This window comes from Gigantopelta aegis, chromosome 2 (assembly GCF_016097555.1).
Source record: "Gigantopelta aegis isolate Gae_Host chromosome 2, Gae_host_genome, whole genome shotgun sequence".
Taxonomy (NCBI): domain Eukaryota; kingdom Metazoa; phylum Mollusca; class Gastropoda; order Neomphalida; family Peltospiridae; genus Gigantopelta; species Gigantopelta aegis.
The window spans coordinates 41,191,097-41,306,096 of record NC_054700.1 but is presented as its reverse complement, the minus strand read 5'-3'; the positions used below and the strand labels follow the sequence as shown (position 1 = coordinate 41,306,096).

The following is a 115,000-nucleotide window of genomic DNA, read 5'->3' as shown; positions in this document are numbered from 1 at the left end:
ACAAACTCGTTTTTTTCTTCTGTATCAACAGATACTATCATTATGCAAGTCTCTTCGTCATTATTCATGTATAATGTACAAACGTCTTCGGAGTGTCGATATAGCGAACACTGTATTGACATAAAAATTTGTGTATTTTGTTTCTTGGCAAACAAGAACACAACAAAAGTGTTTTAATACACTGATACAATATATGTCGAGGTTGTCTTCGTTCACATGTAAAATACCGGGTAAGTGGGACACATTTCGTTTAGTCTTTGAGTCTGCCTTTCGGCGATTATACTAACATTATTTAATCTCTTTCCAAAGTTTCTCTGACAAAATTCAAATGGAGAAAGATGCTAGTATAACACCCAAGGCAAGCCTGTATGACGGGCATGTTAATGCTGTTTTGTGTTCAAGATATTATTCCATTAAAAAGATCGCCACAGACTTCCACCATATCGGGGCGGATCCAACGTAAGCGAGATCTATAGGAGGTTACGGGGATGTCCTCGTCGGAAAATTAGAGACACGTAGTCATGACAAGGCACTTCCAATAGTTGGGGGAGGGTCACGGGAACCCCGTGACCCCCTCTGAATCCGCCAATATATATTGATTCTTTTGTCGCCACGTGTATAGGGTATTTTTTTATTATTGAAATTGGCTGTTTTAACGCCTTACAGACTGAGCCCTGATAATTAAAGCTGCACTATCGAAAATATATGTTATAGTAAAATAAAGTTTGTTTTGTTTAACGACACCACTAGAGCACATTGGTTAATTAATCATCGGCTATTGGATGTCAAACACTTGGTAATTCTGACATGTAGTCGTCAGAGGAAAGCCGCTATATTTTTTCCTAATGCAGAAAGGGATCTTTTATATGCACTTTTCCACAGACAAAAAAACATATACCACGGCCTCTGATCACTTGTGGTGCACTCGTTAGAACGTAACCCCCACCCACCCCCCACCCCCCACCCCCACCCCCACACCCACCCCCAATCAGTTTATTCACCGAGATGGTTCGATCCTGTGACAGAAGCACCTCAAGCGAGCACACAACCGACTGAGCTAACTCCCGCCCCTATCTTTGAGAATAGATTAGTGTTGTTTAGTACTAATATTGCCTGGTTCAGCCACTGGCGAGCCCATCCATACAACTGGTGCGTCATTAAATAGAACAGGGCCGTTAGGTTTGTTGGTCTCCTTCATGTCCCGTCAGCAACACCATTTATTGCTATTAAACTCTATACTAACATATATAATAATGGCGGGCCTCGTCTCCATTATTTACAGGAATGAAGAGTTACTCGGACATTTCCCTATACATAATGTTAAAACTAAACAATGATTCAAGGTTGTGTAATTTAGTAATTATTCCTAAGCCCGGCGCTGTACATATACGGCCTCTTGTCTCTACAGTCTCCAGACAGTTTAAAACGATTCGCAATAAACAGAATATTCCTGACGGGACAAACAAACCCTGCACAGATCCTTTTATCAAATGACCCAATAAAAATGTCTGCAAAAACACGTCCTGCTAAACCAAACATAGGCGTCGGATGATGCCAGCAATACAACTGGAGAGGTCGGTAATGTATTAATTCGCCTTTAATCGAGGGAGAAGGGTACATAATGTTCAGAGTTGGGGGTGGGGGGTGGGGTGGGGGGGGGGAGGAGCAGTGCACCCCTGTCAACCTCCACTCCATGCTGTCAACGCCTAAAGAACAAGATTCTTGCTACCAAACATTGACATTCTGGCATTTCGTCTCACACAAAACATTTCCTTACATAAGAAGCATTACCAATAATAAACCATTTAATGGCTTTCATAATAAATAATAAAATACAAATATACCAGATTTGTTTTCTTTGTTGCGCTTAAGAGCCAACCACCCAGTAAACCGTTTGCTTACGTTCTGCACCAAATTGTTAAATGAAGACTTTTTGGATAAAGCCAACACTTCAGATGTATGCCATAAACACGATGAAAGTGCACCAGACATTCAGGACAAACATAAATTCGTGGGGAAATGTTCTTTCCCTGCGTTTTACTGTGAAAGTATTTTAGTTAGCAAAAAATAGAAAGTCATGTTTTACACAGGTTTTGTGAGTGTAAAATATAGCACAGGTAATCGAGAGGAACGCTATTTCATTACATTTCGACATTATTTAGTGATTTCTCCTCTACGTCCTATTACGTAACATGTTTTAAATTTGTCTTAACTTGGCACAGACACCTATCTTTATACCAACCTAATGTTTCTAGTAGCCCAAACTGGATTTTACTTCCCAATAATTTTGTTAAAAACAAGAACAACAACAACGATCACAACAGACAAACACCCCCCAAAAAACCCAAAACAACAACCCAACAACAATAAAAAACCCCACAACCAAACAAACAAAAACCCTCCACATAAATGGAACATAAAAACTATGTATAAACTAATTATAGGATATTAAAGGAGCTTCCATTTCGTATCATGTTTATGTCCCGAGTGATATAATTTTCCACTGTCTGTCACGAGCTTTAGCGAGTGACAATGGAAATTATTTCATGAGGGACATAAACATGATACGAAATGGTAGCGAGTTTAATATCCTATTTATTACTCAAAATAGATTTTAATTTATATCTCTGATCCCTTCTGCTTGACGTCCCAGTAAGTCATTGTATGACGTCACAGTGTTACGTTAGTTGGACGTAACACTTTGAAATGTACCAAGATAGTTTTAACCATATGGGTATAATTCATGATACAACCCCCTTTCCATAAAAAAAACCCCTACAAAACAAAACAAACAAACAAACAAAAAACAAGAAAAAACAATGGAATAAATTTTGGTTTAGCCAAGTTTGAAATATGAGGAGTATTTCCTTGAAAATTATTAAAATGTGGTTACAGCATATAGTCAAATACTAAATGTTGTAGCCATTTCGCTAATTTGGCAATGGACAAGATGAAACTTGATAAATATTGTAAAAAAACAACAAAAACAACAACCCCCCCAAAAAAAACCCCAACCCAAAACAACCCCCAAACAAAACCAACCCCAAAAAACCCAAAACCAAAACAAACCAAAACACCACCAAATACCAAAAACAATCACAACCCCTTAAATAATATTCTTTCACAGTTGTCTTAAAACTGATGTTTGTTTTATTTCCACTGTGCCTAAATTACGTGATTTCTATTTTCAGCATAACCACGAACAATAATATCGTAAATCACCGGATCCAGTCAATGCGCCGCTGAGTGAAACAAAAAGTAATTGGTCACTGACCTTCCTCCATCTAGACCCACTGGAAAGGTGGGCGGGTTAATTGCTGTATGTTATCAGCACATTCTAGTGAATGATGGGTAGACAGTACTACACTCATCGTAAACAATGTATCGCTACTTTAAGGCGCGTTTTCACGTCAATACTTTTTTTTTTACTAAAGCCAGCTTTACACGGTACGATTTCCTAAATTAAAAAAGAAAATCGATTTTTATGGATATTTGTTTGCGAAAGACAGCAAAATTGGCGGAACTGCGACAACAGTGCTTTGCGATACGAGACGATTTACTACGATTTGATGACACACAGTGTGATTAAGCAAGATACGACTCGATCGTCTTTTACAAGATACGATCACCTACGCTATAATAAAATATTGAACTTTTTTGAACATGTTAAAAAACCGACAAGATACTACACGATGGCAATAATCGTATTACAGGTATCATCACACGGTGCGATTCCTTAGGATATCATATCGTATCTAACAGTATCGTGTTGTATCGCAACAAATACGCACCGTGTGAAGCCGGCTTAATACCTACGAAAGTCGTTATTACGATTTCGGGGTTCACACGCTACGATTTGAGTCTACTACAAATCTTTACTTTCCTTTCCTTTTAACTTATTTTCGTGCTTATATCCAATTAAGGTTCAAGCACGATGTCGTGGGCACCCACCTAAGCTATCTGTGCTATCTGTCCAGGACAGTGAGTTACGGGTTGTTTTTTTTGTGGTTAGTAAAACATGGCACGGGTAATCGAGGGGAACGGTATTCCATTACATTTCGGTCTGAGTTACTGATTGCTCCTCTACGTCCTCTTATGTAACATGTTTCAGAGTTGTCTCAACTTGGCACATGCATCAGTCTTTATATCAGCCTAACGTTTGTATAGCCCAAACTGGATTTTAGCTGCCAATAATTTCGTACGTACAAAAAAACCCCACCCCCCCACACACCCCACCATCTAACAACAAAACAAAAACGCACAAAAAACTACCCCACCAACCCCCCCAGAAAACCCCTCCAGAAAAAATAGATAAAGCAACACCAAAACACAACAACAACAACAACAACAGAAATAAAAACAAACATCACAAAACCAAAGATAAAAAACAAAACCCCCACAAAAAACACAAAAAAACATGAATAGGGACATAAATATATTTCATTGCAGGAGCGGAATGCCATACGGAATTTATGAAACGAGTTTGGGAAGTTTTTATTCCCTGAGCGAAATAGAGGTATAAAACAATTTCCAGATGATTTTTATAAATTTCGTATGGCACTTCCGCGAATGTTATAATTTACTTATTATGCACAAACTTTGTTTTATAACAAATATTAAATATGAATGTAATCGCTTCACAATCAATGTTAATAACACTCAGCAATGTCAATTACAGTGACACTGAATGAATTCAATATCATAGCCGCGACTGTTGTAAGCTTACACTGCTATAGCACCTACAGTGACGTCAGAAGTGTACCACAACAGTTTTCGATGTATTATTATAGCCCATGACATAAAGATAGCTTGGGAAAACACGATATTTATATGAGCGTTTATTGTAAACCATATGGGTAATAAAACGGTGAATGTGCTAATACAAAATATAAAACCTAGCACGCCTAGGAACACATTGGGCACTCAAAGACAGACATTATAAAAAAATAAAATAAAAATAACACCCCCCCCTAAAACCCCCCACAAAAAACCCAATAAAAAAACAAAAAACACCCCAAACCAACAACAAAACCCCCAAAACCCAACAAAACAACAACCCCACAACACCCCAAATAAAAAAAACCCCACCAACAACCAAAAAACAAAACAAAACAACAAACAACAAACAACAACCCCTAAACAAACACCAACAATCACAACGTCTATATCTTAAAATGATATCGTTTCATAAATGTGATGCTGCCAATGGAGTTGTTTTTTGTTTTTTTTGTTTGGTGGGTTTTTTTGTGGGTTTTTTTTTTAACCCACTGTGCTTAAAACTACGTGATTTCTATTTTCAGCACAACAACCAACAATAATATCGTAAATCACCGGATCCAGTCAATGCGCCGCTGAGTGAAACAAAAAGTAATTGGTCACTGACCTTCCTCCATCTAGACCCACTGGAAAGGTGGGCGGGTTAATTGCTGTATGTTATCAGCACATTCTAGTGAATGATGGGTAGACAGTCTTACACTCATCGTAAACAATGTATCGCTACTTTAAGTCGCGTTTTCACGTTAAGACTTTTTTTTAGTAAAGCCAGCTTCACAAGGTAAGATTTTCTACATTTTTTAAAAATCGATTTTTGTGGACATTTGTTTGCAAAAGAGGGCAAAAATGGCGGTCCTGTGACAACAGTGCTTTGCGATACGAGGCTATTTACTAACGATTTGATGACACACTGTGTGGTTAAGCAAGATACGATTCAATCGTCAGAGATAAGACACTATCTGTCTTTCACCTACGCTATAATACATGATTTTTTATTTTATTTTTTAACATGTTAAAAAGACCTACGATCCGACAAGATAGGACACGATGGCACTGTATCGTCTATAATCGTATCACACGGTGCGATTCCTTAGGATATCGTATCATATCTTACAGTGTCGTGTCGCAACAAATACGCACCGTGTGAGGCCGGCTTAATACCTACGAAAGTCGTTATTATGATTTTGGGGTTCACACGCTACGATTTGAGTCTACTACAAGTCTTTACTTTCCTTTCCTTTTAACTTATCTTCGTGCTTATATCCAATTAAGGTTCACGCACGCTGTCCTGGGTACCCACATCAGCTATCTGTCCAGGACAGTGAGTTAGGTGTTAGTGTTTTAGTGGTTAGTGAGAGAGAAGAGGGTGTAGTGGTCTTACACCTACCCACTGAGTCGTTAAAACTCGCTCTGGGTGGGAGCCTGTACCGGGCTGCGAACCCTGTATCTACCAGCCTTATGTCCGATGGCTTAACCACGACGCCACCGAGGCCGGTAGTCTTTAGTACAAACACTAAAACGAAAACAAGGTTATACCCCTTCAACTCAGCATGCTCTTGCCATTTAGATCGGCCTCAATGGTGTAGTTGTTAAACCACCGGAAATAAAGCTGGTAGGTACTGGGTTCGCATCCCGATACCGACTCCAACACCGAATGATGACTAAATATTCAAGCGGTGATATTCCGAGCAAGAACATAACATTAAAATTTATATTAAAAAAAAAATGTTATGATGGCTGCAAAATACGAAATGTCCCTTTAAGATGGACCAACAATATTATTAACAAATTTAGAAGATTTGATCAGAAAATATGTAGTCATATTAAAGTTTCAAGCTAGCAAGACTAAATATATCAAACTTAAGTCAATCTGAAGAATTGTATTTATTTGATTTTCAAATTACTAGTTAATTTTATAAATTAGCTTTCGCTCGATTTAATAATCAAATATATTCGCCAAACTCAACTTTCATTAGCTTTTTTTTTTAATTTAGCGAATGGCATCTTAAACCTTGAGTTTTACAGAGGAATCAATGAATGAATGTTTAACGACACCCCAGCACGAAAAATGCATCGGCTATTGGGCGTCAAACCATGGTAATGCAAACAAATAAGGTGATGATCAACATCAAAATAAAAATTCAAGATTTAAATAAAAACAGTGTAAAGAACTGTGCATAAATACAAATATCACAGATAGATACTGACTTTTACTAAAAACTTCAATTTTGTGCTGTATTGGCCATTCTCAAAGAGAATGTTACACCCCTGCACCGCGGTGAGGTTACAGCACGCGCAGGGGTTTTACAGAGGAGAATACAGCTCTGTGGTAAAGTGTTATTTCCGCTGGGAATCGGCGGGGATGGGGGTGGGGGTGGGTTGGTGGTTTGTTTGTTTTGTTGTGGGGTTTTGTTTGCAGATAATAAAATAACATTCAAGTCACGCGAAGTCAGAGGCTAAATCCCGAATGGACGTGTCTGAACCAAGTTAACAGAGTTCCCATCCCATTCCATCCCATCCCATCCCATCCAAATGAAAAAAAGAAGATTTTTTTTTTTCAAATGTTTGACATCCAATAGCCGATGATTAATTAATCAATGTGCTCTAGTGGTGTCGTTAAAACAAAACAAAATATATAAAAAATGAAATATATACACAGACACATGAGGTATGTATTGGCCTACAGTAACTGTAATGCCCAATATTGCCAGTGTAGACGTACGTGTGAAGAAGCACGCATATAAGCTTGCTCGATACAACGGAGGTCCCACCAGTACAATGGCGTGTCACTGCTGATGCCAAATACCTCGCATATAACGAATAGACGGTGTCGAAATATAACTGACAAGTTCATTCAGGAAACATATAATTAGTGCGGGGGCGGGGGCGGGGGCGGGGGCAGGGGCGGGGGCGTTGACATTGACAGACGCCTAGACTCTATTGATCGCTCATAAATTAAAATCATAAGAGACCGCATTATCTATATACGTATATCTATCTGGTACATACTAATGACTTGGATTTCGTCATCGGCATAACCAAAATGCCTCAGAGATTTGACAGTCTGGCGTTATTCTGGTACTTAGAGAGTTATTTGCGATCGATGTACATATAAAATTATTGGACGTTTTGAAACAGAGGATTGAAATTGAAGATTTTAAAAAAAGAAAGAAAGAAAGAAAAAAGTTTTTTATTTAACGACGCACTCAACACATTTTAATTAAGATTATATAGCGTCTGACATATTGTATATTGTTAAGGACCACAGAAATAATTAGAGAGGAAACCCACTGCCGCCACTCTATGAGCTACTCTTCGGTTAGTTTGCAGCAAGGAACCGTTTATGAGCACTATCCCACAGATAGGATAGTACATACCATGGTTTTTGTTACATCATACATGGAACACTGACTGGAATGAGAAATAGCCCTATGGGTCCACCGACGGGGATCGATCTTAGACCGACCGCGAATCAGGCAAGCATGTTACCAATGGACTATGTTCCACCCCATATTCAGTGTGAGAGTAATTTGATTAAAAGTCAAAATGTTACATCTAGGCTTCAGGGTGTATACTACCAAATCAAATCCCATAGACGACAATAGTAACATATGTGGCTAAAACTCCTACCTGCATTGTATCAATCAACATAAACACCATGGATATACATACTACCACCCCTAACCCTTAAAGTGAATCAGAAAACATTGAGGTGAAGCTGCTCATTTCAGAGATAACGGGTAGCGTCTATGACTACCCTAGTTCCGTACAAAAGCTTAGTACTTTTTTTTACAGGTAATAGGTAATAGGTACCCCACACATGTTTCAAGCACAAGACTACTTGACACAGTGGTACTAGGTGAAACAAAATTGCATAATTTTTTGCCCAGATGAAACTATTTCTTTTTACAACCAACACACATTTATCACCAATCAAAAGTTGGGTGCACCTCGAACTTTGACCCAGCCGGAAGTTTCGGCAAACATCACAAGGTTGATACTGTCGTGAGGTTTTGGGCCATACTGACGTGTCTTCCGCTAATATAACCACTTTTAATTATTAAAATTACAATATAAAATATAATTAGCATTTTGTTGCTTGAAATATGAATATTTATATATTCACATCATGCAATATATTTGCATTTTTGTTTGTTTCGAATATGAATATCTATATACTCAGTACATTTCTTGTCATCTAATGCTTGTAGCCGCTCAATTCTGGTTTTTTGCTTGCAATAATTTTGTATGCATCACTGTATTTTTCCTTCCAACCGGTGAACAAACTTTAAAATAATTGTGTCAAAAGGAATCCCAAATGCAAGTCAACATAATGCTTTAAATTAAGTTATTACAAAGAGGTGAGTAGGTGAATTCACTGTCCATTTTAATGACTACAAACTCACAACAGTCTCACTTCCATCAGAACACTGTTCAAGCACGCCTGTCGTGGGGCACAACATTTGAAGGCAAACATAAAGAAGGTGGAGGAAAAAAGAGATGTTATTGTGGAGAGAGAGAGAGAGAGAGAGAGAGAGAGAGAGAGAGAGAGAGAGAGAGAGAGAGAGAGAGAGAGAGAGAGAGAGAGGGGGGAGATACAGAGAGAGAGAGAGAGAGAGAGAGAGAGAGAGAGAGAGAGAGAGAGAGAGAGAGAGAGAGAGAGGGAGAGGGGGGAGATACAGAGAGACAGAGAGAGAGAGAGAGAGAGAGGGAGAGGGAGAGGGGGGAGATACAGAGAGACAGTGAAAGAGAGAGTGAGAGAGACAGAGAGAGAGAGAGAGAGAGAGAGAGAGAGAGAGAGAGAGAGAGAGAGAGAGAGAGAGAGAGAGAGAGAGAGTAGAGTGGTAGGATATAAACATGAACTGTTAGAGCAACGAAATGGCTTCTCTTATCAAATCGCTGTTCACAGTGAATGACTTATCGGAAACGACAACTGAAAGTTAGGTCGCTTACTTATTTTAATATTTATATTCTGATGAAGAAATCATTTTTATTTGATGTGATACGTATTCCATACAATCTCAGATCGTCTAGATGTCACACATTTTGGTCTGGAAATTAATATATACTGAGAGGCATTAATAATGCAATGGATATCTCGCTGAATATTGTCTTATAGAAATGTCATGTCATAATACATTAAGCTTGCGGACAAATGATGCATTGATAATAACTGTAATTGGAAGAGGATAGTGTTTAAATTGAAAACAAAAATAGCGTGAAATGCGTTTGAAGAAAAAAGACATCTTGATGTTTATTACATCAACACAGCATTCTCTCAGCATTACATAATCGTGACATATTGAAGAAAGGCAGACAAAACAAAACGATTGCTTTTATAATGTGACGAGTGCAGCAAACACATGTGCAGAAACATTATCTTATGCAATGTTGTGTTTTTGTAATACACTTTGAGTGGTGGAGATTTCTTTTTTTTAAAGTTTATTATATATTTTTTTTGCTTCAAAATCATTTGATTTAATTTTCACCTCTGTTTGAACAGTATCCTCTTTCAATTAAAGTTACTAATACATCATTTGTCGGCATGTTCATTGTGGAACGGCCTTAGTGTAATAAAGTTCTGTACTGTTCTGTTCTGCTCTGTTCTGTTCTGTTCTGTTCTGTTGTACATGACCTGACATTTCCATAATACAATATTCAGTGAAATATCCATAGCATTTTTTTTATGCTTATCCGTATACTTGACTATCCCGAGTTTTCGGCTTTTGTAAAGATGATGGGGAGGGGTGTATATCTTGGGGCAATATACATTGTTGTATACAGTGAAACCCCTCAGAACCGAACCCTAAGTAAACCGGAATTTATAGTCCCTTTCTAAAGGCTGGATGCGGCGCGTGCGTGCGGTCCGACTAAACGATAAATGAATCGAAATACATTAGTTTCAACGAGAGCGTCTAGACTGGAAGGAAGGAAGGAAATGTTTTATTTAACGACGCTCTCAACACATTTTATTTACGGTTATATGGCGTCGGACATATGGCTAAGGACCACACAGATATTATGAGAGGAAACCCAATGTCGCCACTTCACTGGCTCCTCTTTTCGATTAGCAGCAAGAGCTCTTTTATATGCACCATCCCACAGACAGGATAGTACATACCACGGCCTTTGTTACACCAGTTGTGTGGAGCACTGGCTGGAACGAGAAATAGTTCAATGAGCCCACCGACGAGAATCGATCGCTGTACCTCTGAACTATTGAGACAGCTATAAACCGGTATTTTACATGGTCCTGTGGGTGTCTGATTGAGAGCGGTTTCTCTGTATTTAAAATGGGAATGAGAAAATATTGGAGGATATTGCAGATTAATTAAGTATTGTCGTATAGGTTACAGCGAACATTTAATCCAAACGTACTATGTAATGTATACCAGCCCTGACAATTAAAGGGACATTCCTGAGTTTGCTGCAATTTTTAAGATGTTATCGACTAAGAGATACTTTGTTACGATTGTAATTACATATCAAATACATTTTTCTGCATAAAATATTAGTGGCTGCATATTAGACGTGTTTCTGATGGTTCCATTATTTGTAGTAGGTTAAATTTCATTTTATTTCCTAAAATATTATTTTTTCGTACGTACGAAGTTATTTGAAGACCAAATCCAGTTTGGGCTTCTTACAAAGATTAAGACGACCAGAAACGCATTGAATATATAGACACTGATATTCTAAACAAGAAAATATATTTAATATGTAAGTTTAATCGTAGAACTATTTTATTAGTCGAAAACATCTTACGATGCAGCAAACTCAGGAATGTCCCTTTAACATAATGGCTACGGCAAAAAATATGCCATGGGGGGAGGGGGGGGGGGGGGATAGTCTCCACAGCATTTGCCACAGCAGTTTTGCAGTTAAGTAAGAAATATGACATAGAAAACTGAAAGGAACCCGCAGAAAACTGAAACCATCACAGCAATCTCCACGGCTTTACTGATTGCCGTAGTAAATTGCCGGAGTTGATATACTGATGCAAAGAAATAAGGGAACACATACATATTAACAGTAAATATTAACTGCTTCAAAAACCCTCATCCATAGTATGAGGAAATTAACTGTTGATGACATTCAGTGCGACCCCCTGTGCGTGCTGTAACCTCGCCGTGGTGCAGGGGTTTAACATTTTCTTTGAGAATGGCCAATACAGCACAAAATTGAAGTTTTGAGTAAAATTCAGTATCTATCTGTGATATTTGTGTTTTTGCACAGTTCTTTACACTGTTTTTGTTTAAATCTTGAATTTTTATATTGATGTTGATCATCACTTTATTTATTTGCATTACCATAGTTTGACAACCAATAGCCGATGTATTTTTTCGTGCTGGGGTGTCGTTAAACATTCATTCATTCATTCATTCATTCAGTGCGACATTACATCTATGTACCAGTATTTTATACAGGCACAGGCAAGAGTTCGACTCGTAACCCCCCCCCCCCCTTTCAATGGTTAAGGTTAGTTTTAAGGTTAGGGTTATTTAAAGCCTTTGCATAAATCTCTGCTGAAGATTCACAAACAACTGTGGTCATCGGCCATGCTTGCTATTAGCGGAACGCACCGGAACTGGAAAGCGGTTAGGGGACATAACTCTATCTAATTTTTCTCGCTAATTTCTAATAGAGGCTATAGAGGGGTACGGGTCGAACTACTTCTCAGACATATCTATGCTCAAGTGGTGAATTAAATTTGATCTCAAATACAATGTTTTTTTTTTGTTTTTTTTCTTTCCATCAGTATATTTCATATCCGTTTATAAAATGTACACGTTGTCATATTACACTCCTATGTACAGGTTCGGGATTTAGCTCAGTCGGTTGAGTGCTCGCTTGAGGTGCTTGCGTCGCACGATCGAACCACCTCGGTGGATCAATTCAACTGATTGTTTTTCTTTTCTCTTTACAACCAGTGCACCACAGTTGGTCAAAGCCATTCAAACATTCAACAAGAGACACACTGGTCACAGAAACAACATTAAATATAACAAAAAAGGAAAAAGCTCCGCATGTGGCCCCTCACTTCAATATACAACACCATGGTTACAATTGTATTCTGTTACGGCAAGTTAACAGGGACCAAGCTAAGTTAAACCTTGCAGAATGAATTTTGGACACGCAAATTGAAAACTGTTCATCCATGTGGTTTAAATGAAGTTAGGAAGGAAATGTTTTATTTAACGACGCACTCAACACATTTTATTTACGGTTATATGGCGTCGAGCATATGTTTAAGGACTACACAGATATTAAGAGAAAAACCCCGCTGTCGCCACTTCATGGGCGGCTTAAATGAGGACAGCCCAACTGTACGCAATAAAAATATATATATATATATATATACCTCAGCGTGATCACTTTTATTGTTACCCTATTGGTCAGAGTTTGTTTTGTTTAACGACACTACTAGAGCAAATTTATTTATTAATCATCGGCTATTGGATGTCAAACATTTGGTAATTTTGACATATAGTCTCAGATAGGAAACCCGCTTAATGTCTACATAAGTAGCAAGGGATCTTTCATATGCACCATAACCAGTGGCAGTGCACTAGCCGAAACGAGAACTAGCCCAATGGGTCCACCGATGGGGATCCATCCCAAACCGACCGCGCATCTAGCGAGCGCTTTACGACTGTGCTATGTTCCGCCCCAATTCCACTGCAATGCGTACAATAAATCTTGTTTAAACCAAAATGTCCTGATCTTAATTCAAAGTTGTTACATTGTACATTTAAATCTTTTATCGAATACGATAGCCTAAATGATTTAAAGAGTCCAACAAAAATAACTAGGAGTCGTGTTTTCTCTGTGTGATTTTTTTCAATTATTATTTTTCTTTTTGATCTTTTTTTTTAAAACTCAGCAAGTGAAGTTATGTAATATAAACTAATTTGACAACTTTCGTGCATCTGTTTAGTTTTCGTGTTTATTTGCGACAACATTCCTGTGGTTTTTTCAATTATTGTTTCTTTGATGTTGGAACTGGTCTTTGCTGGCGGTAATAACAGTTAAGAAAACGTATTCACAGCAACATGTCTGTGGAAAAATCTTTAAGAACAAAACAAATATTTCGTTTAAGCTGAGCAGCGTTTGCACCACGAAACTACAGCGATCACAAAATAAGTCTTACAGATAATTAATTGGTTCTGATATCCATTTAATACTTTACTGAGAGAGAAAAAGGTAGACTGCTTTGATGTTTAAAGTTTGTTTTCTTTGACATCAGTAGAGCAAATTGGTTTATTAATAATCGACTTTTGGATGTAAAACATTTGTTAATTTCTGACACATTGTTATAGCTTTAGAGGAGATCAGGTACATTTTCCCATTAGCAGTAAGGATCTTTTATATGCACGTTCCCACAGACAGGACAGCACATACCATATCTTTTAATACACAAATCGTGGGGGTTGGGGGGGGGGCACTGGTTGGGACGGGGGAAAAACCCAGTCAGAGAATGGGTCCACCTTGGCTATTCGATCCTACGATCTAAGCACCGGAGGCGAGTGTTTTACTGACTGGTCTAGACTCTGCTCCCTGTGACTTGTAACAGCATCGGTATGTGCTGTACTGTCCGTAGCCACATGCGTCTGCATTAAACACGCCTTTCAACTTGAAGGAAAGAAATGCTTTATTTAACGACGCACTCAACACATTTTATTTACGGTTATAATTATGGCGTCGGACATATGGTTAAGGACCTTTCAACCTGAAGGAAGGAAATGTTTTATTTAACGAGGCACTCAACACATTTTATTTACGGTTATATGGCGTCGGACATATGGTTAAGGACCAATCTGATTAAAATTAGCTATACTGGTCTACCAGTAGATCTAACAGCATTGGGTGAACGCTCATGTCCAGGTGACATTTCATCTATAAATAACAATTTAAATATCGACTAATTACACTTCGCCTTTTATAGCGTTATTCGGGAGCATACAAATTCTAAAAAATATCGGGCGAGACTATTTATGCAATTATTAGTCCATTTCAACATTAAAAAATAGGGGGAAAAGTGCAGTAATAAACTCTGGATTGTATACTAGTATAAACAGATTTTATGGTTATACCATCAGGTATTTTTGTTCGGCTTGAAACGAATTTTATATAAAATTTTATATTGAAATTAGTTTCCGGCATAGTTCGTAATTCACCCGAATCATTTCGTATATCCTCGGCATAATCCCCAATGTTTTCAAATTCTTTTCAAATCACTGGCATGATTTTGCAAGTAAGGTTTTGATTGGTCGAATGAAAGGTCAGCTGGACATGAGCTCCAACGGGGTGCTGTTAGATCCACATGTAATAGTAATTAACCAGTGGAGCTAATTTTAATTAGATTGGTTAAGGACCTTTCAACTTGTGTGTGTGGTGATGGTGGTGATGGTGGTGGTGGTGATGGTGGTGGTGGTGGTGGTGTGTGTGTGTGGTGGTGGTGGTGGTGGTGGTGGTGGCGGTGGTGAAGTGTGTGTGTGTGTGGGGGGGGGTAACGGATATGCTGGCTGTCTAAGCAGATAGAAGCAGTGGTCATAAAATGCAATAGTTCTTGTTAGTTTAAAAAACATTTTAAGGCGTTCAGATATCCGCGCGAATGTTATTTTTAAAGGGACTATCCTGAGTCTGTAGCCAATTTAAAAGGGGTTTGACAAATTAAATATTTCTACATTTATTAAAATTACAATTTCTTGTATCTTCTTACTTGGAATATGGATATCTTTTTGGACATTATAATGTTTTGTAATATCTCAGTATCGATTGTTGTCTAAAGTAAATTCGTACATACGAATTTATTATTTCGTAAAAGGGCCAAATAAAATTTGAAATAATTCAGCCAAATTTTATTGCAAATGTAGTTATCCGTACAATGCTTTATATTTAGGTGTTAAGGTAAAACAAAAAAAGGAAAAAAAGATAGTTTTGAAGACCCTCCCCCCCCCCTCCCCTCCGCCCGGAAACCCCCCAGGATGTGTGTTTATTTTGTTGGTGGAACAAACGGAAATCTTTTTAGGGCTGAAAATTCTGTACATTCTCTTTACATTTGTTATTTATAAACACGTAATTAAATCTATGTTTTGTTGTTATAATTTACAGCCGTCTAATTGCCCCAACCAAGTGAAAACAGTTTCGTTATTTTCTGAATGAACGTAAAAATTCCTCGCCAAGGCAGGCGTACACCAAATCGCAAAAGCGAACTTAATACAGCAAAAGTAAAGAAAGGAAAGTTTGTTTATTTCAATGTGTAATTAGGGAGGGTGTGGAGAATTAAAAAAAAGGTTTCAAAGAATGCCCTTGCACCCATTAACAAATGGAGCTAATTTTAATTAGATTGGTTAAGGACCTTTCAAGTTGAAGTGTGTGTGTGTGTGTGTGTGTGTATGTGTGTGTGTGTGTGTGGTGATGGTGATGGTGATGGTGGTGGTGGTGTGTGGTGATGGTGGTGGTGGTGGTGGTGGTGCTGTATGTGTGTGTGTGGGGGGGGGGGGGAGAGGTAACGGATATGCTGGCTATACGAGCAGATAGCAGCTGTGGTCATAAAATGCAATAGTTCATGTTAGTTTAAAGAAAATTTTAAGGCGTTCAGATATCCGCTCGAATGTTATCTTTAAAGGGACTATCCTGAGTTTGTAGCCAATTTAAAAGGGTTTTGACAAATTAAATATTTCTACATTTATTAACATTACAATTTACTTTTATTTCCTTGCTTAGAATATGAATATATCTTTAACCGATACATTTTTGGACATCATAATGTTTTGTAATATCTCAGTATCGATTGTTGTCTAAAGTAAATTCGTACATACGAATTTATTATTATAGGGCCAAATAAAATTTGAAATAATTCAGCCAAATTGTATTCCAAATGTAGTTATCCGTACAATGCTTGTTGCCATTAATTAAATAGCTTGTGACATGTACTGAAGCTTGTATCCCCTTCTATAGATCGTGTCCCTAATATATAGCTTGTGGCCCCTATTATAGCTTGTGGCTCCCCCCACTTCGAGCCCGATAGTCTAAAAGAAATGTGAAAACAGGACTTCTTCCTTTTTAAAGTCGCAGATCCTAGTTTCAGCCCGTGAAAATGGATACTAAGTTTGAATAGTCTACAAACATGTGACATGTCTCGATATATTTACAACAGAGTGAAGCAAACGTATGTAACGTCGAAACAGGACAACACCTTCTAAAAATAGACTGGAGCTCGTCCCCAAACCATTATTTGTCAGAGGTACGTGCGTTTTTAGAAATATAAAAAATGCATTTCGTGGTACTACAAACACCAGGATGACCAGAAACAATTTCGGATGTATGGAAATGATAATATAAACAATAATATTTAAGTATTATAGTCTGATTCCAATTATCAAAAATGGCTCTAATATTGACCCGACCCCACCCCCACAACCCCCCCCCAAAAAAAAAACACAACAAAAAACCCCACAAAAAACCCCCAAATGAAACGTGGTAGTGTTTAAAAACTAGGTTCTACGACCCGGTTCGCTTGTATATTTTTACAGCTTAGGTAGCAAAAGAACTGGAGAAAGTTTCAAAGAACATCCCTGTACCGACTGACACCTCTGTGGTATATTTATCGCAGGTAGTACTAAACCAAATAACTTCCGGCTGGGTCAAAGTTCGAGGTGCACCCAACTTTTGATAGAGAAGTGAACACCACAAGTCCTGTGATTGGTTATAAATGTGAGTGTGTTGGTTGTAAAAAATAATAGTTTCATCTGGGTAAAAAAAATGTGCAATTTTATTTCATCTAGTACCAATGTGTCAAGTAGCCTTGTGCTTGAAACATGTATGGGGTACCTTTAAAAAAAGGTACTCGAATTTTGTGCGAAACTAGGGTAGTCATAGACGCTACCAGTTATCTCAGAAACGAGCAGCTTGACCCACATTTTTTTCTGATTCACTTTAAGTGTAAGGGGTGGTAGTATTTATATCCGTGGCGTTTATGTCGGTTGATACGTTGCAGGTAGGAGTTTTAGCCACATATGTTACTATTGTCGTCTATGGGATTTGATTTGGTAGTATACACCCCGCAGTTCACGGCTGGTCGATATGGACCCATCTTAACTCGCGGTCCATACTGCCACTCCCAGTCGGCTATAACGATAAAAAAAAATTAAAGAGAGAAAGAGAGATAGACACAGAGAGGAATTTCCCCATTTGTCCAAACAGCTGTTAAAATCGCTGTAACCCACCCCCTTGTATATTAACGAAAACCGTTTAGCAATCTATCCACTTAACCACAGTTTATCGCTAATCTATTATTGGGGGTATCCTGAACGATATTTCGCGGCGTGCTTGTACAATTGGCAGGTTATTCTATGTAGTATTTACTCGGAGCGGTTTAATCATTAGCACACTCCCATCGTATTGACTTAAGTGATAACGCAATGTCTTCACAGCGTGGCAAACGTTAACCATTTTATGATGTATTACCAGGAATTTAAAATAATTTCGTCTTGTGCCACACTATAAGTCTTAAAGGTGCAATCTCAAGACTAACAATGACCAAATATATTACCGTCAAGTTCAAGTTCTTTATTGCTTTAAGTTATACAACTATATATAAGCTTTATAATAAAAACAGCAAATTATAATAAATACATACAGTGTATTTACAATATTCGATAATGGTAGGGAGCGCTTTAGGGTTCAGCGTCCAGCCAATTGCTAATTTTCATACAGAGTGGCTACATCTCGTCTACATATCATAATCTGAAAACTGACTGAAACAAAATTTGCTTCAGTGTGAGCCCTGATTATATGAGTATGATTCATTCATTTCAACTTATTTTTGTGCTTATATCCAATTAAGGTTCAAGCACGCTGTGCTGGCCACACACACACCTCAGCTATCTGGGCTGTCTGTCCAGGACAGTGTGTTACACAAATGTAGTGTTTAGTGAGAGGGTGAAGTTGGTGTAGTGGTCTTACACCTACCCATACTCGCTCTTTTGGTGGAAGCCGGTACCGGGCTGCGCACCCAGTACCTAGCAACTGTATGTCCGATGGCCTAACCACTACAACACGGAGGCTGATATGAATGAAACGTGTTAAGCTCAGATCATTTCATTTCACTTCAACTTATTTTCGTGTTTATATCCAATTACGGTTCAAACACGCTGCTCTGGGCACACACCTCAGCTATCTGGGCTGTCTGTCCAGGACAGTGGGTTAGTTGTTAGTGGGTTAGTTGTTAGTTGTTACTTGTTGGTGGTTAGTGGTTAGAGAGAGAAGAAGGTTAGTAGTCTTACACCTACCCACTGAGTCGTTAAAACTCGCTCTGGGTGGGTACCGGGCTACGAACCATGTGCCTACCAGCATTATGTCCGATGGCTTAACAACAACAACACCGAGGCCGATATCGGGCTGCGAACTATGTGCCTACCAGCATTATGTCCGATGACTTAACCACGACACCACCGAGGCCGGTAGCGGGCTGCGAACTATGTGCCTACCAGCATTATGTCCAATGACTTAACAACGACACCACCGAGGCCGGTAGCGGGCTGCGAACTATGTGCCTACCAGCATTATGTCCGATGACTTAACCACGACACCACCGAGGCCAGTGATCAAATTAAACGCTACACATTGGGCTATTTCTACTTCCAGCCTGTGCTCCACAACTGGCACAACAAAGGTCGTTGTGTGTACTACGCTGTCTGTGGTATGCTGCATATTATAAAAGATCCTGTGGTGCTAATCGGAGTGCCGTGGTATGTACTATCCTGCCTGTGCATTGCTGCTAATCGGAAAGCGTAGCCCACTGCGAGCTGTCAGTGGGTTTCCTCTCTCATTATCTGCGTGGTCCTTAATCATATGTCCGACGCCATATAGCCATACTGAAAATGTCCTTAGTGTGTTGCTATATGAAATAATCGTTCCTTCCTTTTTTTTAAATTCCAGTTGACACAGTCGCGGTTTACCGGCCTCGGTGACGTCGTGGTTAGGCCATCGGTCTACAGGCTGGTAGGTACTGGGTTCGGATCCCAGTCGAGGCATGGGATTTTTAATCCAGATACCGACTCCAAACCCTGAGTGAGTGCTCCGCAAGGCTCAGTAGGTAGGTGTAAACCACTTGCACCGACCAGTGATCCATAACTGGTTCAACAAAGGCCATGGTTTGTGCTATCTTGCCTGTGGGAAGCGCAAATAAAAGATCCCTTGCTGCCTGTCGTAAAAGAGTAGCCTATGTGGCGACAGAGGGTTTCCTCTAAAAACAGTGTCAGAATGACCATATGTTTGACGTCCAATAGCCGATGATAAGATAAAAAATCAATGTGCTCTAGTGGCGTCGTTAAATAAAACAAACTTTACTTTTTCAGTCACGATTTGTTCCTAATTCTAACATCGAATGCGTATTATGAGAAATGTCCTCATTTGTAGTTGCTTCCCTTTGTTTGGCAGCATGTCCAGATTATAATTGGCTTCGGTGGTGTCGTGGTTAAGCCATCGGACACACAGCTGGTAGGTACTGGGTTCGCAGCCCAGCTTTCTCACTAACCACTAACAACTAACCCACTGTCCTAGCCAGATAGCCCAGATAGCTGAGGTGTGTGCCCATGACAGCGTGCTTGAACCTTAATTAGATATAAGCACGAAAATAAGTTGAAATGAAATTAAATGTAAGCTGAGATAACTGCTCCATAGTGATGACATAGATGTCAAAGCCAAAGCGTCCACTGGAAGGAACACTACCGAAACATAAATTTACCTATGATAATTGAAAGCGCCATAAATACGTTTCACCTGTTTTTTTCTTTTTCTGTGAAACCTGGTTTTTGAGGATATGCAACACTCCTGTTCATTTGATACCATTGATTTTATATCTCGTTGTTTAAGAACGTACCCAACTCGTTTCGCTTATTAGGTAAGTTATTAAACTATCCGTTGTAAAATAAATTGTATTTAATGCTAGGCTCAGACTACCAACTGCCTGCAGACATTTGGCCAAATTCCTGCTGTCACTACTTCTACAACTGTCCAGTTGCTAGTCTGAGCGCTCTTACAACTCGAGTCTCGTCGTATAACCATCAGTGGTTAATCTGAGCGCACCCGTCGTAAGTCGGGAGTTGGAGAAAATACGCCCGCCATTGGGGGGGGGGGGGGGGGGAGTAATGACATGAGGTGGAATGCCAATGGAACTTTAGGGGAGGTTTGCAGGGGATCGTAAAAAAAATGAAAATTAATATATAATAAAATTATAACTGTCGCAAAAGTTGGGGGGGGGGGGGGCGGACCCCTGAGCCCCTCCCTAGATCCGCCTCTGAACGCAGCTGTTGAGTTGGCCAACTTTCTGCTACACGAATATCCGTTATGCTAGGCTCATACAGAAAACAAACTTTATATATATAGTAGACAAAAAAGTAAATGTGTTGGGCCTCAAGTGGGGATATTGGGGCAAAGATTAATCTAAATGGTCATAAATTTAAGCGCCATCTCATAGATAATCCAAAATGTGTTTGTGGGCACCATGTGGAAGATGCTGAACATTTCTTGTGTCATTGCCCTCTGTTCAGGGTGCATCGGAATACCCATTTACAGAAATATCTACATGTTAACTATAACATTTTATTATTTGGCGATCTACACCCAGCTATTCAGGAAAATATAGACATTTTTAAATCCGTTCATGACTTTATTGTTAGCACTAAACGTTTTGAAACTTAATAACACTGTTACATTTCTCTACCTGTCTTATTTCTCTGTACGTACATGTACTTGTCCTTTCTGTATCTCACTTTTCTGTTAATTATCTACCATTATGTTTTATTATTGTTAGTTATTATATGTATTTAGTCTGTCATCTTGTCACAGCTTGTTTGTAAAAAAAAAATGTAGGGAAAGGTCCTAATATAGGCTTGTAGCCTGTCGACCAATCCCACCAGAAAAAAAAAATGGAATAAATATTGTTTAAACTAAAGATTAACCAGATCCTACTAAACTTTCAATCTGAGATTAGCTGGTGAAGGAAGGAAATGTTTTATTTAACGACGCACTCAACACATTTTATTTACGGTTATATGGCGTCAGACATATGGTTAAGGACCACACAGATATCGAGAGTGGAAACCCGCTGTCGCCACTTCATGGGCTACTCCTTTCGATTAGCAGCAAGGGATCTTTTATATGCACCATCCCACAGACAGGATAAAACATACCACGGCCTGTCGTGGTGCACTGGCTGGAGCGAGAAATAGCCCATTGGGCCCACCGACGGGGATCGATCCCAGACCAACCGCGCATGAAGCGAACGCTTTACCACTGGGCTACGTCCCGCCCCAGTTGGTGAAGGAAGTCCACAAATTCGTCTTTCATTTTCCTTGATAAACAGCTGATTGGGTTCTTTTCGTACATCTCGGCTGGTTCGTTTCATATGAACTGTAAATCAAATCAGATGATTACATCCGATAACTCACACATAAGGGATTTAAACCTCGATTGCATCACGTCAGCACATTGCAGTCACCCGAAGGCAGTTCTTGTGGTTAAAGTGATGCTATAAACTGAATTGAACTGAAATGAACTAACCTCGCGAAAATTTTTAGTACCGTCTTATTGATATGCTTTGGCGTAACTGGAGCCGGTGTATCAATGCGGGGGCCTTTCCTAGTCCCCCCCCCCTACCCCCCTACCCCCCCCCCTACCCCCCCTACCCCCCCCCCCCCCCCTCAACCTTGCATTAGCTCTGTGATTAGTCTATCTGTTACAATGCTAACAGTGTTTACTATAGTTCATCAAGATAAATAAACCTCGGGCGAGCGAGTGAGCGTACAATCTCTCGAGGTTCACCTTGATGAACTATATTTACTAGAGTGGAGGTTTGCTTGGGTGATCCCACCCCTTATAAATCCCCGGCTACGCGAGTGTTAACATGATAGTTTATTATGTATTTTCAAATTTCGCCACAAATGTTGGGGCATGGTCACTACGCACACTATCGTAGCTAGTCGGAGCCCAGTGGAGGCCCATGTCCCCCAATCACACTCTCCCTGTTTATATTTGCCTGTCGCCCCGCCACGACACTCAGACAGTGTGGGTTCCGCCCTCCGGGGCCCTCAATGTGGGTGGCACCATTATCAAAAATCCCGTCTCCGCCAATGGTTACGCACCTCTACCTCTGACTTCTGTTCGAGTACTCAGCCGTTCGAGAGCTAGACGGACATTTGGACTGTTATGATCGCTCTCTCAGCCAGAGATAACTTTATAGCGAAAACACGGAATTGCTACCTACCACCCAGATTTATCTTGATAGATTCCCGCTCTAATACAACAAAGGGCGGAACGTAGCCCAGTGGTACAGCGTTCGCTCGATGCGCGGTCTGTGTGGTATCGATCCCCGTCGGTGTGCCCATACGGCTATTTCTCGTTCCAGCCAGTGCACCACGACTGGTATATCAAAGGCCGTGATATGTACTATCCTGTCTGCGGGATGATGCATATAAAAGATCCCTTGCTGCTAATCGGAAAGAGTAGCCCATGAAGTGGTGACAGCGGGTTTCCTCTCTCAATATATGTGTGGTCCTTAACCATATGTCTGACGCCATATAATCGTAAATAAAATGTGTTGAGTGCGTCGTTAAATAAAACATGTCTTTTTTTTCTAATACAACAATAACTCTATGTTTGAGGCTAAATACCATTACATAGATATATTTTCAGTTCGCCGATAACAAATATTTTACATATTAACCACTAATACACACACTACAGGAAGAAACCCGACAGCACCCCCCCCCCCCCCCTTCCCGTTACAATATTGTTCCGTTTAAATACGTTAAATACAATCAAACACTTACCTCTATTGATGTAGACTCAAGACTTGTAAAAAATATTGCAACAGAAGCAGCACGGTTGTTAGCAGTCGTCACTAGGTAGTATTAGATCCATGCATATTTCACACCTATACACATTTAAAATAAATAGGCTTATACATGTCAAACAACGATTCTGTTTGCACATTTCTGCCGTTAACCAAACTTCAAAAGAATCTCTTTGACATCAATAAGTATATTAAAACACCACAGCATTGTTGACGTCACGTCAAAGGATTGTTGACGTTTATATGGTAACGTATCCGGCAATTTTCGTAACTTAACGGAAAATGTCGAAAGTACCTTTCAACGTGTACGTGTAGATTTATGTATACATTGTTATTATTATTTTGTTAACTATTCAAAATAGAGTTACACAATATATAATTCCCTCGCCGAGATCGTAAAATAATCCACCCAACATTTTGTTTAGACGATCGCCTCTCATTTCGATGCCTGTAAAGACATTTGTATCTACAGTGTTTGAAAACATAGGTGTTTTCTTTTTCTTTTCTAATATAGGGTTGCTGAAAATAAGATAAATATGATGTCCATCTGGAAAGTTACATTTAAGGCGGTCATAATATAAGCATCTTCAAACTTATTACTGTGTCGAAAATACGTTGAATTTTCGAATGGCCGGCATATCTTTTTGTATTTGGTTAGAAACGTTTGTTGGGTACAATTCTAGAGAAATTATATCACAAAAGTAAATAAAAACATAGCCTGTGACACATTATTATACTTCGATACAATTTTTTTTTTTCAACACAATCCTAATTTCGTATGCTGCAATTTTCGGACGATTCGTTTTTTTTTTTTTTCGGTTCAGTTTTCGGTTTTGGGTTCACGGTTCGATTTATTCGCGGTTCGATTTATTCGCGGTTCAATTTATTCGCGATACTTTTCATTACAGATTAACGTAGACTCGGTTGATATTTGACATATTAAAAAAACATTCGTGGCGAATTCTCTCTATAGTAATATAAAGGCTTTCTAAAAACAGTAGGTGTTTAATTCAGTGGCCACTTTTTACAGGATCCACAATATTATGGATTCCCATTTTCTCATACTCGTAGGAACCGAGGTGGGGGGGGGGGGGGCTAAAAAAACCAACCTGACAACAGAAAATACATGTTTTCTCTTACTCGATATAAATAAAGGAAAAAAATAAGTTGTGTGCCCTCCCCCAATACAGATTGTGGCCTATCCAATAGATATTGTGCCCCTCCCCCCCACCTTCATATATTGTTCCTAAGGGCCTGATTTTTTTTTTTTAATCTTGAACCATCAAAATAACTGTCGCATATTTCTACATAGAAACACACCAGAAAAAACCTCTCCTCTATACTTAAGATGTCAGTTTGTATTTTGTGATAATATTTAAGGATATTGCAATCGATATGGTTACGTGTATTGGGTGTGACGGCCAAAAGGTAAGTGCCCGCTTTTGTAGAGTTAATGACCAGAACAGACGCGATTTGGTTAAATCGTTTGCTTTCTACTGGCACTAAGCGAGGTTAGAATGTTTTGTTACGTGGAGTTTACTAACGCTTACACTTAAAGCTATAATCTGAGATATATATTTTTTAAAACAAGAAAACATTATTTAATCATTTAGAATAGATTACAGAGAGAGAGAGAGAGAAAGAGAGAGAGAGAGAGAGAAAGAGAGAGAGAGAGAGAGAGAGAGAGAGAGAGAGAGAGAGAGAGAGAGAGAGAGAGAGAGAGAGAGAGAGAGAGAGAGAGAGAGAGAGAGAGAGGAGCTAGATGAAAAAAGAGAAAGAAAAGGAGAAACAGTGGAAAAAAAATAAAGAGGCAGAGATAGAATGAATGAATGTTTAACGACACCCCAGCACGAAAAATACATCGGCTATTGGGTGTCAAACTATGGTAAAATGAAACAACAGTGTGATGATCATCATCAATATAAAAATTCAACAGTTAAATAAAAACACAGTGTAAAGGACTGTGTAAAAATGCAAATATCACAGATATATATATATAATTAAAATTTTGAATAAAATTCAGTATCATGTAAAAATTGTAAAATATGTTCTGGATGGAATCGAAAGGATTCCATCACAGTTCGTAGTCCAAATATATCTTTTCGAATTGCTTTCAGATGGGTACACTCCACCAAAATGTGTCGCACAGTCAGAAGACACTGACAGTACTCACACTGAGGTGGAGGATCTTTCTTTAAGATAAATGAATGGGTTAAATATGTATGCCCGATGCGGGAACGACACAAGACTATTTCATCCTTCCTGCACTGTCGCACGCGTGTTTGTGTGTATGTATACAATGCACATGTGTATGTATGTGTGTGTATGTGTGTATGTATGTGTGTATATGTGTGTATGTATGTGTGTATGTATGTGTGCGTGTGTGTGCGTGTGTGTGTGCGCGCGCGCGCGCGCGTGTATGTGTGAAAAGATATATGCACACAGAATTAGTTTTTCACCAATTTGAAAAACAAACAAACAAACAGGGTGTAGCCCTTTATCCTCGGGGCGGGAGGGGATACAAATCTAGGGTTTAATGTATAATGTCGTAAGCTATGTCGGTTCATCATCTTTGTAAAGGCGTTATTATTATGTGCACGGAATTGACTGGTTTTAACCGCCTGGAAATTGACTACAGGAGCCACCTTTGTAGATTCACTTCTGTTCATTTCAATTCATATTTGTGCTTATATCGAATTAAGGTTCGAGCACGTCGTCCTGGGCATACACCTCAGTTATCTGAGCTGTCTGCCACGATCAGGATTCAGAGGTTAGTTGTTAGAGATTACACAGAAGTCGGTGTAGTGGCTCCATTGAACTTGCTATGGGTTGGAGTCGGTACCGGGATGTGAACCCAGTACCTACCAGTCTTACGTCCGATGGCTTAATTACTACATCACCGATGCTGGTGCTCATATGGAAGCTAAACACTGCTTTGAATATCTTTAGAATCGAGTTTGTTTTTTTGACGCTTTGATGTACCGAATTCCCGCATCTGCCCCCCCCCCCCCCCCCCCCCCCCCCCCCCCCCCCCCGCACCCCGAAAGAAAAAAAATCCACGCACACGGAAAATAGTTCTAGGTTCGTCCATTTCAGACAAAAACACGACGACAACGGTTAAGTCGCTAAGTGCATACCTTTCATCCCGACAATAATTATTTCAGCTGTACACACTCCGCTTACGTACGTCAAACGTTTTTCCTCGTTCCAGCGCTGCGTTCAGAGACAGAAAGAAAAGAGAAACAGTACCGGCAAGATAAACATTATTTACAGTAATTACCCAGGAAATATCGGTGTCGAGAGTACACATAAATCATGCTGTAATAAGCATGTTTGTTTTTGTCGCATGTGATGACGACCGTGGTATCAACAAACTTTGAAAGGTACAGAAAAGTCTCTACATCAAATGACTCGTCGCAAATTTTGGCGCTAATTACTACGTGGGTATACGCGGGAACGTAACGCAAACATCTTGCGTTGTTGTTAAAGCTACAGTTTTCACAAGAGTGTGTGTAAATGAAGCGTGAAGTACTCTTGGGTCACTGGAAACAATCACAGTAGTTTATAGGGTTTTTTTCTTTCAGTTAAGATCGGCGGTAGACCGTTTTGGTTGGTTTTACAGATGATATAAATCATGACTTGACATCCCTGGTAGTCTGTTTTTGGTTGGTTTTACAGATGATATAACGGTAGTCCTTTGATATACCAGTCGTGGAACACTGGTTAGAACTGGGGAAACCCCGAGGCGGATTCGATCCTATGACTCAAGCACACCAGACGTAAAAGTATAGGTCTGCAGCTCTGACAATTTGACGTTATTTGAGCAAATACTATAATTATCTATTCCCAATAATTGGCATCCAATAGTCGATGATTAATAACCAAAATGCTCTAGTGGTGTCGTTAAACAAAACAAACTTCTTCTATTCCCAATAAATTAATTTATCCTGCAATCACTATATACAGTGGCAAGATATGATATATGACTAGATAAATTTCTATATTTTCAGTCACTGACCAAAAATATAGCTTTTTGGGACGGATCTACTTTTACACTAGTTTTGACCAGCAAAGGAAAGTTACACGGTTCAAAGTTATTTCCATTTCTTTACTTTTATTTCCAGTTGATGGTTTTGATTTTTAAAAACCGTATTGAAGAAAATAAATATTTTAAAAATAAGAATCAAATTGTTGTTCTTTAAGAACTACTTTGTTTTTGGTGTATAGACAGTGCCGGATTTATAAGGGGGCAAAGGGGGCAATTGCCCCGGACCACCCCTGCCAGAGCCCCCCCCCCCCCCCCCCTTCCCCGACTAAGGACTTCCTTTATAAAAGCAAAATGTAATAATTATAAAATTAGTTCATTGTTTTATTTGTCATATAATTTAATTTCTATGTTGAAGGGCCCCCGAACATGAAGTGCCCCGGCCCCTGCCCCGGGCGCCCCAAGGTCTAAATCCGGCCCTGTGTATAAATATTGTATGCGACAAGGCATTCAACACGTACGGACCTAGTACTCTGGAAAACGGGAAAGTGGTGAAATATAACGGCTCATTTCCTTAATTTTCTTCGTATTATGTAGGATTGCAGGGTAAATACAATAACTGGTTACCGTTTTAAGATATCAGCTTTACCCTGCTTAGTTCAAATTATGAATGCCGCTCGACAGTGCCTCGCGGCATTCGCCATTATGACCGTCGCAGGATAAAACCAGTATCTTACGGTAGTAACCAGTTATTCTCTATATTCTCTATATACTTAGTAACATTTGTTAAAACCAGTACACGCACGTGTAAAACGCTGACCTATAGAAAATGTCATTTCCCGATTTATGCGCCATTTTTTTCGACATCCTACCGGAAATCACCGTACAATGATTCGGCAAATCACACTTTCTGTAGGACAGCGTTTTACAGGCGTGGAACATGTTACAGTAAAAATGGAACTGTTTTGTTGTTGTTTTTTGCACAAATTTAACGTTGCTAATAAAAATTTTTTTCTTTAAACCTCTTAAATGAAATGTAAAATCCCATTCTGTTTATACGTGTGACGTCTGGGTGTTTTGATTCGCTGCTTGTATTTGTGTTACATGAAAATGTTAACATTACCGGCAACTGATTTGGTCCGATAATTTCTGATTTGGTTGAACACAGTTATTTCCCTTTTCACTCTATATGGAAATATATTACATCGGAGCAAAATCAGCACCAAAACCAAATTATATTTTTGTTACAGGTTTGTCTTTCATTTCTAATATTTTCAGTTGAATATCAAAATAAGAGCGAAACGAAACGAAACCAAAAAAAAAAAAACAAAAAAAAAACAAACAACAACAACATATATGCATGTAATGTAACCCCCCCCCCCCACGATCCCCATCCACCCAACAACCCCAAAACAAAAAAATGTCCGCAATCCTATATCCACTAGTTAAAACCCCCAATAACAAACAAAATCCCAACAAACGTTTGGGGGGAGGGGGGGGGGGTTGGAGTGTGTGGTGGGGGGGGGGGGGGCGGGATGTAGTCCAGTGGTAAAGCGCTCGCTTGATGCGCAGTCGGTTTGTGATCGATCCTCGTCGGTGAGCTATTTCTCGTTCCAGCCAGTGCACCACGACTGGTATATCAATGGTTGTGGTATATGCTATCCTATCCGTGGGATGGTGCATATAAACGATCCCTTGCTACTAATGAAAAAATGGCCCATGAACAAGGTTTCGATGTATTAAAACAAAGAACGGGATACGTAGAGATTGACATAATAACACATTTATTTATTCAATCAATCATTATTTAAAAAATAACATTTCATATAAACAGTTTGTATTCCTTCATTAGGGATATTGACATAAACATAACAGAGAAAGCAATATATTTTACAAAAACATTACACATTATAGTCAATAGATTAATCTAATACAAATTAACGGTAATCTATACTTTGACTAAGACTAACTAATTCTCCCTGTCGACAAAATGCACTGATGTTACATTTTAAATTTAGATAATTATTATATAGAACATTTTATAGAGGAATTTTTGTGTGTTATATGACAAGAAGGACCAGACACCATTTTACCGTAAATAATTTATTACTGCCCGGATCTAGAATAATAAACGGAAGAACAAATAAAAGCATCTGAAGGGGGAAAAATAAAAATAAAATAAAAGTACACCCACCCCCTCTTTTCCATGTTTTCTGTCAGAAAATAATTCGAGGGTACGTACTAACAACCAAAATGGACCACAAACGCCCCTACTGTATGTTTATAAGGTGGTTATGTGTTTGAATGTTTTGAAATTGGACACTGTGTGTCCTGTGCTTTGTGAAATGTTAAACAGCAGTTCTCTTACTATGATTTGTCTGAAAAATTTAAACCATATATATATATATATATATATATATAGCCATTAATTTCCTAGTTTTAGGATATGTAATTTTACTCTCCTTGTCCTCTGGCAGAAACCCGGATCGCCCCCCCCCCCCCCATCCCCCCAAAAAAAAACAGTAAAAAAAAAAACAAATAGAGAAAAAAAAGAAGAGTATAAATTAAAAATAAATAACGATAATACCCCGACCCCTTTAAGTCCTGTTGATATACGTGTACTTATGCACCGTTATTGTATATCCAAGATTAATCGTAACGTATGTACAATCATTTATATATATATATATATATATATATATATATATATATATATATATATATATTAAATCTGAAAACATTAACATGCCACGACTGTTAGCCACGGTTTATAAAGTACGAGTAAGATCAATTCAGTAATAACCATATTAGTTCCACAGTGAAGGGTTATCACAGACAGTTCTCTCTTACCCCTGTCTCTATCTGTCTGTCTGTCTGACCGACTATATGTCTCTCTTCGTCCGACTGTCTGTCTGTCAGTCGATCTCTTAGTTTCTATCCGTCTTTTTGTCAGTGTCTCTCTACTCCTCTCTATCTCAGTTAATGCATAAGGACTGAGGCGTAGCCAGAGAGGAAAAAACACCGAGGCAAACCCAGACCTGTAAAATAAATATCATTGTCATGGGGAAAATCTGTAGAAATTCCAGACGAGGCGCTTGCCTCATGCTGGCTGCGCCATTGAAGGATATATATTATTATTTGTGTATGTATATATGTGCATGTGTATACTGTCTATGTACATGTGCACCATTTGCACTTCAATCAATAAGAAGCCACTAATTGAAAGACGAAATCGTAATACCCGACAAAATCTCATCTCGAAGACTTGTTCGTGCTCGTTAATCTCGGAAGATGATTCTCGTGGGACCAGAAGTCCAAAGTAATGAGAAAGATGGTGACATTTATTTGTAAAGAATATCGTGAGGTGCTAAACAAGAAAGCAAAGCCAGTTCTCTTTGTATTCTTTTTCTATCTGAACATGTCATTGGGTGTCTGTTTAACGAATCTTCAAAAGATACACAAAACATATGTTCTTTGATTATTTTAATTCCATGTTTATTTATTACAAAAATCTTGACTTAACTTTTAAAGAGTCCTCCCCCCACCCCCACCGTCGTTCCATCCGGTCCTGAACAGATATCACGGTGATATCACAACTTGTGTCCACGACGGACGTACATGGACCTTTTGTGGATTGAGGACGTGCAAAAGCAGAAAAAGGAAAAGAATATTTTTTTAACGACAACTCAGCACTTTTAAACTACGGAACAGTGAGCCTTTTGGTGTCTAGCGTGGTTATTTAGACACTTGTCAGAGAGAGTGAGAGAGACACACAGAGAGAGAGAGAGAGAGAGAGAGAGAGAGAGAGAGAGAGAGAGAGAGAGAGAGAGAGAGAGAGAGAGAGAGAGAGAGAGAGAGAGAGAGAGAGAGAGAGTGTGTGTTGTCGGAAGCGATGGAATGGGAGTGGAAACGCTCTAAGACTGTCAGAATTACCAAATGTTTGACATCCAATAACCGATTACCAAAGCAATGTGCTCCAGTGATGTTGTTAAACAGAATGAACTTTTACTTCACATCTATGAAAGCCAATCTAATCTAAAAGATCGGCGTTTCCGACTGACAACGATCTTGATTACGGAAATTACCGATTGTAACGGTAGGGGTAGTGTGTATCGTCATACGTATTACTTACCCTGTGAATTATATGCAGATAACACAGCGCATCCCTAGTCGTTAGTTGTATTACATATTAAGAATACATCTAGAATATATAATATTATTATTCCACTGCCCCACTTTCTATTTTTAACTCCAGCTTGTGCACCCCGACTGGTACACCAAAGGCTGTGGTATGAGGTATCCTATCTACGGGATGGTTCATATAAAAGATCCCATGCTACTAATGGACAAATGTAGCGGATTTTTTCTCTAAGACTATGAAAAAATTACCAAATATTTGACATCCAATAGCCGATGATTAATAAATCAATGTGATCTAGTGGTGTCGTTAAACAAAACAAACAAACTTCCTTTCCATTCTTTCCTTTGAATTCCACCTCATGTCTTCCCGATCTGGCAACCTCTTTCAACTGTTTTGCTATTCACCTCCACATCCCAGTTCTTGTCTCTGCAAATGCGATATGTGCTTATCTCTTCTAGCTATTCATGCCACACACCTGCCATTTCCACTTTGGAGAGTGTTCATTAGTTACTTCTGGCATTGTTAAGAGTTAGTGCCGTAGGTCAAACCAGCTTTATTAGCGGCAAATGACGAAATTGCCAGGTGGGTGCAGGGAAATACACAGACTGCACCCGTGGAGGAAGTTGAGATAGGTATGTGATGGTGTGGACAGCTCAGAAGATGGGAGTAGGAGGAAACTGACAGACAGGATCGAAACAGATTTAAATTGTGGGAGAAATTGGAAATATTTATTGTTTCAATTAAATAGGGCTACAGATATCACTGCGGCGGGAAGAAATCAATCCATCCCAACAAGTAACTTAATTAATATAAATATCTTCCACAATGTTAGTGTCTGTGTATGCAATATTGATGATGTTTAAAATCCGATCTCTGTATAATGGTATTAACAAGTTATCTTTGAAGACCACTTGTCAGAATTATTAAACATTTGACAACCAAAAGCCGATGATTAATTAATTAATCAATGTGTTGTAATGATGCCGTTAAACAAAATCGAAATCCAAAGCTTTATTAAAAGGTCCAAGGGACTGTTTTTCAGAAAATTGTAATGTGATGATGTGATGAACGGTTTCGCAAAATGTGATGTATTGGAGAGTTATAAAATGTATCTTAAATTAACGGAATAAAATAATCACAACGCGCGCGCGAGTGTGCGTGTGTGTATATGTGTGTGTGTGGTGTATGTTGTGTATTTTGTGTGTTAGTGTTGATGTATGCATGTGCGTTGATGTATGCATGTTTGTGTATGTATATATTATTATGATATTATGTGAATTTCTCTCTCTCTCTCTCTCTCTCTCTCTCTCTCTCTCTCTCTCTCTCTCTCCTCTCTCTCTCTCTCTCTCCGTTTGTTTGTTTGTTTGTTTGTTTGTGTGTGTGTGTGTGTGTTGTGAGCATTTGTGTGTAAGCACACGTGTTTATAGTTCACCCATTTTCGAGCAAACGGGCATCAACATATAAAGGTACATTTTTGCTCAATTCAATAACACATATAACGCATGCAACTTTGCAGTTATCAATATCAAGCGATTTACGTGATTTTTTCCATTTCCCCCAAGTTTTGGCTTGAGGAGTTTTGCAAAAACAATCTTCATATATTAAAGTCAATCTTATCAAATGCATAAAATCTCCAGCCAAGTCACCAAACGACATCTCACACGCATGACAACTGTGGAGCCGTTCAAACATTACGTCACAATACTTTTATTTTTTAAATATAAAGTGACAGACCCGTTTTTAAACACTACGTTGTTCCCCACTATTAAAGCCGTATTTGATAATTCAAATTAAATATTACTGAGGTTTCACTACACAGTTGACTTCCGTGTGAGAGTTCAATCATCCACTATAGAAAAAGAAATGCTTTATTTAACGACGCACTCAACACATTTTATTTACGGTTATATAGCGTCGGACATATGGTTAGTGACCACACATATATTGAGAGAGGAAACCTTCTGTCGCCACTTCATGGGCTACTCTTTTCGATTAACAGCAAGGGATCTTTTATATGCACCATCCCACCATGTTATGGTTCACATATTCACTTCTAGGAAACGGCGAAGAATTAAAACAATATGTATGTTTAATGGTAAACCTTCTGGCTGTATTTTGCCCATGTTGTTTTGTAATATTGTGCATTGACCTTTTGGGACGTGGGTGTATAGCACAAGAGACAGCCGAAGTGAATCGGTTAATGAACCACCTGTTCGGACCGGTATTACAGCCAGATGCGGTCATATTACAAAACAAACGGAGACGGAAATGTTCTCAATTTTGGAGTGAAAATAAATGCTTATATAATGTATGTTTACAATGGTGTATGTTGTTAGTGCCAACGAGAACCCGTTCTATTGGCAATCTTCATTTGAAGTTGGGCAATTTAACATGGGTTTCAATGGGAGATGACCTCGTTTTAGTGAATGAATGAATGAATGAATGAATGTTTAACGACACCCCAGCACGAAAAATACACCGGCTATTGAGTGTCAAACTATTCGGTGTAGTGAGACCTTATATTGTATTGTTAACATTATCCGTTTCCGAACATCCGAAATGTCATCATGGTGTTTGTAATACCACAAAAACCCCCATTATAATTACAAAAACGTACGTACCTCTGAGAAGTAACGGTTATGAAGAGAAGTTCTGGTCTATTTTTAGAGGGTATTTTATCTGTTTTAATATCACAGGCTCTCCTTTTACTCTATTGTAACTGTATACAGATGTGTTACACGTTTGTAGAATAATAAAACTTAACGTCCATTTTCACGTGTAAAACTACGGTCTGCGACTTTAAATGTCTGAATGGCTCCTGTACATTGTTTTTATTCCGTCAACATAATTATCTATGTATGGTCACTGTAAGTATACAGAAAAGTAAAAACGATTGACCATCGTACAGTTTACATTCCACAATCCAGCCACCGGTCAATCTCGATGGTGTGGTGATTAAGACATCGGCTTTAAGGCTAGTAGGTACTGTGTTCGCATCCCAGCACTGACTCGTGTCCATCGTGAATTTTTGATAACTCAGTGACCAAAAAACCCCGTCTTTCTCACCAACTACTGTTTACCTCTTAATTGAAACTGTGACGTCACACTATTATTCTAGGTGAAGATTGTGTAATGGAGAATATACGAGCAAGTGTAGATTCGTGAAAAATGGGGAGAGTTAATTATTTTTCATGAATCCACACTTGCGAGTGCATTCTTCATCTTAATACATTAATGATTAAATTTGTTTTTGGTTATTGCCAAATTAACTACAATTTTATATCTTTCAATGAACATCACCCAAAACGATAGGATCATTTTGGACCTAACCTGAATAATTCAGCCAGTAAAGTCTCAGCAGTGGACGCATGACCTTATATTAAACGGGGCTCGTGAATTTTAAAAGTAGTTTTTTTACTAATCCACACTTCCTCGTAGATTCTCCACTACCTCTTCTGGGAAGACGTCCCAAATAGATGAGATAAGCAGACATATACACGAAAATAAATTACGAAAAGAAATGAAAAACACAGTCTTTTTGCATAATGTTATCAATATTTTAGCCAAAAGCTTTTAATTTATTTCAGAAAATCACAGAATGCCAGACATATATACTGATGAAAAAAAGAAAACAGTTGTAATGTGAAATTCAATGTCAGTAGTGTTGAACTGACTGCCAGTAACACAGTTAACTTCTGACACAATGGATTGAGGGTTTTGGTTGCAGTCACTACTTGCTGTTACTGTTTGTGTTATCCCTTATTTCCTTCCATTAATATATATTATCCAAACATCAGTTACCAAATTACAAGATTATTAAAGGACATATCTACCGTTTGGACAGAGGGAGTTGCACCCCCCTGAAAAGTAAGAAGTGCCATTTTAAATTTAAATGTGCCTTTTATATGTCTAGTCGGAGATGACCTTATAGTACTATGAAACGATTCTGTTTTAATGCCCACCCGCACCGTATTTTGACTAGCACTGGCTTGGAATTCCCAGTGTTAAAGCGCTCGCTTGATGCGTGATCCGGTTTGGATGGATCCCCGTCGGTGAGCCCATTGGGCTATTTCTCGTTCCAGCCAGTGCACCACGACTGGTATATCAAACACCGTGGTATGTACTATCATGTCTGTGGGATTATTAAGGGACTTCATATAAAAAGATCACTTGCTACTAATGGACAAATGTAGCGGGTTTCCTCTCTAAGACTATATGTCAAAATTACCAAATGTTTGATATGCAATAGCCGTTGATTAATAAATCAATGTGCTTTGTAGTCTCGTAAAACAAAACAAACTTTAACTCTTTTTTTCCATTTCAAATTGGAAAGATCCACACATGATTCCTCGCGTGTGTTTATTTGAACACCCGCCCCCAATAAAATAAAGTAATGTGGCATTGCTTCTTTAAATATCGAAGAACCACAACCTATAATAATACTTCAGGTACTTTCATCCCACGATAATTTAAGAAAAATAGCGGTTATGGAATTTTATGGATTTCAGAATTGATTATCCATTGCATATTTTGTAGAAAATAGTTCTGTTTTCCATTTGAATAAAAATTAAATTTTACATTGCATAAAAAATGTATAAAATGTAAGTATATTCGTTACCAAATGACCCATCTTTCAAAAATTTGTTTTTTTCCCCTACGGATTATTAATCGCAAATTTACGAATACTGACGAATGATATAAACAGTACAATGATTTCACATTAAGTTATATTATGAAATGCGATAGTTTCAAATAATCGACCTGTTGAAATCAATTCGTTTATACTCGAGGTAGATAGGTTAGAAAGTATTTAATGAGAAACTTGTTATCGATATACACGTATCACCGTAAGCGACCAATCCCAGTTAAAACAGTAACTAGCCAGCAAATCATCACCTTACATAATGCAATCGACTATGTAACATTTATTTTCTACTAGAAAATTACCTAGATGATTATACATGTTATGCAAGTACTACTAATGTAACAAACATTTGGACACAGCAATCGATGAGCATAGTTGACTGAAATACCCATTCCCTCAATCGCCTACCTCACCCTTCCATTAAAAAGAGAAAGAGAGAGAATAAAAAGAGCTAGAATTAGAAACGCTGGAAGGTAAACGAACTACATGTATGTGCATATTTCATTCATGTCTGGTGAGATTCTGAATAAAATAGTTGACTATGAAAAAACAGTGTTTTGAGAGAAAATAGTCAAGTAGATGGTTATTGTATTCATATATATATATATATATGGTATTCATGGTCTTTTTTTCTGTCTTTTCCCTTTCTTTCTATCACTTTTCATCTCTCTCTGTCTCTCTCCCCTCTTTGCGTGTGCGTATTTAAAAGATGTCTGTTGATTCACCCATGTGGTCACAGAAATAAACTATACTGAAAGGAAAAAGAAATGTCGGGTCAACTTTAAAGCCAGCAGATCAAATTGTATAACACGATATATACAATTGTACTACATATCTACGAAGGACGGACACTAATGATAATACTGTCAATTTTTTTTATTGAAATGTGAAGGAAAGTGGCAACTGAAATCAAACACGCATGGAAACAATTCATTAGTATCCGTCACATGTCATTTAATTCTCGTTAGTCTGTGTACGAGTCCACTAGTCTCACGCGTTGTCTTGTTGCAATGTCAGGTTGTTTTGCTGGACAAAGGGCACGGCGTGAGGCTGCAGGATCTCATCCCTGTATCGGACAGCTGTCGAGTTCCCAGCGATGACCACCAAAGGCGTTTTCAACCCATGGGAAATTCCACCCCAGACCATGACTGAGCAACCCCCAAATCTGTCCCTCTCATCAACGCAAGCGTCAGCAAATCTCTCCACACGACGTCAATACACGCGACGTCGCCCCTCCGACCGGAAAAGTGTGAACCTTGATTCATCCGTAAACATATCATGCCTCCATTACATTATGCGGAACCTTCCCGGTGCATGTGCATGCAGCCAATTCATCCGACGTTGTAGACTTAATGGCATCAGATGGAGACCAACGTAGGGACGACGCGCAACGATATTGGCCTCTCTCGGCCGATTCCTTACAGTTTTGGGGTGGATGGGACGATTGTGGGTGCCTATGGTGTTGCGAGCAGTTTCGGTGGCAGTAAGGTGACGATCGCGCAAATGCGCAAGCCTGATTGCTCGGTCCTCTCGGCGTGACGTTACACGTGGGCACTCGGACCGGGGACGGTCGGCAACCCTTCCTGTAACCCGTAAACGTATCACAAGACGTTGTATGGTTCGAACACTCATACCAAGTTGCACGGCAACTTGTCTTTGCGTATGACCTTGCATGAGCTGTGAAACTGAAGTTTTACCAAATAACGCATTGCACTGTGTTCTGTAACAGGTAATACTACAATGTGGTAGCAGTTGTACCCCGACTTCGTCCGAATCATGCTTTTGCACGTACGTTTGGTTATTTTCATTGTCTTGCCATACACCGCTCCCTATCACACTTCATTGAGTGTGGATTCAGGGTACAATGCACAATAACCCAATGAGTTATTTGTACAACTTCCATACAAATCCGCCCACTTATTTAGGAATTTTTCCACAATTTATGACCCGACGTTTCTTTTTCCTTTCAGTATATATATATTATATGCGGTAGTATATATATATATATATATTTAGATTTCACGTTAACTACCGCATATAATTATGTAATTCGTGTACCTACAAATATTACTCGAGTTACGGTTCCAATTCATACGATCTCAAGGCGTGCAGACTTTTAGTTCGTTTTGTACACTGAAGTAATAGTTGGTGACATTTGAACAGCTATCGACAATATACTACCATTCCCTTGCATAGGTCTGCTCTCACGTTTTATATACGATGTTAAAACCTGAATTGTTAGATTGAATCATTAGGCAGTTGACCTAGTTCAAGAAAATACTGACTAGAAACCTATAAATTTAATTTGTCTTCAAATAGACTTTTTTTACCCAGCTAAATAGTCGTCATATCCGACCTGTTATTAATATAGTGGTATTTATCATGCAACCATGCTTCCTATTTACCTGATAACCCCTACCTAATAATTCGAAGTGTTATCATGTCACTAGGAAATGAGTTGTGCGCATGACGGATGTTTGCTCAATTTTCAGATAGAACGTTTTCTCATTTTTCAAACATCCATTTACAGCAATAATTGTTGAACTGCATCAATAAATATAACATTTACACTTCCTGTAACGTCAAATTATCTCTTATTTTTCAATGATCTATTATTCGCTCCCATTCGGAACTAGCCAGCGTTTTTTATTAAACATTCTGGAACAAAAAAGCAAGTAGCTTCCTGTTAATCACAGTCACCAGCAGCCAGTGATGTAGATCTTCGTCAGGTCACACGTAAACCTGACTTTATTTTTACAGAAAAAAGTACAATATAGTAATGTTGTGATACAACAGACTTTGAAATATAATCGAAGTATTTTATTTTAAATTTGGAAACACATAACTTTTAGGCTGACTATGCCATTCCCAAGATGCTTTCGATCACCTGCTATTGTCCGACTTCCGGAAGTAGTTTCTACACGATAAAACTAATAGTTTCTATACCGCTTTTGACTGAAACCTATTACGAAAATATAGCTTGAAAGGGGTTGCATGATAAAAAAAGGTATCAGGTTACTATGTTTTGATATCGTGCTTATTTGGCTCGGTTCCATAACGGTGTAACAGGGTCGCTGAAGCTCGCCTGTTACACCGTTATTTAAACCTCGCCAAATAAACACGATTCAAAACGTAGTAACCTGATATTCTATATATAACTTAATTATGGCTACGAAAACATAAATCGGAGTAATAATGCCATTTCATTTTTAGCTAACGTTAGTTCTATTAAACGTTTTTATACGGCTTATGGTACAGGGCGTTATCTAAAGAGGAATGTGCGGTGTGTGTGTGTGTGTGTGTGTGTGTGTGTGTGTGTGTGTGTGTATATATATATATATATATATATATATATATATATATATATATATATATGGATATATCATATATATGAAGTTACTCAATCTCCACGACTCTTCTTTTTGTAGGCCAAATGCCGTGAGAAATTGCCTTTAATAGAAACATGTCACATATTTGAGTTACATCCCAGTGGCCACAGATGTTTTCGTACGGCAATAGTAACCTCAAATACAGATTGTGTACCATTCTCAGAGTTTATTTTTGGAGGTTAATTCACAAAGACGTCTGAAAGTATATACCATATACTACAGACCGATACAATAGCTCCGGAGGTTTTGCCCACTTCCAACAAGCTGATGATGATGATACATTTCATGTATAGTTGTATTCGTACTTACATTCATTTGATCTTCAAACACATTGTTCTGGGCGTCCACCTCGACTATGAAGACTTTCTGTCCAGGACAGCGAATTAGTGGTCAGTTGTTAGCGAGAGAAGTCGGTGTAATGGTCTTAAACAAATCCAATGGGTTGGCGAACTCGCTCAGGGTGGGAGTCAGTACCGAGAGGCTAACCCAGTACCTATCAGTCTTACTTCGGATGTTTTAATCGCAACACCATAAAGGCCGGTGGGTAATGCAAATGTCCAGTCACGTAATTATTCCTCTCTCTGTCTCCGTTCCTTCGCTCTAGGCCATGCACTGCCGATCAGTGACCAAGTTCTTTCAGTCTGTTTATAAGTTATAAACATGCATGTTTTGATATCACAAGTACAACCATGCTTGGTTTCCACGCACATACATTACCAGGGGCCCATTTCACTAAACTCTCGCAACTTTGCGATCTCGCAGTGCAATGCTAAAAGACTTGCAAAGAGGATGCTTTGTTGTCTAGTAGAGCCTAGGAGACCTTTGTGAATTAAGCCCCTGATGAAAGATCTTTAGATATTACTGAAAACTGGAACCAAACACATCTCCTCCACCCACCATCACCACCACAAACAAATCAACATATACCCTAGTTTGACCTGACAGTGTGCCCTCCCCACCATTCAAAAATCCACCACTATTATAGTCTACTTCTCAGACAAAATATCATTCGCATATATAATAACAACACTATTTATAATGAACCTGAATTTGAAGAAAAAAACCCATCCAAAACAATGGGAAAGTTATGTTTGGAATAGTTATGAATCTGAATATAAACGTAAATGCCTTCTTAATTCAACTTATTAAGACAACAACATCCCTTCATATTCTGTAGCCAAAACAACAACAAAGTCGAGTTTTAAGCCAGGAAAACATGTCATATTGTTTGTTCACAAGGATGAAACATATGATTTCTTCTTCCTGAGTTTCACTCTTCAGTTTCTTTGAATAGTTCTTAGCAATACGCGCAATAGTATATCCTTAGGGTGAGGCGTTTCGAGACCACTCCTACAAATGGATGTCCCTTAATCCAAATATGTCATTCACATAATACATCGAATGTCTCAGAACTACCATTTGTTTGGCATGACGTTAATATGCCCTTCATAGCTCTCTAAATGACGTAGCGTTTCACAAAGGTATGCTTCCAAAGAACGCACTTATGTTAATGATCATAGCTTTAGAAAACAGAAAAGGGCAGAGGGACTCTCGCCATCACAACAGGCAGGTGTCCATGAGTGTATGTACCAGCACATAACCACCGAGTACTCCTATAAGGTCTTATATTCCATCCATCAAGTAACAGTGCACATGTAAGCACTGTACAAACCACCAAGGAGTGTCACTATAAAGACGTGTAGGTCAAGTCTGTTTGCTGATCCTGTGAGATGTTCATTTATGGACTGACTCTTTATGTTCATCGAATGTTCAACATTTGGAACTGAAAAAACAAGACAGAGAGAGAGAGAACATTAATGAATATTAATATGTAATGCAGTTAACCTTCGTTATCTCGGGAGTTGGAAAGGACCGAAGCAATCAGTTCGAGATAACGGCAGGTCAAGATACGCATAGTAGTTTCTGGTGTAAATTATACCATGGGACCTTTCCACATTTCCATGTCCTGATCTAAATAAATAACAGAGGTTCGAGATAACGATGTTTGACTTACATAGCTTTAATGAATCCTGTAATAACGCTGCAATAGATGTGTGGTTTTGTGTGTGTGTGTGGGGGGGGGGGGGGGGGATATTTTATAAAGCCGCCACAAATATTTAACAAACAAAGACATATTTAGAAGATCACAAACATACAAATGATGATAATACTATGAACGGGCGAGCCGCAGCATTTGCGTGTCTGTATGGAACTACTTGACAGGGAAGTGCTCCATGCTTCCAGTCACCCAAGCCCGGGGTACACGGAACCTGCACTGCCTGATGGGTATTCAGCATTCATTGGGCCATACACGTGGGTGCTTTGAGACATTACTATTTTTTTTAAAAGCAATTACATCTTGGACAACAATGATCCACCCAGTGAACTTGTCCAGATCAAAATCTCCCCTATACATACACTGGGTACGGCCCTGGGGTGTTGTTAAACAAACATTTCGTTTCCGTAATAAAAAAAATAAAAAATATCGGTCAGTGCACGTGTCCTAAAAGTCAACAACACCAACAACAATAATAATCAATGAGGGGAAATGTTCACCTCAGAGGTACATGGTTAAGTGTGAATGTTCGCTGTGAGCGGTATCCATTATGACAGGAAAAAACGAAAAAAACAAAAGAAACGAAAATTGATTTAATGACTTGTTTCAGCCTAACGACAGGGAGCGTACATTAGGGTAAAACAATACACCAACAAACCTCGATCGACCGCCAGATCTGGACGATCAACATGTGCACGTGTTTGTCCTGAACGCATTGTTTTTCTGTTTCCCTTTGTAAGCGCGTTATTACAGCGATGTTATTACCCACAGTTTAGAAGATTTGTACATGTTCACAAAGCACATGCGGCTGTCTCGGCTGTAAATCACGGCCATTGCCTGTTCCATGTCGCCACCAGGGCATGATTGGTAATTACATTCCTAAGTGGGAAAAAAGGAATAGCACTGTCGTTATCGTTTTCAGCACACATGTTTTTTTTGCATGTCCTGGTATTGCTTGTATAAACACCTGTAAAGCAGACCTTGGTAGTGCAAAGGTCGAGTCGTCGGGTTTGAAACTGGTAGGTGCCAAGTTCGTGTCCCCCTGCCGGATGGAACTCAGTTTGAAGACACATTATTCAAACTTTATTGTGAAAGGGGCGGGACGTAGCCCAGTGGTAAAGTGCTCGCTTGATGCGCGGTTAGTTGGGATCGATCCCCGTCGGCGGCCCATTAGGCTATTTCCCGTTCCAGCCAGTGCACCACGACTGGTATATCAAAGGCCGTGGTATGTGCTATTCTGTCTGTGGGATGTTGCATATAAAAGATCCCTTGCTGCATTAGGGAAAATGTATTATTATTGTGATAAACCAATGCCATTAAACTCTTAGTTTTGCATCTTTAGATATCCTTGTATAAACACCTTTAATGCAGACCTTGGTGGTGCAGAGGTTGAATCGACGGGTTTAAAACTAGGTGCCAGGTTCGTGTCCCAATGCCAGATACAACTCAAATCAAAGACACACTATCCAAATCTTCATTCTGATAAACCTATGGCAATAACCACATATTTCTGCAAACTGGAGCGGGATTTAGCTCAGTCGGTTGAGCGTTTGCTTGAGGTGCTTGCGCCGCAGGATCAAGCCACCTCGATGCATCCATTCCACTTGTGTTTTTCTTTCGTTACAACCAGTGTATCATAACCGGTCAAAGGCCTTGGTATGTGCTATTCTGTCTGTGGGAAAATGCATATAAAAGATCCCTTGCTGCATTAGGAAACATGTAGCGGGTTTCCTCTGATGACTACGAGTCAGAATGACCAAATGTTTGACATCCAATAGCCGATCATTAATTAATGTGCTCTAGTGGCGTCGTTAAACAAAATAAACAAACAAACACGTGAACGGCTGATCTTGGCGGTGCAGTGGTCAAGTCGTCGGCTTTAAAACTGGTAGGTGCCGGGTTTGATCCTTCGACCCGTCACACCAAAGGCAAGCGCTCTACCACTGAGCTATATAACATGGGGAACCATTTTATAGAATAGATATCTAGTTAAAGCTAATATAGAAATATAGTTAATATGCCGACTGTTCTATGTTCTTGATAAACAACCATCGAGCACTTGTAGTGTTAAAGCTGTACAGAATGGCTTAATTTTAGCATATCATGTTGTGTTATCTGCATGTTAATATTAGTATCACGTAGGTCATGATAACTCATATAGGTCATGATAACGATTCTGAATATTATACAGAAACTTACCTCTTTTAATATTTTGAGAACCTAAAATGAAAAAGAAAGTTTCGTTAGATGGAACATAAAACTGATTTTTTAAAGAATTTTTGTAAAACAGCAACAGTCACGGTTAGTTTGAAACTTTTCTATTAAAAATCCACACATTATGAAATTGTAGATCTTTTATTTCAAAATTCAGAATGTTAACGAAACATCGTAGGATCTTTAAAGCCATGCAAATCTTAACACATTAATAATGTTTGTTTTTTATTCGCGAACAACCCATACGAAAGTCACACAAGAAGAGTTTGGTCTTGGTTTTTGTACAATATGAAAACAATATGATAAGTTTCTGTAAAAAAAACAAAAAACACAACCAGAAACACCCTTCCCCCCCCCCCCCCCCCCAAAAAAAAAGAACACAAAAAAGAAAGACAAAAAAAGAAGAAGAAAAGATGTTGATGGTGGTGATGATGATGATGGTGATGATGATGATGATGATGGTGATGGTGATGATGATGATGGTGATTGTGATGATGGTGATGATGGTGATGATGATGATGATGATGATGATGAAACTTTAAAAAGCAAATACATGAACAAATATGTACACATACAAAGAAACCACAACACCAAAGATATATAATATATACAAATACATTTATATAATAAACAAACAAACACATACTTCCATCACCACCACCATCAGCAATACGGAAATAGCAACAAAATAATGAATGAATGAATGAATGAATAAATGAATGAATAAATAAATGAATGAATGAATGAATGAATGAATGAATGAATGAATGAATAAATGAATGAATAAATGAATGAATGAATGAATGAATATTTAACAACACTCCAGAGTGAAATATATATTGGCCAAGGCAAAACAAAAAAAACAAAAAAGGTCAGTTCTTGGTCAAACCAAAATTCCAGAATTGATGTGGTGATGCATCTTTTTTTTCCTTCTTTAAACATGGATTACATAGAAAAGGTTGGTATATTTAAGGTCGTTTTTTTTTACATCCTCCTCATCTACCTTGGTCCATCCTCAATGGCCATGGTGCCCCCTCCTTGCTGTGGTACCCTAAATATTTTCCTAAACAGTAGCACGGGGGCTTCTGTACAACCGACAGGTTACTCCTACAAAACTGACGTCATTCCGCGGAAAAAAATTTGTTTTTTAAAAGGACAATTGTCGCAGCTGCAGCAACAGCAATATGAAAATCAGCAACAGCACAGACGGCAGTACATGAACGACAGGAGCAGTAGTGACAGGAGCAGCAGAAATAACAACAATACAATCAACGGCAGAATCAACAACATCAAGTATCAATCATGGAAACAGCAAAACAAAACAACAACAGAAACAGCCGTCAGCAAACACAGATACACACTTATAAATACACAGTAGGGCCTCCACGTGTAAAAATAATTGGACTCGGGGTGCTCGAGGGTCAAAATCGACCCCGGACCTGAGTACCCGACACCTACATTGGATGATAATAAGACTAAGGAATAAAGTAAAATAGCATTATGCATCTTCATTCCACCTTTGAACATGGATGTCAAATCATGTCAATGTATTGCATTCCACGTGATTGTCATAGCCCTATAATTACTGCAACCAGAGGCTAAAGTTTAAACCAGAGGCAAGCATATGGCAAATTGACGTAACAAATATAATTAAATGAGAATGCTGTTCGTTGCACGGATACTCGAGTCCTGTGAACAGACTCCGAGTCTTGCTAGACTCAGCCCGTGCCCGAGTACTCGTGGAGACCCAAATACACAGCGTCCATTTATACATTCGTCAGATCTTAAGACAGACGGCTCACCATTTACTATTTCCACTTTGACCCCCGCCATTTGCGAATTCCCTGCCGACTTGCACACATAGGTCCCACTATCACTCTCCCTAGTTCTTTCGATCTCCAGCACGCTGCTGGTGCTGCCCGATATCCTGGAGGAAATAACCACAGAACTGAATATTTTCACCCTCCCCCTAGAATCTGCCGACAAAGGCCACATGTCCTTCATCCACTTGAGTCCGTCAGTGTCATCATCCAGCAAACTGGCATTGCAAAACAGTTTCAACGTCTCGCCCTTCCTAACAACATTGTCACCGCCGATCTGTATGCCTGAAATCAGAAATGCTGAAAAATAGAACATTTTACCAACTCAGAAATGATTTGAACATTGTGTCTCCTTGTGTCAATACAGATTAAAAAAAAATAGACTTCTTTCATTTGCACATAGACGAATGATGGAATGACGAACGGACAGTCTTGTGAATTTATTCTGTTATGAAAACAAATATTAGCTGTGAGCAAGACATACCTCAGCGACAGAGGTTCCACCGAGGTGAGATACAAGCGCGGAGCAAACGGCGAACTGCTGGGGGTCTGCATTGTTCCCCAGAACTTCGAAGTGTCTCAAAAATCCAGTTATTAACAAACAAGTTGTATTGTTTAGTAGATGTATGGAATATCTTGCTTGGTTCCACATTTCTAACGTTGCTAATATTGCAGAGTAAATTATATTTATACCGATGGGTGTGGTAAGATTTTAAATAAAATAGCTCTCTCTCTCTCTCTCTCTCTCACGCGCGCGCACACACACACACACACACACACACACACACACACTCTCTCTCTCACACACACACACACACACACACACACACTCTCTCTCTCTCTCTCACACACACACACACACACACACACACACACACACACACACACACACACTATCTCTCTCTCACACACACGCACGCACCCACACAATTATAACACCAACCCCTGCAATTGCCCGCGGCGCCTTGGAAATGGCCGTAGAGTTTTCATTTCTCTAAGGCACTTTTATTTTTGCTGCGGAATATACATGTATTGGATATTTTTTCAACATGCTGGATTTTCTTTTTGTGGTGGTGGGGAGGGGGGTCGTAGATGTTTTCCTTATTGCTGTGATTGCAATATAGATTATTTCGTTGCTGTTGGCCACACATATTAAGCAGACGCTCGAATCGCACGCATCCAGTCTAGACGCTATCGCTGAAACTAATGCATTTCTATTTAGTGTTTTTTTAGCCGGGCCGCACACACGCGCTGCATTCATATATGAGCCTCAACAGTAGCCTTTGCGGCGCAGTCGGATGTATTACCTGCACCACTGAAGATATCTCAAGACGCTGAACTACACAATATTGATTCAATTTAAATTCCAAATTAAAATAATGCTGTGATCATGACAAGACGTTCGGTGCTCAGAATTGAATCTTGAACTCAAAATAGACAAAACCGTTTTTTTCTGTAATTACCAAATAATGATGGCATATGTTTATAGAACACGACTGTTTAATTCCTTCTCTTTTGTTACAACCTATAGATTGTGTTAAGTTGAAAATCTAAGCAAATCTAATGGAAAACAAAACCCATTAAAAACAGGAAAGAGAAATCGCGATCAAAGACATGAAGATTAAATTAAAAAGACATGTCCCTGTTGAAACATCGCACGATATTTTAGCAGTGTTCGACACATGCTTGAGAAAGTCACTAGCCCTTATAGAAGCTTTGATTAGTTCCCTATGTATTATAGTAATCTACAGTTAATATCCCCTAGCCAGACCAAAAATTCACTAGTCTGGACTGAGGGCTAGTGGATGTTTCGAACCCTGATTTTAACTAAAATTTATTTTTGGGGGGCCCGTGCTTATGAAAGTTTAGGTCTATACACAAATTTCCAATGACGTCACACGCATGCACTTTGCATGGCGTTGTCATGACGTTAAATTCCTAGACATTTAGAGAGTCTCGAGTCTAGACTCGAAACGTTTTATAAGCACGGGGCCTTATTTTACATAGTAACTTATTCACAACTAATCGTTACAAATTGATATCAGTGTAGGCTACACATACAAATCATCCACCACCCGACAACCCATGCAATTCACATCTGTATCTTAAGACAAGCAATATTTTATCTTCATGACCAGTAAAGGGGCGGGACGTAGCCCAATGGTGAAGCGTTCGCTTGATGCGCTGTCGGTCTAGGATCGACCCGCGTCAGGTGGACCCATTGGGCTATTTCTCGTTCCAGCCAGTGCTCCACAATTGGTGTAACAAAGGCCGTGGTATGTACTATCCTGTCTGTGGGATGTTGCATATAAAAGATCCCTTGCTGTTAATCGAAAAATAGGAACCCATGAAGTGGCGACAGCGGGTTTCCTCTCTCAGTATCTGTGTGGTCCTTAACCATATGTCTGACGCCATATAACCGTAAATAAAATGTGTTGAGTGCGTCGTTAAATAAAACATTTCCTTCCTTCCTTCATGACCGGTAAAAAGGTTTTCTGGATTGTCAAACGTCCTGACGATGAAGTAGGATTTATTTCTGAAAGGCTCTCACAAAATACCAGTAGGGGCCATCCTCGTGCCAAAACGTCATACTGTCTTGGGATTCTGTGAATATTAGGACAACCAGAAAAACCTGAGATACATGTGGAAATCAATATGCTAAGCAACGGCAAAGTTCAGCCAACAGAATCTTACAGTGCTGTAAGAGGAACATGCACCTTTAACGTCTGCAGGAGGTCATGCACTGAAAAAGTAATTTTCAGTATGTCTAGACAATCCACGAAAGGAAGTATCAGTTGTCGTCTTTAAATACACGTCCAGTGTCACCTGTAACAGTATATATTCTGTATACTCTTCTAAATAAGAAAATCTTATCTTCCAAAATTAGGACATTATCTCTGTATGGTTGGTTAAAAACGCAGACCCTAGTTTTAACCCGTAAAAAATGGTCACTAAGTTTAGTTAGTTTGCAAAACTGTAACTCATTTGGATACATTTACAATAGAGTAAAAGAAGAGTTTGTGACGTTAAAACAGGACATATACTTAAAAAATAGACTAGAACTCGAATCAATAAACCGCTACTTCTCAGTAAAAATGCCATTTTTGGTACTACAAACACCAGGATGACCAGAAACACTTCGGTTCTACGGGAATGGATAATCTAAAGAATAAAATATAAGTAATGTTTGATTTCAGTAATCATAAACAGCTCTAATAGTGCTGTCGTGTTTAAAAACTAGGGTCTGTTCCTTTAGTACTCAATTCTGAGAAGACTCATGTATGTGTTGTCGCGTATAGTATTTCGTTACTCGGTTGTAGGCAACATCATCATAACAAGTTGGGGGTGGGGGGTGGGGGTGGGGGAGTGGCAAGGGACAGCCCCCATAAGTACGAAAAACAACTTTTTAGTTTAGACGTAACCTTATTATCTCGCTACGGAAGACACCACTCCCTCTTCGTTTTACTACCCACCCACCTACATGTGTGCCAGGCTGGGTTCGGTCATGTCTAGAAAATACCAAATAGGTCATAGGTATCATATATTATTATGTATAATAGGTATGCCATCTGTGAGCATTGGTGCTACACCATGTCGAAGCACTGGGTCTTGATTGTAACAATCTGGCCATAGACATTAAGGAATTGTCTTCATCCTATCCAGCTAAATAGTCCAGAAAATAAACGATATTCATTTTCGTACACCTGAAGTGGTTCTGGTTCATCCAGGTTTTTGTAATACCCTAAAATACATTTATCATAATTCTAAAAACGCACGTTCGTCTGAGAAGTAATGGTTATCGAGACAAGCTCTAATTATTTTAGACAATATTTCCCCGTTATACACCACATACTTTAGCTTCTGTTTGTTATGATCTTATCCAAATGTGTTGCAGGTTTGTAGATTAACTAAAGTTAGTGTCTATTTTTCACGGGTTGAAACTAGGGTCTGCTCCTTTAATGGATTACAAAGACACTGCTCTCTTTCGAAATATTTATCTTTGGATGGCCTAAAACACGAATTCCTAGCAATTGACTATAAACATTGCACACGCGCACGCACACACACACACACACACACACACACACACACACACACACACACACACACACACACACACATTACAACGTAAACACAATGCAAATGGCTTTGGTATCATCATGGAGACTAAACTTACAATGAATATGTCACGGAATAAGTAATAATTTCACATTTATTGTTTTGTTAATATATAAATGTTACGATCCTTAAATGGTTCCCCGACCCATCTTCCCCGGTTCCTACAGGCTTCGAAGTTGCTGTTGCAAACCGATTAAATAAAAAAAAAATCTTCTGTTTTTGTGTTTGTACCAATGAATTGTTACATTAGATGAACGAGTTTCAGTCTGCAACTCCTGGGCCCAGGTTTCACAAAAGATCATAAGTCTTGTTTTCATCGTACACGTAAATCTACGACTAAACCACAATTTTTATTACCACAAATTTTAGCTTGAAGAACACATATTTCATTTCTTTTGTCTTTATAAAAATATTCCATCTTCCGTAGAGATGTAATTTTCTACGTGAAATAGCCGCCAAACACACTTAAACGTATGGCCGCTATAACTGCCAGTCGCAGACGTAATTTCACGATGTTTTTTGAAGCTGACTCCAGTTTATAACGTGTGGTGTTATCCCACTGGTAGTTAACGTTTCTTTTTTTAAGGAGTATGGTTATTTAACTTGTAGCGTTTCCTGCAGGTGTGATACGTCTCCTTCGAGGAAGTGATCTCACTATAATTTAGAAATAATTTAAAACTGAAAACGTTATCCCATTTCCAAAGAACCGGGAATAAGCTTCTAAAAAGAACTGCCTTACACGATGTGCAGTTTGCATAATTATATATCATTATTCACTCATTTTGGAATATGTTTTGTTGGCGTTGCACTTAAAACTGCAATCTGCAGATCTATTATTTTAAAGTCACGCGCACTTGTTGGATATTCATTAGATACAGTCGTTTGTCCTGTAACAATGTTCTACGAAACAAGGCAGTCAACGTTTTTTTTTTTGTTTTTTTTTATCAAGATCGTATATGTTAAAAATATAATTATATATATATATATATATATATATATATATATATATATATATATATATATATATATATATATATATATATATATATGCATTTTAAACACACACACACAGAGAGAGAGAGAGAGAGAGAGAGAGAGAGAGAGAGAGAGAGAGAGAGAGAGAGAGAGAGAGAGAGAGAGAGACAGACAGACAAACAGACAAACAGAGAGACACACACACTCACGAGTTTATTAAGATGACATTTGTCTTTGTATTTTGCACTAAAAACCCGACGTATATAATAATACACATTAGAATCTGCGGACATTCATTCAGTGGAAATAGTACATCAATGTATACTGTTAGTTATTTCATAATACCTGCGAGATTTACCTACAGTATTTACCTACAGCATGCTAGCATCGCGGTAGTAAATTAAATATATAAGATAAAAAATCCCATTGGTTGACAGAATGAAAGAAGTCTATTTTTATAACCAACTGTATCCAAGAGTGCGCAGTGACCACGCTGTGTTTTGGTGTATACTGGTTTTCTATCCGGGTGCAGCTGTCAGACGGTGAATCAGTGGGAAAAAAATACAATGTTAGTAAAGTGATCTGTTGTCATATTAAAACATGCAGTAAATCATTTACCCATCATGCAGTGCGTTACGTCAATGATGAGTCGTCTCCTTCCCCAATCTCCCATTAACCCAAAGAGGTCTACTTGTTGAAAATATTCCACAGACATAGACCCTGAATGGTATACATCATTTGCAATTAGAGACATTGAGATGACCCACATGACGCTAAACCTACACTGTCACTAGTTAAGCCAACACTGCACAAACTGTGCACTTCACGTTCAGGCGCGTGTGCAGGAGTGGATTTCGGGAGATCGATTCCCCATCACCCCGCTCAGCCAAAGTTTCTTCTTTCTTTCTTTTTCAATATATTTTCCGGGGGAGCATGACTCGACCCCTATAAACCCCTATAAACTTCGGTCGTCACAGTTTAGACCCCCCCCCCCCCCCCAACACACACACAAAATTCTTGCACACGCACCTGACGACAGTCTTACATTTAAGCATCACTATCTCGAATACATCACAGTCTCCGAAACGAAAACTCAAATACCAATGAGAATACTTCCCTGTCTGTTGACCATTATGGGACGGGATTTAGCTCAGTCGGTTGAGTGCTCGCTCGGGGTGCTTGCGCCGCAGGATCGAACCACTTCAGTGAATCCATTCAGCTTATTGGGGTTTTCTCATTCCAACCAGTGCACCACAACAGAAGCAGTGGTATGTGCTTTCCTGTCTGTTGGAAGTGCATATAAAAGATCCCTTGCTGCATTAGGAAAAATGTAGCGGGTTTCCTCTGATGACTACGAGTCATAATTACCAAAATGTGTGGCATCCAATAGCCGATGATTCATTAATCAATGTTCTCTAGTGGTGTCGTTATACAAACAAAAACTTGACCATTATATACATATTGAAACGTCAGTGGCTGTTACATTACAACCGAATCGTCCATGTTTACAATACAATATAGTAGTGACACAAGATGTATAAAAAGTGAACTGTTTTAGTAGACAACAATAACAACATCAATGACAACAACAACAACATCAACGACAACAACAACAACATCAATACCAACAACAATATTCAAATTAAAAAATAACAATCCTTAGACCTATTTGCCTTACATAATGGATATAGAATTCCTCTTCTTTTTTTTAACCCAAAATACAGTAATAATAAAAATATGTTTATGGAGCGGATCTAGATTTTATGTATATGAAGGAGGTGGGTCCATTTTTATATGAAAATAAAACAACAACAAAACAAACAACAACAAGCAAAATAACAAAAACAAACAAAACAAAAAACCAAAACAAATGGTTAATATTATGTATGTTTGAAGCAAAAAATGACAAAATCGTATCTAGTATGAAAAAGAGCAAGAGGCTAACGCTCTCGCCCCAACCCCCCCCTCCCCCCCAACCCTGCCCTTTTTAAAACTAGCTTGAGAAGATCCTATATTAATGTGCTATAATTCTTTCCTTACTATTGTCGTAGCCAGTATTTTATGGGGTGGGGGGGGGGGGGTGATGAGGGTGGGGATGAGGGTGGCACCCACACTGTCTATGAGTCTGCTAATTTCCGGTTTTAACCGACGTCGTGTTATGGGGCGACAGGCAAATATAAAAGGTAATGGGGGGAGGGGGGAGGTGTGCTTGGGGAAACCATGGCATACACGCCCCCACAAACCCACCCCACCGAATATGCCGGTGTTTCTTGCTACACCTTTTATAATTTAAAACAAACAAAAACAAAAGAAAAAACCCCAAAATCCAGAACATAAAAAACAGTCTGATCTTTATCCCATGAAGTATTCGAATAAATTAGTAAATTAGTATTTTTCTCTCTTATAACTGTAAATTAATATAAAAACATGAACCTAAACAACTCAGTTTGTTAAAATATGTATTCGTTTAAATGTACTTGCGTAAACAATATAAAAAGCACATATAAAACAAACTACAGATACATAATATAGAATATAGATTGTTAGTTATTAATAAAACAATAATCCGTAAAAATTGTTATACATATATACTAGTATATATCTTTGCTTTTCGTTAATATCATATGCAAGGATATTAAAGCAAGGGTGGAAGAATGTTTGTGTGTGTGTGAGCGCGTGCGTGTGTGTGCGTGCGTGTGTGTGTGCGTGCGTGTGTGTCCCTGTTTGTGTTTGTATATATATATATATATATATATATATATATATATATATATATATATATATATATATATATATATGTATATATATATATGTATGTATGTATGTATGTATGTATGTGTGTGTATGTGTGTATGTATGTATGTATGTATGTATGTATATGTATTTGGTGTGTTTGTGTGTTTGTATGTGTGTGTGATTGTATGTGTATTTGTTTGTATGTGCCAGTATCTGTGTGTGTGTATGTATGTATGTATGTATGTGCCAGTATATGTGTGTGTGTGTGTGTGTATGTATGTATGTATGTGTGTGTATGTGCGTGTGTATTTGTATGTGTATTTGATTGTGTATGTATACTGTACGCGTGTTTGTGTACGTGTAATTGCATTCATGTATCTGTGTGTGTGTATGTGTGTGTGTGTGTGTGTGTGTGTGTGATAGTGAGTTACAATATGTTTATTTTGTAAGGAACTCCTGAATTTGTTTATGCATGAAGCTTTTTAGAACGATAAAAAAACAAAATATATGTATCAAACATTTAAGTGTGTGATGGAGATTTTGAAAAAGTTAACCTACGATTAAATTCCGAAAAAGTTAGCCTACGATTAAATTGTGAAGAAGTTAACCAACGAGTGCGTATTATTTGTCCGTCCATACTTACGAGGACTTGGTTTCAGTGACTCATCTGCAAAACAGAACATAACATTTAATAAAATGAGTTCGAGAATAACCTGGGCCAGGTGACTTAATAAGAACACAATAGATAGTCTTAGCGGAAGCTTGCTACATTTTCCAATTAGAAGCAAGGGATCGTTTACATGCACTTTCCCACAGACAGGACATTACATACCACAGCCAATTCGAAACATGATAACCAGAAATGTCAGGAAAACAAGTTTTAACTTTAAACACTTTTGAAAAATCTGAAAAGAAAACAAATTTCGATTTTTTTCCCCCAAGTTTTATATCCTTCGTGTTACATGTATGTTAAACAAACTATGCTCTTCCAAAAAAGTAGGGGAACCTGAAATATTAATGTTAATATCAACTATTATACCGAACATACGTTTTGACCACAGACATCCTAGTAAAGAACGTTCAGGTCTGTTTATCAACACACCGAAACACATTTCATAGTTTGCACATGCATCATCACGCAGTTGCCCCGTACACGTGCATGGGGTGTCATTCTCGATTTTGACAATTTTCACGAAGGTCCATTAATCACCGTGGAAAATTATTTCTGTCAATCGTTTTCATTCTGTTGATCATACAGTTGTTATTGTTTTGTTCTTAGTCATCTTTATTGTTTGAATTTGCCATTTACTGATAAAAACACGTCAACTTTCAAATTTCACTTCTGACCCTAATCGTCCTTGGTGGTCATAAAACCTGCTGTAATACTGATCTACAGGTTGTAATGTTTGCCCAATTAATTCACTATTATCATATAAACATTCCCCACAGCTAATATACCTTACAATTTTGGCAATTGTAAATTCTTATTAGAGTTCCCCAACTTTTTTGAAGAGTATATATTAATTAATATTTGGATTGTATTACATATATATATTTTTTACTTGTTATTCGTTTATCATAAACAGGTTTTGCATCAGTTCGGGCGCGTGTGCAATAATTTTAGCGGGGTGGGGTAGGGAGGGGGTCTAAAGAGACATTTATAGGGGTTCGAGACCGTTTCACAGGAAAATGTATTAAAGAGAGAAAATTTGCTCGAGCAGGGAGGGATTATAAAATGTAATATTTATTTTTGGTCCACAAATATAGAAACAAAATAGAAAGAGGTTAGTGATATAAGACTTTTAGATTGTTCAGGATGGCAATTATGAGACGTGTTCAGAATGTCGAGTATTTGCAGTCGCTGACAACACTGGTTTTTGGTGGCCAACGTTAAATGGTTGTCACTGGATAAGATGGGATGGAAATCAGTCGCTCACAACACTGGTTTTGGTGGCCAACGTTAAATGGTTGTCACTGGATAAGATGGGATGGAAATCAGTCGCTTACAACACTGGTTTTGGTGGCCAACGTTAAATGGTTGTCACTGGATAACATGAGATGGAAATCAGTCGCTGACAACACTGGTTTTGGTGGCCAACGTTAAATGGTTGTCCCTGGATAACATGGGATGGAAATCAGTCGCGAGCACTGAACACGCCCATGTTGCATATTAAATCGATCACGAAGCAATCGCGCAACAATTTGACTGGTTCCCGTCTTCTTCTATCCTACAACATTTATTTAACATTAGGCACAGTCTAGTGAGCGAACTCGAACGCTCGACCTCCTGAACATGCACCAGAACACGCCATTTTCTCCGTAGGGGTGGATTCAGGATTTATAAAGGGGTGGGTGGGGGGGGGGGGGGGGGAATCTAAAAAGGGCTACCGGGCATTTGAGTTTGTCGATTGCTAATGAGCCGAGCTCCCAATTAAAAGGGAGCGAGATATGTAAGAAGATTCAAGATTATGCTCCCCGGTAAATTTTGAAATAAAGATGTTTAGAGACGCATTTTGAGGGCAATTTAATAATGTTATGGATGATGAATTTTACACACACACACACACACACACACACACACACACACACACACACGCACGCACACACCAAAAAGTCTTTAAAAAGAGTACTTCGCACGGACGGAGCAGGGAGAGGGTTGGTGATGTTCTCTAGATCTACCAAAAGCTCTGACAACTTCCTATGAACCGACCTTTGACCTCGAGTACGATGTGCTGCCTCAGTTTCTCATCCATGAGGCTGACCTGACACTCGTACACCCCTGCGTCCTTAGTGAGCACGTCCTGGATGACCAGGTTCCACTGCTCGCTGTTTGGCATGTGCTCCACCAGGATGCGAGCGTCCTTCACCCAGGTCTTTCCGCCAACAGTCAGAGGGCTCTTGCCTGGCACTCTCCGCCACACGACCTGCAGGTGAAAGAATCGCATGTACAGTTAAAGGCACGGCCATACGGCAGATAATGTACTAATGAATGAATGAATATTTAACGACACTTCAGCGCTAAAATACACATCGGCTATTGAGTGTCAGAAAAGGTAAATATCTGGAGATATTATATTTTACTAAAAGCAGAGGCACACCAATTATGTGGCTTGAAATATACACTGTGTGTACGTTCGTTTTAAGCCAACGCTCAGTACAATAGGAAAGGAAATGTTTTATTTATCGACGCACTCAAAACATTTTATTTATGGTTATATGGCGTCGGACATATGGTTATGGCCTACACAGATATTAAGATAGGAAACCCGCTATCGCCACTTCATGGGCTACTCTTTTCGATTAGCAGCAAGGCATCTTTTATTGCACCATCCCACAGACAGGATAACACATACCACAACCTTTGATATACCAGTCGTGGTACACTGGCCGGAACGAGAAATAGCCCAATGGGCCTACCGACGGGGATCGATCCTAGACCGACCGTGCATCAAGCGAACACTTTACCACTGGGCTACATCCCGTCCCTCTCTCAGTACAATAAGGCGTTATATAAACGTTTTAAACAGCTAGCATTAGCTAAAACTGAACGAAGTTATATTTTTTGATTTATTGCTACGTAGCCTTAAATCAGCTTTACCCCAATATATCCACCAAAAAATGGAATATGACAAACTGATTGATCAAAGTACTCTTCTTTAGAAAACATTTTGTCGGGTCATCTATTTGGTTGGGGTTTTTTTTGTTGCTTTTTTTGCTATTTCCAAAACACTTTTACTTTTTTCTTACGTCAAACCAACCTGAAATTATTGACAATTTACAAGAAAGTAATGTTCACGGAGGCTGGGAAGAACAGTAATACAAGTACCAATTGGCGTGCGACTCTACTGTCTTTTAAAAAATGTTTTGTTTAACGACTCCACTAGAGCACACAGTCGCAGAGAGGAAACCCGCTACATTCTTTCCATTAATAGCAAGGGATCTTTTATACGCAGCCTCACACAGACAGGGTAGCACATACCACGACCTTTGATATACCAGGCGTGGTGCACTGGCTGTACAGAACAGTGCAGTATCGCCGTGTATTTCCTTACCGTCCTGTCCCCCAGATTGTGTACAGAACAGTGCAGTGTCGCCGTGTATTCACTTACCGTCCTGTCCCTCAGGTTGTGTACAGAACAGTGCAGTGTCGCCGTGTATTCACTTACCGTCCTGTCCCTCAGGTTGTGTACAGAACAGTGCAGTGTCGCCGTGTATTCACTTACCGTCCTGTTTCCCAGGTTGTGTACAGAACAGTGCAGTATCGTCATGTATTCACTTACCGTCCTGTTCCCCAGGTTGTGTACAGAACAGTGCAGTATCGCCGTGTATTCACTTACCTTCCTGCCCCAGATTATGTACAGAACAGTGTAGTATCGCTGAGTATTCACTTACCGTCCTGTCCCCCATGTTGTGTACAGAACTGTAGTATCGCCGTGTATTCACTTACCGTCCTGTCCCCCAGGTTGTGTACAGAACAGTGCAGTATCACCGTGTATTCACTTACCGTTCTATCCCCCATGTTGTGTACAGAACAGTGCAGTGTCACCGTGTATTCACTTACCGTCATGTTCCCCAAGTTGTGTACAGAACAGTGCAATGTCGCCGTGTATTCACTTACCGTCCTGTTCCCCAGGTTGTGTACAGAACTGTAGTATCCTCGTGTATTCACTTACCGTCCTGTTCCCTAGGTTGTGTACAGAATAGTGCAGTATCGCCGTGTATTCACTTACCGTCCTGTCCCCCAGGTTGTGTACAGAACAGTGCAGTATCGCCGTGTCTCCCGTCTCGTAAACGGCCGTGGTTGGCACTGACGTGAAGTACGCCTTACGTAGACGGATTTCGGAAACAGCCTCGCCAACTGTGGAAAGAAAAACAATAATCATCAATGGCGACGTCACATAATGTGGTGGGTTGCTGAGATTAAAAAAACAAAAACATTATTTAGACAGTAGTAGCGAAGATGACCATTAGATATTTTTCATATCTCACATGTGGGATACGTTTTTTGAGAGTTCATGACTTCTGATGATCAGTGATCGACAGATCTGTGTTTAATCCCTGGCATAAATTGTATACATTAAACGTTGAATGATATTCTATACTTTGGTATCTTTTCGGAATATTCCGTTATAACAGAGTTTATTAAATTACACAAGGAAAGAAGACCCCCCGCCCCCGCACACACACACACACACACACACACACACACGCACGCACGCACGCACGCACGCACGCACACACATCCCTAGTGCTGGAGCGAATCATGAAAATTGGGTAATAACGGTAGAGATGTTCGGGACAATGAGCTGGCCTGAAACCATTTCACCATGTATTTGCATAATTCTACTAACAACATTAGTTGTAATCCAGGCGTTTCGTTTGCAAGCCTATATAGCTGTTTGGCAGTGATGCTAATAATATGAATAAATGTTGTTATCCAGATTCGGGGATTTTCGTTTAATTCGGGAAAAAGAAATACGATGGATGCCACAGGTCTACGAAATATCTTGTGGAATCAGTTTAGTGCACGTTTCCTTGTATTGCGACTTCGCTGTTAAAGGCGATGCTCAAATAAAACGTGGCAATGGAAAAGGAAGAGAATCACTGATCGTAATACAAAATCGAAATAAATTTGCTGAACGTTTTATTTTGCGACCTGTATCTGGCCTCAGATTACAGTTATCTTCCCATTTGGTTGTCCAAAATCCGGAAATTTGACCGCGCAAGTAGTCTGCTGTTTGACTGTTATTATTTCATGGCAGACAACTATGAAGTGGCAACTGTTTGACTGAAGTGACAGGGGATAGCATGTAGTTTGTAAACATGTGTAACTTGTTGACATTGAAGACTTGTTTGTGGTAATTCCGGCCCATGCAAAAGTAGTGCTTTTTGTGTAAAATGGGTGTACTCCGGCCTGGTTTAGAGGGCGTGTCTGTTTAAAACAATATGCTGGGAGAAAGAGCTAGACAACAGGGGTTGTCCTTTTCAGGGTATGTGTCCCCCATGCAGGCAAAGGTACATACAAAACTTCACGGGCCTGCTGATATTAATAAAAATGTTATAGCCACTAAGGCTATATAGAAACATATAGCGAAATTAATTGTGGTCTGAGGCCATCTACTGTCATTCATTCATTCATTCATTCATAGTCATTCATTCATTGTCATTCATTCGTTCGTTCGTTCATTCATATTCATTCATTCATTTTATTAATTCAACTTTTTATCGCGGTTATAAACAATTCAGATTCAATCACGCTGTCCTGAGAATTTTGCGCCGTTTGTCCAGGAAATGTGTTTGGTGGCAATCTAATTAAAATTAGCTCCACTGGTTAATTACTATTACCTGTGGATCTAACAGCACCCCGTTGGAGTTCATGTCCAGCTGACCTTTCATTCGACCAATCAAAACCTTACTTGCAAAATCATGCCAGTGATTTGAAAAGAATTTGAAAATTTTCGGGATTATGCTGAGGGTACCGGTATACGAAAAGATTCGGGTGAATTACGAAGTTTGCCGGTAACTAATTTCAATATAAAATGTTATATAAACTTCGTTTCAAGACGAAAAAACCACAAAACTGTGATGGTATAGCCATAAAATCTGTTTATACTAGTATACAATCCAGAGTTTATTACTGCACTTTCCCCCCTGTTTTTCAATGTTGAAATAGACCAACAAGGTCGCCTATTGCATAAATAGTCTTATATTTTTAGAATTTGTAAGCTCCCGAATAATGCTATAAAAGGTGAAGTGTAATTGATCGATATTTAAATTGTTATTTATAGATGAAATGTCACCTGGACATGTGAGTCCACGCAATGCTGTTAAATCTACTGGTAGACCAGTAGAGCTAATTTTAATCAGATTGATTTGGTGGTTATTAGAGGGAAGTTCGACTTGCTCAGGGTAGGAGCCGGTATTGGAATGCGAACCCAATACCTACCAACATTGTGTACGATGACTTAACCATTAATGAAGCGCAGCCGACATCTGGCATAAGTTCAGACAACCGCTTGTCACTAACGTTCGCTAGGCAGGTTTTTACGCTACACAGTAAACCAAATGACCACTTCGGGAACCAATCAAATAGTTCGCGAACATTAGCAAAACGTTTGCAGGCTGAACTTGGGGCTGCTGTCTAGTCATACTCTTGTTTAGTTCTTTCTGATATTTCTTCATAATTTGTTATTAGTGTTTTGTAAATTATCGAAACTTTTCCCACTCTGAAGTTTCTCCATTCGTGTTATCATATAACAAAGCATCTTTTGTGTCATCTTCGCTTTAATCCTCAAACTAAGTTTTCCCACAAGTCTCGCAACATACTGCGAGAGATTAGTACAAATGTTACCAATTACAGCAAATGAGTTCTAAAGGGGAAAGCACTCTAAAGCTATATTTTGCAGTCGATTGTATTGGTTGGCGGGCAGAAATGAGACCACGCAAGTCAAAGCTAATCAAAGACTTTTCGACCCTGGCATAATTAAACATTGATATATCATTATTTTAAACAAGTGCCCGTGATCATACGTATATCCAGCATTCCGTCACAGCAACTTTTAGGAAAGGAAAGGAATGTTTGTTTAACGATATCCCGAACAGCACATTGTAAAGTATGGCTATTGGATATGCAGAAGACGGTTATTTTGACTACGACATCGTAACATTATTAATATTTGGCTTTGCTTATCTCTCTTTATTTCAATACAACATGAACGACAACACAGTTACCAAATTCAAAATCGTATCTTTGCACAAGAAAGAGTCAAAGGATGTTTTGACAAGATTACAATTTCTTCCACGAATCACTGCCACGTCCTTCGCCTATAGGACTGCTACTCCACAGGACTAAATTTAAAGTCATTTTATTTTGAAAATGTTTTTAAATGAATATTTCATATTTACGAACTTAGTAAGTTTTGCTTTTGCTATTCAGCCTCACAGTGTCACTGCAGAGTCGTAGGCTGGAGGGTTCAGGGTTCGAGGTTCGGAAAACCTCACCCATCCGCTGAAGCTAAAACAGTGTAATATTAAGATATTCATAACAGGGGTGAAGGGGGAAAAATATAGTAAAAAGGGTCTGCGAGGTTCATATTACAACCCATCGGTCCAGATCCAGACTACAATATACAGTAATCTGTGTGGCGGAAGCGGTTTTCTCCTCTCACTATCTAAACCAAACGTTTCCTCATAATCATACTAGACATTCAAACGTCGTAGTTTAATAATGAGTATGTACATTTGTTTTCCCCAAATTTAAATGACGTCATTGCCTCAAGACATGTCTCCAGTAAGCTCTTGAGAATGTCACACAATGAGAATTTAAAAGGTTAAAGCTGTGTGTGTGTGTGTGTGTGTGTGTGTGTGTGTGTGTGTGTGTGTGTGTGTGTGTGTGTGTGTGTGTGTGGTCGCAGACTAGGTGTTCGAGCCTCGAGGGTTCGGACGAACCCCACCCCAACCTAACACAAATAGAAAATGGACTGCTAGTTTCATATAGGACCACCCACCCCGGTCTAGACCACGCTACGCCCCCTTGACACATTTCTTTGCTTTTCTTTTTTAGCACCACAATGCATGCTGCCATAACGACCCTGTTAAACGCATTCCAAAAGGTTGCACGTAACATGAAAAAAGTTGCAGCCATATCGCAGGAAATCTCGATTTATCAATGTCGTATGATATTTCGATCATAACGGGAGATTTCCATCACTTCGCAATCGTTTTATTGTCATTTTAATTGCACTTATCACAGTCAGTTACCGCAGATGCAATATCAATAACTGTGTTTATAGTCGTCAAATACCAAGGACGTAGGCTTGGAGGTGGGTGGGGGTGGTGGTGGTGGTGGGGGGGGGGGGGTTCGCTGTTTCAGACGAACCCTCCCACTACGGCTAAAACATTGTTTAACTGTGCAATATTAGGCTATATATGGAGATGTCTATGGAAAACAGAGACAAAAACACCTGCTATATTCATATTCGATTGCCACCCCCACAACCCCAGGTCCAGACCACGTTCCGCCCCTGAATACAAAATGTCAATTATTGCATATAATCTTGGATTGGTTGCACCTAGATTAACAGACTAAGCCGGTGTAGTTCTGTAAAGGGATTGTTTGTTACGCGACAATTGCTTGCACGTCAACCGTAAAAATCGCCAGACAAAATTTGAATTACAATTATGAATTATATGTGATTAATAAATTCCAATGACTGTCATCGTGGATTAAACGCTGCTCTCACCTCGGGCGTTAAAATCCCACCGTAGAAAGAGAGTCTAGCATTGGAATTTAAGTAGATTTGGAAAAACGTGATGAAAATTTTGTATATACATAACAACAAAAGAAACGCAATTATCAATTTAGTTTTTTTATAATTTATTTAAAATTATTCAGTTTGAATTCCATTAGGTTTTGTAAATTATTAAAATTAAAATTAATAAAAAAAACTTTCTTAATTTAAAACCAGTTCCCATCAAATCAACAGCAGATAGCAGATCAACGCAAAGAGAAAGAGAGAGAGAGAGAGAGAGAGAGAGAGAGAGAGAGAGAGAGAGAGAGAGAGAGAGAGAGAGAGAGAGAGAGAGAGAGAGAGAGAGAGAGAGAGAGAGAGGAACACAAAACTGAAATGTAATTGATGTAATTGCCAAAACGACCCTTATAATTAACTACCATGTCAGTAAGTAATCCGAGCGGAAACAGATGTACCGATTCCGTTCATCCCAAGACAATGCTAAGACAAACATAACCCAATTCCACGGCGTGTGATTGCTCTTAGTTTGGTCAACTTCTACACGGCAGAAATAATAAAGGCAGTCTTGTGTTTCACCTTTCTACTGTGATCGCCCACAGATAGTGTTTATAACGATGGTGATCTGAGTTATATTATAATATAAAAATTTATGTACCTGCTATATATATATTGAGCACTTTATATATATAACATATATATATATATATATATATATATATATATACGTACGTAATAATGGACCTGTATATATAGGTAAAAGTAGCCAAAGGTATGTATATATTGGTATGTTAGTAGTGAACGAACGGGTTGACCGCAAACCAATATCAAAGCGTTGTGATAGGCTAGTAATCCCTTATATTATAAACACAAAATCGCACCACTGCGAGGGTACTGGCTCTGTTGTAAGGGGCGCGGGAAGGGGTTTAGACGTAGGAAGTGGGGTGTGGGGTAACACTGGCCTCTCAACTCTGAAGCAGATGTGGTTAGAATATGCCCCCCCCCCCCCCCACACCAACCCCCGGTGAAGGGTGCATTAATAATTGCTCTGTCCTCCTCAAGTTCATGGTATCTTCCGACACCTATGAGGGTTTATGCTAACCATTTTGTTTGCTTAATAATTATCAATTTCAAGCAGAATAATACTTATATAAATTACATGACTCAACTATAATATTAAAATATTCACAGAATAATACTTATATAAATTACATGACGCAACTATATTAAAATATTCTCGCTTCTTTTGTTGTTCAGTATACATGTATATTATTTATATAGATCCTATTTGATATGTGTATAACTAAAGCCCTGAGTCAGAATATAGTTTGCAAAGACTAAATTAAACTACATGCATTTGCTGTATGAGGGGCATACCTAGAGATGGCCGGGCTGCGCAGTTACCACTCATGGAGAAAAAAACCTATCCTTGATAATTTAAAGCCAGTTCCTATGAAATAAGTAAAACATGCGATATATATTAGATGGTCACCAAATTATACATACACAGAAAATGTTCATGTCTGTGGCCGCATGTCTTCTCATTCGACTGATATGTGTATTTATGTGTCTGTCTGTCTGTCTGTCTATTTGTCTACATTCTTTTAGATCCTTCATTTATTCTCTTACCGAACTCAACGCAACTGTATATAGGTAAAAAAAAAAAAAAGTCATCAACGTTTGCGGCGACATTAGCGGAAGTGGCACCATGTTTTGCTATTTGCGGTCATTTGTAGTTGACGGTTGTATTTAGCCTTATGAGTATTAATCATGGCAATGCCCTTACTGTGTCAGGGGCGAGTCATCTCATACAGATACCTTTTTTTAGGGCGGTACCGCACTGCCACAACACCGAAACACGTGCAAACATTGCTAGTACTAACGGAATAATATACTGAGAGGCAAAAATAACGCAATGGGTATTTCACAGAATATTTTCTTACAGACATGTCATGCCATGCCATATATATGAAGCATGTGGACATATTGGTAACAACAGTAAGTGAAGGAGGATGTTGTTCAAATATGGGGTTGGAGGGGGTGGGGTCGAATAAAATGCATTGGTGGCAAAAAGCCCCATAACTTTGTGTTAATGGCAACACAGCGTTGCATATGAAAATCGTTTTGCACATGCTTTTCCTGCATTTTGAAAACAACCATTTTCCTGCGTTTTTTTTCCAATATTCGCTGATGAATAATGCTAAAAACATTCTGTTTCATTGCGCAAAAACGAACAAGAGCACTAGCGGCGTCACTACAAGTTGTGTGTTTTTGTTTCAAATGCATTTTTATTAGATTTGTTTTCCCCAACAAAATCTTCTTTCAGTTTCAGTTGTTACCAGATCTAATTTATCTGCATGCATAATACATATGACATGACTTTTCTTTTAGAAAATATCAGTAAAATACCAATGGCGTTATTTATGGCTCTCGGTATATACAGTAATATACATCACGGAAATTCCAGTTAAGATGTGGGGCATGGGTCCGCGTTTGAAGTGCGTCTTATTAAGTTAATGACCTTAATGATCCTAATGGGGCAAGCTTTGGCGGGATAGAGTTACACAGGTAATGATTAGTGCATGTGTTGTTAGATTAGTAATGAGCTGCCTTCATAACGAGACACTCGCTGGGTCAGGCGATAAAGAACTATTGGGTACTTGAGGTAACGAGATAAGAAGGGGGGAAAAAAACCCTTACAAGTGACTTTATTATAGAGTTTTCTGTGATTTACTATAGTAAGTAGCCACCTGACAAGTCGGTCAGCCGATCTGAGATAGTGGAATTAGAGCATGGGTTGTTTTGTGTGTGTGTGTGTGTGTGTGTGTGTGTGTGTGTGTGTGTGTGTGTGTGTGTGTGTAGTAGTAGTAGGTCTGGCGGTCATATTGTATGTGAGGATATGATGGAAATGCAAGGAATGTCTTGTATAGAATTGATTAGCTTCCCAACTACAATTGCAGAACGATAACCAAACCCCCCTCATTAACCAAGTTGTTGTTTTTATCTTGACTGACTTATACTCATTGATACTTGTTAGTGGGCGGGACGTAGCCCAGTGGTAAAGCACTCGCCTGGTGCGCAGTCGGTCTAGGATCGATCACCGTCGGTGGGACCACTGGGTTATTTCTCGTTTCAGCCAGTGCACAACGACTTGTATATCAAACGTTATGGTATGTGCTATACTGTTTGTGGGATGGTGCATATAAAAGATCCTTTGCTATTAATGGGAAAACGTCCAAATGTTTGACATCCAATAGCCGAGGATTAATAAAACTCAATGTGCTCTAGTGGTGTCGTTACAAAAGCACTCCCTTTTTAAACAGTTCCTATTGGTATGATCCCTTATTTCTTTCTATCAGTATATTTAGTAGATAAAATGTTAGTTCTTTCTTTGTTGATTTTTATATATTTGTTTGATTAGAAAACAATTTCTGTGCTTTTTCTATTCGAAGAGTAAAGCCTCACAGTAAAATTACCAGTTTAAACAAAAAAAAAACCCATTATTTCTGATTTTCAGATTCATATGCAGAACGCAAAAACACCACCCCCAAAACCAAAAACCCCACAAAAACCCAAACAACAATAAAAAAAAAAAACCCCACGCAAAACCACACGAATACATTTCAGAGGAGATTTATTTCTATTACTCACACCATCCTTAAAGAAACAGACCCTAGATTTTAAACACTAATGCATATTTTTCACCTAGACCGTAGTTTTAACCCGTAAAAATGGACACTAATTTTGGTTAATTTAGAAACCTGAAAACATTTGGATATAATAGAGTGAAACAAGAGTCTGTGACGTTGAAATACGCTTAAAATAGACTAAAACGCGATTCAGTAACCATTACACGCACGTGTGTTTTTAAAAATATGAAAAAATGCATTTTGTGGTATTGTGGTAATGTTTGATTTGAGTGATCATAAACGGCTCTAATAGTGAAACATAAGCCTTAGTGTTTAAAAACTAGAGTATGTCCCATTAATGGGGGCTTGTTGTTATTGTTGCTGGACGATGGGGGGGGGGGGGGGGGGCAATGTCTAGTGGTGTGGCGATAGAAGCCAAATTTTATAATCTTTATATAGAGAACACACACACACACACACACACACACACACACACACACACAAACAACCCAAAACAACCCCCAGTATATTTTCGTCCTCAAGTGATGGGGGTATTTTCTTAAAACTGTAGAGCATGAACATGCCTGAGGTGCGATTGGCACTAGGGTCGAACTACCACAGACGACATGTTTTCCCCGCCTAATGCAGTGCTACTTTTGCATTAAAAGCCTTTGTATGCATTATTCTGTCTATGAAAAAGTTCATATATAAAATATCCATACGAAGCCTGTCAAACGGAAAGGGATTCCCTTCTCTGTCTACGTCAAATGTCATAAGTCGATTACTTAGTCTCGCATAACTCCACATGGAGTGGCTCGATGTTTTAGATTCCATTATATTTGATGCTGATGTATATTTTATAACTGTCTGTCTGCCATTATAATCATGGTCCAGTTGTTCAAAGCATTTTGAATTTTGTTATTGAATAATTCTGTTAAGCACCAGTTAACAACTGGCCCGTACCTTATACGCCAAACAGCATTAACCAACCAGACAGAAAAGAACAAGACTTCAGTCTTCCGTCTCCGCACTGGACATGCCGTGTAAAGCAGCACATAAAACAGGATAGGATTTGCAGTGACAGCCCAATGCGCACCAATTCTCTTTGGCTTAATCCTACGGGACTTTCCAAGTTCCATAGCACCAGACCACCCTCCGCCTGTTACCGGCCCCAGTCGGACTGCTGGTGCTCCCTTGTACCTGCTACTGCAGGCGGTCCCCCCTCCAATCCAATCCACCTCTTTCCTGTCCCAGACGGAGGAGCCGGCCGAGGCCGGCACCTGTGCGCAGGACAGGCGTGCGCTACAACAGCTTGTTCTAAATGTGCACGTTAAACACTCTGACCTGACCTGAGTGACGGCCCTGTGTGAACGGGGCAAACACCGGAGCACATTCTACACGTCTGCGCGAACCTAGAAGAAATTAGACAGAAAGCTTGGACGGGAAGGAAGGAAATGTTTTATTTAACGACGCACTCAACACATTTTATTTACGGTTATATGGCGTCAGACATATGGTTAAGGACCACACAGATACTGAGAGAGGAAACCCGCTGTCGCCACTTAGTGGGCCACTCTTTTTTTTATTAACAGCAAGGGATCTTTTATATGCACCATCCCACAGACAGGATAGCACATACCACGGCCTTTGGTGTACCAGTCGTGGTGCACTGGCTGCAGCGAGGAATAGCGCAATGGGCCCACTAACGGGGATCGATCCCAAACCGACCACGCATCAAGCGAGCGAGACATTAAAAACACATCCATCAACACCAAACCTTGGGGACCTGTCGACGACCTCTAGAAGATGGCAAACTTTATCCGAATTGCCCCTGCGCGTGCTGTAACCTCACCGTGGTGCAGGGCTGTAACATTCTCTTTGAGAACCCCTGCGCGTGCTGTAACCTCACCGTGGTGCAGGGCTGTAACATTCTCTTTGAGAATGGCCAATACAGCACAAATCCCCTTGGTTTTTTTTCGAGATACAATTGAGTAAAAGTCAGTATCTATCTGTGATATTTGTATTTTTGCAGTTCTTTACACTGTGTTTTTATTTAAATCTTGAATTTTTATATTGATGTTGATCATCACTTTATTTGTTTGCATTACCATAGTTTGACACCCAATAGCCGATGTATTTTTTGTACTGGGGTGTCGTTAAACATTCATTCATTCATTCATTCATTCATCCGAATTACTGATATGGACGCCGTAAAAAAAAAGGATTGAACGCAGAAGACGATGAAGATGATGATGATGAAGAAGAAGAAGAAGAAGAAGAAGAAGATGATAATGATGATGATGATGATGACAGAGATGAAGACAAAGAATTAAAAGAAGAGGAAGAAAAAACAAAAATATAGTCATATTTTAACATACGCTGAAATATCGTCAACCCTTTCCTTTCGATAAAATCGCGTGCATAGACAGTGGTAAACATGAACCGATGATAAATAATCGAAATACTCATTAGCTTTCTCTCTTCATTCTCTTTTAAAGTAGCAACAGGGCAATTCAATGGCGAATCCAGAGCTATCTTAAAGTGGTGTATGTGTCTCTCTCTCTCTCTCTCTCTCTCTCTCTCTCTCTCTCTCTCTCTCTCTCTCTCTCTCTCTCTCTCTCTCTCTCTCTCTCTCTCTCTCTCTGTGTGTGTGTGTGTGTGTGTGCACGCGCATGTTTGAAACAATAACCTACATAATAACAGATTTGCCTATTTCTGGGTTACAACTGATTTTGTTTTTCAACATCATCCTTTTGTACATATAGCTGAAGCAAATGGATTTTCAATACTCCAGACCTTGAAATCTAACACTTTAATTTCTAGCTCCACCTTGCATGTAAATTTATATGGTATCAATACTGTAATATATTAAATAGTTCCACACAATCTAAGTCAGGAGAGGAATTAATCAAGACAACGATAACACTTTTAAACGAAAAAGGGTAGAGCTACTAGTTCGTATTTTCGGGCCACATCTGCCCCCTTGTCCTCTCCCCTCCCCTATATACGGCCCTGTGCGTATTTAGATGTAAGCCTGTCACTTATACATCTTTGCACTTGACTGGTTTCATTAGTTTGTAACTGAGACCACGAATCCGTGCTTTCTTCGTTTTAAATGTTTTAAACGCTTTGGCGCGCAAAATAAGCCTCTCCCAGATTATTACCTTTTTTTCGCCCAACTACAGCACCAGCACGTAGCAATTGCCAATGTTCTGGCGAGAGCATAATTGCAGTTTCGCGGTAAGTAAGACGGAAAATATCGCATAAAATATTTATATTCCATCTGTAGTATTGAATTGCATGGGCTCTTTGAACATGGACCGGCTGGTGAGACCGACTACACATTGTATGTATCAATAAAAGTCACACTACAGTGAATCAACTTAGTTCAATGTGCGCAACCGGCCTAGGTGGTGTCGTCGTTAAGCCATCGGACATAAGACTGGTAGGTACAGGGTTCGCAGCCTTGTACCGGCTCCCACCCAGTGCGAGTTTTAGCGACTCAGTGGGTAAGTGTAAGACCACAACACCCTCTTCTCTCTCACTAAACACTAACAATTAACAACTAACTCACTGTCCTGGACAGACAGCCCAGATAGCTGAGGTATGTGCCCTGGACAGCGTGCTTGAACCTTAATTGGATATAAGCACGAAAATAAGTTGAAATGAAATGAAAATCAAGGTAAACAAAAGCGTCAAATTTACAGGGGCACCACAAGCAGGCGTGTGTGTAGAGGGGTGTGGTGCTGGGGTCGAAACACCCCTCCTGCTCCAAGTAAATTATATGTGTTATTATATTTTACGGGTAAGAATGACACCCCCCCCCCCCAAAAAAAAAAAAAAAAAAAAAAAAACATTCGCTCGCCACAGTGTAAATACTCTACTGCATAATTTTCTAAACATTTGCATAATGGCAGACTCCCTCCAATACTAGTATTTATTATTATTTTATTGTAAATACAGCCAGTCGCTACTGAATGAGGATTTTCACAAGATGAAAAGAACAACAGGGTTTTTAACATCAAACTGCAGTCAAACTTCGATAACTCGAACTTGAAGAGGACGACGAAATATTTCGAGTTTCAGGAAGTTCAGTTTTTTTAAAATGTGTATTGCACACCTAGAAACTGCATTAAAGATAAACGATATCGTTTCTTATTGTAAGAAACGTGCGGTGCACTGCGCCCTCCAAATCTCTGAAATTTTTGTATTTCCTGTAGAAGGGCGAATTAATATATAAATGGCCGTTTACCCCACCAGCTGCTGGCATCTCCTGGCACCTATGGCACATTCCTTTGTGTATATTTTTAATGTAAGTAAATAACAACAGAAAAAAGCTCACTTCAACGTTGTAGATCATTTGCATATACCATGGGTTAGAAGACGGTCAACGAATGTTTTATTTAACCAATAGCACAAGTCATCTAGCTTTTCAGTTAAATGGTATTACTTCGTATAAAGGTTATCCCTGCCAATAATAAAAAAAAAATACAACCAATTTTTTTTATTTACTATCAAAACAAAAGTGATTGGAAATTATAGAGAATGACCGACAACATAAACGTGTGACGTCAACATTTTATGCGTACATGATTTGCACAAAATGGCTACCCATAATGTTTATAACATTAGGTTCTAATAGACCAAATCAATTCTTATTGCCGATAATGTTAACGTTTACTAATAAAACTGATCTAAGCAGCGTTTCAACACACCCAGGAAGTACAGCAATAGAAAGTGTGGCACCTCACATCTAATCTACCTGCAAGAAATTCGGAGGTCACGTATCATTTAAGAGATTTAATTAATGTTTTTAATTGCAACCGTCATTTTTGCTGAAAATTGCAGTTCCATTTTTGAGGGTACCCCGCATTAGTTTCAACCTCTGGTATATACTGCATAACAACTGTATAACAAATAAAAGTGTGCTTATTTATTGTCAATGAATAATAAATAGTATTTGCACAAATAATCAATGTCACATATTACTACCAATCACACCCACAGCTGCTTTTACTCCGTAAATATTTGACGGTGCACGTCGAATTTTGACACGGAACTCTCTTCTTTGGTACTATGCAACCTATTAGGATAGTGTGGATGAAAACCATAATGGATTCAGCCACACATTTTAACATAAAACAAAGGAAATTAAAAGCTAGCTTTATTGTATTTACCCTCAATGGACAGAGCCTTTAGGGATTTGCCGCTCCATACAGTGCGCCACGACTGATATATCGTAGCCCATGTTCTATCTTGTTGGTTGTTGGGTTTTTTGTTTTAACGACGCCACTGTAGCACAATGATTTATTAATCATCGGCTATTGAATGTCAAACATTTGGTTATTTGACACATAGTCTTAGAGAGACAACTCGCTACATTTTTCCATTAGTAGCAAGGGATCTTTTGTATGCACCATCCCAGACAGGATAGCACATACCACGGCCTTTGACATACTAGTCGTGGTGCACTGGCTGGGACGAGAAATAGCCCAATGAGCCCACCGACGGGGTATGATCCCAGACCGACCGCTTTATCACTGGGCTTGGTGGAAATGCAATAGAAATATATTTTGTAATCTATTTGGTTGCAGTGGTGTTTATTTTATTGCTCTTCAGACAATGATAATAATGTAGACGCCTAATACTTATTACCTAAAATGTGTATCATGAAAGTACTTAACAGCTTTTAAAGTTTTACGTTTGGCACGTTCTCCCCGGTCATTAGCATGTGTTATGACGTCAGTGGCATGTGACATGTTGTCAGTTTCACGTGCCATAAGGTGGTAATACATGCCAGCACTTGAGCCTGTAACATAAATGTTGCATACATTATATCATTCGCTTACAGTTCGAGTGTGTTGGTGTTACTACAATCATGTTCAGCCATGGTGGCAGACGCAGCGATTTCAGACAGACAGACAGATTAAAAAAAATTGTTTGTTTAACGACACCACTGGAGCACATTGATTAATTAATCATCGGCTACATTAGGTAATTCTCACACGTAGTCATCAGAGGAAACTCGCTACATTTTTTCCTAACACAGCAAGGGATCTTTTGTGTGCACTTTCCCACTGACAGGAAAGCACATACCATGGCCTTTGACTGGTCGTGATGCACTGGATGAAACGAGAGAAAAAACAATCAATGGAATGGATCCACCTAGGTGGTTCGATCCTGCGACGCAAGCACCCCAAGCGAGCACTCAACCGATTGAGCTAACTCCCGCCCCAGATTTGAGACAGACAGACATACTGAGAGACAGACAGACATTTTATTAAAGTCTCACCCAATATATATATGTATGTATATATATATATATATATATATATATATATATATATATATACAGTGTAGACGTGTAGCGATATCCGCTGATAGCGAATACACACGGCATCGTGTTAATTAAAAACGTACTTGAGCTTGTACTTTGCATTATTAAACGATGCTATAATATGATAACGGGAACCCGTCTCGGTGATGTAGTGGTTACGCCATCGGACATAAAACTGGCAGGACCTGGTTTCGCTCTCCGGTACCGGCTCCCACCCAGAACGCGTTTAACGACTCAATGGTTAGGTGTAAGGCCACTACACCGACGTTCCACTAACATTGTAACAAACTAACCACTATACCTATGTCCTGGACAGACCGCCCAGATTGACTGAAATATATTTGATTGCTTTTTGAAAAGAACAAATGGATTAGGTACAAGTTATACAACTTACTAGGCCTTCGTCATAAAGAAGCACTGAAAGCTGACGTGTGTGTGCCTTAGAACATCGTGTGTACCAATTGGATAACAGGAGAACAAACCTGTATTCGAAACACAGAGATTTTTGTAAAATGGAAATACGTCACCTTCGTGCAGTTTAGAAGATGAATTGAAAATTAAACCTGTCGTGGTTTGGGTTTGTTGTCATGCAAATGTAAAAAAAACAAGGACTGAATAGGAATTAAACGAATTAAAGTTTGCAAAAAAACTTAGGGTCTAAACAATTGAATAGGTCTATAGTACGTTATTTGTTGTTATTTTCAGTGTTGTTGTTTTAACATGACAGTATTGCGATCTGCTGAGCGCTCACCTGAGGTGCTTGCGTCGCACGATCAAACTACCTCGACGGATCCATACAACTGACTGGGTTTTTTCTCGTTCCAACCAGTGCACCACAACTGGTAAAAGGACGTGGTATGTACTTTCCTGTATGTGGGAAAGTGCATATAACAGATCCCTTGCTGCATTAAGAGAGTGCGTCGTTAAATAAAACATGTCCTTATTATTGTACAAGTATTAAATTAAATAATCTCTAAAATAGCCCTGGATGGGCGTGGGTGCTAGAACCCGAGGTTCTGAGTAAACTGTCACTGCGTACGTATTAGGATACTGACCCCTTCACCCCAACCCCAACAAAATGCATGTAAGTTAAATTACGTTATGATATGCATATTATAAGCTGAACAATATTAACACAAAGTATGGATATTCATCAGTTGAAATGGAATCAGAGTGTGGGTGTGGATACTTTTTGGCATGCTTCCATCAGAGAACTGTTCAAGCACGCCTGTCGTGGGCGTAATCTGCGCCTTCAGCAGGTGAATCACAGAATACTAAGTAATATAAGTTATATACCACAGAGTACTAAGTAATATAAGTTATATACCATAGAGTACTAAGTAATACAAGCAATATGCCACATAGACCAAAAGAAACAACACTTCTAAACAAAACGTGGCACTTTATGGGGGTGCACCCTGCCCCTACTTGGTACGGCCTAGATAGCCGACTCATGAGTTATATTTGCAGGCCATATACAATGTTATACAAATATATCTCCTGTTCTGAACGAACGAACCAGCTTGCTCTGAATGTGCACGTTTAAGCCCTAAGACCAGACCAATGCTAATATCCACCACAGCTGACAAAGCAAACAATACAAAGTAGCACTCTGGAATCGAAAGTCGCAGATGTATTGGTAGTGATGTATAATTTATCGCAGCACAATGTCAGTAGTGATGATAACACTCTCACTGTCTCAGTGGTATTTCTACTGAGCGATGAAATGCCACCGCCAGCGGCAAAATAATCCATGTATGAATGTATGCGTCCTCTCTCTCTCTCTCTCTCTCTCTCTCTCTCTCTCTCTCTCTCTCCTCTCTCTCTCTCTCTCTCTCTCTCTCTCTCTCTCTCTGTGTCTGTGTGTGTGTGTGTGTGTGTATGTGTGTGTGTATGTCTGTCTTTCTTTCTCTCCCCTATCCCATTAGGTTAATTCTCGTTCCAGCCAGTGCACCACGACTGGTATATCAAAGGCCGTTTCATGTACTATCCTGTCTGTGGGATGGTGCTTATATCGGATCCTTTGCTACTAATGGAAAATGTAGCGGGTTTTCTCTCTTAGATTAGTTGACAGAGTTATCAAATGTTTGACATCCAATAGCCAATGATTAAAAAAAAATCAATGTGCTCTAGTGGTATAGTTAAACAAAAAAAACAACAACAATATTTAAACTTACGACGTAGTTCAACAAACCAACAACAAAATAATGTACATTAATGCGTCTCCGTCTCTCTCCCTCGCTCCGTCCCTCCCATCTCTCTTTCTATCTATCTGTCAGTCAGTCTGTCCGACTGTGCCACCCGCTCTCTCTTCATATCTCTCTCCCTCCCTCTCTCCCTCTCTCTCTCTCTCTCTCTCTCTCTCTCTCTCTCTCTCTCTCTCTCTCTCTCTCTCTCTCTGAATGTGTTGTATGTGTATGTATGTAAATGTATGCGTACGTATTTACATGTGTATGCGTATACATGTGTATCCGCGTGTGCGTGTGAACGCATGTATGTGTTATTATATATTTAAATGATTATTGTATACTTCTTAAAAATTAGATTGTAGCTACATAGACTGGCATCAAATACAAGTGGTTTACAGCAGGAACATGCAAACGTCGTAAAGAACATACACAATTATTTTAATATTCATGACCTGTTAATATCCCTATATCCTACATGATCAATCACGCTCGTTCTTTTAAACTATATGTTAACGAATGCAACGAACGACATACAATCAACAGACGAAAAGAAACGCGCACACATATAAAAAAAAAAACCCCACCACCACCAGAAGTCTTGATCAGCGAAGTGTTGAAACTCGTGGAAAAGACAGCCGTTACTAATTTCATCGCCAGCGATTCCTCGGCGCATTCGGCCAGATTTATGGAATCTACGGCGGCGCAGATCAAACCCGCGTCCAGTGAGCCGGAGACGCAGGAATATTGGAGGAAACGGACATGGCTACACATGTCGGTCAACGCGCGAGCAATTAAACGCCGGACTTTTAACGAACCTTGATGATTGAGATTTCTGTGTGTATGTATGAGTGTGTGTGTGTGTGTGTGTTCCTTTCACCGTCAAAGATAAAACCTGGTTTAGGCAGAACCAAACATATTACTAGCAATTTAGCGAATTTGGTGAGAAAATCTATAGCCTTTCATGTTTCAGTTACCCCTCCCCCTCCCACCTCCCCTCCACCAACCTCCCTCCCACAACATTGGCATAGCCATGATTTTATATTAGGAGGCACCCATATTGAGATGAACACTCACACTCTATAAGCCGTGTTATGGGGCGACAGGCAAATGTAAATGGTGCTCGGTTGGGGGGGGGGGGGGGGGGGGGGGTAGGTGGGAGAGGTGGAGGCGTTTTCAAATTTGATTTTTGGGGACATCATAAAGAAATTTGTTCGTCAAATTTAACTTGAAATTTCCACTGATGACGGCTAAATACAGAATTCGTATTACGTCATTCATTCAGTAATGTAATACACGGATATCTCTACTGGAATGGCCGTTAGATACCAGGCGGGACATCCAATAGATAATGATTAATAAATCAATTTGTTCTTTTGGTGCTGATGAACTTTGAACTTATTTTAGAACTAATTATTTCTAAACGTATCTGACGATCAAAAGATACTATGAACTGGAGATACACATCATAGAAATATTATTTCTAAAAACTACGTTATAGAATAGGTGGGTAAGATTTTAGAAATTCCATCAAGGGTGTTTACATACGATCTTAGAGAAACAGCCAGACATGACCATGTGTAAGTTCTACACCACAGTACTGCTCTTTTCGTTTTCTTTTGACTTTCAAATTTGCCTCTTTCCATGTTCATGTTTCATCAATCTAATTAAAATTAGCTCCACTATTACATGTGGATCTAACACCAGCCAGTTGGAGCTCATGTCCACCAATCAAAACCTTACTTGCAGAATCCTGCCAGTGATTTAAAACTAACAACACTGCGTAGTCCCCAATGTCCAGGTAACATTTCGTCTGTAAATAATAATTTAAATATTGACCAATCACACTTCGCCTTTTATAACGTTATTTGGGAGCATACAGATTCTAAAAATATGGGGCGAGTCTAAAATAAGTGGCCGCAGTACAGCGAACCATACCAATACGTACGGGGTGGGTTATCAGTCTTCAATTTTACATTAAAAATTATTTATTTATTTATAAAAATTTTGTTAAAAAAAATCAGTCTTCAGTTTTACATTACAAATTATTTTATAAAATAAAACATGTTTTAAGGCATTCGTAATTCACACGAAACATGTCGTATACCCTCAGGATAATTCGGAATGTTTTCAAATTATTTTTAAATCACTGGCAGGATTCTGCAAGTAAGGTTTTGAGCTCCAACTGGCTGGTGTTAGATCCACATGTAATAGTGGAGCTAATTTTAATTAGATTGATGTTTCATTCTTCGACTTTCTTCGTTAGTTTTTCTTTTCTTTCATTCTGTTTGTCCTTTCCGTTTCTTTATTCGTTAGTTATGTCTCTGTTTCGTGTTCATTAGTTCCAGCTAGTGCTCCACAACTGGTGTAACAGAGGACGTGGTATGTATTATCCTCTCTGTGCGATGGTGCATATAAAATATCCCTTGCTGCTAATCGAAAAGAGTAGCCCATGAAGTAGAAACAGCGGGTTTCCTCTCTCAATATCTGTGTGGTGCCACATAACCGTAAATAAAATGTGTTGAGTGCGTTGTTAAATAAAACATTTCCTTCCTTCCTGTTTCATGCTCACGCCATTTCTACTTAATTTTTTACTCTTTCTTCATTATTCCTTTGTGGGCTTAAATTATTGAAATAAAAACAATTTACAAGCACAACTGTGTACTGCAATTAGATGTTAACAAATTTCATTGACAAAATTATTAATCACTGTCATATTGAAAATTTTCGTGATGACATTTGATGACGATGTTTCGGTAATCACAACCAGCGTTCCGGGAGTCCGCGGCCATTTGGAAAATTAATGACGCAATCAAGCGAATTGCACACGTGGTGTTCTAAACGACCTCTGCGTCTGTTTTTTTCGGCTAATCCCGGGATCCCTCGGGACGAAAATGTCTGATAACATGATCTCGTGCTTGCTGCCGCCGAACAATATCGACATTTGCAGTGCGGCACGAGACTTCTGCGAACAAAAATTTGAATGTTTCATTATTAGAAGGTTTCTAACAAAAGCCGACGAAGACCTGTTTAAGCAGCTACGAAGACACGGGAAGATTTTGTTAAATTGAAGAACGGAATTGGACTCGGAGATCCAACTACAGGACGGTGAATCAAACGAGCGCATGCGCTTTGTAATTAAGATGTCATGAAATCACAGAAAGACATTAGCAGGACTTGGGAGAATCCTAAACATGCGGATAAAGGTTACCTTTATCTCGTTAAGACCCCATTCAGTTCCTCAACAAACAGAAATTAGTGTATGACTTTCCGTCGTATAACCTTCTTACATCAACATTCGTACTAATCGAAACTGGTTTGTCGAGCAATAAGCAGAAGTCATGTTGACTGACTTCCCTTCAGAGAAAAACATCATTCTGTAAAGCGATAAAATTATTAGCCGTTTCGGTTTCCGTGATGTTTTCCTGTGGAACGTTTTTCGAACTCGTCATACAGTTATGATTGCTGACAACTGTTACATGAGAAATGATTCATGTAGGATAGAGAATGTTTTAATGTCATTCAAATTTCCATGGTATCATTATCGAATTTTATTCAGCAAAGAAAAAGAAGAAAAAAAAAAAAGAGAGAGAGAAAAAAGCCTTTATAATGGCACAAAATCTGCATAATGGCCAAAATGATGTATTAAGTTTGGGTTCTGAAATATAAAGACTACAGCTAAAACAACATTCCCGCCAAATAAATAAATTTTCTAGCATGAACCCCCCCCCCCCCCCCCCCCCCCCCCCCCTCAAAAACCCAACAATCACAAACAAACAAACATACTGGAAAATCTTCAGAGCGATCGATTCTGTTTACTCTCTATTTTACCCAAATTCGTTGAGAAACCAATGTTTATGTCTTGTGAAAGCACATTACAGTTTCGATGTTCATGCCGGGATTATTCAAGTATTATGTGCAAGATAGATTAATTTTAATTAGTTATCGTCAGTAAATGTAAAATAAAAGAAATAGTGGCACTTGAATCTTGTACCTTTAAATCAACAGCTTACAGGCGTCCACATATTTCATTTTATAGATGAACAACTTCATCATCAACAACAATTACGTTATCAACAAGAGAAACAACATCATGAACATCACCAACAACATCACCAACAAAATATCAGAAACATAACATCAACAACCACAATAACATCAACATCAGCAACGACATCAACCACAACCACCACAACAACACCAACAACATTAACAGCAGCAGCAACAACAACAACATCATCATCATCATCATCATCATCATCATCATCATCATCATCATCATCATCACCACCACCACCACCACCACCAACAAGAACAACAACATTAACGAAAACATCAACAACAAAGCATACCTGGTAGCATAACACACTGGATACTAATCAAGATGCAAAACACACACGCACACATTATACTAATCGTGTTTGTCCGACAAATCGACCAGGAAGTCTGTTTTATGCATCAAATATTGTTTGTTTTCGTTTCGTGTTTGGCTCTTTGTTTTTGCAGTTATTGCAGGCGACACAAAGCCTTGGCGTGAATGTCAGGCAGGCTTTGTGCATGTCTAGTAAGTAATACGTTAATTTAATTAACAACCCGATGTTCTACAAATGGCTGGGTAGCGGATAGCCTGTATACCGTTACAAACGACTGGATGTATTCGAGCGCATGGTTCTGCGTCCTGGAATGTCATCAGGCGGGACGCACTTCATTAACGATGGCGAAGACCGCCACGGGTCAGCGGAGTCCAGCTATATGTGACAAATTACCGTCACAGTTGATCTAGCGCCTACTTTGTAATCTACAGCAGACTACTTTGTAATCTACAGCAGACTACTTCGTATACAACAGCAAGCTACTTTGTATACAACAGCAGACTACTTCGTATACAACAGCAGGCTACTTTGTAATATACAGCAGGCTACTTTGTATACATCTGCAGGCTACTTTGTATACAACAGCAAGCTACTTTGTATACAACAGTAGGCTACTTTGTATACAACAGCAGGCTACTTTGTATACAACAGCAGGCTACTTTGTAATCTACAGCAGGCTAATTTGTATACAACAGCAGGCTACTTTGTATACAACAGCAGGCTACTTTGTAATCTACAGCAGGCTACTTTGTATACAACAGCAGGCTACTTTGTACACAACAACAGGCTACTTTGTATACAACAACAGGCTACTTTGTATACAACAACAGGCTATCTTGTGTCGGTGTTTTGAGCCATATGACGTTAACTAGCCACTATGGGCGGGACGTAGCCCAGGGGTAAAGCGCTCACAACAATCTACTTTGTATACAATAGCAATCTACTTTGTATACAACAGCAAGCTACTTTGTATACAACAACAGGCTACTGTGTATACAACTGCAGACTACTTTGTAATCTACAGCAGACTACTTTGTATACAATAACAGGCTACTGTGTATACAACTGCAGGCTACTTTGTAATCCACGCGCAGGCTACTTTGTATACAACAGCAGGCTACTTTGTAATCAACAGCAAGCTACTTTGTATACAACAGCAGGCTACTTTGCATGCAACAGCAGGCTACTTCGTAATCAACATCAAGCTACTTCGTATACAACAGCAAGCTACTTCGTATACAACAGCAGAGTACTTTGTATGCAACAGCAGAGTACTTTGTATGCAACAGCAAGCTACTTTGTATACAACAGCAAGCTACTTTGTATACAACAGCAAGCTACTTTTATACAACAGCAGGCTACTTTGTAATCTACAGCAGGCTACTTTGTATACAACAGGAGGCTACTTTGTATACAACAACAGGCTACTTTGTATACAACAGCAGGCTACTTTGCATGCAACAGCAGGCTACTTTGTATACAACAGCAGGCTACTTTGCATGCAACAGCAGGCTACTTTGTAATTTACAGCAGGCTACTTTGTATACAATAGCAATCTACTTTGTATACAACAGCAAGCTACTTTGTATACAACAACAGGCTACTGTGTATACAACTGCAGACTACTTTGTAATCCACGCGCAGGCTACTTTGTATACAACAGCAGGCTACTTTGTAATCAACAGCAAGCTACTTTGTATACAACAGCAGGCTACTTTGTATGCAACAGCAGGCTACTTTGCATGCAACAGCAGGCTACTTCGTAATCAACAGCAAGCTACTTCGTATACAACAGCAAGCTACTTCGTATACAACAGCAGAGTACTTTGTATGCAACAGCAGAGTACTTTGTATGCAACAGCAAGCTACTTTGTATACAACAGCAAGCTACTTTGTATACAACAGCAAGCTACTTTTATACAACAGCAGGCTACTTTGTAATCTACAGCAGGCTACTTTGTATACAACAGGAGGCTACTTTGTATACAACAACAGGCTACTTTGTATACAACAGCAGGCTACTTTGCATGCAACAGCAGGCTACTTCGTAATCAACAGCAAGCTACTTCGTATACAACAGCAAGCTACTTCGTATACAACAGCAGAGTACTTTGTATGCAACAGCAGAGTACTTTGTATGCAACAGCAAGCTACTTTGTATACAACAGCAAGCTACTTTGTATACAACAGCAAGCTACTTTTATACAACAGCAGGCTACTTTGTAATCTACAGCAGGCTACTTTGTATACAACAGCAGGCTACTTTGTATACAACAACAGGCTACTTTGTATACAACAGCAGGCTACTTTGCATGCAACAGCAGGCTACTTTGTAATTTACAGCAGGCTACTTTGTATACAATAGCAATCTACTTTGTATACAACAGCAAGCTACTTTGTATACAACAACAGGCTACTGTGTATACAACTGCAGACTACTTTGTAATCCACGCGCAGGCTACTTTGTATACAACAGCAGGCTACTTTGTAATCAACAGCAAGCTACTTTGTATACAACAGCAGGCTACTTTGTATGCAACAGCAGGCTACTTTGCATGCAACAGCAGGCTACTTCGTAATCAACAGCAAGCTACTTCGTATACAACAGCAAGCTACTTCGTATACAACAGCAGAGTACTTTGTATGCAACAGCAAGCTACTTTGTATACAACAGCAAGCTACTTTGTATACAACAGCAAGCTACTTTTATACAACAGCAGGCTACTTTGTAATCTACAGCAGGCTACTTTGTATACAACAGCAGGCTACTTTGTATACAACAACAGGCTACTTTGTATACAACAGCAGGCTACTTTGCATGCAACAGCAGGCTACTTCGTAATCAACAGCAAGCTACTTCGTATACAACAGCAAGCTACTTCGTATACAACAGCAGAGTACTTTGTATGCAACAGCAGAGTACTTTGTATGCAACAGCAAGCTACTTTGTATACAACAGCAAGCTACTTTGTATACAACAGCAAGCTACTTTTATACAGCAGCAGGCTACTTTGTAATCTACAGCAGGCTACTTTGTATACAACAGCAGGCTACTTTGTATACAACAACAGGCTACTTTGTATACAACAGCAGGCTACTTTGCATGCAACAGCAGGCTACTTTGTAATTTACAGCAGGCTACTTTGTATACAATAGCAATCTACTTTGTATACAACAGCAAGCTACTTTGTATACAACAACAGGCTACTGTGTATACAACTGCAGACTACTTTGTAATCAACGCGCAGGCTACTTTGTATACAACAGCAGGCTACTTTGTATGCAACAGCAGGCTACTTTGCATGCAACAGCAGGCTACTTCGTAATCAACAGCAAGCTACTTCGTATACAACAGCAAGCTACTTCGTATACAACAGCAGAGTACTTTGTATGCAACAGCAGAGTACTTTGTATGCAACAGCAAGCTACTTTGTATACAACAGCAAGCCACTTTTATACAACAGCAGGCTACTTTGTAATCTACAGCAGGCTACTTTGCATGCAACAGCAGGCTACTTCGTAATCAACAGCAAGCTACTTCGTATACAACAGCAAGCTACTTCGTATACAACAGCAGAGTACTTTGTATGCAACAGCAGAGTACTTTGTATACAACAGCAAGCTACTTTGTATACAACAGCAGGCTACTTTGTAATCTACAGCAGGCTATTTTGTATACAACAACAGGCTACTTTGTATACAACAGCAGGCTACTTTGTATACAACAACAGGCTACTTTGTATACAACAACAGGCTATCTTGTGTCGGTGTTTTGAGCCATATGACGTTAACTAGCCACTATGGGCGGGACGTAGCCCAGGGGTAAAGCGCTCGCCTGATGCGCGGTCGGTATAGGATCGATCTCCCGTCGGTAGGCCAACTGGGCTATTTCTCGTTTCAGCCAGTGCACCACGACTGGTATATCAAAGGCCGTGGTATCTGCTATCCTGCCTCTGGGATGGGGCATATAAAAGGTCCCTTGGTACTAATTGAAAAAAAATGTAGTGGGTTTCCTCTCTAAGACGATATGTAAAAATTACCAAGTGTTTGAAATCCAATAGCCGATGATTAATACACAATTAATATACTCTAGTGGTGTCGCTAATCAAAATAAACTTTAACTTGTAATTAGTCACCGACAGGGATGGCGAGGTGCTGGGTTAGAATTCCTGTACATACCAACGAATTGTTGTAAAAACAAAGAGAGCTGTGTTCAGTGTCTGCGTTCAGCCAGATAGATTGGAAAAATGTTCGCGAAAACTATCCATGTTGCTCTCTTCTATTATTCTTTTCTTTTCTTAATGATACCTAATTGTGTCAACATTTCTCTGAATACCAACTGCGTTTCAATATCAATATGAATATTAATTTGAAGATCATTGTGACCACAAAATGTCTGCATTACAATATGGACCAGGGTCCAATTTCACAAAACATCGTAAGCCTAGTTTTGCACGTAAACGTAAATCTACAATTCTTATTATTACTAACAGTACAACTAATATAGTTTAAAGTACACATATTTCGTTTTCTTTTGTCCTTTAATTGCACAATCTACCGCAATGATGTAATTTTCTTCGTGAAATAGATGCCAAACACTTGTAAATGTATACCCGGTATAATTTCTAGTCGCAGACGTAAACTTACGATGTTTTGTGAAATGGGTCCCAGGGCACCGTTTTACGACCTGTGTTCTTAGCGTTATTATTATTTCAGGTAATACTATTTAATCAAAACAATTGAATATTTTCATTATACACGATTCGTTTGCAATATTGTTTGCGTGTATCACAGGCCAGAATTTACTGGAAGTATTTAAGAAGTCACCATTGATCAAAAGTTGATAACATAATATGACATCAGCAAAGAATTACCAAAATGTCCGCTGGCTCTTAGTAAGTTTTGGCTGAGTATAGTAAAGAGGTCAAGCTGGTCGTACACTTGTGACCTGGTCAGTGAGGTATCATCATCATTCTGGCTGACGGGAGAGGAATTCCAGGTAAGTGCCAACACACCAGTGTGCCAATTCCACAGATGGTAATTACACAAGGCAGGTCTTCTCGAGTCGCCCCCAAAAATATTTTACAATTAAAATTAGTAGCCAATTAGTATAGACGCTATTATAACTTAAGATTCTTGTTATTTTATATACCCCCCCCCCCCCCACAAAACCCCCAAAACGCTACCCCTCCAAAAAAGGCCCAACCCTAAAAAAAACTTAACAATCAAAAAAAAAAAAAAAACCCCTAAAAAACAACAAACAAAAAAGTCTCCAAAACAAAACAAAACATCAACCTATATCACACGTGAAAGATGGTTAGTGCAGGTTAAAACTACAGAAACGTAATCTAATTTAAACAAAACAAAACAAAACATCGACCTATATCACACGTGAAAGATGGTTAGTGCAGGTTAAAACTACAGAAACTTAATCTAATTTAAACAGAACAACAAAACAAAACAAAACATCGACCTATATGACACGTGACAGGTTAAAACTACAGAAACGTAATCTAATTTAAACAGAACAAAAAAAACATCGTATATCACACGTGAAAGATGGTTAGTGCAGGTTAAAACAAAACAAAACAGAACAAAACATCGAACACACGTGAAAGATAGTGCAGGTTAAAACTACAGAAACGTAATCTAATTTAAACAGAACAAAACAAAACATCGACCTGGTGGTTAGTGCAGGTTAAAACTACAGAAACTTAATCTAATTTAAACAGAACAACAAAACAAAACATCGACCTATATCACACGTGAAAGATGGTTAGTGCAGGTTAAAACTACAGAAACTTAATCTAATTTAAACACAACAACAAAATATAGCAATAGGCCCCAGTTTAAGCGAATATTTTAAACTCAAGGGAACAAAGTCCTGTGCACTAAACTGATGCGAGTTCTTTATTGCTTTAACTTTTACAACGTATATAAACTTTACAATATTGGATAATGGTGGGACGGTTTAGCACTGTTCAATATACATAGATAAAATAAACACCCAAAACCAACAACATACATATATGCTTGAATTTTTTTTAAATTACTTGGGATAAAAATAAAGAAAATATTAAATATAAACATATAAACGTATGGAAACGTAAGACACATTTACATATAACAAAACACACACAAATATATAGGTAAAATAAACACACAACCCTCCCCCCCAAAAAACAAACAAAACAACCCCCCCCCAAAAAACCCCCAAAAAACCCCAAACAAACAAAAAAACAAAAACAAACAACAACAACAACGAACAAACAAAACAAACAAACAAACAAACAATAATAATAATAATAATAACTGGAAACTGGAATGGCGCAGGAGGTCGCAAGACGTTTTGGCGTGCATCAAAACACGATACAGAATTTGTGGCGACGTTACCAACAGCAGGGCAACACCAGAGACAGACCACGTTAAGGTCGCCCGCGTGTGACGTCACAAGCACAGGACAACCATATTCGGGTAACACATCTTCTTAATCGATTTCGGGCGGCAACTTTGTCAGCCAGAACCATCCCTGGGTTGAGAGTAATCAGTGCCAGGACAGTTCGCAACCGTTTATTGGAGCACAACATCAGGCCGCGACGCCCAGCAATACGTCCTATTCTACTACGACGTCAACAAAATGCGCGTCTAGCATGGAGTAAACAGCACTTACAATTCACCCGTTGCGACTGGTCAGGTATGCTATTCACCGACGACTCCAGATTCCATTTGGACGGTAGTGACGGTCAAAATCGAGTCTACAGACGTGTTAACGAACGCTACGCTGACGCTTGCGTTGTGCAGCGTACAGGTTTCGGCGGTGGGAGCGTCATGGTGTGGGGAGGCATCATATCATACGGGAGGACGCAGCTGGTGATTGTGGCTGAAAATCTGACTGCCGTACGCTACAGGGATGAGATCATAAGACCGCATGTGCTCCCGTTCCTTCAAAGTCAACGTGGCGCCGTCATGTTGCAGCAAGACAACGCTCGCCCTCACGTCGCACGTGTAGTGACCGACTTCCTGGGACAGCAGAATGTCAACACACTGCCTTGGCCCGCTGTTTTGCCTGACCTGTCGCCCATTGAGCACCTGGCCTCAGACCACAATTAATTTCGCTATATGTTTCTATATGGCCTTAGTGGCTATAACATTTTTTATTAATATCAGAAGGCCCGTGAAGTTTTGTATGTACCTTTGCCTGCATGGGGGACACATACCCTGAAAAGGACAACCCCTGTTGTCCAGCTCTTTCTCCCAGCATATTGGTTTAAACAGACACACCCTCTAAACCAGGCCGGAGTACACCCATTTTACACAAAAAGCACTACTTTTGCATGGGCCGGAATTACCACAAACAAGTCTTCAATGTCAACAAGTTACACATGTTTACAAACTAAATGCTACCACCTGTCACTTCAGTCAAACAGTTGCCACTTCATAGCTGTCTGCCATGAAATAATCACAGTCAAACAGCAGACTACTTGCGCGGTCAAACTTCCGGATTTTGGACAACCAAATGGGAAGATAACTGTAATCTGAGGCCTATCAGTCCATTTTCCCCCATAAAAACTGGCCCACACTAATGCATTCCAATGATATACATATTAAAGCAATGCTCAGTAAGTATCGGTATGTCACCTTTAAACTGAGAGTATATAGAGGCTGTGTTAAAACGCCTACCACAGTGCCTTGCCATGGCCGATTTTAGCAATGGAAACTTGAGGGACACCAACTTCAAAATGTAATAACTTTATCAAATTTTGGAATTTCTTCATACAATGAGCAGTTATTTTTTCTTCTACATATGTTCTATCTGCACAGTGTTGTCTTGGAAAGATTTTGAAATATTTAAAGGAAAACAAATCAATCATTAGATTTTACTTCATTTTTAATTAAATATTAAACCTAAATTTAAATGTTTGAAAAAAATTAAAATCTAAAACTGTAAAATTTTGCATTTTAGATATGATAAGTGGAGGCTTATTAAAGATATGGTGACTGAATTCATGGTACATTATTAGAAATGTGTCAGAGGGATGGTGAAAGTCACAAAATTGGGGCCATTTGCAACACATTTTTACACACTAATTTCAGGGAAAATTAGACATGATAGGCCTCAGATTCAATTTTGACCTGCTGTATTTACTTAATCTACTTCATTTACTGTATTAGACATGTAGCCACTTTGTAAAAGGCAAAACAGTCCTTATAAATGCATATTAATATGAATATGCCCTACAGATATTACTTAGGTATACACCATAATATGTTTTTTGTTGATGACAACTTTGAAAATGAAGATTTTGTCACAAAATGCTGATATAAATCCTACCAAGAGGTACTTGCACCATATTTTTCAGTTTCCAGTGATAACTGTTAACAAGTGTAGTCATGTGCCAGTGTCTTGGATACCTCAGTGTAGTATTTCTTGACTGGAAGGATGTTTGTTAGTAATGACCACTGAATATGCATTATGGATTATTCTGCCATATGTATTACAAACCAAATGGTAACCTTTTTGGCACATTTTCTGCAATAAACTTGACAAGTATACCAGCATCTGATTACTGAACACAATAAATACATTCAGACAGCATAGAATATTAGCCTATTAGATTTTCTAAGGATAAAAGACCATTTTTGAAAAATGACTGAAGTGTGTAATTTACATAAATGTAGGTGAAATGTATTATTAGAGTACTTAATCTTGTTAAAAACTGTATACTATTTATTTAAAGTGTTTAATTACATTTAGTAGTGATATATTCATCATATTTAGATCTTCTGTCCAATTGCAATAATTGAGAAACTCATTAAAATTCAATATGTAAAAACAAATTAAAATCTCAATATTGACTAACAAAATCCAACTTTTGCTCTTTTTTACCAAATTATTAGCTCAAAACTGTTAAAAAATATTGCAACAACCTGTAGTAACAAAAATGTTTTTTAATTTAATAAAATATTGAGAAAATAAATAAATGAGTTTTCATATTCCTTGTGGTATTCACAATCAGTCTGTGTAATTTCACCTCTCTGGTTATAATACTTTCATCAGAATCAAGCATTTAACCGGTGTAATGTGTGAACTATTTCAGGCCTCGGACCACAATTAATTTCGCTATATGTTTCTATATGGCCTTAGTGGCTATAACATTTTTATTAATATCAGAAGGCCCGTGAAGTTTTGTATGTACCTTTGCCTGCATGGGGGACACATACCCTGAAAAGGACAACCCCTGTTGTCCAGCTCTTTCTCCCAGCATATTGGTTTAAACAGACACACCCTCTAAACCAGGCCGGAGTACACCCATTTTACACAAAAAGCACTACTTTTGCATGGGCCGGAATTACCACAAACAAGTCTTCAATGTCAACAAGTTACACATGTTTACAAACTAAATGCTATCCCCTGTCACTTCAGTCAAACAGTTGCCACTTCATAGCTGTCTGCCATGAAATAATCACAGTCAAACAGCAGACTACTTGCGCGGTCAAACTTCCGGATTTTGGACAACCAAATGGGAAGATAACTGTAATCTGAGGCCACCTATGGGACGACATGGAGAGACGCTTACGTCTCCTGCCAAACCAGCCGTTGACCTTGAACCAACTGGGTCGTGTCCTTGTTCAGGTCTGGAGCAACATCCCACAACGGTTTCTGAACCATCTGGTGTCATCAATGAACCGTCGTTGTCAGGCCTGTGTGCACGCACACGGTGGCCATACACGGTATTGACATTGTGAACTCACTTTCGACGCCACCCCTCTTCATGACGCCCGAGATTGGTAACGACAATGCCAGACGTTTTTTTTTTGGATTTGTTATTGATCGTAAATAGCAAATAAATAATGTGTCAAATAATTGTGTTGATTTACTTACAAATAAGAAAATCACACCACTTTTAGTAATGCACAGGAACCTTTTTCCACTAGTATATATAAATTATATAGCACGTTATCTGGGAATACAAATTATACATACACATGCATATAAAGGCATACTGTCACGGATTTAAGGACCTTATTTCTCTAAAAATGGATAATAAATAAAAATTACATTAATTGTTGGAAACCAAATCTAGCTATCGCATCACCTTAACTGAACCATAATGGAGTGAAATCCATGTCAACCCTCTCGGCAATTTCAGTTTTTGAATTATGGACCATTGCCATAATTCAAATATTTTTTACAAAATATCATTAATAAATGGAGTATGGTGGTTATGAAGATTTCGGAACAAATCAAATTATTTTTGCTACGGTAATACTTTGTTAGACCATTGAATAGGTCAGTGATCTGTGACAATATGCATTTAAGATAAATTTAGAGACAGACAAACCGACATGTATGATTTAATAATATTATTGCTATATTTGCTCTAAATAAAAATTCTCCAAGGTTATTGCGCTTCGAGTCGGTAAACCTCGCATCAAACCCACAGTAACGAGTCTGGCACCTCCACTGTTATACTCTGGGGAAATACAGTGGTCAACACCTGGTAGATGTGAAATATAACACACGTTACCGACTTTTTAACATGGAGTATATTGGATTTATTGCCCTGCATTGATTTAGATTTCGTCCTGTCTGGCGCAGAAACTCAAAACGAAAACAAAAATTTTCAAATCGATAGACGATAATAGAAATCGTTCTGTGAACCATTTCGAGTAATTATTTTATTGTATTTGTTTATTAATTTATCATTTCTGTCTGTTTTTCTATCGGTTGGTCTATAGCATACATGTAAAGTCTACAATGTTTGCTGCATTGTGAGGCTCTCTCTCTCTCTCTCTCTCTCTCTCTCTCTCTCTCTCTCTCTCTCTGTGTCTCTCTCTCTGTCTACTCTCTCTCTCTCTCTCTCTCTCTCTCTCTGTCTCTCTGTGTGTGTGTCTCTCTCTGTCTACCTCTCTCTCTCTCTCTCTCTCTCTCTGTGTGTCTCTCTCTCTCTCTCTCTCTCTCTCTCTCTCTCTCTCTCTCTCTCTCTCTGTGTCTCTCTCTGTCTACCTCTCTCTCTCTCTCTCTCTCTCTCTCTCTCTCTCTCTCTCTCTCTCTCTCTCTCTGTGTCTCTCTCTGTCTACCTCTCTCTCACTCACTCCCCTTCTCTCACTCACACCCCCTCTCTCGTTCTCCTCCTCTTTTTATCTTTGAACCCTTATTTTTGTACTAAGATTCAAGCACGCTGTCATGGGCATACGTCTCACCTATCTGGGTTGTCTGTCCAGGACAGTGGGTTAGCGGTTAGTAGTTAGTGAGGGAGAAGTCGGTGTAGCGGCATTACCCCCTACCCATTGAGTCGTTAAAACTCGCTCTGGGTGCCAACCTGTACCGGCCTGCGAACCCAGTACCTACCAGCCCTTATGTCTGATGGCTTAACCACTACACCACTGAGGCTGGTACAGCTTCTTCACATACCAGCTTTCAGCTGTCTTCTACAATGACATCATACACGAACGTCTAAACACCTTACAATATGTATTGGCTGTAAAAGAAGCAAAAACGTCTGACTCGGGGCCAAACGTCAATTATCTCAATTTGACTGGCAGCCAAGCCAATAATTAAAACACATTTACACCGCTCAAAGCAATAGTCGTTACGACTTGGGTATTACTTACTTTCAATTGTCGGTAATTTGGACGTAACGAAAATACGACTCTCGCCGGTAACAAACCAAACGATCGCGATGTAAAGCGTTTAAGAAAGCACGTTCATTTTATTGAACAAACGTGGCGAGTCAGATTCCTCAAACCCGTACACAGTGATAACGTAATGATATAGACGTTAGGACGGGGGATGGGGAGGGGGTGGTGGTGACTGGTATACGGTGCACACGTGGGCAGAAACAATGATGTAACTTTAAAGATACATTCTCAAAGTTACATGCGATATATATCTCATATACTCAACAAAGTAAATTTTGCACAAGTAGACTTAAAGGCATATTGTCACAGACCACTGACCTATTTAATGGTCTAACAAAGTATTACCTGAACAAATATAATTTGATTTTTCCTTAAATGTACTTTATTCAACCATCTTCATAACCACCATAATCCCATTTATTAATGACATTTTGTAAAAATAATTGAATTATGGCAATGGTTCATAATTCAAAAACTAAAATCGCCGAGAGGGATGACATGGATTTCACTCCATCATGATTCAGTTCAAGGTGATGCGATAGCTAGATTTGGTTTTCAACAATTAATGTAATTTTTATTTATTATCCATTTTTAGATAAATAAGGTCCTTAAATCTGTGACAGTATGCCTTTAATGGTAAGTTTTTGTCAGTGTTGTTGTGTTAGCAAGTTTTGATCAAAACATTGAGTAAATTTTGACCAGTGAGCATCCACGAAAAAAAGTATTTTGTACCGAATATAAGAAAAAATAGAGAAAATATTTACTGAATCTTAATTAGGCCTAATGTTGTTGAGGATAAATAATTACAAATTGATCGATCCTCTAGATATAATCTGTACACAATTAACTCGAAAATATCAAACCCGTACGGCGTAAAGTCTTGGCGTAGAGTGGTTATCACAAGAATACTTGACTAAAACTATGAAGTAGGCTACGTTTCATTTCAACTTATTTTCGTGCTTATATCCAACTAAAGTTCAAACATGCTGTCCTGGGCACACACCTCAACTATCTGGGCTGTCTGTCCAGGACAGTGGGTTAGTGGTTAGTTTGTTAGTTGTTAGTGAGAGAGAAGAGGGTGTAGTGGCCTTACACCTACCCATTGAGCCCTTAAGAACTCGCTCTGGGTGGGAGCCGGTACCGGGCTGCGAACCATGTACCTACCAGCCTGTAGTCCGATGGCTTAACCACTGCGCCACCGAGGCCGGTGTAGGCTACGTAGAAAATGTTCACGGAGAGCAGTCATTTATCAATGTAGAGACATGAAGCAAATTCAAACTGTGACTTCACGCGCTGACCTGTCGATTACCCTGATTAGATTTTCCAGTAAGATAAATTATAAATGTTAGTAAATGAGCTTAAAACAAAACCCTATTATCACTGTTTAGTAAAACACTATTATTAATCGGCTACAATATGAGCAGTGTTAAAGTCAGTAGGTTAATCAGTAAACCAATAAACCAGCCAGTCAGCTAGATGGCCAGACAGTCAGTAAACCAGCCAGTCAGCTAGATGGCCAGACAGTCAGTAAACCAGCCAGTCAGCTAGATGGCCAGACAGTCAGTAAACCAGCGAGTCAGCTAGATGGCCAGACAGTCAGTAAACCAGCCAGTCAGCTAGATGGCTAGTCAGTCAGTAAACCAGCCAGTCAGCTAGATGGCCATACAGTCAGTAAAGCAGCCAGTTAGCTAGATAGCCAGACAGTCAGTAAACCAGCCAGTCAGCTAGATGGCCAGACAGTCAGTAAACCAGCCAGACAGTCAGTCAACCAGCCAGTCAGCTAGATGGTCAGACAGTCAGTAAACCAGCCAGTCAGCTAGATGGCCAGACAGTCAGCAAACCAGCCAGTCAGCTAGATGGCCAGACAGTCAGCAAACCAGCCAGTCAGCTAGATGGCCAGACAATCAGTAAACCAGCCAGACAGTCAGTCAACCAGCCAGTCAGCTAGATGGCCAGACAGTCAGTAAACCAGCCAGTCAGCCAATCAACCTGCCAGACAGCCAGTCAACCTGCCAGACAGCCAATCAATCTGCCAGACTGTCAGTCAACCTGCCAGACAGCAACTTTGCATGATGCTAGAAGATACCCTAGAGACAAAAATTAGATATAAGGACATTGCAGATTTGTCCTCTGGGAGCCATGGCGGCCATTTTGAAAAATGGCCGCCATGACTAACAAGATCCAATGTGAGTGTTTGAATTTACCATATTTTGTGTCCTTTTTAGAACTAATTACACTGATTTTTAGATATGTCCATTGTACATGATGTAGAGGTGATATTTTATACAAATTTCAGGGACAGTTCCAGAATATAAGCTAAACGACGTTATTTTTGTTTTCCTCATACATACTTGTGCAGTCATTCATGGTCAGTGTGTCCACCAAACTGGTAGGGAGCAGTGCTCTTAAGTACATCCGCCGATAGTAGGGGTGTATAGTAGGCGGTTACAAGTGCCTCTTTAACAATGCCAGAAGTAACTACTGAACACTCCCCGAAGAGGACACATTAGGCCAACAGCTAAAAGCTGATGGGGAATAGCAGCCTTGAAACACTTACATTGCGCTCCACATCATTTTCTACAACCATATCTAATGAGTTCTCTGCATTCATTGGTAGCCCTAGGCAAGGTTGTCCAAATTGGTTACTAACTGCTTGTGTTACCTTGATGCTATTCTTATTCATTTGGTGGTGGGAGTTCTGGTGCACAAACTATCATATGACCCCAACAGCGTGCTGGCTGGTACATTGTCCTTTTCACATGCTGTAGAAAGTATTTGATCGAGTACTCTTTTTGGGAGGGTCGAAAAGCACTTCACGTGCCTCATTAACATGATGTAGGCTGCTGGTGCGGTCATACAACAATAAAACAAAGTGTTCTAATGTTTCAAACCAGTCCGCTGTGGCCCTTGGTGGTGTTGTTAAGGCACCAACAACTAGTGTGACTTCATTTGCTACTTTCCAGATGGCCCAACTTCCATCCTTGCCCTTACTACCGAATTAAGACGGTAAAGGCATGGAACATGGGCGATGAAAGGCATCTGTCTGAACCCAAGACATGAGATATCTCTTGGACAGCCAGGTATGGAAAATGTCCAGTACCAAAAGCCACCCAGAGTTCAGAGATATTGAACAGTTGCTATGGCTAAGACATCAGTGTCGTCTCGTTGATAGCACTAGCTACATGAAGCAATATTCGTGTGTCTGCTTCCTCTTGGGTGCATCGGGCTATACTGGTGACATCTCTTGGCTGTTTGCATAGGACATTTTGAGGATGTGTGTCAGGGCTAGAGCTGGGTGTGCAGGACGTTTCACCAAATTATCTATAAAACTTTAAACATAGTAGAAACTGAGATATTTTCAAACATAATATCAATTATTACATAAGAATAATTTCGCCATATTAAAATAAAATTAGCCATGTGTCCAAATGACTTGACACTCCGTTTCCAACAGAACTGATTTCTTGGAAAGGAAGGAAAACGTCAGTCTTATTTTCGTCAAGCCTTAGTAATTCATACCAAGTTCCAGAAATTTTACTCAATGGCTCCATGTGCCTTTTCCTCTCATGTTTCAAGTACTTGACTTCAGACTAGTTAGGTTGTAAACATCCCAGATGACATCATTCCTTACAGCCTGTTGTTGTGATACTAGATACGCGAGGAAGATCTGACTTGCATATTCAGAGAAATTCCTAATTGCAACATGTTATTTACAGCTTCACCATAGGATGTCTACCTCAACAGGAGGTCTGTTAATATTACAATCTGATGTAATAAGCTCCTCTAGGCAGTACACAAGGTCAGACTCAGTTTCCCCATATGTGGCAGTGATGACGGCCAGGCTTGATTCTCATGCTAAAACAAATCATCCAGGTTGCCAACCAGTACCTGACAAACAACGTCAAGTCTGGAAAACTGAGCAGACATTTGCTATTGTACTTTGGATTTATGTCGAACTGGAGGATGTTTGAAGAGCGGCAGAAATTCTCGATTGGTTCTTGGATGGATGTCGCTAAAACATGCTGTTCTTTCACAAATATTCCATACTGATCCTGTCCTAACGTCTCAAACCTGCGCATGGTATAAACAATAGCATGGTCTGCTATGTATCGGCCGTCTAGTTTCTGTAGATTATCACTACTTTCACAAAATGGATCCCTTCTATATTTGTCAGTGACTTGACATCTCAATGAAATGATTTCTGTGTGTGTTTGGCCTGTTCATGATGTACCGAATTTGCTGCCTTCTGACTCATCTCCATGGATCACTCAAACTATTAGTCGAGTTATTTCTGGTCCACATACCATCCAGCACCTAAGAGCTGTCGGATTTTCTGTCTGGCTTAGCTCCACCATCACCTTTCACAGCAGCGTTATGTTCGGTCTAATCAATGGTAATAGCAGGGAAAAGTCTTCTTGACTGTGAATCTGCCTTTTAGAAATTCGAAATATACAAGGAGATGGCATTCTTTAAGTATTACCAAATCTCTCAAATGGACTGGAATCCATCTGGCATAATTTGTGTGATGAAGGCAAAGAAGAATGGGACAATATTGGTCAATGTATCAATGTACAACAGAAACTTTGTCACCTGGATTGCTCGAACAAACATCAACACTTTCACTTCCAGCTGAAGAACCATGAACCAAAACTAAAACTGGGGACTTGCTTCAGCTCTGATACTTCACTACTCTGATTTATATCAGATGCTTGTCTTTTACAAGTGTGCGGCTACACCATATATATGCCTTTTGTAGGAGTATGTGCAGGCTACAAGCGGTGACTTGATGAGCTTTACGAGTGTGTGCTACATTTGTAGCTTTTAAGAAAGAATCTGCTATAACTGCAGAGGCAGCTCCAGCCTGCACAAGGGCATATGTCCAACCACTTCCATCAGGTAGATCCCCTACCACCTTAAGGACTGTCATATCAATATGAAAAGCACCAAAAAACCCACAATAAAATTGGCTTCATCGTGACTTGCTGGCCGGGACCACGAATTCATTTACTAATGGGTTGATCCAGGGTCATTATTGCCACCTAATCAGGATTTAAGATGCATGCATGGAAAAATTGTAAGAAAAGTTAGGTTTTTTGTTTAACGACACCATTAGAGGGCATTGATAGGCTATTGGGTGTAGAACATTTGGTAATTCTGTTAAATAGTCTTAGAGAGGACACCTGTTACATTTTTCAGTTAGTAGCAAATGATATTTTTATATATACACTCCCACATAAATGATAGCACATATCACGATCTTTAATATACAAGTCGTGGTGCACTGGCTGGAACGTGAAATAGACCAATGGACTCACCGACAGATATTCATTCGGAAACATTGTAAGAAGGTGCAAAATTACGACACAGTCATGACCGTCTTTTTGATTGGTACTGTACGTCCTATACTACTTATAAAACAACAAATTATATATATTGTGAATGAAAGCAATTACAAAATAATAATTTGTTCTCTATTTGAGTTCGGTGATACTATAAATTCATAATAAAAATTCAGAAATGATTAATTAAGGAACAAAAAATATAGTAAATGGGGAGAAACGCTACCCTTTCCCATAGACAACCCCTCTCATTCAGGATATGCCCTGGGATATTTAACAAACTACACTTCTATATGTGGAATGGACATACCTATAAATCAGTTTAGTATGAACCCTGTAAATAGTTGCACTATAATTACATAAGTTATTTATTGGCAAAGAACATACAGACACCATAGTTTCTTAATTAATATAATTCCGTTTGGCTCATACTCTAGATTTGTCCTTGGAATTTGCCTCTATCAGCACCCCTACATGATGTGAACAGGCACATCTATAAATCAATGTAATTAATTGTGTAAAGAACAAAAAGTAACCTAAATTAAAACCCCTGCATTAAGTTATGTTGTGACCATGGCGGCCATTTTGAAAAATGGCTGCCATGGCAACCACAGGAAAAATCTGCAATGTCCATATATCTAGAAATAATTATTTTGGTATGTTCTTACTTCATGCCAAGTGTCATGCTTTTATCATCAAAGGCACAATTCTTCTATAATTTTCACCAATCCGCTGCACTACTATAACTTCTTCTTTTTTTAATTAATGTCAATAGACGGGTTTATTGGCCAGTGACGTCAAAGTACTGTGCGCGGCCATGTTTAGAATCACGTGATCAGTCCGCCATTAAGGAAGTGAAACTCGCACAATAATAACATGCGAAGGCATTGCATCTGGGAGCATTTTCAGTATTTATTAAATTTTTAGTATATTTTGTGAAAGCAAAACCAGTATAATTAATTTAAAGATTGTCAATTCATATCAAGGTTGGTGGAAATGTATTAATAATTAAAAACGTAAATAATAAAGCATGTATATACACACGGGAATATAAAAGCATAACGAATAATTTAATCTTATGCAAGCAAATATAATTTCCCTGGACACTTGTATAGCCTAATATATTGAACTTTAAAACAATATTTTAGCCTCAGCGGACGAGGGTATCAGATGACCCCCCCCCCCCCCCCCCCCCCCCCCCCCCCCCCCCCCCCCCGCCAGCCTAAGCTTCTGTTTTGTTGACAAGTACTTGTCTTGGGCATCACCAGTAAGTGTCAAAGGGGTTCGTTTTGTAATTAACTAGTATATAGAAAATTTTATGACTAATCAGAGGCGCATTTTCCGGGTAATTTAGTGTTGTACATTGTATTATATGTTATTGTGTTATATATATATATATAATAAAATAAAATAAAAATAAATAGAGATAAATGTTTGGCAGTGTTAACTGCGCCCCACTTCAACCCCATGTGATCACATCTGGAATATCCCAGAGCTAATAATAGTAACAGCTAAACGTTGACACCTACTCTAGATATAAGGTCAGTCTTTTTCTCTTTAAAAAAAATAAAAAATGGTACACCACGTTTTCTACAAACGTACATAATTGAAATACTTTTCTATATTTTAGGATACATTCAGTAAAGTTTCACTTAATAACAATCAAAATTATTTACACTTGCGTTTAATTTATTCGCTATATGCTTTTGTATTGGCGTGTATAGGTGCTTTATATTATTTATGTTTTTAATCATTCACAGATTTCCACCAAAATTGATATGAATATACAATCTTTAAATGAGGTTGAATTATCCGAAAGACTGGTTTTGTTTTTGCAAAACGTTCCACAAAAGCCATAAAGACTGAAATTGCACCCAGCTGAAATGCCGTCACATGTTATTGTGGCGTGAATTTCACTCCCTTAATGGCGGCCGTACAGTTAACCATCTATCGACAACGTCATAAACTGCTGGGCGACAATCTGAAAAACCCGTCTATAGGCCTATGGCTTTTTATGTGCACCTTTGCCTGCCTGAGGGACACATACTTTGAAAAGGACAGATAATGTTGTCCAGCTCTTTCTCCCAGCATATTGGCCGGAGTACACCCATTTTACACAAAAAGCACTTCTTTTGCATTGGCCGGAATTACCACCAAAAAATCTTATATGTCAACAAGTTATACATGTTTACAAACTATATGCTTTCCTCTATCAACTTCAGTCTAATAGTTGCCACTTCAAAGCTGTTTGCCATGAAATAACCACAGTCAAACAGCAGACTACTTGCGCATTATATATTTCTGGATGGGAAGATAACTGTGATATGAGGCTAGCCAGTCAGCAAGCAACCAAACCAACCAGCAACTCAGCCAGCCAACTAGTTGAAACCAGCCAGCCAACTAGTTGAAACCAGCCAGCTAACTAGCCAGTAATAAAACTGGCTTCAACCCATAGTGAAAGTTAAAATGTGTTGTTTAACACCACTAGAACACATTGATTAATTAATCATTAGCTATTGGACGTCAAGCAATTGGTTACTGTGACACATGCACGCAGTTTGAATAAACCCTTTACATTTTTCCATTGGCAGCAAGCGATCTTTTATATGCATTTCTCCAAAGACACTGCAGTAAATAGCAAAGCCTCTAGTATTCCAATGGTATAACACTGTGGTTAGGACAGGAAAAAGCCCAGTCAGAGAAAAGGTCCATCAAGCGGAATTGATCCAACGACTCAAACACCTCAGCCGAGTGGCAGTGCTCTTGGGTCGAAGGATCGAATTCGCTTGGTGGATCTGGTCTGTCATAGCAATTGAAAACAACGATGTGCGCCCAGTATATCCACGTCCTTCTCAGTAACCTATAGGGCAGGACGTAACCCAGTGGTACAGTGCTCGCTCGATGCGTCGGTGGGCCCTCTAGGCTATTTCTCGTTCCAGCCAGTGCACCACGACTAGTATATCTGTGGGATGGTGCATATAAAAGATCCCTTGCTGCTAATCGAAAAGAGTAGCCCATGAAGTGGCGACAGCGGGTTTCCTCTCTCGATATCTATGTGGTCCTTTACCATATGTCTGACGCCATATAACCGTAAATAAAATGTGTCGAGTGCGTCGCTAAATAAAACATTTCTTTCTTTCTTTCAGTAACCTATATACAAGTCTGTTTTGTTTAACGACTCCACTAGAGCACATTGATTATTAATCATCGGCTATTGGATGTCAAGCATTTTATAATTTTGACATTTAGTCTTAGAGAGGAAACCCGCTAAATTTTAGTAGCAAAGAATCTATCGCATGCACTATCACACAGACAGAATAGCACATACCATGGCCTTTGATATACCATCGTGGTGCACTGGCTACAGCGAGATACAGCCCAATGTGCCCATCGTCTAGAATTAATTAATACGAATAGATGGACGGATGAATGAATCATATGAATGAATGGAGGAATGAATGAATGAATGAATGAATGAATAAAACTGACATGAATTAATACGAATGAATGAATGAATGAATGAATGAATCAATCAATCAATCAATCAATCAATCAATCAATCAATCAATCAATCAATCAATCAATCAATCAATCAATCAATCAATAGATAAATGAATGGATGAATTATATGAATGAATGAATCAATCAATCAATCAACAGATGAATGAATGAATGAATGAATAAAACAAATTGAAATGAATGGATGAATTATATGAATGAATGAATGAAACCATTAAAAGAAGCATGTACCTACTACCAAGGAATAAGACGAAAGGTGTTCAAGATCAATCACCGGACCGCCATGGAAGAAGGTGGAAGACAGGTAAACAGATCAAAGGATTCCGCCGTAAAGAAATAGCAAACTAAGGCATGTTACTTTAGGTGTATAACTGACACCGACACTAAAACGCACATCTTGGCCAACGTAAACTGACGTAACGCGCTTTTAGCATTAAGTAATTGTAACATACATCAGAGAAATTGGAGAATAATTCTGTGAACACTTACACTTTACATTTTGATAGAGGGAACAGGTGAAGTGCGGCAATATGCGTGAAATGTCTTTGTCTATTTTTTTTATGTGTTTTTTTTGTACGCCCGTCTTTTGTGATATAGAGACGGGTTTTTTTTTTGGAAATAGTTCCTGCTAGATGTATATTCTTGGTATAGCGAACATTATGGGGGAACGCGAATATATAATGCACATGTATAGTTGTATATTATTACGTGAATGTGTTTAATGGGATTCCGATCGGATGACTTTGCAACTATAAAAGCAGCTGGTACGATATTGGAATACAGATGACTGGAAGTAAATATAGAAATTTACCGAAAACGTGCATGCAATTATATAACACAGGATACTGGAAAACAAACCAGTTTTCCCAATAAAAAATCCCCGCAAAAACAAAACACACACACACACACACACGCACGCACGCGCGGGCACACACCCGCAAGCTCCCTCACAACCCAAGAAAAAACATTAAAATGTTAATTAGAGCACACTTTGTCACTTTCATCAACTCTTTACCTTGTGACTAACAACAAAAAAGGAGGAGGGGTAGAGAGCAGTGTTCTGGCTACGTCCTGATAAATCACAACAAAACAACAACAACGACAACAGCCAGATCCGAAGACCGGAAACTAGCGAATGCAACCTGCTGCGCTTTTGTAGCGCACAGTTTCGCAGCGACATGACCACGTGCTGTAGGTTCTTGTACCAACACAACAATGCCAAAATGGCACTTACAAGATTCAGCTTCCAGTGACTGGGTTGCATTTGCAGTTCGACAAAGCAATTTAGACACTAGAAGCCGCCACCGTCGATTTGAAGACACCGGCCTGCTGTTTGCGACGTGTTTCGTTGGCGAAAACCAATAGGCTTCATCCAGGGAGGCAGAATAAATTCTAAGTATGCTAATATTGGTTTTCTTTCTCTGCATTGGGGTCCCACTGTGCCAATAAAAATTATCGTGTTGTAGTAAGCAATTAGGAAAACACAAATAGCCCCACGTATTCCCATCTCGAGAAATTAATAAATAAATTTGTTGAATGTTTTCCTCTCCATTAAACATTAGATAAACCGTCTTGTTTATAGAATAGACATTTTTCGACTGCAATATTATTAATACGAAGAGACTAAGGAATTAGAAATAAATTAATTTTGACAAGTTGTGGGTTAACCGTGTTTTGGGACGATGAAGTCATAGAATACAGTTAATTATGAAAGTAGACCTACATTAGATGGAAAGGTGATCTTGGTCTGGTATTCTTTTTATAGTTTCAATTTCGCTTTCCCCCTGCGCGTGCTGTAACCTCACCGTTGTGCAGAGGTGTAACATTCTCTTTGAGAATGGCCAATACAGCACAAATCCCCTTGTTTTCTTCGAGATACAATTGAAATTTTGAGTAAACGTCAGTATCTATCTGTGATATTTGTACTTTTGCACACTTCTTTACACTGTTTTTATTTAAATCTTGAATTTTTATATTGATGTTGATCATCACTTTATTTGTTTGCATTACCATACAATGTAGTTTGACATCCAATAACCGATGTATTTTTCGTGTTGGGGTGTCGTTAAACTTTCATTCATTCATTCATTAAATTTCGCTTCCCTAAAATGTTACACATTTTGCACAACCACAACACAAGTTTCAGCAAACTCTTGACCATGAGTTCACCTTTATCCGCTGTCTTCATTGAACGTACAAAGTGCATATGTAGAACTTCTTGGCCCGTTTTTTAATGAAATTTCGAAGTCCAGACTTGAGACTATATACTGATTGCTAATGTTATTGCACTGAATCTAAGACATTAACATTAAATAAGCACAGGGGTAGAAGTGAAGTTCGTGAAAACAGAATCAGAATTTTCAGGTAAATCTGAACGACAAAACTATTGACGTTTTTAAAATCGTATCTCTGCACCACTACACCAGTAAACAACAACAACCACAACGACAATAACAACAACAACAACAGCAGCAGCAGCAGCACAAAGCAACAACAAAAAATTAAAAACTATTCATAAGGACTTCACTGCTCCAATGAATCAGGAAGAAAATGTTTTATTTAACGACGCACTCAACACATTTTGTTTACGGTTATATGGCGTCATACATATGGTTAAGAACCACACAGATATAGCGAGAGGAAACCCGCTGTCACCACTTCATGGGCTATTCTTTTTCGATTAGCAGCAAGGGATCTTTTATATGCACCATCCCACAGACAGGATAGTACATGCCATGGCCTTTGTTACACCAGTTGTGGAGCACTGGCTGGAAAGAGAAATAGCCCAATGGGGCCACCGACGGGGATCGATCCTAAACCGACCGCGCATCAAGGGAGCACTTTACCACTGGGCTACGTCCCGTCCCCCAATGAATCACTGTCAGATGTTTCGCCTATAGGAAAACCGCTATTCCCCAGGACGATACGTCCTTCCTACTTTATGTGTACGAAATATGATTTGGCAAATCTAAACCTGCACAAGACAGAGTCCAATGAACAGTTGTGATGGCCTTCAGTCATAAATCATTGTCAAAATAGTAAAGAAACCAGGTGTTCGCGAAAGGTGAACATATCCTGACTCACAGCTAACCGTTGTCAAGTCAGTTGTTGATGATAATTTAAATTGCATATAAGATTTATTTTTTAACCAGAAAGATGAAAAAGCATGTACAAGTAGGATACAGTATCAGACATAAGGTTTATTTTAGCCAGTGATGCGTGATCTCAGGGCAACATCGGGCAAGTATTGACGAATGACGCATTTCGAGTATAAAGCAGTCAATGAACTGTCTACACAAGATGGTTAAATATTAAAATAAGCCTGATATCAAAACACCAAAAAGGACATAACACCTGAAACGTGGCTGACTGGAAAGAGTCTTTTGTTGTTTGTATTTCCGTCGCTTTTCCCCATAGGCCGCGTATAAATAATAAGTTACATAGGAAATCGTCAGAGCGGTAGGACAAAAGCTAAACTTGGAATATAATATATCAGGTACCAAGGAAGGCAGAACAAAAGAAAAGGAATATTAACGTTAGGTTAACAAAATTTAATTGTTTAATCACCGGTGGCAAAAGTGCAACTTGCGTAAGGATCCGATACCAATAAATGTTTTGGTTTATTTTTTAAAGAATATTTACTTCAATAATTAATGAAATGGCGTATCAAAAGGTCTATGGACCTAAATAAATGCTTTTTCATAAGATGACATTACATATCATACCTAATAGTAAACAATAAACATATTAGATTTAATACAACAAAATATCAATGTTTCAGTCATATTAAACAGAAGTACAAGTTTGACTATTGAAATAGTATCATGTACACGTATTTGGACCAAGTAAAGAATTAACATTTTCTTATAAGTGCTTTGATAATACTTGTAAAAAAACCCAACTCCACAAATGTAAAAAATATATATAGATTTAGAAGTATACAACGGGATATGCAAATGATACACAGGACTAAATATATCGACAGTTCTCTCACGTGCTGCGCAGTACCCACGTGTGCAGGGAAGTTAGCAGTGTGGGAGAGTCTAGACTAGCGACCGAAGTTTATGTGTGCGCGCGTGTGTGTGTGTGTTTGGGGGGGGGGGGGGGGGGGGGCGGGTGTCAAGTCAGGCTTCCCCGGGAAATATATTGAGAAAAAAGACAATTTGCATAAGCAGGGAGTGGTTTCAGTATTAGGATGGAGAATTAATTTGTGTGTTACGTTGATAGCGAGCATAGTTAAACAATAACGAAGAATGGCGTCCAACGGAAACACAATTAATTCGAGTGGTCTATTCTAAAGGGTTAAATGGTATTTTTAAAATGTATGTATTATCGATACTATAGCTTTAATCCTCAACGTAAGTTCAAGTTTGGGCATTTTTGACACGAAGTTTTAGCGGAAACCCGCTACAGTTTTCTATTAGCAGCAAGGGATCTTTTATATGCACTTTCCGAGCCAGGGCACCGTTGCAGGAAGTGATCTTGGCGCTAAGATGACCTTAAGTGCATACTGTAAGTGTGCATTTTAGGTGATCTTAGTGCTAAGATTGCTTCGTGGAACGGGGCCCAGGACAGCACATACCACGGCCTTTAAAATATCAGTCATGGGACTTGAATACTCAGGGCCCTATAACTTCGCTGGAACAAAAGAAATGTTTTATTTCACGACGCAATCAACACATTTTATTTACGGTTATATGGCGTCAGACACATGGTTAAGGACCACACAGATACTGAAAGGAAACCCACTGTTGCCACTTTATGGGCTACTGTTTTCGATTAGCAGCAAGGGATCTTTTATATGCACCATCCCACAGACTGGGTAGTACATACCACGGCCTTTGATATACCAGTCGTGGTGCACTGGCTGGATCGAGAAATAGCCCAATGGGCCCACCGACGGGGATCGATCCCAGACCGACCGCGCATCGAGCGAGCGCTTTACCACTGGGCCACGTCCCGCCCCTCGCTGGGACACGACAACATGTTTAACGGTTAATCAGAATGCTAGTATTTATTTATTAAAATTTTTTTCACCTGGCTTTTCTGACAAGATTTTTTACTTTGGCAATTTATGCCACGCTTCCAGCAACTCCACAGAGACCTGCACTTCTCCAGGCAAACATTTCACAACACGTAAAACTCCGAAACAGTTCCTTCACTAACATGCTATTTCCGTCATCTCGGCAATTACCGGAACGTGTTCGTATAATTTCGTACGAACACGCACTTTGTGAAATGACAGGTTGTTTTAGTGGACAAGAGAGGATACTACATGAGTGGCCGTTAGATACCATTTGTCTTACAACGAGTTGTTTTAAAACGAGCGAACGTATGTTCGATACGTTTTTAAACAATGAGTTGTATGGTAAATATTTCTGACACAAAAGTTTGTTTTATTTAACGACACCACTGGAGCACATCGATTAATTAATCATCGGCTATTGGATTCTGACACAAATGTAGTATTCTATTTCTTATATATTCTCAAAAAAAAAAAAAAAAAAAAAAAAATCAATTGTAACGTCTTTTTCAACTAAAAAGTACTTACGGCGATTGCAGTTAACTTATACGCCACAGAGCAATCAATTTCTATCGTGCCTATTTCATTGGATGGGTTGACTGTGGCGACTAGGTCATCACCTAAGAGTAGTGTTCGCCGTCTTGAGGGCTCTGACGATGAGATGAGTGAGGGTGAGTTTTATCGTCAATACATTTGACCTATTCGTCTAGTTTTTAATGTTAAAGTGTGTTTTGTTTAACGACTCCACAAGAGTACATTGGTTATTGGATGTCAAACAATTGATAATTCTGACTCGTAGTCATCAGAGGAAACCCACTACATTTTTTCCATTAACAGCAAGGGATCTTTTATATGCACATTCCCACAGTCAGGAAACTACATACTACGGCCTTTAACTAGCTGTGGTGTATTGGTTGGAACGACAGAGAAAACCAATCAGTTGAAACACAAACACTTCAGGCGAGCGCTCAACCGACTGAGCTAAATATCCGTCGACAAGGAATCTGAACGATTGTCATGAAAACATTCAAAATCGTATCTCTGAATGTTAAAATGGCATTTTGACAAGGTCGTGAGATCTCCCACGACTCACTGTCAGGTGTTTCGCCTATATGAGGACTGTCATTTTGTCTGAAGGAGGACTGCCACTCCAATATTCTGGTGCTTTTTGTGAATGTTTTTTTTTTTGTGGGGTGGGGTGTGGGGTGGGGGTGTGGGTGTCTACGGTATCCAGACTAAACCCATTCGACATTAACATCAGGCCCATAAGAACGATATATCAAATGGTGGGGGGGGGGGGGGGCACAATCTGTAGTGGAGGGCACAAGGCAGATTTTTTTTTTTTTTTTTTTTTTTTTTAAACAGGACAAAGAAAGAAAAAAATGTTTGCCTTCACATTTTCTATATTGCCGAGGCAACTTGAATGACTCCGATTTTGTCCCAAAATTACCTCATTTGGACCCAAAATGTCATATGGTGCGTCACAATATTAATAGTTGAGGAAGCGCAGCATCGTTTCTGGTATAGATGGCGATCGGCGTTAATTTGAAAAACAATGAAGAAGCCAGGTTTTGGTTTAATTGGGGGGGGGGGGGGGGGGGGTCACCCACTCTATCTATGACACGTATCATTGGGATACAAATATAAAAGGTCGTGGGGGAACGTGTCATTAGGGGGCGTGGCACCTCCACATCCTACCAGGCGCAGATCCAGTGGTTTGAGAAGCGGGCGGGGGCACCAGGAATGCTGGGGGGGGGGGGGTAAATAGGCTTTTTATTTATGTTACGTCTGCTAAAAAAGGGGGAGCATGCCCCTCCGCCACACCCCTTTTTACGCCAGTGCCTACAACTTGTCGATATATGACAGTAAAATAAATCCGCCTTTGGGGGTTCATCATGGCCAACTGGTACTTTTTGTCTTTCGCTTTCGTTGCTTTGTTTATGTTGAGGTACACGAGAGCACTCATGTCTCGAACGCGGTAAATAACACCTATAGATATCCATATCAACGTGTACACTACAAACGTTGCCAAACGTTGGAAGATGCCTTCTGTTTAATGCCGACCGGTTAGTGTCAAAAGGAAAAACATGGACGGTATTTCCTTGTAAACATAAGGTGCAGTGTAGCCCGAGTACTCTCAATGTAAGACAGCTAGACGGACATTTGGACGGTTATTAGCCCTTGCATGTCCGTCTAACTCTCTTACAGTCGGAGTACCCGGGCTATGTGCAGAGGCGAAACTGTTTAAATTACATATTGTTTACTGACAAAACAAAACTCAGCTTGACAATTTTTGGTCAGGCATAATCCAAAGAATAGCAAAGTTCTTTAAAGGATTGCCAACAATGAATAACTAAATAACTAAATAGATAAATAAATAAATAACTAAATAAATAAATAAATAACTAACTAAATAACTAAATAAATAAATAAATAAACTCATTAGGTCAATAGGGCGGGACGTAGCCCAGTGGTAACAGCGATCGCTCGATGCGCGGTCGGTGTGGGATCGATCCCCGTCGGTGGGCCCATTGGGCTATTTCTCGTTCTAGCCAGTGCACCACGACTGGTTTATCAAATGCCGTGGTATGTACTATCCTGTCTGTGGGATGGTGCATATAAAAGATCCCTTGCTGCTAATCGAAAAGAGTAGCCCATGAACTGGCGACAGTGGGTTTCCTCTCTCGATATCTGTATGGTCCTTAACCATATGTCCGACGCCAAATAACCGTAAATAAAAAATGTGTTGAGGAGTCGTTAAAGAAAACATTTCTTTCTTTCTTTAGGTCAATAATGATTATCGTCATAGTTATAATAATCGTAACTTACCCCAGAGGAATCCATGACAATATCACTAAACCCAGTAAAAACAAGCAAAACTTTTACAAACTGTTTTGTCGCTGAGCGCTGTCGTCTAGCAACGCCATGACGTCAAAGCATTATCAACGTCATAGTTACGTTTCCATGGCGCGTGAAAAAAAATCAAACAAATCCTGTGACGCACTTCTAAGTGTTCGGCAATGTACGACAGTCGTCGGTGTCTGCGCCAGTAAAAATAATAATTACACGTTTAATACAATATCGAATATTTAGTGTTAGTAGTGAATGATGCACTATTAACTTTCAAATAATTATTTTAGTGTCTGTTTCTGTTGTTCTTTTAATTAACTTTGGATATGGGCTAAGTACAGCCAACCTGAGCAGAAAAACGTTCGGTAGACTGGTTTATGCGCTTCACGGTAAAACAATTCGCCAAATCAGGAAGCAGTTAAATAGTTAGCGAACGTTAGCGCAACGTTACAGGCCTGGGGCCTAATTCACTAAACTCTGGCAACTTTGCGATCTCGCAGTGCAATGCTAAAAGACTTGCAAAGAGGATGCTTTGTCGTCTAGAGACCTTTGTGAATAAGGCCCCTGGGCAGCATTCAACCAGACCGAGCGGAAAAACGTTCGCTAGACTGGTTTAGGCGCCTCACGTTAAACCAAATGGCCACGTCGTGAACCAATCAAATAGTTCGCGAACGTTAGCAAAACGTTCACTGGCAGAACTTAGGGCAGTCTAACCTTGGTTTAAACATATTTATTTACTGCAATAATAAATAGTTTTGGGATTGCCCAACAGGCTGATAGCGCCACGTTAAAAAGAGTAGCCAAGAAAACAACAGTGTAATGTAGTGTTGCGAATCAGTTAGAATCTCATCATCAATCATCGGTTATAACCGGTTTATACCAACCGATCAACGTTCGATTACACAATTGGTTAGAATTATAAGAACACTAGACATATTTAAATTATAAGCACTATGCACCTATTGTCGTGTTCCCAGGGATAAACCCTACAAATTGCCAACATATTTACACTGATTCCATAATCTAAATTAAATTGGGGGAACAATTACAGGTAAACGTTTCCAACAATCGATTGTGGATTTTCACAATCGACCATCACGTCGGGAGAGCCAAACCCATCAAGACAAACAGACAAACATATATTTTATTTGAGTCTCATGATTTGGAGATTCACAAAGTAACCTGTTTTAACTGTCTTAATTATGTAGAATCTGAAGAACATGTTATTATTCACTGTCCTTTTTATGATAGCGTTAGAGTAGATCTGTTTAAAAAGGCAGCAGCTGCAGTAGTGAACTTTAATAACCTTTTAGATAAAGAGAAAATGTCATTACTTTTAATCCACCCGGATATTGTTAACATTACAGCCGAAGGTTGCTATCTTATTTTATTACATCGCCTAAGGTTTTTTTTATATATACAAATAGACATATACATATTCGATGGTTTTTTAGTTTTACTTCTTGTAAATACAATACTTTTTAAATATTTCTGATAGTCCTTTAATAGTTTTAAAGTCTCTCATAACTTCATAGGAGCGGCTGGTGTACTTTTACTACTGTATTACTATATTATTACTGTTGAACTCTTGTTTTATTTTAATCTGTACACAAGAATTTGTCTGTCTGTCTGTCTGTTTGTCTGTCTGTCTGTCCTGACTACATGATACCTGTTGAGAGTGATTAACACGTTTATTAAAACTGTACGTGCGTTTGTATTATGCATAGGCAAATGATGTTATAATATTATGATGGTGAAACAAGGTTGTATAGCCTGCTATATTTTAAACCAAATACTGGTTAGTTTGCCCACCATTTTGATCAGGTACTTTAACGCTGAGGTGGTAAAGTGGAAATATTATTTAAAGTTTTTTTTTAACAAGAAACAAATACCATAAATTTCAATAATTATTATCATTTTACAAATCTCTACAACCCCAGAAACAAGTGTCTAATACTAGTACAACCATTACCGACAACTCAACGACCTCGAATATTCAATAGACTTGAATAGAGTAAAAATCGCCATTCTCTTACATGTTTCCAGTTCTTTCGAAACACTTTCAGAAACTGTCTTAAAAAGATGTATCACTCAGATATATAAAGTGTTTAACAACGGTATTGCTATTGTGCGGTAAAAGGTTTGTTGTGTTGTCTTGCGCAACAAACTAAAGCAGGTTGAGTGTTTCGATTTTTTCTTTCAGGGTCGGAACCATGTGTGAGGGTACTAATAGTCATTACTCTTATACTTGGTTTCAACCTTTTACCTTCGTTTTGTTTGGTTTGCTGGTTTATGTTTTTCTTGTTTTGTCTTGTTTTTATTTTTTATTTTCTGTATTGTTTTTGGTGGGGGGTTTTAAATGTTTTTTTTGTATTTGTCTTTTTGGGTTTTTGTTTTTTTGTTTCTGTTTTTATTTTGGGTTTTCGTTGTTGTTTTTTCAATTCTATGCACCCAGCTTATTTGAGGCTACGTATGGACCTGCATCAAGCGGGTATTTCTTCATATTTAATAGTTTACATAACATATATAACAAAATTATTTATTAAAGGATGAAGGGAGAAATAATGTGTGCTCTTTTCATAATTCAACAACTGAAGGTGGCGAAACGTAGCCCAGTGGTACAGCGCTCGCTTGATGCGCGGTCGGTTTGGAATCGATCTCCGTCAGTGGGCCCACTGGGCTATTTCTCGATCCAGCCAGTGCACCACGACTGGTACATCAAATGCCGTGGTATGTGGTATTCTGTCTATAGGATGGTGCATATAAAAGATCCCTTGCTGCTAATCGAAAAGAGTATCCCATGAATTGGCGACAGCGGGATTTCCTCCCTCAGTATTTGTGTGGTCTTTAACCATATGTCCGACGCCATATAACCGTAAATAAAATGTGTTGAGTGCGTCGTTAAATAAACCATTTCCTTCCTTTTTTTCAACAGCTGAAATATGTATATACAACCTGATAGTGTTGTAAAGCTGTCTGATGCTCAGAGGTCAAGGAAACCAGTTTTACACCACACCAAATAAACTCACGACTCCGTCTGATTGCATACTCACATATATATTCAAACTTCTAACCTTACAAGGAACCATTACCTACATGGAACATGGGGGAAGAACTGTCATGATCCGTTTGATCAATCCATTAAAATGTGTTCAGCTGGTCGTTAAAATAAAACGTTTTTTTTCCTTCCTTCTTTTGATAAATTCTGAAACGGCCATTACGGCGTTAACCTCGAGGTCATGATTATTTGGTAATTGAAAAACAAAATCACAGCTGTTCTAATCATAGACGTACGAGGTCCCATTTGTTTGTGTGATTGGGGCGGGGCGAGTAAGGGGGAGGCTGGTTTTTGTCCGAATTAAACAAAACTACCCGAATTTTGATAACAATGTTTACTCACATTTGCATTACTACCAAACAGCTCAATGTTTCAAAACTAATAACTACGCTTCTTTCTTGTTTTTACATGGATTACAACTAATATTGTGAGTAGATTGATGAAAAGACATCGTAAAAGGTTTTCAAGCCAGCTCATTTTGTCTGAACGTCTCCATCATATTTCCTGCCCAAATGCAAAGATTTGCTCCAGTACTGCACCCTTCAGGGGCGTAGCGTGATCTGGACTTGGTGTGTGTGTGTGTGTGTGTGTGTGTGTGTGTGTGTGTGTGTGTGTGTGTGTGTGTGTGGTGTGTGTTTCGAATATGAACCAAGTGGACCTTTTTCTATTTTGTTTTTGCACCACCCGAAACTCCATATTTATAAACCTGTATGTTTTAGTACTGAAATATGACCATTTGCTTCAGCGGGGGGTGGGGGGGGGGGTGGTGGGGGGGGGGGGGGTGACTTAAGTGCTCCCACACACCAGACACACCCAGTTGCTGGCACGTTCAGACGGTTATGTTACATGTTCTCTTTTTAAAAATTGTACACTCCCTAGAAACAATCCTGCATTCACCGCTCGTCCTGCAAAGAAACTTATATAAAAAATATAAAAAACACCGAAAAAAACACCGAAAAAAAAAAAAAAAAAAAAAAAAAAACAACAACCACGAACTCACCTTGCGTCACAAGCAATATAATCAGATGCAGCGTTGACGTCAAAGAGGCAAAACGAGTTTCATCCATTTTCTGCCACATTGATCAGTGGTATGTTCCATAACACCCCCTGGGCGACTCCCTGCCGCGAGATGAAAACAACCAAGACGACAATGACAACAACGTGGGCTGCCTCTTCGACACCATCCCCTAGAACACTAGCTGCTGCTACTGCTGCTGCTGCTTCTGCTACTTCTGCTGCTGCTACCACTAGAGTTGATTAAAAGTTCCTTCCCGGTACGGAACGGGCGCCGCATATCGAACAACAACAGCCCAGAAATTATTTATCCGGTCTGAACCTAGCTGGGATCGTGTGTTTTTGCACTGAATGGAACGGTATCTAAAAAACTGAATAATGCACAAGGGATGTTATTAATTAGACGGGGTGCACGAAATACGGCCATTAAGACACTCCACTCTGTTGTTTGTGCTACGTGTACCGTCCATTGAGGTCTCTGTTCGAGATTTACGGCAAAGTATTCTCTCTTTTTTTATCGACTCCTGGAAAGTTTGAGTGAAAAAAGGAGAGGAAGTTATTGTTGGACAACTGATGATGATGATGATGATGATGATGATGATGATGATGATGATGATAACAAGGATGATAATCATAACAATTAATAACAATTAATAATAATAATCATCATAATCATCATCATCATCATTTTATCATTATAATAATAATAATAATAATAATATACTAATAATAATAATAATAACAACCATGATGATGATAATATTGTACTAATAAAATAAAAATTTGTCCTAAACAACAAAATAAAAAAATAAATAAAAAAGAAAGCATGAAAGAAGAGACAATTAATTAATTTACATACATATATTATTTAAAATTTTACTTTCAACAATATAATAATAATAATAATAATAATAATAATATTCACGATAAATATAAAATAAATTTTTTATGGTTTCAGAAAATATATCAAAATTAATACTTTATAAGAAGAAAAAGTCTTTGGTCTGTAATAAACCTATAATTTTTGTCAATATATCACAAATTAACGTTTACCTATTCCGGCGAAGACGTCCACTCGATATATTTATTGATAACAACCCGCTGTTAGCCACCTCTCATGTGATTCTATTTTGTCATCTGCAGACTTGGCCACCGATCAAGCAGACGTCGCTCTCGACCAATCAGATCACAGATTGGCCTGATTGAACGTGGCACGCGCATACATGCTCCGTAGATTCGACATTCTTGACTCAATACGTCCTTGGCAATTCCAAAACCGCATCTTTTCTACACCATTAACAAAACGACATGTTGTTTGTGAATGAATTTCAAGAGAGACTCAACAACACCTCGTAGTAATCTATACTGGACTAAAAAAAAAAAGGAGCGAAAGAGCGCGAGAGATAACAGAAGAATCAATTACTTCGTATTAAGAGTAGCTTAGCTTAGTAACTGGTTTAACGTGTCCATATACCACTAGTTTCGAACACGCCTATCCCGAGTCCGGCCTCCGATAGGATCGGGGGTCTGACTCGGGATAGGGATAACCTAACAAATACGGTCAATTTTAAAGGGGAAAATTGGGTTAATAAATCCTAACCTATATAAATTATTAATATAATATAATTTCGGCGCAAATTTAGATGGGCTGGTCTAAAATTAATAATAATTATTGAACAGTATTCATTAAGCCCATGGGAGGTTAGGAGGAAAGGCTATACAATTTATTAGTAGTGGATTTGTGATATTTTACCCTGAAATGGCGGGTATTTGAAAATAATTATGACCTCCGATTAAGATAAATCAGTTGATCTGATCTCCCAAGTGGTTTCAGGGTAATTAAAAATCGTTTCTGGATCTATTCACCAATTATTTCGCATTCAGTTCCAAGCTTCTGAGACCCCGATTTACAGACTAAAAAACAACATGTTGTTTGTGAATGAATTTCAAGACGTACTCAACAACACGTTGTAGTAATCTGCACTGGACTTTAACATATTATTCTAGGGCTGACTATACTAAACCTGGTGGGGTTTTTTAAACGCAGTTGTTTTAAACATTTTAAATATATGTAGTCACACGCGTGAAAGAAAAAAACCCCCACAGGTTTTGTAAATTTGGCCTAATGCGAGAAAAAAAAGAAGGAGTAGAAGAAAAAAAGTTGAGTTTTGAAAGTGGTGAGAATTTCCGACTTTGATCTCTCGTGGTGTCACTGATGGTTTTCTTGATCCTCATCAAACATTGAGCAGCGAGTAAACATAAACTACGGTGTTGTCTGCCGGTTAAGATTTAATTGAAGCCACAACCCATTTCCCGATTAGCCGTAAACCCTGCGGCTCTCCTGGGAGTTCATTCGATTCCACAAACAGGAGTGGTGGCACGAAAATATTAAGAATTTATGACACAGTACTATGTAGGAGATAATGAATAACCTAATTTTCCATGAATCAATCCACTGATAACATCCTGTATGTGGACATGCATAGGCCGATGAACTAATAAAATGCATGGAAGAACAGGCTGATAAACCGATAAATATGTGTGGATTTGTCTGCCCCGTTCTATAACCGTCTGTCTATGTGGATGGTTGAGTGAGTAGCTAGATAACAGATCACTATAATACACATTTTCCCTTCTATCTGTTTTTCCATCTGTCCATCCATTCATCTATCCTTCCATATATCCGTCTGTCCATTCATCCATCCATCCATCCAACCATCCATCCATCAGTCCAGTATTATTTATTTCATCGATCCATCCATTCCATTCATCCATCCATTCATGTATGCATTCATTCATTCATCCATCCATCTATCCATCCACCAATCAATCAATCCATAGATCCATCCATCCATCTATCTATTCATGTTAGAGAAAATATATCTAATCCGGAATTATATTTAATTGCTGAAAATACTAGGAATTTGGTGAAATGTTTGTTTCACTAAGGGACGAAAGTACACATATTTCCTGAAAATCGATGTAGCTAAAATAATGATAATATGATATAACTTATGTGTTTTTAAATTACTTAGCATACTACAAACATAATTTACTTGATTTTGG

The 115,000-nt window shown here is 39.1% G+C and overlaps 1 protein-coding gene across 2 annotated transcripts; it reads right to left on the bottom strand.

Annotated features, from left to right (window-relative positions):
• Positions 1 to 35,968: 35,968 nt before the first annotated feature.
• LOC121385736 lies at positions 35,969 to 107,925 on the bottom strand. Of its 2 annotated transcripts, XR_005959575.1 has the most exons (8): positions 107,842 to 107,925; positions 58,446 to 58,573; positions 56,426 to 56,639; positions 54,359 to 54,382; positions 45,868 to 46,170; positions 44,051 to 44,071; positions 40,105 to 41,578; positions 35,969 to 37,157 (listed from the first exon to the last, which is right to left on the bottom strand). XR_005959575.1 is itself a non-coding variant. In XM_041516508.1 (7 exons), the coding sequence occupies exons 3-7, from the start codon at positions 56,550 to 56,552 to the stop codon at positions 41,433 to 41,435; spliced, it is 621 nt and encodes a 206-aa protein (XP_041372442.1). In that variant the 5' UTR covers positions 56,553 to 56,639; positions 58,446 to 58,573; positions 107,842 to 107,925; the 3' UTR covers positions 39,827 to 41,432. The 2 variants fall into 2 exon arrangements, 1 of the variants encoding a protein (XP_041372442.1); XM_041516508.1 differs by lacking the exon at positions 35,969 to 37,157 and having other exon boundaries at positions 39,827 to 41,578.
• Between the last annotated feature and the right edge of the window lie 7,075 nt (positions 107,926 to 115,000).

Excerpts from the sequence above, each read along its gene's own strand:
- LOC121385736 (XM_041516508.1), bottom strand. The coding sequence starts at position 56,552 with ATGCCAAACAGCGAGCAGTGGAACCTGGTCATCCAGGACGTGCTCACT. Across the intron at positions 46,171-54,358 it reads GTCACTGAAACCAAGTCCTC|GCATACAGATCGGCGGTGAC; the intron begins GTAAGTATGGAC and ends TTCTGATTTCAG. Across the intron at positions 44,072-45,867 it reads CAAAGTGGAAATAGTAAATG|GTTCTCAAAATATTAAAAGA; the intron begins GTGAGCCGTCTG and ends TTTTCATTTTAG.